General features: G+C 38.1%; 8 protein-coding genes across 8 annotated transcripts; 4 read left to right on the top strand and 4 right to left on the bottom strand.

Annotated features, from left to right (window-relative positions):
* The first annotated feature begins 15,510 nt into the window (after positions 1 to 15,510).
* On the top strand, positions 15,511 to 19,680 carry LOC147849472 (leucine--tRNA ligase, chloroplastic/mitochondrial-like). The gene is made up of 3 exons (XM_087337508.1): positions 15,511 to 15,935; positions 19,295 to 19,445; positions 19,543 to 19,680. The coding sequence occupies exons 1-3, from the start codon at positions 15,514 to 15,516 to the stop codon at positions 19,645 to 19,647; spliced, it is 678 nt and encodes a 225-aa protein (XP_087193634.1). The 5' UTR covers positions 15,511 to 15,513; the 3' UTR covers positions 19,648 to 19,680.
* Positions 19,681 to 23,000: 3,320 nt separating this feature from the next.
* LOC147849471 (uncharacterized) lies at positions 23,001 to 34,366 on the bottom strand. The gene is made up of 15 exons (XM_087337503.1): positions 34,177 to 34,366; positions 29,079 to 29,221; positions 28,424 to 28,621; positions 28,179 to 28,304; positions 27,821 to 28,093; positions 26,626 to 26,730; positions 26,329 to 26,544; positions 26,009 to 26,191; positions 25,705 to 25,857; positions 25,266 to 25,616; positions 25,078 to 25,182; positions 24,472 to 24,972; positions 24,230 to 24,382; positions 23,787 to 24,102; positions 23,001 to 23,625 (listed from the first exon to the last, which is right to left on the bottom strand). The coding sequence occupies exons 1-15, from the start codon at positions 34,364 to 34,366 to the stop codon at positions 23,504 to 23,506; spliced, it is 3,135 nt and encodes a 1,044-aa protein (XP_087193629.1). The 3' UTR covers positions 23,001 to 23,503.
* Positions 34,367 to 45,091: 10,725 nt separating this feature from the next.
* On the top strand, positions 45,092 to 49,261 carry LOC147849470 (leucine--tRNA ligase, chloroplastic/mitochondrial-like). The gene is made up of 3 exons (XM_087337504.1): positions 45,092 to 45,516; positions 48,876 to 49,026; positions 49,124 to 49,261. The coding sequence occupies exons 1-3, from the start codon at positions 45,095 to 45,097 to the stop codon at positions 49,226 to 49,228; spliced, it is 678 nt and encodes a 225-aa protein (XP_087193630.1). The 5' UTR covers positions 45,092 to 45,094; the 3' UTR covers positions 49,229 to 49,261.
* A 3,320-nt stretch (positions 49,262 to 52,581) lies between these two features.
* Positions 52,582 to 59,156, bottom strand: LOC147849469 (uncharacterized). Its single transcript, XM_087337502.1, has 15 exons — positions 59,142 to 59,156; positions 58,668 to 58,823; positions 58,005 to 58,202; positions 57,760 to 57,885; positions 57,402 to 57,674; positions 56,207 to 56,311; positions 55,910 to 56,125; positions 55,590 to 55,772; positions 55,286 to 55,438; positions 54,847 to 55,197; positions 54,659 to 54,763; positions 54,053 to 54,553; positions 53,811 to 53,963; positions 53,368 to 53,683; positions 52,582 to 53,206 (listed from the first exon to the last, which is right to left on the bottom strand). Exons 1-15 carry the CDS (start codon positions 59,154 to 59,156, stop codon positions 53,085 to 53,087), a joined length of 2,973 nt encoding a protein of 990 aa, XP_087193628.1. The 3' UTR covers positions 52,582 to 53,084.
* Positions 59,157 to 74,750: 15,594 nt separating this feature from the next.
* Positions 74,751 to 78,920, top strand: LOC147849468 (leucine--tRNA ligase, chloroplastic/mitochondrial-like). The gene is made up of 3 exons (XM_087337507.1): positions 74,751 to 75,175; positions 78,535 to 78,685; positions 78,783 to 78,920. Exons 1-3 carry the CDS (start codon positions 74,754 to 74,756, stop codon positions 78,885 to 78,887), a joined length of 678 nt encoding a protein of 225 aa, XP_087193633.1. The 5' UTR covers positions 74,751 to 74,753; the 3' UTR covers positions 78,888 to 78,920.
* A 3,320-nt stretch (positions 78,921 to 82,240) lies between these two features.
* Positions 82,241 to 88,482, bottom strand: LOC147849467 (uncharacterized). The gene is made up of 14 exons (XM_087337501.1): positions 88,327 to 88,482; positions 87,664 to 87,861; positions 87,419 to 87,544; positions 87,061 to 87,333; positions 85,866 to 85,970; positions 85,569 to 85,784; positions 85,249 to 85,431; positions 84,945 to 85,097; positions 84,506 to 84,856; positions 84,318 to 84,422; positions 83,712 to 84,212; positions 83,470 to 83,622; positions 83,027 to 83,342; positions 82,241 to 82,865 (listed from the first exon to the last, which is right to left on the bottom strand). The coding sequence occupies exons 1-14, from the start codon at positions 88,480 to 88,482 to the stop codon at positions 82,744 to 82,746; spliced, it is 2,958 nt and encodes a 985-aa protein (XP_087193627.1). The 3' UTR covers positions 82,241 to 82,743.
* Positions 88,483 to 104,364: 15,882 nt separating this feature from the next.
* Positions 104,365 to 108,534, top strand: LOC147849466 (leucine--tRNA ligase, chloroplastic/mitochondrial-like). The gene is made up of 3 exons (XM_087337506.1): positions 104,365 to 104,789; positions 108,149 to 108,299; positions 108,397 to 108,534. The coding sequence occupies exons 1-3, from the start codon at positions 104,368 to 104,370 to the stop codon at positions 108,499 to 108,501; spliced, it is 678 nt and encodes a 225-aa protein (XP_087193632.1). The 5' UTR covers positions 104,365 to 104,367; the 3' UTR covers positions 108,502 to 108,534.
* A 3,320-nt stretch (positions 108,535 to 111,854) lies between these two features.
* On the bottom strand, positions 111,855 to 118,088 carry LOC147849465 (uncharacterized). The gene is made up of 14 exons (XM_087337509.1): positions 117,933 to 118,088; positions 117,278 to 117,475; positions 117,033 to 117,158; positions 116,675 to 116,947; positions 115,480 to 115,584; positions 115,183 to 115,398; positions 114,863 to 115,045; positions 114,559 to 114,711; positions 114,120 to 114,470; positions 113,932 to 114,036; positions 113,326 to 113,826; positions 113,084 to 113,236; positions 112,641 to 112,956; positions 111,855 to 112,479 (listed from the first exon to the last, which is right to left on the bottom strand). The coding sequence occupies exons 1-14, from the start codon at positions 118,086 to 118,088 to the stop codon at positions 112,358 to 112,360; spliced, it is 2,958 nt and encodes a 985-aa protein (XP_087193635.1). The 3' UTR covers positions 111,855 to 112,357.
* Between the last annotated feature and the right edge of the window lie 10,414 nt (positions 118,089 to 128,502).

Raw genomic sequence — 128,502 nt, 5'->3', positions numbered from 1 at the left:
AAGAGGGGATCTTAGGGAGCTATATATTGCAATTTGCTACTTTCCACCTGCCTATTCAAGGTTTGCACCTCTAGGTGAATCACCATATCGAACACTATATGATGATATCATAAGATTTGCTACTATGGGGGATATAATACTATTAGGAGATTTTAATGCACGAACCAAGGATGAACAAACAACTATATTTAACACCGACGAGGCTGGCTATGGAGAAGCTATGGCAGAAGAGGTTGGTCTAAAGAGAAAAGTTCAAGATATGAGTGCTATAATTGAATATGGAAAACACTTTCTAGCCTTGGGAAGCGCGCATGGACTTGTGATATATAATGGCTTGTCACAATGGCCTGGATAAGATGCTTTGACATGTTGGAACCCAAAAGGGGGTGCAAGCACAGTCGATTATCTAATGGGATCTCCATCTCTTTCGTTTCTTCAAATTACACATATTCCCCTCCACCTATTTACACTAATTTTTCGTATACTCCTCCCCCGCATTTTACTCATACCCTTCCCCCTACTTCCTCTATTATCCCTCCCCCATATTTCTCTAATTCCTCTATTAACCCTCCCCCTTCTTTCTTAATACATAATACCCTCCCCCCTCCAAAAATTAATACCACGCCCTATCCTTTTAATAATGTTAACACTACCCCTCCCCCTCCAAAAAATATTACTACATCATATCCCCACATAAATCATAGGCCTCATAATAGACACCATAATACTCAAAATCATTCACATACCCCCTCCTCAAACCCTCCCATAGCCCGACCAAAATACGTCTAACACGGTGTGCTAAACGTGTGAATAGACACTTTAGACACGCCATACATCCTAGAAAACGAATCTTCTACCTTCTCAATAGACAAACCTCAACCCCTGACACTTTTATGTGGTTGGGGAATACTAATAATAAAAAATTCATGTTTTACCCTACCTCTAAGAAAACCCGCAGGAATAGACCTAGGACTAAATTTTGGAAACCTTTAGCTTATACCCCTCGTACTAGTCTTAGTCTACATAACTTGTCCGCTTACACACTTAGTAAAAACGAAACACAATTATTAAACTTAGGACTAAAATACACCCCCCCCTTCCCCCCCCCCCCCACCCTCCCCTCAAAATATCCTTAAAGAATATACCAACCTTAGTAGATCACTACGCCTTAGACACTTCTTTAAAAATAATGATACTACCCCACCGAATCCCTTCAAATTACCTAACCCCAGCTGGAACCCTCCATCTAAATACCTTCCCTTAGAAACCCTTATTGAAAAATACAATAGTATCCTACAAGAACAACTACTAAACACTAAAATTAAGTATGTTAAACCCCCATACCACCTTCTCTTAGCCCTCAATAGCCTTAAGAGAAATACTAAAATCCTTATCTTACCCGCACTAGCATCAGAGGGATCGTCATAATTTGGTATGGTATGGTATGTTTGATTTGGTTTAATTTGGTATGGTATGGTATGTTTGATTTAGTTTAATTTGGTATGGTATGGTATGTTTGATTTAATTTAATTTGGTTTGGTATGCTATAGTATGTTTGATTTGGTTTAATTTGGTATGGTATGGTATGTTTGATTTAGTTTAATTTGGTTTGGTATGCTATAGTATGTTTGATTTGGTTTAAGTTGGTATGGTATGGTATGTTTGATTTAGTTGTATGGTATGCTATGGTATGTTTGATTTAGTTGTATGGTATGCTATAGTATGTTTGATTTGGTTTAATTTGCTATGGTATGGTATGGTATGTTTGATTTAGTTTAATTTGGTATGGTATGCTATAGTATGTTTGATTTGGTTTAATTTGCTATGGTATGGTATATTTGATTTAGTTTAATTTGGTATGGTATGGTATGTTTGATTTAGTTTAATTTGGTATGGTATGGTATGTTTGATTTAGTTTAATTTGGTTTGGTATGCTATAGTATGTTTGATTTGGTTTAATTTGGTATGGTATGGTATGTTTGATTTAGTTTAATTTGGTTTGGTATGGTATGGTATGTTTGATTTAGATTAATTTGGTTTGGTATGCTATAGTATGTTTGATTTGGTTTAATTTGGTATGGTATGGTATGTTTGATTTAGTTTAATTTGGTTTGGTATGCTATAGTATGTTTGATTTGGTTTAATTTGGTATGGTATGGTATGTTTGATTTAGTTTAATTTGGTTTGGTATGCTATAGTATGTTTGATTTGGTTTAATTTGGTATGGTATGGTATAGTATGTTTGATTTGGTATGATATGGTTTAATTATGCTTAATTCACTATGATATGGTTCAATTTGGTAGGATATTGGGTTGGTTGGATTGGGTTGGCAACACCTTCAATTCAATACCACAAGAATTCGTATTGGGTTGGTTGAATTGGATTGATTTGGTTTAATTTAGTATGGTTTGGTTTAATTAGGCTTAATTCACTATGATATGGTTCAATTCGGTAGGATACGGGCTGGTTGGATTGGGTTGGCAATACCTTCAATTCAATACCACAAGAATTCGCTATGTGAAAGACATGTTTCTCGAACTTCCATGTGACTCTGAGTCAAGCCAAATACCTCTCTTTTGTTTGCGCATTGCCAACATGAAAGGTGAACAATCTATATGTGTAAAGACAAAGGAATACATTCAAATAAATCCTTCGAAGATCGTAATAAAAACAATTGTAAACCATGCAGAGTTTTATGGCGGCCTAACCACATGTGTGCTAATCGTTTGCTAATTAAACAACACATTGCGAAGAAGGGGGAGGAGCTTGTTATTAAAAAGAAGAAGAAGAAAGGATTCAATGTGTCAAAACCAACCATGATGTTCACGCTTTTAGAATAGGATTGCAAATATGGGGATAATTGTTATATGACAATGTACTGTGTAAACAAACAAAGGTGAGTCATTGTGTCATCGGGGCAAGGATCAAAAACATCTAATTAATGCTTCTGTGTATGTGGCCATCACGATCATCCAGATATGTCACGACGCGACACCTAGTTTCATCATAAACAAAACCCTTGGCATAAAAACTACATAAAAACCCTAACATACCCTGAGACAGACATGCATCCACACATGCATGCACATGCACACATATAGAGAAAGAGTGAGAAAACTTGTGAAATTACTCGCAACTCTTTCATAGGACCGACTAATGGGAACACCGTTCACTTGTTGGATGAGCAAAAGGGTCTTTTGGCCACATGACACAATTAGAGGTTTCTACATATGTATGTAACTCACAATCTCTAGTTTTCGTGGGATTCGGCGGGCTCATAAAGTATATGTATGTTTGTATGTAGAAGGCTGGTGTTTATTTGCATCCAACTGATAATAAGGCTTGGTGAGGGAATCACGGTCACAACGGTGTAGGGCGCATTTCAGAGGCCAAGTGCAATTTGCACTATTAGATCTTTATCTAAAAGAGTACGGGAGTTTCCCATAGCCCGATTCTGACAACCTTTGTCATCAAAACATTAAAATTTCCACTACCAAAATAACAATTAATATAAATTTCAACCACAAAAAAACTAAAAACGTGTTTTGAAAATACTTAAAACTTCAAATTCCACACATTGCCAACCACAAAAAGTTTCTAAGGTTTGATTTTGGAGACCAAAATCTCCAAAGTTAAAGACCAAAAACATTTTGAATATTTTTTGTCATTGCATGTACTATATTATGACGATCCCTCTGATGCTAGTGCGGGTTTCACTATCCTTGATTAAGACATGCACAAGATCAGCATTAGATCAGTTCATTATTTGTCTCAAGGTAGTGTACTTGATAGTGAAACCCGCACTAGCATCAGACACATCCATTGATAAAAGGCGGTTTCTCTCGCCAACACTTATTTTGGGCAACAAGTGGGACCCCATGATTTTTTTTTGCGTGGAACTGACACAACAAATGGCGATAATGTGTTTGCGAGCCATGCCCATTTGCAACAATCAAACATTGACGGTCTCTTGCAACCACATTAAATATAACATTATACGATGCCCAACACTTATCAATGACTATGCCATTTGGCCCCACCTTAGACATCCTTGTGAATATGAAATTCAAGCAAGTTCCTAATGCACTTTGTTCATGATTTGACCCCTCATAATGAGGTTTGGGGCAAGGACAACACATAATGGCAACTCAATTTGATCTCTTTAAAATGTGGAGACGATTGCCCAAAAGTTGTTTTACGAAAATTGATCACACATTTCCAACATCCATTGATATTGAAGTATCAAGATAAATGGTCGTGGGGCAGGAGATCCATTTGAAAATGTAATCTCTCTCTTGCACATAACTGAGGTTGTCGTCCACGTTGTTGCTTTGCTTGGCAAGTTGCGTCCAAAGTAGATCAATGATCCAATACTTGCTAGAGAGAACATTTTAAAATTTCAAATATCCATTTCCAAACACTCAAAAACTTTCACAAAACCATCTACTTCTTCTTCTTCTTCACTCAACAGCAAACATAGACAGAGACACAGACACACACACTGTCTTCTTCTTCTTCTTCTTCTTCTTCTTCTTCTTCTTCAAAATGCCTTGGGCCTCTGATGCCAGAGCGTTGGCATCCTTCTTCGTTGGCCCATCTCCGCATGCTTCCAGCAGCAGGACTCCTCCATGCTCCCCCCGGCTACCTCTTCCTTCTCCTCCCCAACGCATCCACATGCGAAGATACAGAAGTTCCTTCTGCCTAACCGCCGCTTCCTCTGAACCTTCCAAAGCACACATAATCACCTCCCTCAAGGTCAATATATTTATTCTTCATGTTGTGATGTAAATAATTAAATAAATAAACATATATATGATGTATGATGTATGCGTATGATGCATGTGCATACAATGTGTATGCATGTGCATACAATGTGTATGCATGTGCATACAATGTGTATGCATGTGCATACAATGTGTATGCATGTGCATACAATGTGTATGCATGTGCATACAATGTGTATGCATGTGCATATAATATATATGCATGTGCATACAATGTGTATGCATGTGCATACAATGTGTATGCATGTGCATATAATATATATGTATATGCATATGCATACAATCTATATGCATATGCATACAATCTATATGCATATAATATATATGTATATGCATATGTATATAATGTATGTGTATGATGTATGTGCATACAATGTATATGCATATGCATACAATCTATATGCATATAATATATATGTATATGCATATGTATATAATGTATGTGTATGATATATGTGTATGATGTATGTGTATGATATATGTGTATGATGTATGTGTATGATGTATGTGTATGATGTATGTGTATGATGTATGTGTACAATGTATATGCATATAATATATATGTGTATGCATACAATGTATATGCATATGCATATGCATACAATGTATATGCATATGCATATGCATACAATGTATATGCATATGCATATGCATACAATGTATATGCATATGCATACAATGTATATGCATATGCATATGCATACAATGTATATGCATATGCATATGCATACAATGTATATGCATATGCATACAATGTATATGCATATGCATACAATCTATATGCATATAATATATATGTATATGCATATGTATATAATGTATGTGTATGATGTATGTGTATGATGTATGTGCATACAATGTATATGCATATAATATATATGTATATGCATATGCATATACATACAATGTATATCCATATGCATACAATGTCTATGCATATAATATATAATGTATGTGTATGATGTATGTGCATACAATGTATATGCATATGCATATACATATATATTATATGCATATCCATATGCATACAATGTCTATGCATATAATATATAATGTATGTGTATGATGTATGTGCATACAATGTATATGCATATGCATGTGCATACAATGTATATGCATATGCATATGCATACAATGTATATGCATATGCATACAATGTATATGCATATGCATACAATGTATATGCATATGCATACAATGTATATGCATATGCATACAATGTCTATGCATATGCATACAATGTCTATGCTGCATATGCATACAATGTATATGCATATGCATACAACGTCTATGCATATGCATACAATGTATATGCATATGCATACAATGTATATGCATATGCATACAATGTCTATGCATATGCATACAATGTATATGCATATAATATATAATGTATTTTTATGATGTATGTGGATGATGTATGTCCATACAATGTATATGCATATGCATATGCATACAATGTATATGCATATGCATACAATGTATATGCATATGCATACAATGTATATGCATATGCATACAATGTATATGCATATAATATATAATGTATGTGTATGATGTATGTGTACGATGTATGTGCATACAATGTATATGCATATGCATATGCATACAATGTATTTGTATATTCAATGGAAACTTCATCCGGATGTTTTAAATTCATTCCTGAACTTCTCTCGCAGACTGTTTGTTCTAGTATGGAGAGTGCAATAGAAGAGTCAGAGGTCTTCGAATTGACGGCAATCTCGCCTCTGGATGGGTGCTACGGTGGGCAGCAGCTGAAGAAGCTAAGGTCCTATCTGAGTCAGTACGGTTTGATCCGTTACCGAGTGCTTGTCGAGGTTTGATATTCCTCACCTTTCTTCTGGCTCTTTCAATACATCACAATATTGTAGACACATATGTACATATATGTGAATGTGTATACATATACATCTACATCTACATCTACATCTACATATACATATACATATACATATACATAATACACACACATACATATACACAATACGCACGCAAAGATGTATGCGATATAAAATACATAGTTAAACACAGAAATACACACATTAACTACTTATTTTCCTGCATTTGCAATTCTATCAAGGTCTGAGACATATGCATGAAAATAATATTGAAAATAAACAACAATATTATTCGGTCATCTATCAGATAGTTTGTGTGTTGTGGGATCATTTAGAGTGTTGGCATAGCAAATCTTGCAGGTGCAGTGGCTATTGAAGCTGTCTCAAATTCCTGAAGTTGAACAAGTGCCTTTATTTAGTGAAGATGCTCGACTATTTTTGGAGAGTATCGCTTTGAATTTCAGCCTGGCTGATGCCCGTGCTGTCAAGGGTGTTGAAAGAGTTACCAATCATGATGTAAAGGCCGTCGAGTATGTCTTAAAGGACAAATGCCGCTCACATCCTGAACTTGAGAAGGTACATGGTAGTAGCGTCAAGGTTGACTCCAAGAAAAAGTACATTTCTCTTTGATGGAAGGAATTTTAAGATCAAAATATGCCTGACTTTTTGCTTACTCCTCAAATGCCCTTGTTCTATCATTGAGAATTATATGCACTAATTGAGCAAATACATGGTCGATTCTTCCGTTTTGCCTCTGTATCAAGGGTCGCTCATAATGTTTTCCGAAATCTAATTAATGTGTCCTCTGCCTGTGGCACTAGGTGTTGGAGTTCATACCTTTTGCATGTACATCAGAGGAGATCAATAATCTAGCACGTGGATTGATGTTGCAACATTCTGTACACATAATACTTCTCCCAATTATGGCAGAACTTATCGAGTCGCTTCGTTCACTTCCTCGTGAGTATAGTGACATAGCAATGCTCTCTCGAACACATGGTCAGGTAAACAACCGATGCACCTGAAGTTGACATTTGAGAAGTAGTACTACCTGTGTGAAATTGATTTTATTCTGACTTGTAAAGAATGCTGACTCTCACTCATACAGTTGGGGTGTGTGGAAGCTGTTGCTTCCCACAGATTATGAATAATGTATAATAGTATAATTAAAAGTAACGTGATTTATATAATGGTTTATACAAGCGTGTAATATTTTTTCAATGCATGTAACAGCCTGCATCGCCTACTACTCTTGGAAAAGAGATGGCAAACATTTGTTACAGGCTCGAGCAACAATATCTGAAAATTTCTGCCACCAAGTTTCGAGGAAAGATTGCAGGAGCCGATGGGAATTACAATGCTCATGTTGTTGCATATCCTAACGTTAAGTGGGAAGTTATTGCAGAAGCTTTTGTCTCCTCGCTAGGCTTGGATTTCAATCCTTTTGTCGCTCAGGTCTAGAAGCTTTTGTTAAGCATTTAGTTCAAGTGTCTTCTACGAAGATTCAGTCTCTTTTGCTTGACTTAATTCCACGTTGTATTTGCCAGATTGAACCACATGATGACATTGCAGAACTGTTCGATTCTATTTCACGGTTCAACAATATTCTTCTTGCTTTTCATAGGGATATCTGCAGCTACATCTCTATAGGCTATTTGAAGCAGGTATATAATTATCCTTTAATATTATACCCTTCAGGGCATATGACTATATATTTGAAATTGCTTCTCTAATTTCATCCTATTACTGTAGTTAAAGGCCTCTATGGTACATTAAACCCGCGACTTAATTTTCTGCTTTTGGATTGTGTAGCGTGTCAAAGCTGGTGAAGTTGGTTCTTCAACTATGCCACACAAAGTAAATCCTATTGATTTTGAAAATAGTGAAGGAAATCTCGGACTTGCTAATGCTATTTCGTCACACTTCAGCTCAAAGCTGCCCGTCCCAAGGTGGCAGGTAAATTCTAGCCAATAAGAATTAGAAACAAAGGGAAATACTTATGGACTAAAATATGCCATGCTTGCATATCATATTGACAGCGAGACGTGTCAGACTCGTTTGTCCTTGATTATCTTGGATATGCTTTTGCTTACTCAGTCATTGCATATGAAAGCACACTCAGGGGCATCGGCAAGCTTCAGGTACTCCATTTTCACAGAACAATGTCGTTTTAATGCATTAGCAGAATGTGCATTGCTACCTTATGTATATGCTTGTTAGTGATGTGTCACTTGCACTTGGGTAGAAATTTGGAAACCCTAGAAAGTTCTACTAAGATCAAGTTACATGGTTGTTCCATCATACACGTGTGTGTATGATACATTGCATCGTAAGAAACCGTTAAGTGCTTGGGTATGTGCTACCATTGTCTGAACTAGTAAAGATGTGTTTTTTGTTGCCTGTTTTTATTTCTCATATGAAGAGTTCTATGATCCCCCGTGGATTTATATCATCTTGTTCATTGCATTTGAGCGTGTGTTCCTGAATGATATCAAATTTATTTGTAGGTGGAGCAAATGAATGATGATAAGGAGAAATGGCATTTACATAAAGAGGTTAAAGCAGATTCAACTTAGTCGGGAAATTACTAAAAAGAGCAATGAATGACATGGATGTGAAATAAAGGAGTTACAGCCAGATGGAAAAACTCTTTAGGCCTAGCCAAGGATGCTGATTTGGCTTCGTAAGAAACCTAGAGGATTTTTTAAGATTCATTACTTTTCTGTAGCCATTTATAAGACAAAGTAGGTGTGTAAACGGTATAAGCTCAAACTATTGCATAAATTTGAAAGAAACCCCGCTTATGGTATGGTATGTTTGATTTAGTTTAATTTGGTTTGGTATGCTATAGTATGTTTGATTTGGTTTAAGTTGGTATGGTATGGTATGTTTGATTTAGTTGTATGGTATGCTATAGTATGTTTGATTTGGTTTAATTTGCTATGGTATGGTATGTTTGATTTAGTTGTATGGTATGCTATAGTATGTTTGATTTGGTTTAATTTGCTATGGTATGGTATGGTATGTTTGATTTAGTTTAATTTGGTATGGTATGCTATAGTATGTTTGATTTGGTTTAATTTGCTATGGTATGGTATGTTTGATTTAGTTTAATTTGGTTTGGTATGCTATAGTATGTTTGATTTGGTTTAATTTGGTATGGTATGGTATGTTTGATTTAGTTTAACTTAGTTGGGAAATTACTAAAAAGAGCAATGAATGACATGGATGTGAAATAAAGGAGTTACAGCCAGATGGAAAAACTCTTTAGGCCTAGCCAAGGATGCTGATTTGGCTTCGTAAGAAACCTAGAGGATTTTTTAAGATTCATTACTTTTCTGTAGCCATTTATAAGACAAAGTAGGTGTGTAAACGGTATAAGCTCAAACTATTGCATAAATTTGAAAGAAACCCCACTTATGTACATTATGGATATCTGATGGTATTGTTCACCACAACCAATAATGCAAGAAAGCTAGTTGCATGAAGCAGTTGGTCGGAAGTAGCATGCCCAAATCTAAACATAAAACAAAGGGAAAGAGAAAAAGATTGATTTAGCTTGCAATACCACTAAATACTTTGAAAGGAAATCGGAAATAGAGTTCCATTCACCCTTATATACTTGCAATTTGTCAAGATGATTTAACTTACTAAAACGTTGTTCCAGAAACAAAAAACGTGAGTAAATGGCAAAATAACCTGTTGTCTTTCAAACAAACATTCCAGAAATCAAAGTTTGAACTTTGAATCTAGGTAGCTTCTAAATCAGGATAAATGTCTTTACAAATCAACGTCATTGGAAGACAGAAGAATCAGGTCTTTCTTAAGAAGAAGTAAACATGAAAACAGAAGAACTGGATCCTGTTTACGAGGAAATTGTTGAGCGGCAAGCTCAACCGGAGCCGGATTCGTATGCCGGTGAGCAAAAAGCCGATAAGCATGGGAGCCGGTTAACCGGATCCATCAGTAACCGGAAGCCTAGTAATCTACGGTATTACTAGGTAGTTATTGTCTTGGAGTGAGTGTTAGATGCTCGTGTGAGCATTGAAGTACACGGTACTTCTGTCAGTCCCATGAGGACTTGTATAAATAGCGTTGATGAGCGTGTTGTATGTACAGAGTGTTGATATAATTTTGAATATAGTTTTACGTTCTGCTCTCTCTGTCTCTCCCGTGTACTCTCTCACTCTATGTATCTTCTATTTTCTCTGTTCTTTCTATCGCTTCCGCAAGTGATCTTCTACATGGTATTAGATCGAGAGGGTTGAGAACCTCTGCAATCGACATTTACTTTCGAAGAGCAAACCCTAACAGGTCGTAAGAACAGTAGACAGAAAAAGACATGGACAGAGTTATGGCAAGTTCGATTCCCACAGAGAAACTCGACCGGACCAACTACGCGTCCTGGTCATACAAAATGCATCAGTACCTACTGGGGCATGGGTATTGGAGTTTTGTGGAAGGAACGAATGAAGTAGCGCCAGAACCTGCACACAAGGACTTTCGGGTATGGGAGCAAGGAGCGAGCCGAGTACTGTACTGCCTCGCGTCCTTTGTGCATGACCAGATGCTCGGCTACATTAGGGATGCAAAGACGCCGAAGGAAGCCTGGGAAAATCTGCGTAAGGTTTTCGCCGCAAGTACCACAACCCGTAAGTTGCAGCTCCGGCAAGAGCTGAACAACATCCGACAGAGAGACATGTCGGTCACGGACTATACCACCAAAGTAAAAGAGATTTGTGACGCACTCGGGTCTATCAACGTGACAGTGGATGAACACGAGATGGTACAAATCTGCCTTGGTGGTCTAGCGAAAAGGTGCAGGCCGATGCGGACAACGATCTGTACCTGGGAGAAACCACCGTCCTTCTTCGACTTGCAATCGATGATGATGGTCGAAGAAAACCACGTGAGTGAGTCTCGGACCACTCAATCGGACAGTCGGATGCTGTACATGGAGGCTGATAGACCCCGTGGGCGTGGGGGAAGAGGTGGGTCGGCACGCAATGGAAGCGGCCGGCAAGAGCAGGAACGAAGGCACAATGAGCGTGCCGACAGCATTTCCGGGACTTCCACGAGCAAGGGGAGTCAAGGCGGTGCCGAAATCCACCCCCATCAAACCGCGCATCCACCGGTCTGCTCCAGAGGCAGGTAGATACGGGAGAAAGCCGGCTCGTCATCCGTCGTTGTCCGATTCTTCGTCGGGCCCCAACCGATCGTCGTCGCTCTCCTCGCTCCGGCTCATCTTCATTCCGCTTCTTGAACGCCTTGATCCGCTTCCCGGCCACCAGCACCGCTAAGCGTGTTCCGTCGAGTTCTGGGAGGTGATACGTGTCGTTGCCGTTCGCGCTCGTCACCGTATAAGGCCCGAACCACCTCCTTGCAAATTTACGCTTCGCCTTATGCTGGTTATCGAGGCTGCTGTCGTAAACCAGCACCCAATCGCCTTCCTCGATCTTCTTGGGTCGTAGCCGGTGCGTCTGGTTGAACCGGAACTTGTTTCGTTCCCTCGCCGCACGCAGCTTCTCCTTCACCCTCTGTACGTCCTCTAGCCTCCGCTCGAGCTGTCGAATTGGCGCCGCCAACAGCTCCTCCCGGCTTATCTCGTCCTTCCAGTCTACCGCCGCCCACGAAGAGATCGTCCGCTCTACCGACATGATAGGCTTCTGCCCGTACATCAGTTTTGTCGGCATGAACCCCGTAGTCGAACTGTGCGTAGTTCGGTCCGCCCATAGTGCGTAAGGGAGGAGCCGCGGCCAATTCCCGACCTGCCCTTCACAAGCACGTACTAATGCCTTCACGATAGACCCGTGACCACGTTCCACTTTCCCGTTCGCCTCCGGATTGTAAGCCGTAGTGAGGGAGAGTTTTACCCCTAGTCGGTCGAACAACTCCTCAGCTTCCTGTGCTTCCAGCTCTCCCCGATCCGCCACGATTTTCCTTCCTTTCCCTTCTTATTCCCTTCCTTAATTTTCACCTTCTCACCATCTTATATTTACTTACTTATAATTACATACCCTATCACTCATTCATTTCCCCTTATCACCATATCCCACTCACTCATCTGTCTTATCACCCTATCAATCTTCCTATCACCAACTCATTTCCCCCTTTATCACCACCCCCCCTATCATCAAGATCTTCCACCTTAAATCCTTACAGCCTTCCATCTATTTACACTCTTATTACACCCCACTCACTATGATTATACTTTCCCTCTTTCTCCTCCCTTCCCCATTCTCAACATCCTATATAAACCACCATTTGTATTTCCATGACCTTTTGCACTGATGAGGTCTAAGCGAGCGAAACTAGTTTGCTGCATAAGGTCTTTCCTTTCATTTTAATGAAAACTTCTTGAGTCTCTCTCTCTCTCTCTCTCTCTCTCTCTCTCTCTCTCTCTCTCTCTGTGTGGCTTAGAATATCTTCTTTGACTATTACATTATCTACTATATCACAAAGTCGCCCGCACTCCTTGCTACAACCGAACGGTTAATAACAGAAAAGGCTAGATCGTATTTTCTATGGAGGGCTTCATATTCATTTCACTCAACATCCCACATGTTGTGAGTCAAGATTACACGTCCTTGACACCCATTTCTGCAAATAAGACACAAACCACAACCCCACTTGCAAGCATCACGCCTAACACATTGTTTTTCATCATTTGGAACCTACATTAGTAAATTTTTTGCTTAAGGACGTTCCTCTCATTGACGGACCCCTCCACCGACAATTGTCATCCTCATCTTCACATTGTGAAACTCAAGCTCTAATTATTCATCCAAAGCTTCAATGCCAATTGTTTTTATGGCCAATTATTGGTTCAAGCTCAATGGCACACTCCCGGAATATGTGGACAAAATGGAATGAGGACAACAACAAACATTTTGTTGTTCCTCTTGCTTATTACCATGAGCTTTTTGAACTACCCCTCATCACACATCTCTCGCACTTTTACCTTGAAGTTCCATTGAACAACAAATTGATATGCTCTTATACCCAATGTTGTATGTTGACAACCAACAACTTGATTGATAATTGTGTCCCTAGAGTTGGGTCAAGCTCATTAGGTTCAAAACTTCCTTTTGAAGCCCCCCGATAAATAACCACCTTGGAGGGTTAACCTTAATTAGATGGTTGCGTCATTGATAAATTGTTCAACCGACTCTTGGCTACATATCCACCAGTCCCAACTTCTATCCTCTTCCACATAGATGAACATGGTAAGATTTTCACAATGCTCACCAAAGGTGTGCTTCACTCTCAACTAGTCAACTTTTCGATGTGATGCCCATGGTTGGGCATTTTGTGTGGATCATGGCATACTTCGTTGACAATCACCTCCAACAATTCACTTCCTCTCACTCCTATGTCTCCTACCCAATGCAAATGATTTTTTAAGAGAATATCTTCTACTAATTAGAGACAACCCATGATGGAGTTTCACCTTCAAAATTTAATAAGAGGCATTGCCAAACACCAAATGTTTGCCATGTGTATCTTCGTGACTTTGAGTTTATGATAACACTTTGATTGTCTTGCCCTACTTTCCTTTCAACAAGACACATTATTCGCCACCATGTTTTAGCTTTTGAATGTTCCACAATCTCCCCTTAAATTCCTTCGCATGCAATTGTGTCCCTTGTAAATATCTCCCCAACTTCAACAAATCTCTTATAGGCACACAATATATCTTAAAAAGCTCAAGATAAATCATACATTCATTCATACCTGTGTATCCTTGCTTGCTTGGTTGTTATTTTACGTTATATATCGTTCCTTGCTCAATAATTTGAAGCATCTTGTTTCTAACATAGGCGTTGGAGGTTTGAAATCTCACAAGCCAAGATACTGATTCACATATTCTTTGTTCCAACACCCCACGCGCTATGCATTCTTTGATATATATTGGATCATCCCACCCATTTCCTAGTCCACAATGTCAACGAGTTTCCACCTACACATGCATGCATACGATGCGCTTTTGTATAACACCCAAGTAAGATATTGAAACAAGTGGTTAGTTTGCCATATGTTTGAATGTCTGTTCACATAGTCACCATCCCCAAATCAAGGACACCATGATTTCCTCAAAGGATCTTATTGGAGAGGATCACGATGATAGTTTGGAGACACCTGTTTCGTGTCCAAATGATAAACTTGAGCTTTGATTTCTTGTCATCTGGGAGTTGACGCAAGGAGAGTTGGAGCAAATGTTATCGATCGGGCATACCAAGCTTTGTCATTGGATGGGCTAGTAGTAGTGTTGTATATGAGCGCAAAGAGTGAAACACTATTTGTCATTACTAAAATTGCCTCCAAAGTGTCATTGGTGAGCTCTCGAGGTCGATAATGCATCACAAGTGTTGTTAGATGTGGATGTTGCATCACCACCAACATAGGACATCCATCATGTTCTATTGTTATGGGGAGATGGATGGACTCCTTTGTGGTTGCCCCAATTGTTGTCCATGCATAAAAGAGTTGATAGTTGTGTCAATAATTATTGACACAACTATCAACTCTTTTATGTCAATAATTATTGATAGTTGTGTCAATAAAAGAGCCGCACTAACGAGTTTGGTTGATTCTTGTGTGTGATTGCCCGCCCACTTGCATTCGAAATGGTTCTCTTGTAAAACTTCTTAATAACTCCCTTGACTAGATACTAGATAGATAAGAAAGAAATGAAGAATGTATGTACATATGTATGTTCATGTATTTTGGTCTGCGTGACCGACCGACCACACAGAGATGATGATGATGATTTTGATGATGATGATATATGTACATAGATATATGAATAATGAATGAATTAATGTCCACGAGTGAGTGAGCAGCTATGGCTATGGCTATGGCTATGGCTATGGCTATGGCTATGGCGAGCAGTAGTATCCCAGCTTGGCAGCACCTGCAGGAAGGCGGCATGTTGAGCTCCTCCCTCAACTGCTGCACCTCTTTCCTCCTCAGGCGTCCCCTTTGCTGCCTCAATATCCTCTCACGACCTTGCAAGGCCACAACTAGCTGCAACTTGTTGTTCCAGCAGTTCGGTGGGAGAAGAAGAAGGACGTCAAGCCGCACTCTCTTCTGTAGCATCGCCACTTCCTCAACTGACGCCGAAAGTGGCCCAACTACTCCATTGCTTCCTCTCAGAAAAGCTTATCCCTTCCATGTCATCGAACAGAAATGGCAACATTTCTGGGAAGCCAACCAGACGTTCCACACTCCTGACACCGTCGACACTTCAAAGCCTAAATTCTATGTCCTCGACATGTTCCCCTATCCTAGGTATACACTCAGTCCTCATTCCCTCCAATTAGACACACTAACAAAATCTCTGGTAAACTTATGTCGAGATGCATCGGGTAATCCTCCTCCGAGAATGATATAGGATACATATGGGAGCTCACTTGCAGACAACATATGGGGGGATCACTGGGCTAGTGGAGTTTCATTGCTTTTCACAGAGGAGTTAGAACCTCTGACCCACATTTTTCATAGAGATGAGACTGGTCAATTCATGTGGGTCAGGCTGAGAGCAGATGGGGCACTTCTACCTTGTACATTGCTTTTTAAGTAGTGGCCTTTTATTTTGCAGATCTGCTTCTGCTTTCTTTAATCTTTTCTATGTGTGAAACCCCATATTTGTTTTTGGTTTCTATATCTTTGCCTTTAAGTATTTCAGAAAACTTTCGTTCTATCTTCTAGTTCTTACAAAGGTGATAGATGCTGTGGCCTAGATGACAAGACAATTTGCTATTGCCCAATCTATTTAACCCCATTCAAGTGTCCTGGCCAAGACTCCACATGTGTAGCCAACTGATTGACTTGTAGCATTGAGTGATGGAGAAAAATCAAGCTGTAATGGCCCTTCGTCGATAAGCTGTTGTGGCTGTGTTGTTGTCCGTCAACAACTTCTCACTATGTCTCTTGAATTCTTGTGAGAACAATCCTAAACACACTTGACCTTCTGTACTGGGTCAAAGCTTTGTTTAAAAAGGCAATGGTATCTCCCTCCTTTTTTTAAAACTAAAAACCAAAGCCATGACTAACTTAATGCTTTCCAATTTCACTCCCAATGGCGTAATTGGCAGATTTATTCTTCAATAGATTTGCATGCATATTTTCCTATCTCAATCTCTAACTGATTTGAAGAAGTCTTGAGCTACCCTATCACACTACAAATGCTTCCCTCTGTCTCTTGAGTTCTAGTAAGAAAAGACCTAGGCACCGTTGGTCCTAATATTCCATTACCTTACGTAGCGGGCCAAAGCCTTGTTTAAAGAGGCAATGGCATCTCCCTCTGATTTCATAAAAGACACTACAGTGTCAAACATAGCGTGCTTCGGATTCCACTCCTTGATGACATAATTGGCAAATTCTTTCTTCTAGAGGTATTCGTGTATATCTTCCTACTGTAATTGGCAAAGACGTTGGATACAGGTAGCATCTTCTCTATTATAAAGGCAAAGGCAAATAGAATGCATCTCCTAACATTAATAAATCTTCTTCAAAACCAACCAACAATCCAGCCCATAAAGATCTTACTTATCGCCATTGGGATAATTAAGTCCACATCCAACCTGATTGCTAGAAAATGAAAGGGATGATTCCACAAAGCCATCCTCAACCAACCCTAGGTTTGTATTGTGATCAAACACTAGATGTACTGCCAAAGAAACAACTTTCTTAGGGTGTCATCTTTAATTCTTCCCCTATGACTAGCTGAAGTGTATCCTCTCTTGATCATTGGATTATGGAGAGTGCTTGCACAAGTCATATGACTCTTGACAGGTCTATCTTGTGTTATATTCGACCTCACAGCTCACACATTTCTATTGCAGATGCCTCAAGTCCCGAGGCCTCACACATGAGTAATGTATTTTTGAATTCTCTTTCTGGTCAACAAACAACTATGATTCAAAATGTATTATCTGTACCTTGTCTTTCATCTAACCTACTGTTGGTGCTTGAGGCTTCATCCATGGGTAATGCATTTTGAATTTTCCTTCTAGTCAACAAAATGTATAATCTGAATAACTCTTAAGTTGGAGATGACATCAACAACCTACAAATTTCCACCAGTGATAAAAAGGAAATGGACTTGTGTCACCGTCACGGCTCCAACAGCTCATTACCATCCTCCAAGTCTCATCTACTATAACATCTGCATTGAAGTTATGTCGTAGTAGCTCAAGAAGATCCGTAGCTGTTGTGTGCTTGCTTTTGGGCATCACAACTATGACTCTCGTCATCCCAAATGGTGCATGGCCTTCCTCATTCAAATTTCTTCAATACCTCATGTGTGGCTTGTGCACATGGGAAGCACCACTGAGAACCATTTCTCTCTCAAGCAACTTATTGTGCCACATCCATTTTGGAGCTAGTCTGAGTTCACATACCTTCAACCAAATTTGAAGCACTCTCTAGGTTTCAAGAATGGGTGTCTCTAGTTGAAACAAAGACCTTCAAGAAGGTTAACAAAATCAGAGCTAACAATGGTGGTGAATTTATTTCATGTTCTGTTAGTATCTTTTCTTGGCAACAAGGTATTGCTTGTCAGTTTTCTGTCCCCAATTCTCCACAACAAAATTAGTAGTAGAAAGGAAGAACAAGACAGTTAAGAAATGGTGAGAGTGTTGTCTCAATCTGATCTTTCTCTCCATTTTTGGGTGAAGCTATCGACACAGCTGTCTATATCATCAACTATTCTCCTACTAAGGCACTTGCTGAAATGATCCTTGAAGAGGCATTTACAGGTCACAAATTCTTAGTTTCTCATCTTTGGGTGTTTGAATCTGATGAATATGTTCATATTTCAGATACTACACTTACTAAATTTGAATCCAAGAGTAAGAAATGCAAGTTTCTTGGGTATAGCAAGTAATCTATGGCAATGTGGCTGGCTTCTTTAACAAGGCACTTCCTAAGGACACAATTGATCAGCCCTTTATTCATCTCAAATTAGGAGCACCATTCTGGAGCCGAGGTGGTGGAGGATGACAGCCTTAGAACTAATCTTTCCCTTCTGCACACACGCACACTACACATTTCTCTCTCTAGATTCACTTTATTCCATCAATTATCTCATTTGACTTTCTAATCCTGCCAGTACTTCATTACAACATTTACTACATTGTTTTTTCTCCCCACTACTTTACGACTTTTACTCATTATGCTCCTAGGCACATGTTATCCCCTTTCATAAATGTATCAGTTACAAACCCCGCTCTATTTAAAGGCTTTGAGGCTCACTAAGAAATATAGTTGCTTTTTAGTATAATTTTCTCTGTTTGTGCTAGGCTCTTTGGCACCCTACTACTGTCATAACAGTTTCCTCAATAATTATTTTGATTTGTTTTTCCCAAAGACGAGAAAACATTTTGTTCCCAAAGATTTCTGTTCAGTTTATAGACTATTTTGGCCTCTTAAAATATGTTATATAGCTTTCTTTCTTTCTACTATGGTGTTTAGTGTGGGATATCTAAGTTTATTAATGCTTGATGATTTGCATTGTCATGAATGTTCGATAATGGGGCAGGTCTTCATGTTGGACACTCTTTCTTTCTTTCTACTCTGGTGTTTGATTATGTTATGTTTTGGTTTATCAACCCTTAATGATTTACATGGTCATGACTGTTTAACAGTGGATCAGGTCTTCATGTTGGACACCCTGAAGGTTATACAGCCACTGATATTATTGCAAGGTACAAACGCATGCAAGGGTTTAATGTTCTTCATCCAATGGGAATGGGTTGGGATGCTTTTGGATTACCTGCTGAACAATATGCAATTGAGGTAAAATGAAAGGTCATTGTTTGTGATATATAAGCCATTTGTTCAATTATGAGCATTTGCACATATGGTAATATATATATTTTATAATACTTGTTAGACAGGAGCTCATCCAAGTTTGACAACAAAACGTAATATCAGCAGGTTCCGCAAGCAGGTAGAACTACCTTGGCTTTGGCTTTTTTGTTATACTTATTCTATTTAATCCTTCATATTTTCTTCAACTGAAATGAGTGAGATGAGGTAATGTGTATGAACTACAATGTGGTACACATGGATGGAAAATCATGTTGTACCACTAAGGCAATAGAATAGATATTTTATTGTCCATGAGGAAGTGAATTTTGACGTATGGCCCATGGGATCAAATCAACATATCATGTTGTATGTGACTCCTTCCTAAGAAGGGGGGTTATTACGTTGGAGTAAAAACTCTAGATGTGAAAATAATGCACGCATATTTATGCTCAACATTGTTGATGGACATTTGAGTATGAGACTTACATTATCATACCCGTCTAACAAGTCATCATATTTCTCGTGAATTACCTTATACACTGAGCATGGGATAAGTATGTAACTGATTCAGCCTCCTCAGGTTTTATTGCATACCTTGCATATCTACATATTTGGGTGATGGATGCCATGATGCTACATCAACACTTAACTTGTGTGAGCAAGTTTGAAGAGTGTTAATGTTCTCTGGGCTCATGGGGATAGTGAGATGTGATAGGATACATTCTGGCATTTTTACCCTGTATTGGTGACAAAATTGGGTTAATATTTGCAATATTCCAATTTCGACATTTTAGCATCTTGCCACTTCATCCTTACTGCCTCTAGTAATCTATCCGTGCTGATCACATGCTTCATAGCATCACTTGAGAGCACCAACAGATCTTTTACTACCCATCTCATAAACCATTTCATCATGTCAAGCATCCAACTAGATAAGAAGATTTTGCTCTTCTTGGTTTGTGTACCTTGCATCCTATGTTCCAGCTTGTTTTGGCAATTTATGGCCAGGCATATTCTTGGCTTTTGTGATATACTTGAATACTCTTTGCATGGCTTGTACCTCTATAGATCACTTGTTTCTAATAGCTTGTCAAGTTATAATTTATGGATTTTATCTAGTTCATTCCATGCACTAAGTGAGATAGTGCCACCTCACACTCTCACTCCATAACACAACATTTGGACCAACATAGCATTGAATAACATTATCTCACTTCCCATCTTCGAGTATCACTTTGGTTGCATTGATTCTCAAACATATAATAACTATTCTAGCACACTTGAAGCCTAGACTCATAGCATACATTCTATCTATTTGTCGATGGAACTTTAATACATTCCAGCACACTTGTCATAGCATACATAGATATTTGATGCTTTGCACCACTTGTTTTGGTTCTAACTTCTCTCTTGCATGTAAAGTGGGGTAATGTCTGAGTTGTATCACCTTTATTGCCATCATTAACAATAGTCCATTGATTTGACAAAATGTATCCAAATACATCAAGTACGTATTGCATATCATCCAAAGTATATTGGAATAAAACTCTTGGGATTAAGGGCCCTTTAGGTTTCTCTAACTAAACTAGAAAAATGTTTTTATATTATTTAATATTTTCTATTTTATGTTAAAGTTGTACAGTCTCGTTTTCAGAACTGTACTACAACTTCTAAAAGAATATTCTATACTTTGAATGAGATACTTGGACAAGATTCCCACTCAGCATAGAATAGGTATTTATGAGGCCATGACTTAGCTGTCCCATCAGCATTTAAAGCACCTTTTCTAAAAGCATATTCTATGTATCTTGGATAGCGCATATATATATATGTGTGTGTGCACTCCTATCTTGTATGTTTTTTCAATGGTAGGCTTTTATTTTGTAAAAATACTTCTACTTCTTTAATCCCTCCTATGTGTTAAACCCCATAATTGTTTTAGTTTCTATATCTCTACCTTTAGATATTTCAGAAAACTGTCATTCTGTCTTCTAGTTCTTTACAAAAACATCATTAGCATATAGGAGAGCTCATGTATGAGTTTTAGGCCATCCGATTCTTTTTCTTTTGCAACCTTACTTTACTATTTTTTCAATTTTAACGATGTATAGACCAAAGAGTGTAAGAGAGAATGGATACCCTTGCTTGATACCCATGATGCTCAAAACGTAGTTTGGCAAACCACTATCTACTTTCAATTTGCACTTAACTTGCTCATATAGGTTACTAGTGGGATATCGATGCATAGACCAAAGAGTGTGGGAGAGAGTGGACACCCTTGCTTTGACCCCTATTTTGCTCAAAAAGTAGTTTGAGAAACTACTATCCATTTTCAATTGGCAACTTGCTCATACAATTGTGCTACAACTGCTCTATACACTAATGACATTCTTATCTCTATCATTCTTTTCCCAAGCTCACTCCCTGGTATAGTGTCAAAGGCTTTCTTGAAGTCCACAAAACAACAATATAGCGTTTTCCTTTGAAGTTGAATTTTTACCATAATAAGTTTTAGTTAACGAAATGATCAACAGTTAAATGTTTTGGTCTATGAAGGGAAAATGGTATATGTAGGAAACCTGAGAAACAGATGATAATGCCAAGTTTTTATGCAACCGATGATAATGCAATAGTTAATCGTAAAGGAAGGGTCTCATGTCTGGAGAATAGGCACAATAATGGGGGGTGTACCCTGAGTCTCAATAAACCCTCACACATAGTTCTATTAAACATCAAGTACAATCAGTGTGTGTTCATGTGTCCAGCATGTAAGATGACTGGAATCTTAAATTTTTTGAAAGTACTCTCTCTGGATCCATTGGGGAAAACAGCAAACAGTAATAATTTTACTAGGCTCCAGATTTCCAAAGGATTAGAGTGAGCTCTCCCATGTAAGAGTTTTTAGATCTCTCTCATGTACACCCCACATGTCTCCTACATAGCTTACCATTAGTTGAGGGCGCTTTCAACGATTTTAATCCGTAGCCAGATTACATCTGTAGTCAGCTTTTCATAGATCCCTTTTTTGCATTTAATAGACAAGTTTTGTTAATATCAGCATTATTGGTTTACCCATTAATTTAACAGACGTTCAACATTTAAGTTCTTGTTGCCTACAGGTATGTTTGATTTGGTTTAATTTGGTATGGTATGGTATGTTTGATTTAGTTTAATTTGGTTTGGTATGGTATGGTATGTTTGATTTAGTTTAATTTGGTTTGGTATGCTATAGTATGTTTGATTTGGTTTAATTTGGTATGGTATGGTATGTTTGATTTAGTTTAATTTGGTTTGGTATGCTATAGTATGTTTGATTTGGTTTAATTTGGTATGGTATGGTATGGTATGTTTGATTTAGTTTAATTTGGTTTGGTATGCTATAGTATGTTTGATTTGGTTTAATTTGGTATGGTATGGTATGAAGGGCAATGTGAAAAATACTTTTTGTAATATTTGAAAATACCCTTTGTAAATTTGAAAATATTACAAAGTGTATTTTTCACGTGTTTGGAAACCCATGCATATGTAGCGGAATCTCACTATATGCAATATACTTCACTAGTTTCCCCAACCAAGAAGTTACAATGTTTTTACTCGAAATACATCGCAATAACGAATGCCATATGGGAAAAGTTTGCATGAGAATGTAAATCTATAGAGGCACCTCAACATGTACAAAGCTTAATAACGCATAGATTGTTGATGATTACATCCTTTATCCGAACTCGGAGAAAAGCGATATTTATCTCTCAACTTACCCTTTTCCAAACTTCAACAAACATTGCATGTCGTCTATTGTAGACTCTGTAAATACTCTTGAAACACCATTTGCGAATTCCAATGCTTTTGATTTTGCTGCAAGTACGTTGAGAAATCCAATCCCCAAGCTCTATTTTTTGAAGAATCCCATTTATAAAAAAGATGACTTTAAAATAGAAGTTGGCTCTTGAAATGTCAAGCACGAAAAGTTGTAATACAACCATTTAAAAACCTCTTGAAATCGTCCTCCATAGAATGGAAATGGTAGAGATTGCCTCATTGTATTAGTATGCAAGCGATGTAAAGAGGCCGACTCCACGATTTATCCAATGTGATTGGGGCTTATCAGTCGGCAATTCCAAATACATCACAAAGTTTGTTGAATGACCAGTTGTTGACAAAGTTCCTGCACATGGTAACATTTTTAACATTCACACAAATACAAAAAGAGAAGTTACAAGAATAATTTTACTTGTTAGCTATATTTTGAGAGAGAGAAAGATATATTAGCTTCTTTTAAGAGAGAGAGAGAGAGAGAGAGAGAGAGAGAGAGAGAGAGAGAGAGACCTGCACGTAATAATGTCTTGTAAACAGGACATTCATAGATACCGCTCTCTGGAGGTTTTCTGAACTGCACAGGCTTTAGCCACATAATCGGGAGCTCACTATATAATTCCTTTGGTCTAGACTCTGTCAACATATGTTCTTGATAATCCCAACGACATCCTTCAAGAAATAAACCTCGGATATAACATCCATCTTCAGGTGGTTTTTGGATTGTTTTAGCTGTTTGACTATCTTCAACGATGAAATCAAAGCCAACAGTATCGATGGGATATCTATACTTTCTTGCAAAATTCTGAAGGGTTCCTGTCAAGAAGGCCTGAAAACAAGGTTCCCATTTACTCTTAGGCGTCAAATTGACATTGTTGAGTACACTTGTGTAGGTCACGAAACATTTCATTTATTGTTTTTTGAACATAATACTGAACGTAATACTGAAGTCCTACCTGAGGGAAAAAGAACCCAGATATCCAGTATACAGCAGGGGCCCCCTTATCTATCCATTCTTGTATGAATTCTGTTCTCTGAAGGAGATCTATCACCCATGAAGCAAGTGGCTTTAATGATGGATAGGCTTTGCTTGCCCAAAGGTCTGGAACCTGAAAATTTTAATATAATTAAGGTCATTTCCATGCGGCAAACGACTATTGTGAATAAACTAAACATACATATTGAGAGTGGTGATAACCTGATTGTTGAAGATGCTAGTGCAAAGCATTTCCAAGTCAGGAGACATCATCACTAACCCCTTCAGTGCTTTTAGTACTTCTCTCAAGGAGACCCGCATGACATTGAGCAAGCCATTGTATCTGATGCATTCTTGTGTCAGAACTGTGTTCATACTCTCTGTATACATTGTTGGATATTTGCGTAGAACATCTTCAACATCATATATAGGGGGTAGCTTAGCAAGAATATCCTGGCATGACTTCTCAATGGTCTCCTCTCGTGACATGCCACCTGTTCCAGTCGCTCTTTCTCTTGGTTGAAATGATAATAATGTGTTAAAAACATCATATGATTCATTTTGATCACATGTGATGTCAGCATTCTCATGAAGACCAAATATCTCTGGCTTTGGCGCCAGTGGAAGCTCTTTAATGTATGCGGCAAATCCATTGACATTTGTTGCATCAGGGATAATATATACTCCAGACTCACTGAAGCTGTGTTTTGTTTCAACTATAATCTGCATCAGAGTTAAGTAAATTGAATGTCAAGATTGCTTCTTTGTCTGTAAGACTAATTATATAAAGACATTTCTTTGCTTGTGTGATAAGAGACAGTAGAAAACCTCTGGAATAATAAACTTGAGAAGCAGATTATTCATAAGTCGCCTATCCTTATCATCCGTGACACGACCACCATAGTTGATTTCTCCACAAAGAAACCGGATAACCTGAATATCGACACATCCAATCAATGACAAAACAAAAATTTCTCTTGCTATGGCGAATCAGGATAAATAGTGTAGGAAACTACCTTATACGGAATTTCGTTGTATTCGTTTAGAAACATCCGAATTTGAGTCTGGCAAACAGCTAGATCTCCATCTGTGAATTCATACCTTATATTCCATCCTAAAGCACCAAATTTCCTTCTTTCTTGAATAACAGCATGGAATAAACATGTCGCAAACAAAAACTTCTTCCATACATCTGGTTTGGCACAGTCATTCAGGACCTTGTCAGTATATCTCATGTATGACCGCGCTAGGTTTGACTTCAAACCCTTTGGAGGTTCCAAAGTCATTTTTACACCATTTTGAAGAATTGAAACAGGGAAATCAGGACTAGGCATGCTGGTTAACCAGAGCCGAAAGTCTTTATGCACCTGAGTGTATAAACATGAAATATTAAAAGTAAGAACAAAGAAATTCTCAAATCTGGTTCAAAGAAAAATCTGAATTCTATAGTACTACCTTTTCTGGATCGATGTTATCAACAATACGCTCAAGAGCAGGCATCCATGATTGTGACAAGTGACAATTCTGAAGGCATACCCACATGCCACGATCCATCCCTAGTTCAAGAAGCTTTTCTGCTTTGGGTCCTTGACCTTGTCCAAGAGAAACCTAGGAATAAAACACAGAAAAAGCAATGATATGTAAGCATTTTAAGAGAGAACTGGGTTTCTATATTTGTAATCATCTGCCACCAGCTTGCCCAAACTGAGTTTCTCCATAACATGTATTTTAAACAAAGGGAGTTCTATGGATTCAATACCTTCTCAAATTTCTTAGTAAACCGAAGGTCTTCTGCTAGCTTCAGGAGATCAGCCATGGGATCAGCTCCAGAAGAAAGCACAAAAATGAGCGGTGATGAAGGAGACCCATCTTTATAACATCCAGCAAGGTCAAATGCAGGTGGCTCGATAAAGCGCTGACCTAGGTTTTCCGATACAAAATCCTATAGAAAACATTTGGTTATTATTTTCAAATTAGTATGAAATATATGTAGAGAAGATTCGGTAGCTTAACCATTCCATTGATGGATACCTAAACCAATGAATCAAGATTAACAAATGAATCAAGGCTAGTCAGTACCTGTATTCCCAGAAGTGCCTTATCAACACGGATACACCGAAGTATGAGCAATTTTTGCAGTTTGTTTAATTTGTTATTCCAGTCTTCTGGAAGTGGTTCTTGATGAGCTTCTGAGCTATCAAAAATCCTTTTATAATGTGATATGTTTTCAATAAAATGCTGCTCAAAACCTTTGAGATTCTTTGACTGGCTAAGCTGTAATATCTCAATCCATGACTGCAGAACCAAACTTCTGGTAAGATGCTTAACAAACATACAAACATGTTCAAGAGAAAGATCACAATATTTCTTAAATACCTTGTCAGTCAGCCATTCTGGAGCAGGGTTAGGCTGTGACATTGTAGATGATGTGGCTCCTGCGAGCAAGAACCGCCACTCAACAGGATCTACACATCCCTTTTCCTATATCAAAAAAGAAGCTGCATCTTATTAGCTAAAAAACAATGGCGCGGTCACATTGCCTTCTGCATCTATTGCAAACAATGAAGTGAATCCAGTAATTATTAGCAATTTTTGAGAATCAAGCTCAACTTGTCTGAACATGTGCTTATGAAGAAAAACACACTTTATTGTAATCTGTGTGAACTATGTAGTTACACGAAGAACTAGATTGTGATGTCTAGTTAGTTGTCACGTGTAAATGTGGTCCACGAATATAAGACACTCGAGTGGATATCTTGATTAGATTCCCAACAATCACTTGAGGATTTGTATATAAAACCCTCTTGACGCATTGTGTTTAGTTGATCTTTAGTTGATTAATATAGTTTTCTCTTCAGTGCATAAGCTGTCATCCCCCTATTGTGTATTTGATTATTTATGCTTATTTTCTCTGATTCCTTCTCTTGCTCACACACCCACTCTCACACACACACTACGCACTCTACGAGAGTTAGGTTCTTTACAGCAATCAGTTACATCTATGGAGTGAGGATGGAAAGAAAGAAAGCAAGCTTTTATTAAAGTTTTTTACAATGCCAAAATGGCCTTTTGAGTCCAATCCAGAAATTTTATCTAATACTATTGTCTCATTTTGACTATTTCACTAGTAGAGCATGTGGTTGCTAGTACCACCAACATCCTCAATCTAATTAGAACACCAAACATTGACTACAAAGCTGTTATTACACTGGGAAAATGGAAAAGATTTGAAATAAACTCAAAACTTTGGAAAATATCTTCCTACAGCTAGGAAATTAACACTGGAATGACGGCAATGGTCTAAGTAAAAACGGATTACATAGGTATAGTATGAAAAGGGTGCCTGATTCTACAGCTTGAAATCTAGAACTCTCAAGCTACTTAACATGGAAAAAATGGCCTGTGTTGCATGTTTGCCCCCATGAAAGCATTTTATCCTATGGTGTCTCAGTAAGATTGGGAAATAGTTATTAATATATCTTTCTTTACAATTCCCATTTTCAACATGAAGCAAAATAGGTTCTGGGAAAAGACACATAGACAGTAGTGGAAATATAGGAGATGCTCAAACCTGTAAAATCTTGATACATAGCATTAGAGAGAACATCAACTTATGCTTTTCAAAGAGCGACCGGCACACATTCACATAAAGCAAATATGTAAAATACTCATTTAAATTTTGCACTCTCTTCTCTATTATTGATGCTTGCGTAGCACCATCCATAGCTCGATTGAACAATGATATGAACCAAGTTAGGCTATATTGATACATGGGATCAACAGAAACCAAATCTGATATACAAAAGAACAATTGTGATGCTCTTGTTGCGACTTTACGGTAACCCTGTAAGACAAAAACAGATAGATTTCATCAGCGCTAACAATTTTGGGATTCCATTTAGAGCATAATATTGAGCAATAATACATGCCTCTCTTGTTTCATCAATGGCTATTTCTGTTTTCTCAGCTTCTGCAACCTTTATTTTGATAACATTTGATGTTACCTTTGACTGAGCAAGAGTATTGATAAGGACTTCATCATCCAGAATGTTTCCCTGAAAATAATTATGCATAGATATGAAATTTCATTATCATGCTATCAATAGATTACTTATTAAATATTAAAAAATTGAATAACTGAAAAGCCTGTCACAGATTTTTAGAGGACACTAACTTGTGCTTTTGACAAAAGATGAAGAATTTGTGACTCAATCTCTTTAAGTTCCCGTTTCATATTTGCATTGGAAATAGTTAGATGATTCTTCATTTCAGCAAGATCTGGTCGTTCTTTTGTCACAACCTGTCCTAGAAGTTGCTCTTCAAGTCCTTCTTGTGTAACAAAAAAGTTGAGTAGAGTAACCTTGACACTAACCTGTATGAGAAGCAAAATATTTTTATACCTGTGAAGAAAACTATGCTACCCACATTGATGTCTCTACCTAGAACAATGTAAGGACTACACGCTCCCGAAAACAACGCTCGGCCACAACCGAGTCTAGGATCAAACACAGAAAAATGGGTAATGTATGCACGACACAGTAAAGAGAAGAGCACATAGGATGTTTACGTGGAAAACCCAAACGCGGGAAAAACCACGGCAGTCCACAGACTGCAAACTATCACTATATTACAATATACAATAGATGAACACAGAGGCAACGACCTCTTGTTCACTGTCTTCGCCACAGGTGGCGGTTACAACAGAGACAACATCCTCTTCGGCTCACTCTCTCTCTCTCTCTCTCTCTCTCTCTCTCTCTCTCTTCTCTCCCGAGTGTAGGGTTTATGCTCTGCGTTTAGGGTTTTGGGTTTGCGTTTAGGGTTCTGACTCTGTCTGTCTTTTTTGAAATGTCTGTCCTCTGTGTTTTCTGCAATGCCTGATCTTGTGCGTTCTCTTCCAAATTTGATTTCCTGTATCTTCTGCCAACTCTGTTCCTGTATTCTTTCTGCCCCGTAGTAATTTCTATTCTTTCTGCCCTCAACATCTGACACCATAGAGTCCGAAGGGACAGACACTGAAAAGATGGATCTTAACACGCATGACGAGGGTCCAAATCTATTGAAGACCACAAGAAGATATCATAGACGAAAAGGACGGGACCTGAATAGCGTCAGAAGGGCGCATAAGGAACCTAGAATGCGGGCCCCATCCGACATTCCATTCGATGTCGAAAATGGGAAACATGATCTTTTACGCCATTTGATTGCGCAAGAGATCAACCTTATTAGAGAAGATATTGAAATAGCACTAAAGGAAGAAATGAGGAAGCACTAGAGGTTCGGGAGGAGTGGCTATGCTATACAAAGAGGAGCTCCATGGTAGAGTGCATGTTGTACATAAGGATGTGGATGCACGTTACATGTGGATATGCATAAAAAGAGGGGATCTTAGGGAGCTATATATTGCAATTTGCTACTTTCCACCTGCCTATTCAAGGTTTGCACCTCTAGGTGAATCACCATATCGAACACTATATGATGATATCATAAGATTTGCTACTATGGGGGATATAATACTATTAGGAGATTTTAATGCACGAACCAAGGATGAACAAACAACTATATTTAACACCGACGAGGCTGGCTATGGAGAAGCTATGGCAGAAGAGGTTGGTCTAAAGAGAAAAGTTCAAGATATGAGTGCTATAATTGAATATGGAAAACACTTTCTAGCCTTGGGAAGCGCGCATGGACTTGTGATATATAATGGCTTGTCACAATGGCCTGGATAAGATGCTTTGACATGTTGGAACCCAAAAGGGGGTGCAAGCACAGTCGATTATCTAATGGGATCTCCATCTCTTTCGTTTCTTCAAATTACACATATTCCCCTCCACCTATTTACACTAATTTTTCGTATACTCCTCCCCCGCATTTTACTCATACCCTTCCCCCTACTTCCTCTATTATCCCTCCCCCATATTTCTCTAATTCCTCTATTAACCCTCCCCCTTCTTTCTTAATACATAATACCCTCCCCCCTCCAAAAATTAATACCACGCCCTATCCTTTTAATAATGTTAACACTACCCCTCCCCCTCCAAAAAATATTACTACATCATATCCCCACATAAATCATAGGCCTCATAATAGACACCATAATACTCAAAATCATTCACATACCCCCTCCTCAAACCCTCCCATAGCCCGACCAAAATACGTCTAACACGGTGTGCTAAACGTGTGAATAGACACTTTAGACACGCCATACATCCTAGAAAACGAATCTTCTACCTTCTCAATAGACAAACCTCAACCCCTGACACTTTTATGTGGTTGGGGAATACTAATAATAAAAAATTCATGTTTTACCCTACCTCTAAGAAAACCCGCAGGAATAGACCTAGGACTAAATTTTGGAAACCTTTAGCTTATACCCCTCGTACTAGTCTTAGTCTACATAACTTGTCCGCTTACACACTTAGTAAAAACGAAACACAATTATTAAACTTAGGACTAAAATACACCCCCCCCTTCCCCCCCCCCCCCACCCTCCCCTCAAAATATCCTTAAAGAATATACCAACCTTAGTAGATCACTACGCCTTAGACACTTCTTTAAAAATAATGATACTACCCCACCGAATCCCTTCAAATTACCTAACCCCAGCTGGAACCCTCCATCTAAATACCTTCCCTTAGAAACCCTTATTGAAAAATACAATAGTATCCTACAAGAACAACTACTAAACACTAAAATTAAGTATGTTAAACCCCCATACCACCTTCTCTTAGCCCTCAATAGCCTTAAGAGAAATACTAAAATCCTTATCTTACCCGCACTAGCATCAGAGGGATCGTCATAATTTGGTATGGTATGGTATGTTTGATTTGGTTTAATTTGGTATGGTATGGTATGTTTGATTTAGTTTAATTTGGTATGGTATGGTATGTTTGATTTAATTTAATTTGGTTTGGTATGCTATAGTATGTTTGATTTGGTTTAATTTGGTATGGTATGGTATGTTTGATTTAGTTTAATTTGGTTTGGTATGCTATAGTATGTTTGATTTGGTTTAAGTTGGTATGGTATGGTATGTTTGATTTAGTTGTATGGTATGCTATGGTATGTTTGATTTAGTTGTATGGTATGCTATAGTATGTTTGATTTGGTTTAATTTGCTATGGTATGGTATGGTATGTTTGATTTAGTTTAATTTGGTATGGTATGCTATAGTATGTTTGATTTGGTTTAATTTGCTATGGTATGGTATATTTGATTTAGTTTAATTTGGTATGGTATGGTATGTTTGATTTAGTTTAATTTGGTATGGTATGGTATGTTTGATTTAGTTTAATTTGGTTTGGTATGCTATAGTATGTTTGATTTGGTTTAATTTGGTATGGTATGGTATGTTTGATTTAGTTTAATTTGGTTTGGTATGGTATGGTATGTTTGATTTAGATTAATTTGGTTTGGTATGCTATAGTATGTTTGATTTGGTTTAATTTGGTATGGTATGGTATGTTTGATTTAGTTTAATTTGGTTTGGTATGCTATAGTATGTTTGATTTGGTTTAATTTGGTATGGTATGGTATGTTTGATTTAGTTTAATTTGGTTTGGTATGCTATAGTATGTTTGATTTGGTTTAATTTGGTATGGTATGGTATAGTATGTTTGATTTGGTATGATATGGTTTAATTATGCTTAATTCACTATGATATGGTTCAATTTGGTAGGATATTGGGTTGGTTGGATTGGGTTGGCAACACCTTCAATTCAATACCACAAGAATTCGTATTGGGTTGGTTGAATTGGATTGATTTGGTTTAATTTAGTATGGTTTGGTTTAATTAGGCTTAATTCACTATGATATGGTTCAATTCGGTAGGATACGGGCTGGTTGGATTGGGTTGGCAATACCTTCAATTCAATACCACAAGAATTCGCTATGTGAAAGACATGTTTCTCGAACTTCCATGTGACTCTGAGTCAAGCCAAATACCTCTCTTTTGTTTGCGCATTGCCAACATGAAAGGTGAACAATCTATATGTGTAAAGACAAAGGAATACATTCAAATAAATCCTTCGAAGATCGTAATAAAAACAATTGTAAACCATGCAGAGTTTTATGGCGGCCTAACCACATGTGTGCTAATCGTTTGCTAATTAAACAACACATTGCGAAGAAGGGGGAGGAGCTTGTTATTAAAAAGAAGAAGAAGAAAGGATTCAATGTGTCAAAACCAACCATGATGTTCACGCTTTTAGAATAGGATTGCAAATATGGGGATAATTGTTATATGACAATGTACTGTGTAAACAAACAAAGGTGAGTCATTGTGTCATCGGGGCAAGGATCAAAAACATCTAATTAATGCTTCTGTGTATGTGGCCATCACGATCATCCAGATATGTCACGACGCGACACCTAGTTTCATCATAAACAAAACCCTTGGCATAAAAACTACATAAAAACCCTAACATACCCTGAGACAGACATGCATCCACACATGCATGCACATGCACACATATAGAGAAAGAGTGAGAAAACTTGTGAAATTACTCGCAACTCTTTCATAGGACCGACTAATGGGAACACCGTTCACTTGTTGGATGAGCAAAAGGGTCTTTTGGCCACATGACACAATTAGAGGTTTCTACATATGTATGTAACTCACAATCTCTAGTTTTCGTGGGATTCGGCGGGCTCATAAAGTATATGTATGTTTGTATGTAGAAGGCTGGTGTTTATTTGCATCCAACTGATAATAAGGCTTGGTGAGGGAATCACGGTCACAACGGTGTAGGGCGCATTTCAGAGGCCAAGTGCAATTTGCACTATTAGATCTTTATCTAAAAGAGTACGGGAGTTTCCCATAGCCCGATTCTGACAACCTTTGTCATCAAAACATTAAAATTTCCACTACCAAAATAACAATTAATATAAATTTCAACCACAAAAAAACTAAAAACGTGTTTTGAAAATACTTAAAACTTCAAATTCCACACATTGCCAACCACAAAAAGTTTCTAAGGTTTGATTTTGGAGACCAAAATCTCCAAAGTTAAAGACCAAAAACATTTTGAATATTTTTTGTCATTGCATGTACTATATTATGACGATCCCTCTGATGCTAGTGCGGGTTTCACTATCCTTGATTAAGACATGCACAAGATCAGCATTAGATCAGTTCATTATTTGTCTCAAGGTAGTGTACTTGATAGTGAAACCCGCACTAGCATCAGACACATCCATTGATAAAAGGCGGTTTCTCTCGCCAACACTTATTTTGGGCAACAAGTGGGACCCCATGATTTTTTTTTGCGTGGAACTGACACAACAAATGGCGATAATGTGTTTGCGAGCCATGCCCATTTGCAACAATCAAACATTGACGGTCTCTTGCAACCACATTAAATATAACATTATACGATGCCCAACACTTATCAATGACTATGCCATTTGGCCCCACCTTAGACATCCTTGTGAATATGAAATTCAAGCAAGTTCCTAATGCACTTTGTTCATGATTTGACCCCTCATAATGAGGTTTGGGGCAAGGACAACACATAATGGCAACTCAATTTGATCTCTTTAAAATGTGGAGACGATTGCCCAAAAGTTGTTTTACGAAAATTGATCACACATTTCCAACATCCATTGATATTGAAGTATCAAGATAAATGGTCGTGGGGCAGGAGATCCATTTGAAAATGTAATCTCTCTCTTGCACATAACTGAGGTTGTCGTCCACGTTGTTGCTTTGCTTGGCAAGTTGCGTCCAAAGTAGATCAATGATCCAATACTTGCTAGAGAGAACATTTTAAAATTTCAAATATCCATTTCCAAACACTCAAAAACTTTCACAAAACCATCTACTTCTTCTTCTTCTTCACTCAACAGCAAACATAGACAGAGACACAGACACACACACTGTCTTCTTCTTCTTCTTCTTCTTCTTCTTCTTCTTCTTCAAAATGCCTTGGGCCTCTGATGCCAGAGCGTTGGCATCCTTCTTCGTTGGCCCATCTCCGCATGCTTCCAGCAGCAGGACTCCTCCATGCTCCCCCCGGCTACCTCTTCCTTCTCCTCCCCAACGCATCCACATGCGAAGATACAGAAGTTCCTTCTGCCTAACCGCCGCTTCCTCTGAACCTTCCAAAGCACACATAATCACCTCCCTCAAGGTCAATATATTTATTCTTCATGTTGTGATGTAAATAATTAAATAAATAAACATATATATGATGTATGATGTATGCGTATGATGCATGTGCATACAATGTGTATGCATGTGCATACAATGTGTATGCATGTGCATACAATGTGTATGCATGTGCATACAATGTGTATGCATGTGCATACAATGTGTATGCATGTGCATACAATGTGTATGCATGTGCATATAATATATATGCATGTGCATACAATGTGTATGCATGTGCATACAATGTGTATGCATGTGCATATAATATATATGTATATGCATATGCATACAATCTATATGCATATGCATACAATCTATATGCATATAATATATATGTATATGCATATGTATATAATGTATGTGTATGATGTATGTGCATACAATGTATATGCATATGCATACAATCTATATGCATATAATATATATGTATATGCATATGTATATAATGTATGTGTATGATATATGTGTATGATGTATGTGTATGATATATGTGTATGATGTATGTGTATGATGTATGTGTATGATGTATGTGTATGATGTATGTGTACAATGTATATGCATATAATATATATGTGTATGCATACAATGTATATGCATATGCATATGCATACAATGTATATGCATATGCATATGCATACAATGTATATGCATATGCATATGCATACAATGTATATGCATATGCATATGCATACAATGTATATGCATATGCATATGCATACAATGTATATGCATATGCATACAATGTATATGCATATGCATACAATCTATATGCATATAATATATATGTATATGCATATGTATATAATGTATGTGTATGATGTATGTGTATGATGTATGTGCATACAATGTATATGCATATAATATATATGTATATGCATATGCATATACATACAATGTATATCCATATGCATACAATGTCTATGCATATAATATATAATGTATGTGTATGATGTATGTGCATACAATGTATATGCATATGCATATACATATATATTATATGCATATCCATATGCATACAATGTCTATGCATATAATATATAATGTATGTGTATGATGTATGTGCATACAATGTATATGCATATGCATGTGCATACAATGTATATGCATATGCATATGCATACAATGTATATGCATATGCATACAATGTATATGCATATGCATACAATGTATATGCATATGCATACAATGTCTATGCATATGCATACAATGTCTATGCTGCATATGCATACAATGTATATGCATATGCATACAACGTCTATGCATATGCATACAATGTATATGCATATGCATACAATGTATATGCATATGCATACAATGTCTATGCATATGCATACAATGTATATGCATATAATATATAATGTATTTTTATGATGTATGTGGATGATGTATGTCCATACAATGTATATGCATATGCATATGCATACAATGTATATGCATATGCATACAATGTATATGCATATGCATACAATGTATATGCATATGCATACAATGTATATGCATATAATATATAATGTATGTGTATGATGTATGTGTACGATGTATGTGCATACAATGTATATGCATATGCATATGCATACAATGTATTTGTATATTCAATGGAAACTTCATCCGGATGTTTTAAATTCATTCCTGAACTTCTCTCGCAGACTGTTTGTTCTAGTATGGAGAGTGCAATAGAAGAGTCAGAGGTCTTCGAATTGACGGCAATCTCGCCTCTGGATGGGTGCTACGGTGGGCAGCAGCTGAAGAAGCTAAGGTCCTATCTGAGTCAGTACGGTTTGATCCGTTACCGAGTGCTTGTCGAGGTTTGATATTCCTCACCTTTCTTCTGGCTCTTTCAATACATCACAATATTGTAGACACATATGTACATATATGTGAATGTGTATACATATACATCTACATCTACATCTACATCTACATATACATATACATATACATATACATAATACACACACATACATATACACAATACGCACGCAAAGATGTATGCGATATAAAATACATAGTTAAACACAGAAATACACACATTAACTACTTATTTTCCTGCATTTGCAATTCTATCAAGGTCTGAGACATATGCATGAAAATAATATTGAAAATAAACAACAATATTATTCGGTCATCTATCAGATAGTTTGTGTGTTGTGGGATCATTTAGAGTGTTGGCATAGCAAATCTTGCAGGTGCAGTGGCTATTGAAGCTGTCTCAAATTCCTGAAGTTGAACAAGTGCCTTTATTTAGTGAAGATGCTCGACTATTTTTGGAGAGTATCGCTTTGAATTTCAGCCTGGCTGATGCCCGTGCTGTCAAGGGTGTTGAAAGAGTTACCAATCATGATGTAAAGGCCGTCGAGTATGTCTTAAAGGACAAATGCCGCTCACATCCTGAACTTGAGAAGGTACATGGTAGTAGCGTCAAGGTTGACTCCAAGAAAAAGTACATTTCTCTTTGATGGAAGGAATTTTAAGATCAAAATATGCCTGACTTTTTGCTTACTCCTCAAATGCCCTTGTTCTATCATTGAGAATTATATGCACTAATTGAGCAAATACATGGTCGATTCTTCCGTTTTGCCTCTGTATCAAGGGTCGCTCATAATGTTTTCCGAAATCTAATTAATGTGTCCTCTGCCTGTGGCACTAGGTGTTGGAGTTCATACCTTTTGCATGTACATCAGAGGAGATCAATAATCTAGCACGTGGATTGATGTTGCAACATTCTGTACACATAATACTTCTCCCAATTATGGCAGAACTTATCGAGTCGCTTCGTTCACTTCCTCGTGAGTATAGTGACATAGCAATGCTCTCTCGAACACATGGTCAGGTAAACAACCGATGCACCTGAAGTTGACATTTGAGAAGTAGTACTACCTGTGTGAAATTGATTTTATTCTGACTTGTAAAGAATGCTGACTCTCACTCATACAGTTGGGGTGTGTGGAAGCTGTTGCTTCCCACAGATTATGAATAATGTATAATAGTATAATTAAAAGTAACGTGATTTATATAATGGTTTATACAAGCGTGTAATATTTTTTCAATGCATGTAACAGCCTGCATCGCCTACTACTCTTGGAAAAGAGATGGCAAACATTTGTTACAGGCTCGAGCAACAATATCTGAAAATTTCTGCCACCAAGTTTCGAGGAAAGATTGCAGGAGCCGATGGGAATTACAATGCTCATGTTGTTGCATATCCTAACGTTAAGTGGGAAGTTATTGCAGAAGCTTTTGTCTCCTCGCTAGGCTTGGATTTCAATCCTTTTGTCGCTCAGGTCTAGAAGCTTTTGTTAAGCATTTAGTTCAAGTGTCTTCTACGAAGATTCAGTCTCTTTTGCTTGACTTAATTCCACGTTGTATTTGCCAGATTGAACCACATGATGACATTGCAGAACTGTTCGATTCTATTTCACGGTTCAACAATATTCTTCTTGCTTTTCATAGGGATATCTGCAGCTACATCTCTATAGGCTATTTGAAGCAGGTATATAATTATCCTTTAATATTATACCCTTCAGGGCATATGACTATATATTTGAAATTGCTTCTCTAATTTCATCCTATTACTGTAGTTAAAGGCCTCTATGGTACATTAAACCCGCGACTTAATTTTCTGCTTTTGGATTGTGTAGCGTGTCAAAGCTGGTGAAGTTGGTTCTTCAACTATGCCACACAAAGTAAATCCTATTGATTTTGAAAATAGTGAAGGAAATCTCGGACTTGCTAATGCTATTTCGTCACACTTCAGCTCAAAGCTGCCCGTCCCAAGGTGGCAGGTAAATTCTAGCCAATAAGAATTAGAAACAAAGGGAAATACTTATGGACTAAAATATGCCATGCTTGCATATCATATTGACAGCGAGACGTGTCAGACTCGTTTGTCCTTGATTATCTTGGATATGCTTTTGCTTACTCAGTCATTGCATATGAAAGCACACTCAGGGGCATCGGCAAGCTTCAGGTACTCCATTTTCACAGAACAATGTCGTTTTAATGCATTAGCAGAATGTGCATTGCTACCTTATGTATATGCTTGTTAGTGATGTGTCACTTGCACTTGGGTAGAAATTTGGAAACCCTAGAAAGTTCTACTAAGATCAAGTTACATGGTTGTTCCATCATACACGTGTGTGTATGATACATTGCATCGTAAGAAACCGTTAAGTGCTTGGGTATGTGCTACCATTGTCTGAACTAGTAAAGATGTGTTTTTTGTTGCCTGTTTTTATTTCTCATATGAAGAGTTCTATGATCCCCCGTGGATTTATATCATCTTGTTCATTGCATTTGAGCGTGTGTTCCTGAATGATATCAAATTTATTTGTAGGTGGAGCAAATGAATGATGATAAGGAGAAATGGCATTTACATAAAGAGGTTAAAGCAGATTCAACTTAGTCGGGAAATTACTAAAAAGAGCAATGAATGACATGGATGTGAAATAAAGGAGTTACAGCCAGATGGAAAAACTCTTTAGGCCTAGCCAAGGATGCTGATTTGGCTTCGTAAGAAACCTAGAGGATTTTTTAAGATTCATTACTTTTCTGTAGCCATTTATAAGACAAAGTAGGTGTGTAAACGGTATAAGCTCAAACTATTGCATAAATTTGAAAGAAACCCCGCTTATGGTATGGTATGTTTGATTTAGTTTAATTTGGTTTGGTATGCTATAGTATGTTTGATTTGGTTTAAGTTGGTATGGTATGGTATGTTTGATTTAGTTGTATGGTATGCTATAGTATGTTTGATTTGGTTTAATTTGCTATGGTATGGTATGTTTGATTTAGTTGTATGGTATGCTATAGTATGTTTGATTTGGTTTAATTTGCTATGGTATGGTATGGTATGTTTGATTTAGTTTAATTTGGTATGGTATGCTATAGTATGTTTGATTTGGTTTAATTTGCTATGGTATGGTATGTTTGATTTAGTTTAATTTGGTTTGGTATGCTATAGTATGTTTGATTTGGTTTAATTTGGTATGGTATGGTATGTTTGATTTAGTTTAACTTAGTTGGGAAATTACTAAAAAGAGCAATGAATGACATGGATGTGAAATAAAGGAGTTACAGCCAGATGGAAAAACTCTTTAGGCCTAGCCAAGGATGCTGATTTGGCTTCGTAAGAAACCTAGAGGATTTTTTAAGATTCATTACTTTTCTGTAGCCATTTATAAGACAAAGTAGGTGTGTAAACGGTATAAGCTCAAACTATTGCATAAATTTGAAAGAAACCCCACTTATGTACATTATGGATATCTGATGGTATTGTTCACCACAACCAATAATGCAAGAAAGCTAGTTGCATGAAGCAGTTGGTCGGAAGTAGCATGCCCAAATCTAAACATAAAACAAAGGGAAAGAGAAAAAGATTGATTTAGCTTGCAATACCACTAAATACTTTGAAAGGAAATCGGAAATAGAGTTCCATTCACCCTTATATACTTGCAATTTGTCAAGATGATTTAACTTACTAAAACGTTGTTCCAGAAACAAAAAACGTGAGTAAATGGCAAAATAACCTGTTGTCTTTCAAACAAACATTCCAGAAATCAAAGTTTGAACTTTGAATCTAGGTAGCTTCTAAATCAGGATAAATGTCTTTACAAATCAACGTCATTGGAAGACAGAAGAATCAGGTCTTTCTTAAGAAGAAGTAAACATGAAAACAGAAGAACTGGATCCTGTTTACGAGGAAATTGTTGAGCGGCAAGCTCAACCGGAGCCGGATTCGTATGCCGGTGAGCAAAAAGCCGATAAGCATGGGAGCCGGTTAACCGGATCCATCAGTAACCGGAAGCCTAGTAATCTACGGTATTACTAGGTAGTTATTGTCTTGGAGTGAGTGTTAGATGCTCGTGTGAGCATTGAAGTACACGGTACTTCTGTCAGTCCCATGAGGACTTGTATAAATAGCGTTGATGAGCGTGTTGTATGTACAGAGTGTTGATATAATTTTGAATATAGTTTTACGTTCTGCTCTCTCTGTCTCTCCCGTGTACTCTCTCACTCTATGTATCTTCTATTTTCTCTGTTCTTTCTATCGCTTCCGCAAGTGATCTTCTACATGGTATTAGATCGAGAGGGTTGAGAACCTCTGCAATCGACATTTACTTTCGAAGAGCAAACCCTAACAGGTCGTAAGAACAGTAGACAGAAAAAGACATGGACAGAGTTATGGCAAGTTCGATTCCCACAGAGAAACTCGACCGGACCAACTACGCGTCCTGGTCATACAAAATGCATCAGTACCTACTGGGGCATGGGTATTGGAGTTTTGTGGAAGGAACGAATGAAGTAGCGCCAGAACCTGCACACAAGGACTTTCGGGTATGGGAGCAAGGAGCGAGCCGAGTACTGTACTGCCTCGCGTCCTTTGTGCATGACCAGATGCTCGGCTACATTAGGGATGCAAAGACGCCGAAGGAAGCCTGGGAAAATCTGCGTAAGGTTTTCGCCGCAAGTACCACAACCCGTAAGTTGCAGCTCCGGCAAGAGCTGAACAACATCCGACAGAGAGACATGTCGGTCACGGACTATACCACCAAAGTAAAAGAGATTTGTGACGCACTCGGGTCTATCAACGTGACAGTGGATGAACACGAGATGGTACAAATCTGCCTTGGTGGTCTAGCGAAAAGGTGCAGGCCGATGCGGACAACGATCTGTACCTGGGAGAAACCACCGTCCTTCTTCGACTTGCAATCGATGATGATGGTCGAAGAAAACCACGTGAGTGAGTCTCGGACCACTCAATCGGACAGTCGGATGCTGTACATGGAGGCTGATAGACCCCGTGGGCGTGGGGGAAGAGGTGGGTCGGCACGCAATGGAAGCGGCCGGCAAGAGCAGGAACGAAGGCACAATGAGCGTGCCGACAGCATTTCCGGGACTTCCACGAGCAAGGGGAGTCAAGGCGGTGCCGAAATCCACCCCCATCAAACCGCGCATCCACCGGTCTGCTCCAGAGGCAGGTAGATACGGGAGAAAGCCGGCTCGTCATCCGTCGTTGTCCGATTCTTCGTCGGGCCCCAACCGATCGTCGTCGCTCTCCTCGCTCCGGCTCATCTTCATTCCGCTTCTTGAACGCCTTGATCCGCTTCCCGGCCACCAGCACCGCTAAGCGTGTTCCGTCGAGTTCTGGGAGGTGATACGTGTCGTTGCCGTTCGCGCTCGTCACCGTATAAGGCCCGAACCACCTCCTTGCAAATTTACGCTTCGCCTTATGCTGGTTATCGAGGCTGCTGTCGTAAACCAGCACCCAATCGCCTTCCTCGATCTTCTTGGGTCGTAGCCGGTGCGTCTGGTTGAACCGGAACTTGTTTCGTTCCCTCGCCGCACGCAGCTTCTCCTTCACCCTCTGTACGTCCTCTAGCCTCCGCTCGAGCTGTCGAATTGGCGCCGCCAACAGCTCCTCCCGGCTTATCTCGTCCTTCCAGTCTACCGCCGCCCACGAAGAGATCGTCCGCTCTACCGACATGATAGGCTTCTGCCCGTACATCAGTTTTGTCGGCATGAACCCCGTAGTCGAACTGTGCGTAGTTCGGTCCGCCCATAGTGCGTAAGGGAGGAGCCGCGGCCAATTCCCGACCTGCCCTTCACAAGCACGTACTAATGCCTTCACGATAGACCCGTGACCACGTTCCACTTTCCCGTTCGCCTCCGGATTGTAAGCCGTAGTGAGGGAGAGTTTTACCCCTAGTCGGTCGAACAACTCCTCAGCTTCCTGTGCTTCCAGCTCTCCCCGATCCGCCACGATTTTCCTTCCTTTCCCTTCTTATTCCCTTCCTTAATTTTCACCTTCTCACCATCTTATATTTACTTACTTATAATTACATACCCTATCACTCATTCATTTCCCCTTATCACCATATCCCACTCACTCATCTGTCTTATCACCCTATCAATCTTCCTATCACCAACTCATTTCCCCCTTTATCACCACCCCCCCTATCATCAAGATCTTCCACCTTAAATCCTTACAGCCTTCCATCTATTTACACTCTTATTACACCCCACTCACTATGATTATACTTTCCCTCTTTCTCCTCCCTTCCCCATTCTCAACATCCTATATAAACCACCATTTGTATTTCCATGACCTTTTGCACTGATGAGGTCTAAGCGAGCGAAACTAGTTTGCTGCATAAGGTCTTTCCTTTCATTTTAATGAAAACTTCTTGAGTCTCTCTCTCTCTCTCTCTCTCTCTCTCTCTCTCTCTCTCTCTCTCTGTGCTTAGAATATCTTCTTTGACTATTACATTATCTACTATATCACAAAGTCGCCCGCACTCCTTGCTACAACCGAACGGTTAATAACAGAAAAGGCTAGATCGTATTTTCTATGGAGGGCTTCATATTCATTTCACTCAACATCCCACATGTTGTGAGTCAAGATTACACGTCCTTGACACCCATTTCTGCAAATAAGACACAAACCACAACCCCACTTGCAAGCATCACGCCTAACACATTGTTTTTCATCATTTGGAACCTACATTAGTAAATTTTTTGCTTAAGGACGTTCCTCTCATTGACGGACCCCTCCACCGACAATTGTCATCCTCATCTTCACATTGTGAAACTCAAGCTCTAATTATTCATCCAAAGCTTCAATGCCAATTGTTTTTATGGCCAATTATTGGTTCAAGCTCAATGGCACACTCCCGGAATATGTGGACAAAATGGAATGAGGACAACAACAAACATTTTGTTGTTCCTCTTGCTTATTACCATGAGCTTTTTGAACTACCCCTCATCACACATCTCTCGCACTTTTACCTTGAAGTTCCATTGAACAACAAATTGATATGCTCTTATACCCAATGTTGTATGTTGACAACCAACAACTTGATTGATAATTGTGTCCCTAGAGTTGGGTCAAGCTCATTAGGTTCAAAACTTCCTTTTGAAGCCCCCCGATAAATAACCACCTTGGAGGGTTAACCTTAATTAGATGGTTGCGTCATTGATAAATTGTTCAACCGACTCTTGGCTACATATCCACCAGTCCCAACTTCTATCCTCTTCCACATAGATGAACATGGTAAGATTTTCACAATGCTCACCAAAGGTGTGCTTCACTCTCAACTAGTCAACTTTTCGATGTGATGCCCATGGTTGGGCATTTTGTGTGGATCATGGCATACTTCGTTGACAATCACCTCCAACAATTCACTTCCTCTCACTCCTATGTCTCCTACCCAATGCAAATGATTTTTTAAGAGAATATCTTCTACTAATTAGAGACAACCCATGATGGAGTTTCACCTTCAAAATTTAATAAGAGGCATTGCCAAACACCAAATGTTTGCCATGTGTATCTTCGTGACTTTGAGTTTATGATAACACTTTGATTGTCTTGCCCTACTTTCCTTTCAACAAGACACATTATTCGCCACCATGTTTTAGCTTTTGAATGTTCCACAATCTCCCCTTAAATTCCTTCGCATGCAATTGTGTCCCTTGTAAATATCTCCCCAACTTCAACAAATCTCTTATAGGCACACAATATATCTTAAAAAGCTCAAGATAAATCATACATTCATTCATACCTGTGTATCCTTGCTTGCTTGGTTGTTATTTTACGTTATATATCGTTCCTTGCTCAATAATTTGAAGCATCTTGTTTCTAACATAGGCGTTGGAGGTTTGAAATCTCACAAGCCAAGATACTGATTCACATATTCTTTGTTCCAACACCCCACGCGCTATGCATTCTTTGATATATATTGGATCATCCCACCCATTTCCTAGTCCACAATGTCAACGAGTTTCCACCTACACATGCATGCATACGATGCGCTTTTGTATAACACCCAAGTAAGATATTGAAACAAGTGGTTAGTTTGCCATATGTTTGAATGTCTGTTCACATAGTCACCATCCCCAAATCAAGGACACCATGATTTCCTCAAAGGATCTTATTGGAGAGGATCACGATGATAGTTTGGAGACACCTGTTTCGTGTCCAAATGATAAACTTGAGCTTTGATTTCTTGTCATCTGGGAGTTGACGCAAGGAGAGTTGGAGCAAATGTTATCGATCGGGCATACCAAGCTTTGTCATTGGATGGGCTAGTAGTAGTGTTGTATATGAGCGCAAAGAGTGAAACACTATTTGTCATTACTAAAATTGCCTCCAAAGTGTCATTGGTGAGCTCTCGAGGTCGATAATGCATCACAAGTGTTGTTAGATGTGGATGTTGCATCACCACCAACATAGGACATCCATCATGTTCTATTGTTATGGGGAGATGGATGGACTCCTTTGTGGTTGCCCCAATTGTTGTCCATGCATAAAAGAGTTGATAGTTGTGTCAATAATTATTGACACAACTATCAACTCTTTTATGTCAATAATTATTGATAGTTGTGTCAATAAAAGAGCCGCACTAACGAGTTTGGTTGATTCTTGTGTGTGATTGCCCGCCCACTTGCATTCGAAATGGTTCTCTTGTAAAACTTCTTAATAACTCCCTTGACTAGATACTAGATAGATAAGAAAGAAATGAAGAATGTATGTACATATGTATGTTCATGTATTTTGGTCTGCGTGACCGACCGACCACACAGAGATGATGATGATGATTTTGATGATGATGATATATGTACATAGATATATGAATAATGAATGAATTAATGTCCACGAGTGAGTGAGCAGCTATGGCTATGGCTATGGCTATGGCTATGGCTATGGCTATGGCGAGCAGTAGTATCCCAGCTTGGCAGCACCTGCAGGAAGGCGGCATGTTGAGCTCCTCCCTCAACTGCTGCACCTCTTTCCTCCTCAGGCGTCCCCTTTGCTGCCTCAATATCCTCTCACGACCTTGCAAGGCCACAACTAGCTGCAACTTGTTGTTCCAGCAGTTCGGTGGGAGAAGAAGAAGGACGTCAAGCCGCACTCTCTTCTGTAGCATCGCCACTTCCTCAACTGACGCCGAAAGTGGCCCAACTACTCCATTGCTTCCTCTCAGAAAAGCTTATCCCTTCCATGTCATCGAACAGAAATGGCAACATTTCTGGGAAGCCAACCAGACGTTCCACACTCCTGACACCGTCGACACTTCAAAGCCTAAATTCTATGTCCTCGACATGTTCCCCTATCCTAGGTATACACTCAGTCCTCATTCCCTCCAATTAGACACACTAACAAAATCTCTGGTAAACTTATGTCGAGATGCATCGGGTAATCCTCCTCCGAGAATGATATAGGATACATATGGGAGCTCACTTGCAGACAACATATGGGGGGATCACTGGGCTAGTGGAGTTTCATTGCTTTTCACAGAGGAGTTAGAACCTCTGACCCACATTTTTCATAGAGATGAGACTGGTCAATTCATGTGGGTCAGGCTGAGAGCAGATGGGGCACTTCTACCTTGTACATTGCTTTTTAAGTAGTGGCCTTTTATTTTGCAGATCTGCTTCTGCTTTCTTTAATCTTTTCTATGTGTGAAACCCCATATTTGTTTTTGGTTTCTATATCTTTGCCTTTAAGTATTTCAGAAAACTTTCGTTCTATCTTCTAGTTCTTACAAAGGTGATAGATGCTGTGGCCTAGATGACAAGACAATTTGCTATTGCCCAATCTATTTAACCCCATTCAAGTGTCCTGGCCAAGACTCCACATGTGTAGCCAACTGATTGACTTGTAGCATTGAGTGATGGAGAAAAATCAAGCTGTAATGGCCCTTCGTCGATAAGCTGTTGTGGCTGTGTTGTTGTCCGTCAACAACTTCTCACTATGTCTCTTGAATTCTTGTGAGAACAATCCTAAACACACTTGACCTTCTGTACTGGGTCAAAGCTTTGTTTAAAAAGGCAATGGTATCTCCCTCCTTTTTTTAAAACTAAAAACCAAAGCCATGACTAACTTAATGCTTTCCAATTTCACTCCCAATGGCGTAATTGGCAGATTTATTCTTCAATAGATTTGCATGCATATTTTCCTATCTCAATCTCTAACTGATTTGAAGAAGTCTTGAGCTACCCTATCACACTACAAATGCTTCCCTCTGTCTCTTGAGTTCTAGTAAGAAAAGACCTAGGCACCGTTGGTCCTAATATTCCATTACCTTACGTAGCGGGCCAAAGCCTTGTTTAAAGAGGCAATGGCATCTCCCTCTGATTTCATAAAAGACACTACAGTGTCAAACATAGCGTGCTTCGGATTCCACTCCTTGATGACATAATTGGCAAATTCTTTCTTCTAGAGGTATTCGTGTATATCTTCCTACTGTAATTGGCAAAGACGTTGGATACAGGTAGCATCTTCTCTATTATAAAGGCAAAGGCAAATAGAATGCATCTCCTAACATTAATAAATCTTCTTCAAAACCAACCAACAATCCAGCCCATAAAGATCTTACTTATCGCCATTGGGATAATTAAGTCCACATCCAACCTGATTGCTAGAAAATGAAAGGGATGATTCCACAAAGCCATCCTCAACCAACCCTAGGTTTGTATTGTGATCAAACACTAGATGTACTGCCAAAGAAACAACTTTCTTAGGGTGTCATCTTTAATTCTTCCCCTATGACTAGCTGAAGTGTATCCTCTCTTGATCATTGGATTATGGAGAGTGCTTGCACAAGTCATATGACTCTTGACAGGTCTATCTTGTGTTATATTCGACCTCACAGCTCACACATTTCTATTGCAGATGCCTCAAGTCCCGAGGCCTCACACATGAGTAATGTATTTTTGAATTCTCTTTCTGGTCAACAAACAACTATGATTCAAAATGTATTATCTGTACCTTGTCTTTCATCTAACCTACTGTTGGTGCTTGAGGCTTCATCCATGGGTAATGCATTTTGAATTTTCCTTCTAGTCAACAAAATGTATAATCTGAATAACTCTTAAGTTGGAGATGACATCAACAACCTACAAATTTCCACCAGTGATAAAAAGGAAATGGACTTGTGTCACCGTCACGGCTCCAACAGCTCATTACCATCCTCCAAGTCTCATCTACTATAACATCTGCATTGAAGTTATGTCGTAGTAGCTCAAGAAGATCCGTAGCTGTTGTGTGCTTGCTTTTGGGCATCACAACTATGACTCTCGTCATCCCAAATGGTGCATGGCCTTCCTCATTCAAATTTCTTCAATACCTCATGTGTGGCTTGTGCACATGGGAAGCACCACTGAGAACCATTTCTCTCTCAAGCAACTTATTGTGCCACATCCATTTTGGAGCTAGTCTGAGTTCACATACCTTCAACCAAATTTGAAGCACTCTCTAGGTTTCAAGAATGGGTGTCTCTAGTTGAAACAAAGACCTTCAAGAAGGTTAACAAAATCAGAGCTAACAATGGTGGTGAATTTATTTCATGTTCTGTTAGTATCTTTTCTTGGCAACAAGGTATTGCTTGTCAGTTTTCTGTCCCCAATTCTCCACAACAAAATTAGTAGTAGAAAGGAAGAACAAGACAGTTAAGAAATGGTGAGAGTGTTGTCTCAATCTGATCTTTCTCTCCATTTTTGGGTGAAGCTATCGACACAGCTGTCTATATCATCAACTATTCTCCTACTAAGGCACTTGCTGAAATGATCCTTGAAGAGGCATTTACAGGTCACAAATTCTTAGTTTCTCATCTTTGGGTGTTTGAATCTGATGAATATGTTCATATTTCAGATACTACACTTACTAAATTTGAATCCAAGAGTAAGAAATGCAAGTTTCTTGGGTATAGCAAGTAATCTATGGCAATGTGGCTGGCTTCTTTAACAAGGCACTTCCTAAGGACACAATTGATCAGCCCTTTATTCATCTCAAATTAGGAGCACCATTCTGGAGCCGAGGTGGTGGAGGATGACAGCCTTAGAACTAATCTTTCCCTTCTGCACACACGCACACTACACATTTCTCTCTCTAGATTCACTTTATTCCATCAATTATCTCATTTGACTTTCTAATCCTGCCAGTACTTCATTACAACATTTACTACATTGTTTTTTCTCCCCACTACTTTACGACTTTTACTCATTATGCTCCTAGGCACATGTTATCCCCTTTCATAAATGTATCAGTTACAAACCCCACTCTATTTAAAGGCTTTGAGGCTCACTAAGAAATATAGTTGCTTTTTAGTATAATTTTCTCTGTTTGTGCTAGGCTCTTTGGCACCCTACTACTGTCATAACAGTTTCCTCAATAATTATTTTGATTTGTTTTTCCCAAAGACGAGAAAACATTTTGTTCCCAAAGATTTCTGTTCAGTTTATAGACTATTTTGGCCTCTTAAAATATGTTATATAGCTTTCTTTCTTTCTACTATGGTGTTTAGTGTGGGATATCTAAGTTTATTAATGCTTGATGATTTGCATTGTCATGAATGTTCGATAATGGGGCAGGTCTTCATGTTGGACACTCTTTCTTTCTTTCTACTCTGGTGTTTGATTATGTTATGTTTTGGTTTATCAACCCTTAATGATTTACATGGTCATGACTGTTTAACAGTGGATCAGGTCTTCATGTTGGACACCCTGAAGGTTATACAGCCACTGATATTATTGCAAGGTACAAACGCATGCAAGGGTTTAATGTTCTTCATCCAATGGGAATGGGTTGGGATGCTTTTGGATTACCTGCTGAACAATATGCAATTGAGGTAAAATGAAAGGTCATTGTTTGTGATATATAAGCCATTTGTTCAATTATGAGCATTTGCACATATGGTAATATATATATTTTATAATACTTGTTAGACAGGAGCTCATCCAAGTTTGACAACAAAACGTAATATCAGCAGGTTCCGCAAGCAGGTAGAACTACCTTGGCTTTGGCTTTTTTGTTATACTTATTCTATTTAATCCTTCATATTTTCTTCAACTGAAATGAGTGAGATGAGGTAATGTGTATGAACTACAATGTGGTACACATGGATGGAAAATCATGTTGTACCACTAAGGCAATAGAATAGATATTTTATTGTCCATGAGGAAGTGAATTTTGACGTATGGCCCATGGGATCAAATCAACATATCATGTTGTATGTGACTCCTTCCTAAGAAGGGGGGTTATTACGTTGGAGTAAAAACTCTAGATGTGAAAATAATGCACGCATATTTATGCTCAACATTGTTGATGGACATTTGAGTATGAGACTTACATTATCATACCCGTCTAACAAGTCATCATATTTCTCGTGAATTACCTTATACACTGAGCATGGGATAAGTATGTAACTGATTCAGCCTCCTCAGGTTTTATTGCATACCTTGCATATCTACATATTTGGGTGATGGATGCCATGATGCTACATCAACACTTAACTTGTGTGAGCAAGTTTGAAGAGTGTTAATGTTCTCTGGGCTCATGGGGATAGTGAGATGTGATAGGATACATTCTGGCATTTTTACCCTGTATTGGTGACAAAATTGGGTTAATATTTGCAATATTCCAATTTCGACATTTTAGCATCTTGCCACTTCATCCTTACTGCCTCTAGTAATCTATCCGTGCTGATCACATGCTTCATAGCATCACTTGAGAGCACCAACAGATCTTTTACTACCCATCTCATAAACCATTTCATCATGTCAAGCATCCAACTAGATAAGAAGATTTTGCTCTTCTTGGTTTGTGTACCTTGCATCCTATGTTCCAGCTTGTTTTGGCAATTTATGGCCAGGCATATTCTTGGCTTTTGTGATATACTTGAATACTCTTTGCATGGCTTGTACCTCTATAGATCACTTGTTTCTAATAGCTTGTCAAGTTATAATTTATGGATTTTATCTAGTTCATTCCATGCACTAAGTGAGATAGTGCCACCTCACACTCTCACTCCATAACACAACATTTGGACCAACATAGCATTGAATAACATTATCTCACTTCCCATCTTCGAGTATCACTTTGGTTGCATTGATTCTCAAACATATAATAACTATTCTAGCACACTTGAAGCCTAGACTCATAGCATACATTCTATCTATTTGTCGATGGAACTTTAATACATTCCAGCACACTTGTCATAGCATACATAGATATTTGATGCTTTGCACCACTTGTTTTGGTTCTAACTTCTCTCTTGCATGTAAAGTGGGGTAATGTCTGAGTTGTATCACCTTTATTGCCATCATTAACAATAGTCCATTGATTTGACAAAATGTATCCAAATACATCAAGTACGTATTGCATATCATCCAAAGTATATTGGAATAAAACTCTTGGGATTAAGGGCCCTTTAGGTTTCTCTAACTAAACTAGAAAAATGTTTTTATATTATTTAATATTTTCTATTTTATGTTAAAGTTGTACAGTCTCGTTTTCAGAACTGTACTACAACTTCTAAAAGAATATTCTATACTTTGAATGAGATACTTGGACAAGATTCCCACTCAGCATAGAATAGGTATTTATGAGGCCATGACTTAGCTGTCCCATCAGCATTTAAAGCACCTTTTCTAAAAGCATATTCTATGTATCTTGGATAGCGCATATATATATATGTGTGTGTGCACTCCTATCTTGTATGTTTTTTCAATGGTAGGCTTTTATTTTGTAAAAATACTTCTACTTCTTTAATCCCTCCTATGTGTTAAACCCCATAATTGTTTTAGTTTCTATATCTCTACCTTTAGATATTTCAGAAAACTGTCATTCTGTCTTCTAGTTCTTTACAAAAACATCATTAGCATATAGGAGAGCTCATGTATGAGTTTTAGGCCATCCGATTCTTTTTCTTTTGCAACCTTACTTTACTATTTTTTCAATTTTAACGATGTATAGACCAAAGAGTGTAAGAGAGAATGGATACCCTTGCTTGATACCCATGATGCTCAAAACGTAGTTTGACAAACCACTATCTACTTTCAATTTGCACTTAACTTGCTCATATAGGTTACTAGTGGGATATCGATGCATAGACCAAAGAGTGTGGGAGAGAGTGGACACCCTTGCTTTGACCCCTATTTTGCTCAAAAAGTAGTTTGAGAAACTACTATCCATTTTCAATTGGCAACTTGCTCATACAATTGTGCTACAACTGCTCTATACACTAATGACATTCTTATCTCTATCATTCTTTTCCCAAGCTCACTCCCTGGTATAGTGTCAAAGGCTTTCTTGAAGTCCACAAAACAACAATATAGCGTTTTCCTTTGAAGTTGAATTTTTACCATAATAAGTTTTAGTTAACGAAATGATCAACAGTTAAATGTTTTGGTCTATGAAGGGAAAATGGTATATGTAGGAAACCTGAGAAACAGATGATAATGCCAAGTTTTTATGCAACCGATGATAATGCAATAGTTAATCGTAAAGGAAGGGTCTCATGTCTGGAGAATAGGCACAATAATGGGGGGTGTACCCTGAGTCTCAATAAACCCTCACACATAGTTCTATTAAACATCAAGTACAATCAGTGTGTGTTCATGTGTCCAGCATGTAAGATGACTGGAATCTTAAATTTTTTGAAAGTACTCTCTCTGGATCCATTGGGGAAAACAGCAAACAGTAATAATTTTACTAGGCTCCAGATTTCCAAAGGATTAGAGTGAGCTCTCCCATGTAAGAGTTTTTAGATCTCTCTCATGTACACCCCACATGTCTCCTACATAGCTTACCATTAGTTGAGGGCGCTTTCAACGATTTTAATCCGTAGCCAGATTACATCTGTAGTCAGCTTTTCATAGATCCCTTTTTTGCATTTAATAGACAAGTTTTGTTAATATCAGCATTATTGGTTTACCCATTAATTTAACAGACGTTCAACATTTAAGTTCTTGTTGCCTACAGGTATGTTTGATTTGGTTTAATTTGGTATGGTATGGTATGTTTGATTTAGTTTAATTTGGTTTGGTATGGTATGGTATGTTTGATTTAGTTTAATTTGGTTTGGTATGCTATAGTATGTTTGATTTGGTTTAATTTGGTATGGTATGGTATGTTTGATTTAGTTTAATTTGGTTTGGTATGCTATAGTATGTTTGATTTGGTTTAATTTGGTATGGTATGGTATGGTATGTTTGATTTAGTTTAATTTGGTTTGGTATGCTATAGTATGTTTGATTTGGTTTAATTTGGTATGGTATGGTATGAAGGGCAATGTGAAAAATACTTTTTGTAATATTTGAAAATACCCTTTGTAAATTTGAAAATATTACAAAGTGTATTTTTCACGTGTTTGGAAACCCATGCATATGTAGCGGAATCTCACTATATGCAATATACTTCACTAGTTTCCCCAACCAAGAAGTTACAATGTTTTTACTCGAAATACATCGCAATAACGAATGCCATATGGGAAAAGTTTGCATGAGAATGTAAATCTATAGAGGCACCTCAACATGTACAAAGCTTAATAACGCATAGATTGTTGATGATTACATCCTTTATCCGAACTCGGAGAAAAGCGATATTTATCTCTCAACTTACCCTTTTCCAAACTTCAACAAACATTGCATGTCGTCTATTGTAGACTCTGTAAATACTCTTGAAACACCATTTGCGAATTCCAATGCTTTTGATTTTGCTGCAAGTACGTTGAGAAATCCAATCCCCAAGCTCTATTTTTTGAAGAATCCCATTTATAAAAAAGATGACTTTAAAATAGAAGTTGGCTCTTGAAATGTCAAGCACGAAAAGTTGTAATACAACCATTTAAAAACCTCTTGAAATCGTCCTCCATAGAATGGAAATGGTAGAGATTGCCTCATTGTATTAGTATGCAAGCGATGTAAAGAGGCCGACTCCACGATTTATCCAATGTGATTGGGGCTTATCAGTCGGCAATTCCAAATACATCACAAAGTTTGTTGAATGACCAGTTGTTGACAAAGTTCCTGCACATGGTAACATTTTTAACATTCACACAAATACAAAAAGAGAAGTTACAAGAATAATTTTACTTGTTAGCTATATTTTGAGAGAGAGAAAGATATATTAGCTTCTTTTAAGAGAGAGAGAGAGAGAGAGAGAGAGAGAGAGAGAGAGAGAGAGAGACCTGCACGTAATAATGTCTTGTAAACAGGACATTCATAGATACCGCTCTCTGGAGGTTTTCTGAACTGCACAGGCTTTAGCCACATAATCGGGAGCTCACTATATAATTCCTTTGGTCTAGACTCTGTCAACATATGTTCTTGATAATCCCAACGACATCCTTCAAGAAATAAACCTCGGATATAACATCCATCTTCAGGTGGTTTTTGGATTGTTTTAGCTGTTTGACTATCTTCAACGATGAAATCAAAGCCAACAGTATCGATGGGATATCTATACTTTCTTGCAAAATTCTGAAGGGTTCCTGTCAAGAAGGCCTGAAAACAAGGTTCCCATTTACTCTTAGGCGTCAAATTGACATTGTTGAGTACACTTGTGTAGGTCACGAAACATTTCATTTATTGTTTTTTGAACATAATACTGAACGTAATACTGAAGTCCTACCTGAGGGAAAAAGAACCCAGATATCCAGTATACAGCAGGGGCCCCCTTATCTATCCATTCTTGTATGAATTCTGTTCTCTGAAGGAGATCTATCACCCATGAAGCAAGTGGCTTTAATGATGGATAGGCTTTGCTTGCCCAAAGGTCTGGAACCTGAAAATTTTAATATAATTAAGGTCATTTCCATGCGGCAAACGACTATTGTGAATAAACTAAACATACATATTGAGAGTGGTGATAACCTGATTGTTGAAGATGCTAGTGCAAAGCATTTCCAAGTCAGGAGACATCATCACTAACCCCTTCAGTGCTTTTAGTACTTCTCTCAAGGAGACCCGCATGACATTGAGCAAGCCATTGTATCTGATGCATTCTTGTGTCAGAACTGTGTTCATACTCTCTGTATACATTGTTGGATATTTGCGTAGAACATCTTCAACATCATATATAGGGGGTAGCTTAGCAAGAATATCCTGGCATGACTTCTCAATGGTCTCCTCTCGTGACATGCCACCTGTTCCAGTCGCTCTTTCTCTTGGTTGAAATGATAATAATGTGTTAAAAACATCATATGATTCATTTTGATCACATGTGATGTCAGCATTCTCATGAAGACCAAATATCTCTGGCTTTGGCGCCAGTGGAAGCTCTTTAATGTATGCGGCAAATCCATTGACATTTGTTGCATCAGGGATAATATATACTCCAGACTCACTGAAGCTGTGTTTTGTTTCAACTATAATCTGCATCAGAGTTAAGTAAATTGAATGTCAAGATTGCTTCTTTGTCTGTAAGACTAATTATATAAAGACATTTCTTTGCTTGTGTGATAAGAGACAGTAGAAAACCTCTGGAATAATAAACTTGAGAAGCAGATTATTCATAAGTCGCCTATCCTTATCATCCGTGACACGACCACCATAGTTGATTTCTCCACAAAGAAACCGGATAACCTGAATATCGACACATCCAATCAATGACAAAACAAAAATTTCTCTTGCTATGGCGAATCAGGATAAATAGTGTAGGAAACTACCTTATACGGAATTTCGTTGTATTCGTTTAGAAACATCCGAATTTGAGTCTGGCAAACAGCTAGATCTCCATCTGTGAATTCATACCTTATATTCCATCCTAAAGCACCAAATTTCCTTCTTTCTTGAATAACAGCATGGAATAAACATGTCGCAAACAAAAACTTCTTCCATACATCTGGTTTGGCACAGTCATTCAGGACCTTGTCAGTATATCTCATGTATGACCGCGCTAGGTTTGACTTCAAACCCTTTGGAGGTTCCAAAGTCATTTTTACACCATTTTGAAGAATTGAAACAGGGAAATCAGGACTAGGCATGCTGGTTAACCAGAGCCGAAAGTCTTTATGCACCTGAGTGTATAAACATGAAATATTAAAAGTAAGAACAAAGAAATTCTCAAATCTGGTTCAAAGAAAAATCTGAATTCTATAGTACTACCTTTTCTGGATCGATGTTATCAACAATACGCTCAAGAGCAGGCATCCATGATTGTGACAAGTGACAATTCTGAAGGCATACCCACATGCCACGATCCATCCCTAGTTCAAGAAGCTTTTCTGCTTTGGGTCCTTGACCTTGTCCAAGAGAAACCTAGGAATAAAACACAGAAAAAGCAATGATATGTAAGCATTTTAAGAGAGAACTGGGTTTCTATATTTGTAATCATCTGCCACCAGCTTGCCCAAACTGAGTTTCTCCATAACATGTATTTTAAACAAAGGGAGTTCTATGGATTCAATACCTTCTCAAATTTCTTAGTAAACCGAAGGTCTTCTGCTAGCTTCAGGAGATCAGCCATGGGATCAGCTCCAGAAGAAAGCACAAAAATGAGCGGTGATGAAGGAGACCCATCTTTATAACATCCAGCAAGGTCAAATGCAGGTGGCTCGATAAAGCGCTGACCTAGGTTTTCCGATACAAAATCCTATAGAAAACATTTGGTTATTATTTTCAAATTAGTATGAAATATATGTAGAGAAGATTCGGTAGCTTAACCATTCCATTGATGGATACCTAAACCAATGAATCAAGATTAACAAATGAATCAAGGCTAGTCAGTACCTGTATTCCCAGAAGTGCCTTATCAACACGGATACACCGAAGTATGAGCAATTTTTGCAGTTTGTTTAATTTGTTATTCCAGTCTTCTGGAAGTGGTTCTTGATGAGCTTCTGAGCTATCAAAAATCCTTTTATAATGTGATATGTTTTCAATAAAATGCTGCTCAAAACCTTTGAGATTCTTTGACTGGCTAAGCTGTAATATCTCAATCCATGACTGCAGAACCAAACTTCTGGTAAGATGCTTAACAAACATACAAACATGTTCAAGAGAAAGATCACAATATTTCTTAAATACCTTGTCAGTCAGCCATTCTGGAGCAGGGTTAGGCTGTGACATTGTAGATGATGTGGCTCCTGCGAGCAAGAACCGCCACTCAACAGGATCTACACATCCCTTTTCCTATATCAAAAAAGAAGCTGCATCTTATTAGCTAAAAAACAATGGCGCGGTCACATTGCCTTCTGCATCTATTGCAAACAATGAAGTGAATCCAGTAATTATTAGCAATTTTTGAGAATCAAGCTCAACTTGTCTGAACATGTGCTTATGAAGAAAAACACACTTTATTGTAATCTGTGTGAACTATGTAGTTACACGAAGAACTAGATTGTGATGTCTAGTTAGTTGTCACGTGTAAATGTGGTCCACGAATATAAGACACTCGAGTGGATATCTTGATTAGATTCCCAACAATCACTTGAGGATTTGTATATAAAACCCTCTTGACGCATTGTGTTTAGTTGATCTTTAGTTGATTAATATAGTTTTCTCTTCAGTGCATAAGCTGTCATCCCCCTATTGTGTATTTGATTATTTATGCTTATTTTCTCTGATTCCTTCTCTTGCTCACACACCCACTCTCACACACACACTACGCACTCTACGAGAGTTAGGTTCTTTACAGCAATCAGTTACATCTATGGAGTGAGGATGGAAAGAAAGAAAGCAAGCTTTTATTAAAGTTTTTTACAATGCCAAAATGGCCTTTTGAGTCCAATCCAGAAATTTTATCTAATACTATTGTCTCATTTTGACTATTTCACTAGTAGAGCATGTGGTTGCTAGTACCACCAACATCCTCAATCTAATTAGAACACCAAACATTGACTACAAAGCTGTTATTACACTGGGAAAATGGAAAAGATTTGAAATAAACTCAAAACTTTGGAAAATATCTTCCTACAGCTAGGAAATTAACACTGGAATGACGGCAATGGTCTAAGTAAAAACGGATTACATAGGTATAGTATGAAAAGGGTGCCTGATTCTACAGCTTGAAATCTAGAACTCTCAAGCTACTTAACATGGAAAAAATGGCCTGTGTTGCATGTTTGCCCCCATGAAAGCATTTTATCCTATGGTGTCTCAGTAAGATTGGGAAATAGTTATTAATATATCTTTCTTTACAATTCCCATTTTCAACATGAAGCAAAATAGGTTCTGGGAAAAGACACATAGACAGTAGTGGAAATATAGGAGATGCTCAAACCTGTAAAATCTTGATACATAGCATTAGAGAGAACATCAACTTATGCTTTTCAAAGAGCGACCGGCACACATTCACATAAAGCAAATATGTAAAATACTCATTTAAATTTTGCACTCTCTTCTCTATTATTGATGCTTGCGTAGCACCATCCATAGCTCGATTGAACAATGATATGAACCAAGTTAGGCTATATTGATACATGGGATCAACAGAAACCAAATCTGATATACAAAAGAACAATTGTGATGCTCTTGTTGCGACTTTACGGTAACCCTGTAAGACAAAAACAGATAGATTTCATCAGCGCTAACAATTTTGGGATTCCATTTAGAGCATAATATTGAGCAATAATACATGCCTCTCTTGTTTCATCAATGGCTATTTCTGTTTTCTCAGCTTCTGCAACCTTTATTTTGATAACATTTGATGTTACCTTTGACTGAGCAAGAGTATTGATAAGGACTTCATCATCCAGAATGTTTCCCTGAAAATAATTATGCATAGATATGAAATTTCATTATCATGCTATCAATAGATTACTTATTAAATATTAAAAAATTGAATAACTGAAAAGCCTGTCACAGATTTTTAGAGGACACTAACTTGTGCTTTTGACAAAAGATGAAGAATTTGTGACTCAATCTCTTTAAGTTCCCGTTTCATATTTGCATTGGAAATAGTTAGATGATTCTTCATTTCAGCAAGATCTGGTCGTTCTTTTGTCACAACCTGTCCTAGAAGTTGCTCTTCAAGTCCTTCTTGTGTAACAAAAAAGTTGAGTAGAGTAACCTTGACACTAACCTGTATGAGAAGCAAAATATTTTTATACCTGTGAAGAAAACTATGCTACCCACATTGATGTCTCTACCTAGAACAATGTAAGGACTACACGCTCCCGAAAACAACGCTCGGCCACAACCGAGTCTAGGATCAAACACAGAAAAATGGGTAATGTATGCACGACACAGTAAAGAGAAGAGTACATAGGATGTTTACGTGGAAAACCCAAACGCGGGAAAAACCACGGCAGTCCACAGACTGCAAACTATCACTATATTACAATATACAATAGATGAACACAGAGGCAACGACCTCTTGTTCACTGTCTTCGCCACAGGTGGCGGTTACAACAGAGACAACATCCTCTTCGGCTCACTCTCTCTCTCTCTCTCTCTCTCTCTCTCTCTCTCTCTCTCTCTCTTCTCTCCCGAGTGTAGGGTTTATGCTCTGCGTTTAGGGTTTTGGGTTTGCGTTTAGGGTTCTGACTCTGTCTGTCTTTTTTGAAATGTCTGTCCTCTGTGTTTTCTGCAATGCCTGATCTTGTGCGTTCTCTTCCAAATTTGATTTCCTGTATCTTCTGCCAACTCTGTTCCTGTATTCTTTCTGCCCCGTAGTAATTTCTATTCTTTCTGCCCTCAACATCTGACACCATAGAGTCCGAAGGGACAGACACTGAAAAGATGGATCTTAACACGCATGACGAGGGTCCAAATCTATTGAAGACCACAAGAAGATATCATAGACGAAAAGGACGGGACCTGAATAGCGTCAGAAGGGCGCATAAGGAACCTAGAATGCAGGCCCCATCCGACATTCCATTCGATGTCGAAAATGGGAAACATGATCTTTTACGCCATTTGATTGCGCAAGAGATCAACCTTATTAGAGAAGATATTGAAATAGCACTAAAGGAAGAAATGAGGAAGCACTAGAGGTTCGGGAGGAGTGGCTATGCTATACAAAGAGGAGCTCCATGGTAGAGTGCATGTTGTACATAAGGATGTGGATGCACGCTACATGTGGATATGCATAAAAAGAGGGGATCTTAGGGAGCTATATATTGCAATTTGCTACTTTCCACCTGCCTATTCAAGGTTTGCACCTCTAGGTGAATCACCATATCGAACACTATATGATGATATCATAAGATTTGCTACTATGGGGGATATAATACTATTAGGAGATTTTAATGCACGAACCAAGGATGAACAAACAACTATATTTAACACCGACGAGGCTGGCTATGGAGAAGCTATGGCAGAAGAGGTTGGTCTAAAGAGAAAAGTTCAAGATATGAGTGCTATAATTGAATATGGAAAACACTTTCTAGCCTTGGGAAGCGCGCATGGACTTGTGATATATAATGGCTTGTCACAATGGCCTGGATAAGATGCTTTGACATGTTGGAACCCAAAAGGGGGTGCAAGCACAGTCGATTATCTAATGGGATCTCCATCTCTTTCGTTTCTTCAAATTACACATATTCCCCTCCACCTATTTACACTAATTTTTCGTATACTCCTCCCCCGCATTTTACTCATACCCTTCCCCCTACTTCCTCTATTATCCCTCCCCCATATTTCTCTAATTCCTCTATTAACCCTCCCCCTTCTTTCTTAATACATAATACCCTCCCCCCTCCAAAAATTAATACCACGCCCTATCCTTTTAATAATGTTAACACTACCCCTCCCCCTCCAAAAAATATTACTACATCATATCCCCACATAAATCATAGGCCTCATAATAGACACCATAATACTCAAAATCATTCACATACCCCCTCCTCAAACCCTCCCATAGCCCGACCAAAATACGTCTAACACGGTGTGCTAAACGTGTGAATAGACACTTTAGACACGCCATACATCCTAGAAAACGAATCTTCTACCTTCTCAATAGACAAACCTCAACCCCTGACACTTTTATGTGGTTGGGGAATACTAATAATAAAAAATTCATGTTTTACCCTACCTCTAAGAAAACCCGCAGGAATAGACCTAGGACTAAATTTTGGAAACCTTTAGCTTATACCCCTCGTACTAGTCTTAGTCTACATAACTTGTCCGCTTACACACTTAGTAAAAACGAAACACAATTATTAAACTTAGGACTAAAATACACCCCCCCCTTCCCCCCCCCCCCCACCCTCCCCTCAAAATATCCTTAAAGAATATACCAACCTTAGTAGATCACTACGCCTTAGACACTTCTTTAAAAATAATGATACTACCCCACCGAATCCCTTCAAATTACCTAACCCCAGCTGGAACCCTCCATCTAAATACCTTCCCTTAGAAACCCTTATTGAAAAATACAATAGTATCCTACAAGAACAACTACTAAACACTAAAATTAAGTATGTTAAACCCCCATACCACCTTCTCTTAGCCCTCAATAGCCTTAAGAGAAATACTAAAATCCTTATCTTACCCGCACTAGCATCAGAGGGATCGTCATAATTTGGTATGGTATGGTATGTTTGATTTGGTTTAATTTGGTATGGTATGGTATGTTTGATTTAGTTTAATTTGGTATGGTATGGTATGTTTGATTTAATTTAATTTGGTTTGGTATGCTATAGTATGTTTGATTTGGTTTAATTTGGTATGGTATGGTATGTTTGATTTAGTTTAATTTGGTTTGGTATGCTATAGTATGTTTGATTTGGTTTAAGTTGGTATGGTATGGTATGTTTGATTTAGTTGTATGGTATGCTATGGTATGTTTGATTTAGTTGTATGGTATGCTATAGTATGTTTGATTTGGTTTAATTTGCTATGGTATGGTATGGTATGTTTGATTTAGTTTAATTTGGTATGGTATGCTATAGTATGTTTGATTTGGTTTAATTTGCTATGGTATGGTATATTTGATTTAGTTTAATTTGGTATGGTATGGTATGTTTGATTTAGTTTAATTTGGTATGGTATGGTATGTTTGATTTAGTTTAATTTGGTTTGGTATGCTATAGTATGTTTGATTTGGTTTAATTTGGTATGGTATGGTATGTTTGATTTAGTTTAATTTGGTTTGGTATGGTATGGTATGTTTGATTTAGATTAATTTGGTTTGGTATGCTATAGTATGTTTGATTTGGTTTAATTTGGTATGGTATGGTATGTTTGATTTAGTTTAATTTGGTTTGGTATGCTATAGTATGTTTGATTTGGTTTAATTTGGTATGGTATGGTATGTTTGATTTAGTTTAATTTGGTTTGGTATGCTATAGTATGTTTGATTTGGTTTAATTTGGTATGGTATGGTATAGTATGTTTGATTTGGTATGATATGGTTTAATTATGCTTAATTCACTATGATATGGTTCAATTTGGTAGGATATTGGGTTGGTTGGATTGGGTTGGCAACACCTTCAATTCAATACCACAAGAATTCGTATTGGGTTGGTTGAATTGGATTGATTTGGTTTAATTTAGTATGGTTTGGTTTAATTAGGCTTAATTCACTATGATATGGTTCAATTCGGTAGGATACGGGCTGGTTGGATTGGGTTGGCAATACCTTCAATTCAATACCACAAGAATTCGCTATGTGAAAGACATGTTTCTCGAACTTCCATGTGACTCTGAGTCAAGCCAAATACCTCTCTTTTGTTTGCGCATTGCCAACATGAAAGGTGAACAATCTATATGTGTAAAGACAAAGGAATACATTCAAATAAATCCTTCGAAGATCGTAATAAAAACAATTGTAAACCATGCAGAGTTTTATGGCGGCCTAACCACATGTGTGCTAATCGTTTGCTAATTAAACAACACATTGCGAAGAAGGGGGAGGAGCTTGTTATTAAAAAGAAGAAGAAGAAAGGATTCAATGTGTCAAAACCAACCATGATGTTCACGCTTTTAGAATAGGATTGCAAATATGGGGATAATTGTTATATGACAATGTACTGTGTAAACAAACAAAGGTGAGTCATTGTGTCATCGGGGCAAGGATCAAAAACATCTAATTAATGCTTCTGTGTATGTGGCCATCACGATCATCCAGATATGTCACGACGCGACACCTAGTTTCATCATAAACAAAACCCTTGGCATAAAAACTACATAAAAACCCTAACATACCCTGAGACAGACATGCATCCACACATGCATGCACATGCACACATATAGAGAAAGAGTGAGAAAACTTGTGAAATTACTCGCAACTCTTTCATAGGACCGACTAATGGGAACACCGTTCACTTGTTGGATGAGCAAAAGGGTCTTTTGGCCACATGACACAATTAGAGGTTTCTACATATGTATGTAACTCACAATCTCTAGTTTCCGTGGGATTCGGCGGGCTCATAAAGTATATGTATGTTTGTATGTAGAAGGCTGGTGTTTATTTGCATCCAACTGATAATAAGGCTTGGTGAGGGAATCACGGTCACAACGGTGTAGGGCGCATTTCAGAGGCCAAGTGCAATTTGCACTATTAGATCTTTATCTAAAAGAGTACGGGAGTTTCCCATAGCCCGATTCTGACAACCTTTGTCATCAAAACATTAAAATTTCCACTACCAAAATAACAATTAATATAAATTTCAACCACAAAAAAACTAAAAACGTGTTTTGAAAATACTTAAAACTTCAAATTCCACACATTGCCAACCACAAAAAGTTTCTAAGGTTTGATTTTGGAGACCAAAATCTCCAAAGTTAAAGACCAAAAACATTTTGAATATTTTTTGTCATTGCATGTACTATATTATGACGATCCCTCTGATGCTAGTGCGGGTTTCACTATCCTTGATTAAGACATGCACAAGATCAGCATTAGATCAGTTCATTATTTGTCTCAAGGTAGTGTACTTGATAGTGAAACCCGCACTAGCATCAGACACATCCATTGATAAAAGGCGGTTTCTCTCGCCAACACTTATTTTGGGCAACAAGTGGGACCCCATGATTTTTTTTTGCGTGGAACTGACACAACAAATGGCGATAATGTGTTTGCGAGCCATGCCCATTTGCAACAATCAAACATTGACGGTCTCTTGCAACCACATTAAATATAACATTATACGATGCCCAACACTTATCAATGACTATGCCATTTGGCCCCACCTTAGACATCCTTGTGAATATGAAATTCAAGCAAGTTCCTAATGCACTTTGTTCATGATTTGACCCCTCATAATGAGGTTTGGGGCAAGGACAACACATAATGGCAACTCAATTTGATCTCTTTAAAATGTGGAGACGATTGCCCAAAAGTTGTTTTACGAAAATTGATCACACATTTCCAACATCCATTGATATTGAAGTATCAAGATAAATGGTCGTGGGGCAGGAGATCCATTTGAAAATGTAATCTCTCTCTTGCACATAACTGAGGTTGTCGTCCACGTTGTTGCTTTGCTTGGCAAGTTGCGTCCAAAGTAGATCAATGATCCAATACTTGCTAGAGAGAACATTTTAAAATTTCAAATATCCATTTCCAAACACTCAAAAACTTTCACAAAACCATCTACTTCTTCTTCTTCTTCACTCAACAGCAAACATAGACAGAGACACAGACACACACACTGTCTTCTTCTTCTTCTTCTTCTTCTTCTTCTTCTTCTTCAAAATGCCTTGGGCCTCTGATGCCAGAGCGTTGGCATCCTTCTTCGTTGGCCCATCTCCGCATGCTTCCAGCAGCAGGACTCCTCCATGCTCCCCCCGGCTACCTCTTCCTTCTCCTCCCCAACGCATCCACATGCGAAGATACAGAAGTTCCTTCTGCCTAACCGCCGCTTCCTCTGAACCTTCCAAAGCACACATAATCACCTCCCTCAAGGTCAATATATTTATTCTTCATGTTGTGATGTAAATAATTAAATAAATAAACATATATATGATGTATGATGTATGCGTATGATGCATGTGCATACAATGTGTATGCATGTGCATACAATGTGTATGCATGTGCATACAATGTGTATGCATGTGCATACAATGTGTATGCATGTGCATACAATGTGTATGCATGTGCATACAATGTGTATGCATGTGCATACAATGTGTATGCATGTGCATACAATGTGTATGCATGTGCATACAATGTGTATGCATGTGCATATAATATATATGCATGTGCATACAATGTGTATGCATGTGCATATAATATATATGTATATGCATATGCATACAATCTATATGCATATGCATACAATCTATATGCATATAATATATATGTATATGCATATGTATATAATGTATGTGTATGATGTATGTGTATGATGTATGTGCATACAATGTATATGCATATGCATACAATCTATATGCATATAATATATATGTATATGCATATGTATATAATGTATGTGTATGATATATGTGTATGATGTATGTGTATGATATATGTGTATGATGTATGTGTATGATGTATGTGTATGATGTATGTGTATGATGTATGTGTACAATGTATATGCATATAATATATATGTGTATGCATATGCATACAATGTATATGCATATGCATACAATGTATATGCATATGCATACAATGTATATGCATATGCATATGCATACAATGTATATGCATATGCATATGCATACAATGTATATGCATATGCATATGCATACAATGTATATGCATATGCATACAATCTATATGCATATAATATATATGTATATGCATATGTATATAATGTATGTGTATGATGTATGTGTATGATGTATGTGCATACAATGTATATGCATATAATATATATGTATATGCATATGCATATACATACAATGTATATCCATATGCATACAATGTCTATGCATATAATATATAATGTATGTGTATGATGTATGTGCATACAATGTATATGCATATGCATATACATATATATTATATGCATATCCATATGCATACAATGTCTATGCATATAATATATAATGTATGTGTATGATGTATGTGCATACAATGTATATGCATATGCATGTGCATACAATGTATATGCATATGCATATGCATACAATGTATATGCATATGCATACAATGTATATGCATATGCATACAATGTATATGCATATGCATACAATGTCTATGCATATGCATACAATGTCTATGCTGCATATGCATACAATGTCTATGCTGCATATGCATACAATGTATATGCATATGCATACAACGTCTATGCATATGCATACAATGTATATGCATATGCATACAATGTATATGCATATGCATACAATGTCTATGCATATGCATACAATGTATATGCATATAATATATAATGTATTTTTATGATGTATGTGGATGATGTATGTGCATACAATGTATATGCATATGCATATGCATACAATGTATATGCATATGCATACAATGTATATGCATATGCATACAATGTATATGCATATGCATACAATGTATATGCATATAATATATAATGTATGTGTATGATGTATGTGTACGATGTATGTGCATACAATGTATATGCATATGCATATGCATACAATGTATTTGTATATTCAATGGAAACTTCATCCGGATGTTTTAAATTCATTCCTGAACTTCTCTCGCAGACTGTTTGTTCTAGTATGGAGAGTGCAATAGAAGAGTCAGAGGTCTTCGAATTGACGGCAATCTCGCCTCTGGATGGGTGCTACGGTGGGCAGCAGCTGAAGAAGCTAAGGTCCTATCTGAGTCAGTACGGTTTGATCCGTTACCGAGTGCTTGTCGAGGTTTGATATTCCTCACCTTTCTTCTGGCTCTTTCAATACATCACAATATTGTAGACACATATGTACATATATGTGAATGTGTATACATATACATCTACATCTACATCTACATCTACATATACATATACATATACATATACATAATACACACACATACATATACACAATACGCACGCAAAGATGTATGCGATATAAAATACATAGTTAAACACAGAAATACACACATTAACTACTTATTTTCCTGCATTTGCAATTCTATCAAGGTCTGAGACATATGCATGAAAATAATATTGAAAATAAACAACAATATTATTTGGTCATCTATCAGATAGTTTGTGTGTTGTGGGATCATTTAGAGTGTTGGCATAGCAAATCTTGCAGGTGCAGTGGCTATTGAAGCTGTCTCAAATTCCTGAAGTTGAACAAGTGCCTTTATTTAGTGAAGATGCTCGACTATTTTTGGAGAGTATCGCTTTGAATTTCAGCCTGGCTGATGCCCGTGCTGTCAAGGGTGTTGAAAGAGTTACCAATCATGATGTAAAGGCCGTCGAGTATGTCTTAAAGGACAAATGCCGCTCACATCCTGAACTTGAGAAGGTACATGGTAGTAGCGTCAAGGTTGACTCCAAGAAAAAGTACATTTCTCTTTGATGGAAGGAATTTTAAGATCAAAATATGCCTGACTTTTTGCTTACTCCTCAAATGCCCTTGTTCTATCATTGAGAATTATATGCACTAATTGAGCAAATACATGGTCGATTCTTCCGTTTTGCCTCTGTATCAAGGGTCGCTCATAATGTTTTCCGAAATCTAATTAATGTGTCCTCTGCCTGTGGCACTAGGTGTTGGAGTTCATACCTTTTGCATGTACATCAGAGGAGATCAATAATCTAGCACGTGGATTGATGTTGCAACATTCTGTACACATAATACTTCTCCCAATTATGGCAGAACTTATCGAGTCGCTTCGTTCACTTCCTCGTGAGTATAGTGACATAGCAATGCTCTCTCGAACACATGGTCAGGTAAACAACCGATGCACCTGAAGTTGACATTTGAGAAGTAGTACTACCTGTGTGAAATTGATTTTATTCTGACTTGTAAAGAATGCTGACTCTCACTCATACAGTTGGGGTGTGTGGAAGCTGTTGCTTCCCACAGATTATGAATAATGTATAATAGTATAATTAAAAGTAACGTGATTTATATAATGGTTTATACAAGCGTGTAATATTTTTTCAATGCATGTAACAGCCTGCATCGCCTACTACTCTTGGAAAAGAGATGGCAAACATTTGTTACAGGCTCGAGCAACAATATCTGAAAATTTCTGCCACCAAGTTTCGAGGAAAGATTGCAGGAGCCGATGGGAATTACAATGCTCATGTTGTTGCATATCCTAACGTTAAGTGGGAAGTTATTGCAGAAGCTTTTGTCTCCTCGCTAGGCTTGGATTTCAATCCTTTTGTCGCTCAGGTCTAGAAGCTTTTGTTAAGCATTTAGTTCAAGTGTCTTCTACGAAGATTCAGTCTCTTTTGCTTGACTTAATTCCACGTTGTATTTGCCAGATTGAACCACATGATGACATTGCAGAACTGTTCGATTCTATTTCACGGTTCAACAATATTCTTCTTGCTTTTCATAGGGATATCTGCAGCTACATCTCTATAGGCTATTTGAAGCAGGTATATAATTATCCTTTAATATTATACCCTTCAGGGCATATGACTATATATTTGAAATTGCTTCTCTAATTTCATCCTATTACTGTAGTTAAAGGCCTCTATGGTACATTAAACCCGCGACTTAATTTTCTGCTTTTGGATTGTGTAGCGTGTCAAAGCTGGTGAAGTTGGTTCTTCAACTATGCCACACAAAGTAAATCCTATTGATTTTGAAAATAGTGAAGGAAATCTCGGACTTGCTAATGCTATTTCGTCACACTTCAGCTCAAAGCTGCCCGTCCCAAGGTGGCAGGTAAATTCTAGCCAATAAGAATTAGAAACAAAGGGAAATACTTATGGACTAAAATATGCCATGCTTGCATATCATATTGACAGCGAGACGTGTCAGACTCGTTTGTCCTTGATTATCTTGGATATGCTTTTGCTTACTCAGTCATTGCATATGAAAGCACACTCAGGGGCATCGGCAAGCTTCAGGTACTCCATTTTCACAGAACAATGTCGTTTTAATGCATTAGCAGAATGTGCATTGCTACCTTATGTATATGCTTGTTAGTGATGTGTCACTTGCACTTGGGTAGAAATTTGGAAACCCTAGAAAGTTCTACTAAGATCAAGTTACATGGTTGTTCCATCATACACGTGTGTGTATGATACATTGCATCGTAAGAAACCGTTAAGTGCTTGGGTATGTGCTACCATTGTCTGAACTAGTAAAGATGTGTTTTTTGTTGCCTGTTTTTATTTCTCATATGAAGAGTTCTATGATCCCCCGTGGATTTATATCATCTTGTTCATTGCATTTGAGCGTGTGTTCCTGAATGATATCAAATTTATTTGTAGGTGGAGCAAATGAATGATGATAAGGAGAAATGGCATTTACATAAAGAGGTTAAAGCAGATTCAACTTAGTCGGGAAATTACTAAAAAGAGCAATGAATGACATGGATGTGAAATAAAGGAGTTACAGCCAGATGGAAAAACTCTTTAGGCCTAGCCAAGGATGCTGATTTGGCTTCGTAAGAAACCTAGAGGATTTTTTAAGATTCATTACTTTTCTGTAGCCATTTATAAGACAAAGTAGGTGTGTAAACGGTATAAGCTCAAACTATTGCATAAATTTGAAAGAAACCCCACTTATGGTATGGTATGTTTGATTTAGTTTAATTTGGTTTGGTATGCTATAGTATGTTTGATTTGGTTTAAGTTGGTATGGTATGGTATGTTTGATTTAGTTGTATGGTATGCTATAGTATGTTTGATTTGGTTTAATTTGCTATGGTATGGTATGTTTGATTTAGTTGTATGGTATGCTATAGTATGTTTGATTTGGTTTAATTTGCTATGGTATGGTATGGTATGTTTGATTTAGTTTAATTTGGTATGGTATGCTATAGTATGTTTGATTTGGTTTAATTTGCTATGGTATGGTATGTTTGATTTAGTTTAATTTGGTTTGGTATGCTATAGTATGTTTGATTTGGTTTAATTTGGTATGGTATGGTATGTTTGATTTAGTTTAACTTAGTTGGGAAATTACTAAAAAGAGCAATGAATGACATGGATGTGAAATAAAGGAGTTACAGCCAGATGGAAAAACTCTTTAGGCCTAGCCAAGGATGCTGATTTGGCTTCGTAAGAAACCTAGAGGATTTTTTAAGATTCATTACTTTTCTGTAGCCATTTATAAGACAAAGTAGGTGTGTAAACGGTATAAGCTCAAACTATTGCATAAATTTGAAAGAAACCCCACTTATGTACATTATGGATATCTGATGGTATTGTTCACCACAACCAATAATGCAAGAAAGCTAGTTGCATGAAGCAGTTGGTCGGAAGTAGCATGCCCAAATCTAAACATAAAACAAAGGGAAAGAGAAAAAGATTGATTTAGCTTGCAATACCACTAAATACTTTGAAAGGAAATCGGAAATAGAGTTCCATTCACCCTTATATACTTGCAATTTGTCAAGATGATTTAACTTACTAAAACGTTGTTCCAGAAACAAAAAACGTGAGTAAATGGCAAAATAACCTGTTGTCTTTCAAACAAACATTCCAGAAATCAAAGTTTGAACTTTGAATCTAGGTAGCTTCTAAATCAGGATAAATGTCTTTACAAATCAACGTCATTGGAAGACAGAAGAATCAGGTCTTTCTTAAGAAGAAGTAAACATGAAAACAGAAGAACTGGATCCTGTTTACGAGGAAATTGTTGAGCGGCAAGCTCAACCGGAGCCGGATTCGTATGCCGGTGAGCAAAAAGCCGATAAGCATGGGAGCCGGTTAACCGGATCCATCAGTAACCGGAAGCCTAGTAATCTACGGTATTACTAGGTAGTTATTGTCTTGGAGTGAGTGTTAGATGCTCGTGTGAGCATTGAAGTACACGGTACTTCTGTCAGTCCCATGAGGACTTGTATAAATAGCGTTGATGAGCGTGTTGTATGTACAGAGTGTTGATATAATTTTGAATATAGTTTTACGTTCTGCTCTCTCTGTCTCTCCCGTGTACTCTCTCACTCTATGTATCTTCTATTTTCTCTGTTCTTTCTATCGCTTCCGCAAGTGATCTTCTACATGGTATTAGATCGAGAGGGTTGAGAACCTCTGCAATCGACATTTACTTTCGAAGAGCAAACCCTAACAGGTCGTAAGAACAGTAGACAGAAAAAGACATGGACAGAGTTATGGCAAGTTCGATTCCCACAGAGAAACTCGACCGGACCAACTACGCGTCCTGGTCATACAAAATGCATCAGTACCTACTGGGGCATGGGTATTGGAGTTTTGTGGAAGGAACGAATGAAGTAGCGCCAGAACCTGCACACAAGGACTTTCGGGTATGGGAGCAAGGAGCGAGCCGAGTACTGTACTGCCTCGCGTCCTTTGTGCATGACCAGATGCTCGGCTACATTAGGGATGCAAAGACGCCGAAGGAAGCCTGGGAAAATCTGCGTAAGGTTTTCGCCGCAAGTACCACAACCCGTAAGTTGCAGCTCCGGCAAGAGCTGAACAACATCCGACAGAGAGACATGTCGGTCACGGACTATACCACCAAAGTAAAAGAGATTTGTGACGCACTCGGGTCTATCAACGTGACAGTGGATGAACACGAGATGGTACAAATCTGCCTTGGTGGTCTAGCGAAAAGGTACAGGCCGATGCGGACAACGATCTGTACCTGGGAGAAACCACCGTCCTTCTTCGACTTGCAATCGATGATGATGGTCGAAGAAAACCACGTGAGTGAGTCTCGGACCACTCAATCGGACAGTCGGATGCTGTACATGGAGGCTGATAGACCCCGTGGGCGTGGGGGAAGAGGTGGGTCGGCACGCAATGGAAGCGGCCGGCAAGAGCAGGAACGAAGGCACAATGAGCGTGCCGATAGCATTTCCGGGACTTCCACGAGCAAGGGGAGTCAAGGCGGTGCCGAAATCCACCCCCATCAAACCGCGCATCCACCGGTCTGCTCCAGAGGCAGGTAGATACGGGAGAAAGCCGGCTCGTCATCCGTCGTTGTCCGATTCTTCGCCGGGCCCCAACCGATCGTCGTCGCTCTCCTCGCTCCGGCTCATCTTCATTCCGCTTCTTGAACGCCTTGATCCGCTTCCCGGCCACCAGCACCGCTAAGCGTGTTCCGTCGAGTTCTGGGAGGTGATACGTGTCGTTGCCGTTCGCGCTCGTCACCGTATAAGGCCCGAACCACCTCCTTGCAAATTTACGCTTCGCCTTATGCTGGTTATCGAGGCTGCTGTCGTAAACCAGCACCCAATCGCCTTCCTCGATCTTCTTGGGTCGTAGCCGGTGCGTCTGGTTGAACCGGAACTTGTTTCGTTCCCTCGCCGCACGCAGCTTCTCCTTCACCCTCTGTACGTCCTCTAGCCTCCGCTCGAGCTGTCGAATTGGCGCCGCCAACAGCTCCTCCCGGCTTATCTCGTCCTTCCAGTCTACCGCCGCCCACGAAGAGATCGTCCGCTCTACCGACATGATAGGCTTCTGCCCGTACATCAGTTTTGTCGGCATGAACCCCGTAGTCGAACTGTGCGTAGTTCGGTCCGCCCATAGTGCGTAAGGGAGGAGCCGCGGCCAATTCCCGACCTGCCCTTCACAAGCACGTACTAATGCCTTCACGATAGACCCGTGACCACGTTCCACTTTCCCGTTCGCCTCCGGATTGTAAGCCGTAGTGAGGGAGAGTTTTACCCCTAGTCGGTCGAACAACTCCTCAGCTTCCTGTGCTTCCAGCTCTCCCCGATCCGCCACGATTTTCCTTCCTTTCCCTTCTTATTCCCTTCCTTAATTTTCACCTTCTCACCATCTTATATTTACTTACTTATAATTACATACCCTATCACTCATTCATTTCCCCTTATCACCATATCCCACTCACTCATCTGTCTTATCACCCTATCAATCTTCCTATCACCAACTCATTTCCCCCTTTATCACCACCCCCCCTATCATCAAGATCTTCCACCTTAAATCCTTACAGCCTTCCATCTATTTACACTCTTATTACACCCCACTCACTATGATTATACTTTCCCTCTTTCTCCTCCCTTCCCCATTCTCAACATCCTATATAAACCACCATTTGTATTTCCATGACCTTTTGCACTGATGAGGTCTAAGCGAGCGAAACTAGTTTGCTGCATAAGGTCTTTCCTTTCATTTTAATGAAAACTTCTTGAGTCTCTCTCTCTCTCTCTCTCTCTCTCTCTCTCTCTCTCTCTCTCTCTCTCTCTCTCTCTGTGTGTGTGCTTAGAATATCTTCTTTGACTATTACATTATCTACTATATCACAAAGTCGCCCGCACTCCTTGCTACAACCGAACGGTTAATAACAGAAAAGGCTAGATCGTATTTTCTATGGAGGGCTTCATATTCATTTCACTCAACATCCCACATGTTGTGAGTCAAGATTACACGTCCTTGACACCCATTTCTGCAAATAAGACACAAACCACAACCCCACTTGCAAGCATCACGCCTAACACATTGTTTTTCATCATTTGGAACCTACATTAGTAAATTTTTTGCTTAAGGACGTTCCTCTCATTGACGGACCCCTCCACCGACAATTGTCATCCTCATCTTCACATTGTGAAACTCAAGCTCTAATTATTCATCCAAAGCTTCAATGCCAATTGTTTTTATGGCCAATTATTGGTTCAAGCTCAATGGCACACTCCCGGAATATGTGGACAAAATGGAATGAGGACAACAACAAACATTTTGTTGTTCCTCTTGCTTATTACCATGAGCTTTTTGAACTACCCCTCATCACACATCTCTCGCACTTTTACCTTGAAGTTCCATTGAACAACAAATTGATATGCTCTTATACCCAATGTTGTATGTTGACAACCAACAACTTGATTGATAATTGTGTCCCTAGAGTTGGGTCAAGCTCATTAGGTTCAAAACTTCCTTTTGAAGCCCCCCGATAAATAACCACCTTGGAGGGTTAACCTTAATTAGATGGTTGCGTCATTGATAAATTGTTCAACCGACTCTTGGCTACATATCCACCAGTCCCAACTTCTATCCTCTTCCACATAGATGAACATGGTAAGATTTTCACAATGCTCACCAAAGGTGTGCTTCACTCTCAACTAGTCAACTTTTCGATGTGATGCCCATGGTTGGGCATTTTGTGTGGATCATGGCATACTTCGTTGACAATCACCTCCAACAATTCACTTCCTCTCACTCCTATGTCTCCTACCCAATGCAAATGATTTTTTAAGAGAATATCTTCTACTAATTAGAGACAACCCATGATGGAGTTTCACCTTCAAAATTTAATAAGAGGCATTGCCAAACACCAAATGTTTGCCATGTGTATCTTCGTGACTTTGAGTTTATGATAACACTTTGATTGTCTTGCCCTACTTTCCTTTCAACAAGACACATTATTCGCCACCATGTTTTAGCTTTTGAATGTTCCACAATCTCCCCTTAAATTCCTTCGCATGCAATTGTGTCCCTTGTAAATATCTCCCCAACTTCAACAAATCTCTTATAGGCACACAATATATCTTAAAAAGCTCAAGATAAATCATACATTCATTCATACCTGTGTATCCTTGCTTGCTTGGTTGTTATTTTACGTTATATATCGTTCCTTGCTCAATAATTTGAAGCATCTTGTTTCTAACATAGGCGTTGGAGGTTTGAAATCTCACAAGCCAAGATACTGATTCACATATTCTTTGTTCCAACACCCCACGCGCTATGCATTCTTTGATATATATTGGATCATCCCACCCATTTCCTAGTCCACAATGTCAACGAGTTTCCACCTACACATGCATGCATACGATGCGCTTTTGTATAACACCCAAGTAAGATATTGAAACAAGTGGTTAGTTTGCCATATGTTTGAATGTCTGTTCACATAGTCACCATCCCCAAATCAAGGACACCATGATTTCCTCAAAGGATCTTATTGGAGAGGATCACGATGATAGTTTGGAGACACCTGTTTCGTGTCCAAATGATAAACTTGAGCTTTGATTTCTTGTCATCTGGGAGTTGACGCAAGGAGAGTTGGAGCAAATGTTATCGATCGGGCATACCAAGCTTTGTCATTGGATGGGCTAGTAGTAGTGTTGTATATGAGCGCAAAGAGTGAAACACTATTTGTCATTACTAAAATTGCCTCCAAAGTGTCATTGGTGAGCTCTCGAGGTCGATAATGCATCACAAGTGTTGTTAGATGTGGATGTTGCATCACCACCAACATAGGACATCCATCATGTTCTATTGTTATGGGGAGATGGATGGACTCCTTTGTGGTTGCCCCAATTGTTGTCCATGCATAAAAGAGTTGATAGTTGTGTCAATAATTATTGACACAACTATCAACTCTTTTATGTCAATAATTATTGATAGTTGTGTCAATAAAAGAGCCGCACTAACGAGTTTGGTTGATTCTTGTGTGTGATTGCCCGCCCACTTGCATTCGAAATGGTTCTCTTGTAAAACTTCTTAATAACTCCCTTGACTAGATACTAGATAGATAAGAAAGAAATGAAGAATGTATGTACATATGTATGTTCATGTATTTTGGTCTGCGTGACCGACCGACCACACAGAGATGATGATGATGATTTTGATGATGATGATATATGTACATAGATATATGAATAATGAATGAATTAATGTCCACGAGTGAGTGAGCAGCTATGGCTATGGCTATGGCTATGGCTATGGCTATGGCTATGGCGAGCAGTAGTATCCCAGCTTGGCAGCACCTGCAGGAAGGCGGCATGTTGAGCTCCTCCCTCAACTGCTGCACCTCTTTCCTCCTCAGGCGTCCCCTTTGCTGCCTCAATATCCTCTCACGACCTTGCAAGGCCACAACTAGCTGCAACTTGTTGTTCCAGCAGTTCGGTGGGAGAAGAAGAAGGACGTCAAGCCGCACTCTCTTCTGTAGCATCGCCACTTCCTCAACTGACGCCGAAAGTGGCCCAACTACTCCATTGCTTCCTCTCAGAAAAGCTTATCCCTTCCATGTCATCGAACAGAAATGGCAACATTTCTGGGAAGCCAACCAGACGTTCCACACTCCTGACACCGTCGACACTTCAAAGCCTAAATTCTATGTCCTCGACATGTTCCCCTATCCTAGGTATACACTCAGTCCTCATTCCCTCCAATTAGACACACTAACAAAATCTCTGGTAAACTTATGTCGAGATGCATCGGGTAATCCTCCTCCGAGAATGATATAGGATACATATGGGAGCTCACTTGCAGACAACATATGGGGGGATCACTGGGCTAGTGGAGTTTCATTGCTTTTCACAGAGGAGTTAGAACCTCTGACCCACATTTTTCATAGAGATGAGACTGGTCAATTCATGTGGGTCAGGCTGAGAGCAGATGGGGCACTTCTACCTTGTACATTGCTTTTTAAGTAGTGGCCTTTTATTTTGCAGATCTGCTTCTGCTTTCTTTAATCTTTTCTATGTGTGAAACCCCATATTTGTTTTTGGTTTCTATATCTTTGCCTTTAAGTATTTCAGAAAACTTTCGTTCTATCTTCTAGTTCTTACAAAGGTGATAGATGCTGTGGCCTAGATGACAAGACAATTTGCTATTGCCCAATCTATTTAACCCCATTCAAGTGTCCTGGCCAAGACTCCACATGTGTAGCCAACTGATTGACTTGTAGCATTGAGTGATGGAGAAAAATCAAGCTGTAATGGCCCTTCGTCGATAAGCTGTTGTGGCTGTGTTGTTGTCCGTCAACAACTTCTCACTATGTCTCTTGAATTCTTGTGAGAACAATCCTAAACACACTTGACCTTCTGTACTGGGTCAAAGCTTTGTTTAAAAAGGCAATGGTATCTCCCTCCTTTTTTTAAAACTAAAAACCAAAGCCATGACTAACTTAATGCTTTCCAATTTCACTCCCAATGGCGTAATTGGCAGATTTATTCTTCAATAGATTTGCATGCATATTTTCCTATCTCAATCTCTAACTGATTTGAAGAAGTCTTGAGCTACCCTATCACACTACAAATGCTTCCCTCTGTCTCTTGAGTTCTAGTAAGAAAAGACCTAGGCACCGTTGGTCCTAATATTCCATTACCTTACGTAGCGGGCCAAAGCCTTGTTTAAAGAGGCAATGGCATCTCCCTCTGATTTCATAAAAGACACTACAGTGTCAAACATAGCGTGCTTCGGATTCCACTCCTTGATGACATAATTGGCAAATTCTTTCTTCTAGAGGTATTCGTGTATATCTTCCTACTGTAATTGGCAAAGACGTTGGATACAGGTAGCATCTTCTCTATTATAAAGGCAAAGGCAAATAGAATGCATCTCCTAACATTAATAAATCTTCTTCAAAACCAACCAACAATCCAGCCCATAAAGATCTTACTTATCGCCATTGGGATAATTAAGTCCACATCCAACCTGATTGCTAGAAAATGAAAGGGATGATTCCACAAAGCCATCCTCAACCAACCCTAGGTTTGTATTGTGATCAAACACTAGATGTACTGCCAAAGAAACAACTTTCTTAGGGTGTCATCTTTAATTCTTCCCCTATGACTAGCTGAAGTGTATCCTCTCTTGATCATTGGATTATGGAGAGTGCTTGCACAAGTCATATGACTCTTGACAGGTCTATCTTGTGTTATATTCGACCTCACAGCTCACACATTTCTATTGCAGATGCCTCAAGTCCCGAGGCCTCACACATGAGTAATGTATTTTTGAATTCTCTTTCTGGTCAACAAACAACTATGATTCAAAATGTATTATCTGTACCTTGTCTTTCATCTAACCTACTGTTGGTGCTTGAGGCTTCATCCATGGGTAATGCATTTTGAATTTTCCTTCTAGTCAACAAAATGTATAATCTGAATAACTCTTAAGTTGGAGATGACATCAACAACCTACAAATTTCCACCAGTGATAAAAAGGAAATGGACTTGTGTCACCGTCACGGCTCCAACAGCTCATTACCATCCTCCAAGTCTCATCTACTATAACATCTGCATTGAAGTTATGTCGTAGTAGCTCAAGAAGATCCGTAGCTGTTGTGTGCTTGCTTTTGGGCATCACAACTATGACTCTCGTCATCCCAAATGGTGCATGGCCTTCCTCATTCAAATTTCTTCAATACCTCATGTGTGGCTTGTGCACATGGGAAGCACCACTGAGAACCATTTCTCTCTCAAGCAACTTATTGTGCCACATCCATTTTGGAGCTAGTCTGAGTTCACATACCTTCAACCAAATTTGAAGCACTCTCTAGGTTTCAAGAATGGGTGTCTCTAGTTGAAACAAAGACCTTCAAGAAGGTTAACAAAATCAGAGCTAACAATGGTGGTGAATTTATTTCATGTTCTGTTAGTATCTTTTCTTGGCAACAAGGTATTGCTTGTCAGTTTTCTGTCCCCAATTCTCCACAACAAAATTAGTAGTAGAAAGGAAGAACAAGACAGTTAAGAAATGGTGAGAGTGTTGTCTCAATCTGATCTTTCTCTCCATTTTTGGGTGAAGCTATCGACACAGCTGTCTATATCATCAACTATTCTCCTACTAAGGCACTTGCTGAAATGATCCTTGAAGAGGCATTTACAGGTCACAAATTCTTAGTTTCTCATCTTTGGGTGTTTGAATCTGATGAATATGTTCATATTTCAGATACTACACTTACTAAATTTGAATCCAAGAGTAAGAAATGCAAGTTTCTTGGGTATAGCAAGTAATCTATGGCAATGTGGCTGGCTTCTTTAACAAGGCACTTCCTAAGGACACAATTGATCAGCCCTTTATTCATCTCAAATTAGGAGCACCATTCTGGAGCCGAGGTGGTGGAGGATGACAGCCTTAGAACTAATCTTTCCCTTCTGCACACACGCACACTACACATTTCTCTCTCTAGATTCACTTTATTCCATCAATTATCTCATTTGACTTTCTAATCCTGCCAGTACTTCATTACAACATTTACTACATTGTTTTTTCTCCCCACTACTTTACGACTTTTACTCATTATGCTCCTAGGCACATGTTATCCCCTTTCATAAATGTATCAGTTACAAACCCCACTCTATTTAAAGGCTTTGAGGCTCACTAAGAAATATAGTTGCTTTTTAGTATAATTTTCTCTGTTTGTGCTAGGCTCTTTGGCACCCTACTACTGTCATAACAGTTTCCTCAATAATTATTTTGATTTGTTTTTCCCAAAGACGAGAAAACATTTTGTTCCCAAAGATTTCTGTTCAGTTTATAGACTATTTTGGCCTCTTAAAATATGTTATATAGCTTTCTTTCTTTCTACTATGGTGTTTAGTGTGGGATATCTAAGTTTATTAATGCTTGATGATTTGCATTGTCATGAATGTTCGATAATGGGGCAGGTCTTCATGTTGGACACTCTTTCTTTCTTTCTACTCTGGTGTTTGATTATGTTATGTTTTGGTTTATCAACCCTTAATGATTTACATGGTCATGACTGTTTAACAGTGGATCAGGTCTTCATGTTGGACACCCTGAAGGTTATACAGCCACTGATATTATTGCAAGGTACAAACGCATGCAAGGGTTTAATGTTCTTCATCCAATGGGAATGGGTTGGGATGCTTTTGGATTACCTGCTGAACAATATGCAATTGAGGTAAAATGAAAGGTCATTGTTTGTGATATATAAGCCATTTGTTCAATTATGAGCATTTGCACATATGGTAATATATATATTTTATAATACTTGTTAGACAGGAGCTCATCCAAGTTTGACAACAAAACGTAATATCAGCAGGTTCCGCAAGCAGGTAGAACTACCTTGGCTTTGGCTTTTTTGTTATACTTATTCTATTTAATCCTTCATATTTTCTTCAACTGAAATGAGTGAGATGAGGTAATGTGTATGAACTACAATGTGGTACACATGGATGGAAAATCATGTTGTACCACTAAGGCAATAGAATAGATATTTTATTGTCCATGAGGAAGTGAATTTTGACGTATGGCCCATGGGATCAAATCAACATATCATGTTGTATGTGACTCCTTCCTAAGAAGGGGGGTTATTACGTTGGAGTAAAAACTCTAGATGTGAAAATAATGCACGCATATTTATGCTCAACATTGTTGATGGACATTTGAGTATGAGACTTACATTATCATACCCGTCTAACAAGTCATCATATTTCTCGTGAATTACCTTATACACTGAGCATGGGATAAGTATGTAACTGATTCAGCCTCCTCAGGTTTTATTGCATACCTTGCATATCTACATATTTGGGTGATGGATGCCATGATGCTACATCAACACTTAACTTGTGTGAGCAAGTTTGAAGAGTGTTAATGTTCTCTGGGCTCATGGGGATAGTGAGATGTGATAGGATACATTCTGGCATTTTTACCCTGTATTGGTGACAAAATTGGGTTAATATTTGCAATATTCCAATTTCGACATTTTAGCATCTTGCCACTTCATCCTTACTGCCTCTAGTAATCTATCCGTGCTGATCACATGCTTCATAGCATCACTTGAGAGCACCAACAGATCTTTTACTACCCATCTCATAAACCATTTCATCATGTCAAGCATCCAACTAGATAAGAAGATTTTGCTCTTCTTGGTTTGTGTACCTTGCATCCTATGTTCCAGCTTGTTTTGGCAATTTATGGCCAGGCATATTCTTGGCTTTTGTGATATACTTGAATACTCTTTGCATGGCTTGTACCTCTATAGATCACTTGTTTCTAATAGCTTGTCAAGTTATAATTTATGGATTTTATCTAGTTCATTCCATGCACTAAGTGAGATAGTGCCACCTCACACTCTCACTCCATAACACAACATTTGGACCAACATAGCATTGAATAACATTATCTCACTTCCCATCTTCGAGTATCACTTTGGTTGCATTGATTCTCAAACATATAATAACTATTCTAGCACACTTGAAGCCTAGACTCATAGCATACATTCTATCTATTTGTCGATGGAACTTTAATACATTCCAGCACACTTGTCATAGCATACATAGATATTTGATGCTTTGCACCACTTGTTTTGGTTCTAACTTCTCTCTTGCATGTAAAGTGGGGTAATGTCTGAGTTGTATCACCTTTATTGCCATCATTAACAATAGTCCATTGATTTGACAAAATGTATCCAAATACATCAAGTACGTATTGCATATCATCCAAAGTATATTGGAATAAAACTCTTGGGATTAAGGGCCCTTTAGGTTTCTCTAACTAAACTAGAAAAATGTTTTTATATTATTTAATATTTTCTATTTTATGTTAAAGTTGTACAGTCTCGTTTTCAGAACTGTACTACAACTTCTAAAAGAATATTCTATACTTTGAATGAGATACTTGGACAAGATTCCCACTCAGCATAGAATAGGTATTTATGAGGCCATGACTTAGCTGTCCCATCAGCATTTAAAGCACCTTTTCTAAAAGCATATTCTATGTATCTTGGATAGCGCATATATATATATGTGTGTGTGCACTCCTATCTTGTATGTTTTTTCAATGGTAGGCTTTTATTTTGTAAAAATACTTCTACTTCTTTAATCCCTCCTATGTGTTAAACCCCATAATTGTTTTAGTTTCTATATCTCTACCTTTAGATATTTCAGAAAACTGTCATTCTGTCTTCTAGTTCTTTACAAAAACATCATTAGCATATAGGAGAGCTCATGTATGAGTTTTAGGCCATCCGATTCTTTTTCTTTTGCAACCTTACTTTACTATTTTTTCAATTTTAACGATGTATAGACCAAAGAGTGTAAGAGAGAATGGATACCCTTGCTTGATACCCATGATGCTCAAAACGTAGTTTGGCAAACCACTATCTACTTTCAATTTGCACTTAACTTGCTCATATAGGTTACTAGTGGGATATCGATGCATAGACCAAAGAGTGTGGGAGAGAGTGGACACCCTTGCTTTGACCCCTATTTTGCTCAAAAAGTAGTTTGAGAAACTACTATCCATTTTCAATTGGCAACTTGCTCATACAATTGTGCTACAACTGCTCTATACACTAATGACATTCTTATCTCTATCATTCTTTTCCCAAGCTCACTCCCTGGTATAGTGTCAAAGGCTTTCTTGAAGTCCACAAAACAACAATATAGCGTTTTCCTTTGAAGTTGAATTTTTACCATAATAAGTTTTAGTTAACGAAATGATCAACAGTTAAATGTTTTGGTCTATGAAGGGAAAATGGTATATGTAGGAAACCTGAGAAACAGATGATAATGCCAAGTTTTTATGCAACCGATGATAATGCAATAGTTAATCGTAAAGGAAGGGTCTCATGTCTGGAGAATAGGCACAATAATGGGGGGTGTACCCTGAGTCTCAATAAACCCTCACACATAGTTCTATTAAACATCAAGTACAATCAGTGTGTGTTCATGTGTCCAGCATGTAAGATGACTGGAATCTTAAATTTTTTGAAAGTACTCTCTCTGGATCCATTGGGGAAAACAGCAAACAGTAATAATTTTACTAGGCTCCAGATTTCCAAAGGATTAGAGTGAGCTCTCCCATGTAAGAGTTTTTAGATCTCTCTCATGTACACCCCACATGTCTCCTACATAGCTTACCATTAGTTGAGGGCGCTTTCAACGATTTTAATCCGTAGCCAGATTACATCTGTAATCAGCTTTTCATAGATCCCTTTTTTGCATTTAATAGACAAGTTTTGTTAATATCAGCATTATTGGTTTACCCATTAATTTAACAGACGTTCAACATTTAAGTTCTTGTTGCCTACAGGTATGTTTGATTTGGTTTAATTTGGTATGGTATGGTATGTTTGATTTAGTTTAATTTGGTTTGGTATGGTATGGTATGTTTGATTTAGTTTAATTTGGTTTGGTATGCTATAGTATGTTTGATTTGGTTTAATTTGGTATGGTATGGTATGTTTGATTTAGTTTAATTTGGTTTGGTATGCTATAGTATGTTTGATTTGGTTTAATTTGGTATGGTATGGTATGGTATGTTTGATTTAGTTTAATTTGGTTTGGTATGCTATAGTATGTTTGATTTGGTTTAATTTGGTATGGTATGGTATGAAGGGCAATGTGAAAAATACTTTTTGTAATATTTGAAAATACCCTTTGTAAATTTGAAAATATTACAAAGTGTATTTTTCACGTGTTTGGAAACCCATGCATATGTAGCGGAATCTCACTATATGCAATATACTTCACTAGTTTCCCCAACCAAGAAGTTACAATGTTTTTACTCGAAATACATCGCAATAACGAATGCCATATGGGAAAAGTTTGCATGAGAATGTAAATCTATAGAGGCACCTCAACATGTACAAAGCTTAATAACGCATAGATTGTTGATGATTACATCCTTTATCCGAACTCGGAGAAAAGCGATATTTATCTCTCAACTTACCCTTTTCCAAACTTCAACAAACATTGCATGTCGTCTATTGTAGACTCTGTAAATACTCTTGAAACACCATTTGCGAATTCCAATGCTTTTGATTTTGCTGCAAGTACGTTGAGAAATCCAATCCCCAAGCTCTATTTTTTGAAGAATCCCATTTATAAAAAAGATGACTTTAAAATAGAAGTTGGCTCTTGAAATGTCAAGCACGAAAAGTTGTAATACAACCATTTAAAAACCTCTTGAAATCGTCCTCCATAGAATGGAAATGGTAGAGATTGCCTCATTGTATTAGTATGCAAGCGATGTAAAGAGGCCGACTCCACGATTTATCCAATGTGATTGGGGCTTATCAGTCGGCAATTCCAAATACATCACAAAGTTTGTTGAATGACCAGTTGTTGACAAAGTTCCTGCACATGGTAACATTTTTAACATTCACACAAATACAAAAAGAGAAGTTACAAGAATAATTTTACTTGTTAGCTATATTTTGAGAGAGAGAAAGATATATTAGCTTCTTTTAAGAGAGAGAGAGAGAGAGAGAGAGAGAGAGAGAGAGAGAGAGAGAGACCTGCACGTAATAATGTCTTGTAAACAGGACATTCATAGATACCGCTCTCTGGAGGTTTTCTGAACTGCACAGGCTTTAGCCACATAATCGGGAGCTCACTATATAATTCCTTTGGTCTAGACTCTGTCAACATATGTTCTTGATAATCCCAACGACATCCTTCAAGAAATAAACCTCGGATATAACATCCATCTTCAGGTGGTTTTTGGATTGTTTTAGCTGTTTGACTATCTTCAACGATGAAATCAAAGCCAACAGTATCGATGGGATATCTATACTTTCTTGCAAAATTCTGAAGGGTTCCTGTCAAGAAGGCCTGAAAACAAGGTTCCCATTTACTCTTAGGCGTCAAATTGACATTGTTGAGTACACTTGTGTAGGTCACGAAACATTTCATTTATTGTTTTTTGAACATAATACTGAACGTAATACTGAAGTCCTACCTGAGGGAAAAAGAACCCAGATATCCAGTATACAGCAGGGGCCCCCTTATCTATCCATTCTTGTATGAATTCTGTTCTCTGAAGGAGATCTATCACCCATGAAGCAAGTGGCTTTAATGATGGATAGGCTTTGCTTGCCCAAAGGTCTGGAACCTGAAAATTTTAATATAATTAAGGTCATTTCCATGCGGCAAACGACTATTGTGAATAAACTAAACATACATATTGAGAGTGGTGATAACCTGATTGTTGAAGATGCTAGTGCAAAGCATTTCCAAGTCAGGAGACATCATCACTAACCCCTTCAGTGCTTTTAGTACTTCTCTCAAGGAGACCCGCATGACATTGAGCAAGCCATTGTATCTGATGCATTCTTGTGTCAGAACTGTGTTCATACTCTCTGTATACATTGTTGGATATTTGCGTAGAACATCTTCAACATCATATATAGGGGGTAGCTTAGCAAGAATATCCTGGCATGACTTCTCAATGGTCTCCTCTCGTGACATGCCACCTGTTCCAGTCGCTCTTTCTCTTGGTTGAAATGATAATAATGTGTTAAAAACATCATATGATTCATTTTGATCACATGTGATGTCAGCATTCTCATGAAGACCAAATATCTCTGGCTTTGGCGCCAGTGGAAGCTCTTTAATGTATGCGGCAAATCCATTGACATTTGTTGCATCAGGGATAATATATACTCCAGACTCACTGAAGCTGTGTTTTGTTTCAACTATAATCTGCATCAGAGTTAAGTAAATTGAATGTCAAGATTGCTTCTTTGTCTGTAAGACTAATTATATAAAGACATTTCTTTGCTTGTGTGATAAGAGACAGTAGAAAACCTCTGGAATAATAAACTTGAGAAGCAGATTATTCATAAGTCGCCTATCCTTATCATCCGTGACACGACCACCATAGTTGATTTCTCCACAAAGAAACCGGATAACCTGAATATCGACACATCCAATCAATGACAAAACAAAAATTTCTCTTGCTATGGCGAATCAGGATAAATAGTGTAGGAAACTACCTTATACGGAATTTCGTTGTATTCGTTTAGAAACATCCGAATTTGAGTCTGGCAAACAGCTAGATCTCCATCTGTGAATTCATACCTTATATTCCATCCTAAAGCACCAAATTTCCTTCTTTCTTGAATAACAGCATGGAATAAACATGTCGCAAACAAAAACTTCTTCCATACATCTGGTTTGGCACAGTCATTCAGGACCTTGTCAGTATATCTCATGTATGACCGCGCTAGGTTTGACTTCAAACCCTTTGGAGGTTCCAAAGTCATTTTTACACCATTTTGAAGAATTGAAACAGGGAAATCAGGACTAGGCATGCTGGTTAACCAGAGCCGAAAGTCTTTATGCACCTGAGTGTATAAACATGAAATATTAAAAGTAAGAACAAAGAAATTCTCAAATCTGGTTCAAAGAAAAATCTGAATTCTATAGTACTACCTTTTCTGGATCGATGTTATCAACAATACGCTCAAGAGCAGGCATCCATGATTGTGACAAGTGACAATTCTGAAGGCATACCCACATGCCACGATCCATCCCTAGTTCAAGAAGCTTTTCTGCTTTGGGTCCTTGACCTTGTCCAAGAGAAACCTAGGAATAAAACACAGAAAAAGCAATGATATGTAAGCATTTTAAGAGAGAACTGGGTTTCTATATTTGTAATCATCTGCCACCAGCTTGCCCAAACTGAGTTTCTCCATAACATGTATTTTAAACAAAGGGAGTTCTATGGATTCAATACCTTCTCAAATTTCTTAGTAAACCGAAGGTCTTCTGCTAGCTTCAGGAGATCAGCCATGGGATCAGCTCCAGAAGAAAGCACAAAAATGAGCGGTGATGAAGGAGACCCATCTTTATAACATCCAGCAAGGTCAAATGCAGGTGGCTCGATAAAGCGCTGACCTAGGTTTTCCGATACAAAATCCTATAGAAAACATTTGGTTATTATTTTCAAATTAGTATGAAATATATGTAGAGAAGATTCGGTAGCTTAACCATTCCATTGATGGATACCTAAACCAATGAATCAAGATTAACAAATGAATCAAGGCTAGTCAGTACCTGTATTCCCAGAAGTGCCTTATCAACACGGATACACCGAAGTATGAGCAATTTTTGCAGTTTGTTTAATTTGTTATTCCAGTCTTCTGGAAGTGGTTCTTGATGAGCTTCTGAGCTATCAAAAATCCTTTTATAATGTGATATGTTTTCAATAAAATGCTGCTCAAAACCTTTGAGATTCTTTGACTGGCTAAGCTGTAATATCTCAATCCATGACTGCAGAACCAAACTTCTGGTAAGATGCTTAACAAACATACAAACATGTTCAAGAGAAAGATCACAATATTTCTTAAATACCTTGTCAGTCAGCCATTCTGGAGCAGGGTTAGGCTGTGACATTGTAGATGATGTGGCTCCTGCGAGCAAGAACCGCCACTCAACAGGATCTACACATCCCTTTTCCTATATCAAAAAAGAAGCTGCATCTTATTAGCTAAAAAACAATGGCGCGGTCACATTGCCTTCTGCATCTATTGCAAACAATGAAGTGAATCCAGTAATTATTAGCAATTTTTGAGAATCAAGCTCAACTTGTCTGAACATGTGCTTATGAAGAAAAACACACTTTATTGTAATCTGTGTGAACTATGTAGTTACACGAAGAACTAGATTGTGATGTCTAGTTAGTTGTCACGTGTAAATGTGGTCCACGAATATAAGACACTCGAGTGGATATCTTGATTAGATTCCCAACAATCACTTGAGGATTTGTATATAAAACCCTCTTGACGCATTGTGTTTAGTTGATCTTTAGTTGATTAATATAGTTTTCTCTTCAGTGCATAAGCTGTCATCCCCCTATTGTGTATTTGATTATTTATGCTTATTTTCTCTGATTCCTTCTCTTGCTCACACACCCACTCTCACACACACACTACGCACTCTACGAGAGTTAGGTTCTTTACAGCAATCAGTTACATCTATGGAGTGAGGATGGAAAGAAAGAAAGCAAGCTTTTATTAAAGTTTTTTACAATGCCAAAATGGCCTTTTGAGTCCAATCCAGAAATTTTATCTAATACTATTGTCTCATTTTGACTATTTCACTAGTAGAGCATGTGGTTGCTAGTACCACCAACATCCTCAATCTAATTAGAACACCAAACATTGACTACAAAGCTGTTATTACACTGGGAAAATGGAAAAGATTTGAAATAAACTCAAAACTTTGGAAAATATCTTCCTACAGCTAGGAAATTAACACTGGAATGACGGCAATGGTCTAAGTAAAAACGGATTACATAGGTATAGTATGAAAAGGGTGCCTGATTCTACAGCTTGAAATCTAGAACTCTCAAGCTACTTAACATGGAAAAAATGGCCTGTGTTGCATGTTTGCCCCCATGAAAGCATTTTATCCTATGGTGTCTCAGTAAGATTGGGAAATAGTTATTAATATATCTTTCTTTACAATTCCCATTTTCAACATGAAGCAAAATAGGTTCTGGGAAAAGACACATAGACAGTAGTGGAAATATAGGAGATGCTCAAACCTGTAAAATCTTGATACATAGCATTAGAGAGAACATCAACTTATGCTTTTCAAAGAGCGACCGGCACACATTCACATAAAGCAAATATGTAAAATACTCATTTAAATTTTGCACTCTCTTCTCTATTATTGATGCTTGCGTAGCACCATCCATAGCTCGATTGAACAATGATATGAACCAAGTTAGGCTATATTGATACATGGGATCAACAGAAACCAAATCTGATATACAAAAGAACAATTGTGATGCTCTTGTTGCGACTTTACGGTAACCCTGTAAGACAAAAACAGATAGATTTCAACAGCGCTAACAATTTTGGGATTCCATTTAGAGCATAATATTGAGCAATAATACATGCCTCTCTTGTTTCATCAATGGCTATTTCTGTTTTCTCAGCTTCTGCAACCTTTATTTTGATAACATTTGATGTTACCTTTGACTGAGCAAGAGTATTGATAAGGACTTCATCATCCAGAATGTTTCCCTGAAAATAATTATGCATAGATATGAAATTTCATTATCATGCTATCAATAGATTACTTATTAAATATTAAAAAATTGAATAACTGAAAAGCCTGTCACAGATTTTTAGAGGACACTAACTTGTGCTTTTGACAAAAGATGAAGAATTTGTGACTCAATCTCTTTAAGTTCCCGTTTCATATTTGCATTGGAAATAGTTAGATGATTCTTCATTTCAGCAAGATCTGGTCGTTCTTTTGTCACAACCTGTCCTAGAAGTTGCTCTTCAAGTCCTTCTTGTGTAACAAAAAAGTTGAGTAGAGTAACCTTGACACTAACCTGTATGAGAAGCAAAATATTTTTATACCTGTGAAGAAAACTATGCTACCCACATTGATGTCTCTACCTAGAACAATGTAAGGACTACACGCTCCCGAAAACAACGCTCGGCCACAACCGAGTCTAGGATCAAACACAGAAAAATGGGTAATGTATGCACGACACAGTAAAGAGAAGAGTACATAGGATGTTTACGTGGAAAACCCAAACGCGGGAAAAACCACGGCAGTCCACAGACTGCAAACTATCACTATATTACAATATACAATAGATGAACACAGAGGCAACGACCTCTTGTTCACTGTCTTCGCCACAGGTGGCGGTTACAACAGAGACAACATCCTCTTCGGCTCACTCTCTCTCTCTCTCTCTCTCTCTCTCTCTCTCTCTTTCTCTCTCTTCTCTCCCGAGTGTAGGGTTTATGCTCTGCGTTTAGGGTTTTGGGTTTGCGTTTAGGGTTCTGACTCTGTCTGTCTTTTTTGAAATGTCTGTCCTCTGTGTTTTCTGCAATGCCTGATCTTGTGCGTTCTCTTCCAAATTTGATTTCCTGTATCTTCTGCCAACTCTGTTCCTGTATTCTTTCTGCCCCGTAGTAATTTCTATTCTTTCTGCCCTCAACATCTGACACCATAGAGTCCGAAGGGACAGACACTGAAAAGATGGATCTTAACACGCATGACGAGGGTCCAAATCTATTGAAGACCACAAGAAGATATCATAGACGAAAAGGACGGGACCTGAATAGCGTCAGAAGGGCGCATAAGGAACCTAGAATGCAGGCCCCATCCGACATTCCATTCGATGTCGAAAATGGGAAACATGATCTTTTACGCCATTTGATTGCGCAAGAGATCAACCTTATTAGAGAAGATATTGAAATAGCACTAAAGGAAGAAATGAGGAAGCACTAGAGGTTCGGGAGGAGTGGCTATGCTATACAAAGAGGAGCTCCATGGTAGAGTGCATGTTGTACATAAGGATGTGGATGCACGCTACATGTGGATATGCATAAAAAGAGGGGATCTTAGGGAGCTATATATTGCAATTTGCTACTTTCCACCTGCCTATTCAAGGTTTGCACCTCTAGGTGAATCACCATATCGAACACTATATGATGATATCATAAGATTTGCTACTATGGGGGATATAATACTATTAGGAGATTTTAATGCACGAACCAAGGATGAACAAACAACTATATTTAACACCGACGAGGCTGGCTATGGAGAAGCTATGGCAGAAGAGGTTGGTCTAAAGAGAAAAGTTCAAGATATGAGTGCTATAATTGAATATGGAAAACACTTTCTAGCCTTGGGAAGCGCGCATGGACTTGTGATATATAATGGCTTGTCACAATGGCCTGGATAAGATGCTTTGACATGTTGGAACCCAAAAGGGGGTGCAAGCACAGTCGATTATCTAATGGGATCTCCATCTCTTTCGTTTCTTCAAATTGCACATATTCCCCTCCACCTATTTACACTAATTTTTCGTATACTCCTCCCCCGCATTTTACTCATACCCTTCCCCCTACTTCCTCTATTATCCCTCCCCCATATTTCTCTAATTCCTCTATTAACCCTCCCCCTTCTTTCTTAATACATAATACCCTCCCCCCTCCAAAAATTAATACCACGCCCTATCCTTTTAATAATGTTAACACTACCCCTCCCCCTCCAAAAAATATTACTACATCATATCCCCACATAAATCATAGGCCTCATAATAGACACCATAATACTCAAAATCATTCACATACCCCCTCCTCAAACCCTCCCATAGCCCGACCAAAATACGTCTAACACGGTGTGCTAAACGTGTGAATAGACACTTTAGACACGCCATACATCCTAGAAAACGAATCTTCTACCTTCTCAATAGACAAACCTCAACCCCTGACACTTTTATGTGGTTGGGGAATACTAATAATAAAAAATTCATGTTTTACCCTACCTCTAAGAAAACCCGCAGGAATAGACCTAGGACTAAATTTTGGAAACCTTTAGCTTATACCCCTCGTACTAGTCTTAGTCTACATAACTTGTCCGCTTACACACTTAGTAAAAACGAAACACAATTATTAAACTTAGGACTAAAATACACCCCCCCCTTCCCCCCCCCCCCCCACCCTCCCCTCAAAATATCCTTAAAGAATATACCAACCTTAGTAGATCACTACGCCTTAGACACTTCTTTAAAAATAATGATACTACCCCACCGAATCCCTTCAAATTACCTAACCCCAGCTGGAACCCTCCATCTAAATACCTTCCCTTAGAAACCCTTATTGAAAAATACAATAGTATCCTACAAGAACAACTACTAAACACTAAAATTAAGTATGTTAAACCCCCATACCACCTTCTCTTAGCCCTCAATAGCCTTAAGAGAAATACTAAAATCCTTATCTTACCCGCACTAGCATCAGAGGGATCGTCATAATTTGGTATGGTATGGTATGTTTGATTTGGTTTAATTTGGTATGGTATGGTATGTTTGATTTAGTTTAATTTGGTATGGTATGGTATGTTTGATTTAATTTAATTTGGTTTGGTATGCTATAGTATGTTTGATTTGGTTTAATTTGGTATGGTATGGTATGTTTGATTTAGTTTAATTTGGTTTGGTATGCTATAGTATGTTTGATTTGGTTTAAGTTGGTATGGTATGGTATGTTTGATTTAGTTGTATGGTATGCTATGGTATGTTTGATTTAGTTGTATGGTATGCTATAGTATGTTTGATTTGGTTTAATTTGCTATGGTATGGTATGGTATGTTTGATTTAGTTTAATTTGGTATGGTATGCTATAGTATGTTTGATTTGGTTTAATTTGCTATGGTATGGTATATTTGATTTAGTTTAATTTGGTATGGTATGGTATGTTTGATTTAGTTTAATTTGGTATGGTATGGTATGTTTGATTTAGTTTAATTTGGTTTGGTATGCTATAGTATGTTTGATTTGGTTTAATTTGGTATGGTATGGTATGTTTGATTTAGTTTAATTTGGTTTGGTATGGTATGGTATGTTTGATTTAGATTAATTTGGTTTGGTATGCTATAGTATGTTTGATTTGGTTTAATTTGGTATGGTATGGTATGTTTGATTTAGTTTAATTTGGTTTGGTATGCTATAGTATGTTTGATTTGGTTTAATTTGGTATGGTATGGTATGTTTGATTTAGTTTAATTTGGTTTGGTATGCTATAGTATGTTTGATTTGGTTTAATTTGGTATGGTATGGTATAGTATGTTTGATTTGGTATGATATGGTTTAATTATGCTTAATTCACTATGATATGGTTCAATTTGGTAGGATATTGGGTTGGTTGGATTGGGTTGGCAACACCTTCAATTCAATACCACAAGAATTCGTATTGGGTTGGTTGAATTGGATTGATTTGGTTTAATTTAGTATGGTTTGGTTTAATTAGGCTTAATTCACTATGATATGGTTCAATTCGGTAGGATACGGGCTGGTTGGATTGGGTTGGCAATACCTTCAATTCAATACCACAAGAATTCGCTATGTGAAAGACATGTTTCTCGAACTTCCATGTGACTCTGAGTCAAGCCAAATACCTCTCTTTTGTTTGCGCATTGCCAACATGAAAGGTGAACAATCTATATGTGTAAAGACAAAGGAATACATTCAAATAAATCCTTCGAAGATCGTAATAAAAACAATTGTAAACCATGCAGAGTTTTATGGCGGCCTAACCACATGTGTGCTAATCGTTTGCTAATTAAACAACACATTGCGAAGAAGGGGGAGGAGCTTGTTATTAAAAAGAAGAAGAAGAAAGGATTCAATGTGTCAAAACCAACCATGATGTTCACGCTTTTAGAATAGGATTGCAAATATGGGGATAATTGTTATATGACAATGTACTGTGTAAACAAACAAAGGTGAGTCATTGTGTCATCGGGGCAAGGATCAAAAACATCTAATTAATGCTTCTGTGTATGTGGCCATCACGATCATCCAGATATGTCACGACGCGACACCTAGTTTCATCATAAACAAAACCCTTGGCATAAAAACTACATAAAAACCCTAACATACCCTGAGACAGACATGCATCCACACATGCATGCACATGCACACATATAGAGAAAGAGTGAGAAAACTTGTGAAATTACTCGCAACTCTTTCATAGGACCGACTAATGGGAACACCGTTCACTTGTTGGATGAGCAAAAGGGTCTTTTGGCCACATGACACAATTAGAGGTTTCTACATATGTATGTAACTCACAATCTCTAGTTTCCGTGGGATTCGGCGGGCTCATAAAGTATATGTATGTTTGTATGTAGAAGGCTGGTGTTTATTTGCATCCAACTGATAATAAGGCTTGGTGAGGGAATCACGGTCACAACGGTGTAGGGCGCATTTCAGAGGCCAAGTGCAATTTGCACTATTAGATCTTTATCTAAAAGAGTACGGGAGTTTCCCATAGCCCGATTCTGACAACCTTTGTCATCAAAACATTAAAATTTCCACTACCAAAATAACAATTAATATAAATTTCAACCACAAAAAAACTAAAAACGTGTTTTGAAAATACTTAAAACTTCAAATTCCACACATTGCCAACCACAAAAAGTTTCTAAGGTTTGATTTTGGAGACCAAAATCTCCAAAGTTAAAGACCAAAAACATTTTGAATATTTTTTGTCATTGCATGTACTATATTATGACGATCCCTCTGATGCTAGTGCGGGTTTCACTATCCTTGATTAAGACATGCACAAGATCAGCATTAGATCAGTTCATTATTTGTCTCAAGGTAGTGTACTTGATAGTGAAACCCGCACTAGCATCAGACACATCCATTGATAAAAGGCGGTTTCTCTCGCCAACACTTATTTTGGGCAACAAGTGGGACCCCATGATTTTTTTTTGCGTGGAACTGACACAACAAATGGCGATAATGTGTTTGCGAGCCATGCCCATTTGCAACAATCAAACATTGACGGTCTCTTGCAACCACATTAAATATAACATTATACGATGCCCAACACTTATCAATGACTATGCCATTTGGCCCCACCTTAGACATCCTTGTGAATATGAAATTCAAGCAAGTTCCTAATGCACTTTGTTCATGATTTGACCCCTCATAATGAGGTTTGGGGCAAGGACAACACATAATGGCAACTCAATTTGATCTCTTTAAAATGTGGAGACGATTGCCCAAAAGTTGTTTTACGAAAATTGATCACACATTTCCAACATCCATTGATATTGAAGTATCAAGATAAATGGTCGTGGGGCAGGAGATCCATTTGAAAATGTAATCTCTCTCTTGCACATAACTGAGGTTGTCGTCCACGTTGTTGCTTTGCTTGGCAAGTTGCGTCCAAAGTAGATCAATGATCCAATACTTGCTAGAGAGAACATTTTAAAATTTCAAATATCCATTTCCAAACACTCAAAAACTTTCACAAAACCATCTACTTCTTCTTCTTCTTCACTCAACAGCAAACATAGACAGAGACACAGACACACACACTGTCTTCTTCTTCTTCTTCTTCTTCTTCTTCAAAATGCCTTGGGCCTCTGATGCCAGAGCGTTGGCATCCTTCTTCGTTGGCCCATCTCCGCATGCTTCCAGCAGCAGGACTCCTCCATGCTCCCCCCGGCTACCTCTTCCTTCTCCTCCCCAACGCATCCACATGCGAAGATACAGAAGTTCCTTCTGCCTAACCGCCGCTTCCTCTGAACCTTCCAAAGCACACATAATCACCTCCCTCAAGGTCAATATATTTATTCTTCATGTTGTGATGTAAATAATTAAATAAATAAACATATATATGATGTATGATGTATGCGTATGATGCATGTGCATACAATGTGTATGCATGTGCATACAATGTGTATGCATGTGCATACAATGTGTATGCATGTGCATACAATGTGTATGCATGTGCATACAATGTGTATGCATGTGCATACAATGTGTATGCATGTGCATACAATGTGTATGCATGTGCATACAATGTGTATGCATGTGCATACAATGTGTATGCATGTGCATATAATATATATGCATGTGCATACAATGTGTATGCATGTGCATATAATATATATGTATATGCATATGCATACAATCTATATGCATATGCATACAATCTATATGCATATAATATATATGTATATGCATATGTATATAATGTATGTGTATGATGTATGTGTATGATGTATGTGCATACAATGTATATGCATATGCATACAATCTATATGCATATAATATATATGTATATGCATATGTATATAATGTATGTGTATGATATATGTGTATGATGTATGTGTATGATATATGTGTATGATGTATGTGTATGATGTATGTGTATGATGTATGTGTATGATGTATGTGTATGATGTATGTGTACAATGTATATGCATATAATATATATGTGTATGCATATGCATACAATGTATATGCATATGCATACAATGTATATGCATATGCATACAATGTATATGCATATGCATATGCATACAATGTATATGCATATGCATATGCATACAATGTATATGCATATGCATATGCATACAATGTATATGCATATGCATACAATGTATATGCATATGCATACAATGTATATGCATATGCATACAATCTATATGCATATAATATATATGTATATGCATATGTATATAATGTATGTGTATGATGTATGTGTATGATGTATGTGCATACAATGTATATGCATATAATATATATGTATATGCATATGCATATACATACAATGTATATCCATATGCATACAATGTCTATGCATATAATATATAATGTATGTGTATGATGTATGTGCATACAATGTATATGCATATGCATATACATATATATTATATGCATATCCATATGCATACAATGTCTATGCATATAATATATAATGTATGTGTATGATGTATGTGCATACAATGTATATGCATATGCATGTGCATACAATGTATATGCATATGCATACAATGTCTATGCTGCATATGCATACAATGTCTATGCTGCATATGCATACAATGTATATGCATATGCATACAACGTCTATGCATATGCATACAATGTATATGCATATGCATACAATGTATATGCATATGCATACAATGTCTATGCATATGCATACAATGTATATGCATATAATATATAATGTATTTTTATGATGTATGTGGATGATGTATGTGCATACAATGTATATGCATATGCATATGCATACAATGTATATGCATATGCATATGCATACAATGTATATGCATATGCATACAATGTATATGCATATGCATACAATGTATATGCATATAATATATAATGTATGTGTATGATGTATGTGTACGATGTATGTGCATACAATGTATATGCATATGCATATGCATACAATGTATTTGTATATTCAATGGAAACTTCATCCGGATGTTTTAAATTCATTCCTGAACTTCTCTCGCAGACTGTTTGTTCTAGTATGGAGAGTGCAATAGAAGAGTCAGAGGTCTTCGAATTGACGGCAATCTCGCCTCTGGATGGGTGCTACGGTGGGCAGCAGCTGAAGAAGCTAAGGTCCTATCTGAGTCAGTACGGTTTGATCCGTTACCGAGTGCTTGTCGAGGTTTGATATTCCTCACCTTTCTTCTGGCTCTTTCAATACATCACAATATTGTAGACACATATGTACATATATGTGAATGTGTATACATATACATCTACATCTACATCTACATCTACATATACATATACATATACATATACATAATACACACACATACATATACACAATACGCACGCAAAGATGTATGCGATATAAAATACATAGTTAAACACAGAAATACACACATTAACTACTTATTTTCCTGCATTTGCAATTCTATCAAGGTCTGAGACATATGCATGAAAATAATATTGAAAATAAACAACAATATTATTTGGTCATCTATCAGATAGTTTGTGTGTTGTGGGATCATTTAGAGTGTTGGCATAGCAAATCTTGCAGGTGCAGTGGCTATTGAAGCTGTCTCAAATTCCTGAAGTTGAACAAGTGCCTTTATTTAGTGAAGATGCTCGACTATTTTTGGAGAGTATCGCTTTGAATTTCAGCCTGGCTGATGCCCGTGCTGTCAAGGGTGTTGAAAGAGTTACCAATCATGATGTAAAGGCCGTCGAGTATGTCTTAAAGGACAAATGCCGCTCACATCCTGAACTTGAGAAGGTACATGGTAGTAGCGTCAAGGTTGACTCCAAGAAAAAGTACATTTCTCTTTGATGGAAGGAATTTTAAGATCAAAATATGCCTGACTTTTTGCTTACTCCTCAAATGCCCTTGTTCTATCATTGAGAATTATATGCACTAATTGAGCAAATACATGGTCGATTCTTCCGTTTTGCCTCTGTATCAAGGGTCGCTCATAATGTTTTCCGAAATCTAATTAATGTGTCCTCTGCCTGTGGCACTAGGTGTTGGAGTTCATACCTTTTGCATGTACATCAGAGGAGATCAATAATCTAGCACGTGGATTGATGTTGCAACATTCTGTACACATAATACTTCTCCCAATTATGGCAGAACTTATCGAGTCGCTTCGTTCACTTCCTCGTGAGTATAGTGACATAGCAATGCTCTCTCGAACACATGGTCAGGTAAACAACCGATGCACCTGAAGTTGACATTTGAGAAGTAGTACTACCTGTGTGAAATTGATTTTATTCTGACTTGTAAAGAATGCTGACTCTCACTCATACAGTTGGGGTGTGTGGAAGCTGTTGCTTCCCACAGATTATGAATAATGTATAATAGTATAATTAAAAGTAACGTGATTTATATAATGGTTTATACAAGCGTGTAATATTTTTTCAATGCATGTAACAGCCTGCATCGCCTACTACTCTTGGAAAAGAGATGGCAAACATTTGTTACAGGCTCGAGCAACAATATCTGAAAATTTCTGCCACCAAGTTTCGAGGAAAGATTGCAGGAGCCGATGGGAATTACAATGCTCATGTTGTTGCATATCCTAACGTTAAGTGGGAAGTTATTGCAGAAGCTTTTGTCTCCTCGCTAGGCTTGGATTTCAATCCTTTTGTCGCTCAGGTCTAGAAGCTTTTGTTAAGCATTTAGTTCAAGTGTCTTCTACGAAGATTCAGTCTCTTTTGCTTGACTTAATTCCACGTTGTATTTGCCAGATTGAACCACATGATGACATTGCAGAACTGTTCGATTCTATTTCACGGTTCAACAATATTCTTCTTGCTTTTCATAGGGATATCTGCAGCTACATCTCTATAGGCTATTTGAAGCAGGTATATAATTATCCTTTAATATTATACCCTTCAGGGCATATGACTATATATTTGAAATTGCTTCTCTAATTTCATCCTATTACTGTAGTTAAAGGCCTCTATGGTACATTAAACCCGCGACTTAATTTTCTGCTTTTGGATTGTGTAGCGTGTCAAAGCTGGTGAAGTTGGTTCTTCAACTATGCCACACAAAGTAAATCCTATTGATTTTGAAAATAGTGAAGGAAATCTCGGACTTGCTAATGCTATTTCGTCACACTTCAGCTCAAAGCTGCCCGTCCCAAGGTGGCAGGTAAATTCTAGCCAATAAGAATTAGAAACAAAGGGAAATACTTATGGACTAAAATATGCCATGCTTGCATATCATATTGACAGCGAGACGTGTCAGACTCGTTTGTCCTTGATTATCTTGGATATGCTTTTGCTTACTCAGTCATTGCATATGAAAGCACACTCAGGGGCATCGGCAAGCTTCAGGTACTCCATTTTCACAGAACAATATCGTTTTAATGCATTAGCAGAATGTGCATTGCTACCTTATGTATATGCTTGTTAGTGATGTGTCACTTGCACTTGGGTAGAAATTTGGAAACCCTAGAAAGTTCTACTAAGATCAAGTTACATGGTTGTTCCATCATACACGTGTGTGTATGATACATTGCATCGTAAGAAACCGTTAAGTGCTTGGGTATGTGCTACCATTGTCTGAACTAGTAAAGATGTGTTTTTTGTTGCCTGTTTTTATTTCTCATATGAAGAGTTCTATGATCCCCCGTGGATTTATATCATCTTGTTCATTGCATTTGAGCGTGTGTTCCTGAATGATATCAAATTTATTTGTAGGTGGAGCAAATGAATGATGATAAGGAGAAATGGCATTTACATAAAGAGGTTAAAGCAGATTCAACTTAGTCGGGAAATTACTAAAAAGAGCAATGAATGACATGGATGTGAAATAAAGGAGTTACAGCCAGATGGAAAAACTCTTTAGGCCTAGCCAAGGATGCTGATTTGGCTTCGTAAGAAACCTAGAGGATTTTTTAAGATTCATTACTTTTCTGTAGCCATTTATAAGACAAAGTAGGTGTGTAAACGGTATAAGCTCAAACTATTGCATAAATTTGAAAGAAACCCCACTTATGGTATGGTATGTTTGATTTAGTTTAATTTGGTTTGGTATGCTATAGTATGTTTGATTTGGTTTAAGTTGGTATGGTATGGTATGTTTGATTTAGTTGTATGGTATGCTATAGTATGTTTGATTTGGTTTAATTTGCTATGGTATGGTATGTTTGATTTAGTTGTATGGTATGCTATAGTATGTTTGATTTGGTTTAATTTGCTATGGTATGGTATGGTATGTTTGATTTAGTTTAATTTGGTATGGTATGCTATAGTATGTTTGATTTGGTTTAATTTGCTATGGTATGGTATGTTTGATTTAGTTTAATTTGGTTTGGTATGCTATAGTATGTTTGATTTGGTTTAATTTGGTATGGTATGGTATGTTTGATTTAGTTTAACTTAGTTGGGAAATTACTAAAAAGAGCAATGAATGACATGGATGTGAAATAAAGGAGTTACAGCCAGATGGAAAAACTCTTTAGGCCTAGCCAAGGATGCTGATTTGGCTTCGTAAGAAACCTAGAGGATTTTTTAAGATTCATTACTTTTCTGTAGCCATTTATAAGACAAAGTAGGTGTGTAAACGGTATAAGCTCAAACTATTGCATAAATTTGAAAGAAACCCCACTTATGTACATTATGGATATCTGATGGTATTGTTCACCACAACCAATAATGCAAGAAAGCTAGTTGCATGAAGCAGTTGGTCGGAAGTAGCATGCCCAAATCTAAACATAAAACAAAGGGAAAGAGAAAAAGATTGATTTAGCTTGCAATACCACTAAATACTTTGAAAGGAAATCGGAAATAGAGTTCCATTCACCCTTATATACTTGCAATTTGTCAAGATGATTTAACTTACTAAAACGTTGTTCCAGAAACAAAAAACGTGAGTAAATGGCAAAATAACCTGTTGTCTTTCAAACAAACATTCCAGAAATCAAAGTTTGAACTTTGAATCTAGGTAGCTTCTAAATCAGGATAAATGTCTTTACAAATCAACGTCATTGGAAGACAGAAGAATCAGGTCTTTCTTAAGAAGAAGTAAACATGAAAACAGAAGAACTGGATCCTGTTTACGAGGAAATTGTTGAGCGGCAAGCTCAACCGGAGCCGGATTCGTATGCCGGTGAGCAAAAAGCCGATAAGCATGGGAGCCGGTTAACCGGATCCATCAGTAACCGGAAGCCTAGTAATCTACGGTATTACTAGGTAGTTATTGTCTTGGAGTGAGTGTTAGATGCTCGTGTGAGCATTGAAGTACACGGTACTTCTGTCAGTCCCATGAGGACTTGTATAAATAGCGTTGATGAGCGTGTTGTATGTACAGAGTGTTGATATAATTTTGAATATAGTTTTACGTTCTGCTCTCTCTGTCTCTCCCGTGTACTCTCTCACTCTATGTATCTTCTATTTTCTCTGTTCTTTCTATCGCTTCCGCAAGTGATCTTCTACATGGTATTAGATCGAGAGGGTTGAGAACCTCTGCAATCGACATTTATTTTCGAAGAGCAAACCCTAACAGGTCGTAAGAACAGTAGACAGAAAAAGACATGGACAGAGTTATGGCAAGTTCGATTCCCACAGAGAAACTCGACCGGACCAACTACGCGTCCTGGTCATACAAAATGCATCAGTACCTACTGGGGCATGGGTATTGGAGTTTTGTGGAAGGAACGAATGAAGTAGCGCCAGAACCTGCACACAAGGACTTTCGGGTATGGGAGCAAGGAGCGAGCCGAGTACTGTACTGCCTCGCGTCCTTTGTGCATGACCAGATGCTCGGCTACATTAGGGATGCAAAGACGCCGAAGGAAGCCTGGGAAAATCTGCGTAAGGTTTTCGCCGCAAGTACCACAACCCGTAAGTTGCAACTCCGGCAAGAGCTGAACAACATCCGACAGAGAGACATGTCGGTCACGGACTATACCACCAAAGTAAAAGAGATTTGTGACGCACTCGGGTCTATCAACGTGACAGTGGATGAACACGAGATGGTACAAATCTGCCTTGGTGGTCTAGCGAAAAGGTACAGGCCGATGCGGACAACGATCTGTACCTGGGAGAAACCACCGTCCTTCTTCGACTTGCAATCGATGATGATGGTCGAAGAAAACCACGTGAGTGAGTCTCGGACCACTCAATCGGACAGTCGGATGCTGTACATGGAGGCTGATAGACCCCGTGGGCGTGGGGGAAGAGGTGGGTCGGCACGCAATGGAAGCGGCCGGCAAGAGCAGGAACGAAGGCACAATGAGCGTGCCGATAGCATTTCCGGGACTTCCACGAGCAAGGGGAGTCAAGGCGGTGCCGAAATCCACCCCCATCAAACCGCGCATCCACCGGTCTGCTCCAGAGGCAGGTAGATACGGGAGAAAGCCGGCTCGTCATCCGTCGTTGTCCGATTCTTCGCCGGGCCCCAACCGATCGTCGTCGCTCTCCTCGCTCCGGCTCATCTTCATTCCGCTTCTTGAACGCCTTGATCCGCTTCCCGGCCACCAGCACCGCTAAGCGTGTTCCGTCGAGTTCTGGGAGGTGATACGTGTCGTTGCCGTTCGCGCTCGTCACCGTATAAGGCCCGAACCACCTCCTTGCAAATTTACGCTTCGCCTTATGCTGGTTATCGAGGCTGCTGTCGTAAACCAGCACCCAATCGCCTTCCTCGATCTTCTTGGGTCGTAGCCGGTGCGTCTGGTTGAACCGGAACTTGTTTCGTTCCCTCGCCGCACGCAGCTTCTCCTTCACCCTCTGTACGTCCTCTAGCCTCCGCTCGAGCTGTCGAATTGGCGCCGCCAACAGCTCCTCCCGGCTTATCTCGTCCTTCCAGTCTACCGCCGCCCACGAAGAGATCGTCCGCTCTACCGACATGATAGGCTTCTGCCCGTACATCAGTTTTGTCGGCATGAACCCCGTAGTCGAACTGTGCGTAGTTCGGTCCGCCCATAGTGCGTAAGGGAGGAGCCGCGGCCAATTCCCGACCTGCCCTTCACAAGCACGTACTAATGCCTTCACGATAGACCCGTGACCACGTTCCACTTTCCCGTTCGCCTCCGGATTGTAAGCCGTAGTGAGGGAGAGTTTTACCCCTAGTCGGTCGAACAACTCCTCAGCTTCCTGTGCTTCCAGCTCTCCCCGATCCGCCACGATTTTCCTTCCTTTCCCTTCTTATTCCCTTCCTTAATTTTCACCTTCTCACCATCTTATATTTACTTACTTATAATTACATACCCTATCACTCATTCATTTCCCCTTATCACCATATCCCACTCACTCATCTGTCTTATCACCCTATCAATCTTCCTATCACCAACTCATTTCCCCCTTTATCACCACCCCCCCTATCATCAAGATCTTCCACCTTAAATCCTTACAGCCTTCCATCTATTTACACTCTTATTACACCCCACTCACTATGATTATACTTTCCCTCTTTCTCCTCCCTTCCCCATTCTCAACATCCTATATAAACCACCATTTGTATTTCCATGACCTTTTGCACTGATGAGGTCTAAGCGAGCGAAACTAGTTTGCTGCATAAGGTCTTTCCTTTCATTTTAATGAAAACTTCTTGAGTCTCTCTCTCTCTCTCTCTCTCTCTCTCTCTCTCTCTCTCTCTCTCTCTGTGTGTGTGCTTAGAATATCTTCTTTGACTATTACATTATCTACTATATCACAAAGTCGCCCGCACTCCTTGCTACAACCGAACGGTTAATAACAGAAAAGGCTAGATCGTATTTTCTATGGAGGGCTTCATATTCATTTCACTCAACATCCCACATGTTGTGAGTCAAGATTACACGTCCTTGACACCCATTTCTGCAAATAAGACACAAACCACAACCCCACTTGCAAGCATCACGCCTAACACATTGTTTTTCATCATTTGGAACCTACATTAGTAAATTTTTTGCTTAAGGACGTTCCTCTCATTGACGGACCCCTCCACCGACAATTGTCATCCTCATCTTCACATTGTGAAACTCAAGCTCTAATTATTTTCATCCAAAGCTTCAATGCCAATTGTTTTTATGGCCAATTATTGGTTCAAGCTCAATGGCACACTCCCGGAATATGTGGACAAAATGGAATGAGGACAACAACAAACATTTTGTTGTTCCTCTTGCTTATTACCATGAGCTTTTTGAACTACCCCTCATCACACATCTCTCGCACTTTTACCTTGAAGTTCCATTGAACAACAAATTGATATGCTCTTATACCCAATGTTGTATGTTGACAACCAACAACTTGATTGATAATTGTGTCCCTAGAGTTGGGTCAAGCTCATTAGGTTCAAAACTTCCTTTTGAAGCCCCCCGATAAATAACCACCTTGGAGGGTTAACCTTAATTAGATGGTTGCGTCATTGATAAATTGTTCAACCGACTCTTGGCTACATATCCACCAGTCCCAACTTCTATCCTCTTCCACATAGATGAACATGGTAAGATTTTCACAATGCTCACCAAAGGTGTGCTTCACTCTCAACTAGTCAACTTTTCGATGTGATGCCCATGGTTGGGCATTTTGTGTGGATCATGGCATACTTCGTTGACAATCACCTCCAACAATTCACTTCCTCTCACTCCTATGTCTCCTACCCAATGCAAATGATTTTTTAAGAGAATATCTTCTACTAATTAGAGACAACCCATGATGGAGTTTCACCTTCAAAATTTAATAAGAGGCATTGCCAAACACCAAATGTTTGCCATGTGTATCTTCGTGACTTTGAGTTTATGATAACACTTTGATTGTCTTGCCCTACTTTCCTTTCAACAAGACACATTATTCGCCACCATGTTTTAGCTTTTGAATGTTCCACAATCTCCCCTTAAATTCCTTCGCATGCAATTGTGTCCCTTGTAAATATCTCCCCAACTTCAACAAATCTCTTATAGGCACACAATATATCTTAAAAAGCTCAAGATAAATCATACATTCATTCATACCTGTGTATCCTTGCTTGCTTGGTTGTTATTTTACGTTATATATCGTTCCTTGCTCAATAATTTGAAGCATCTTGTTTCTAACATAGGCGTTGGAGGTTTGAAATCTCACAAGCCAAGATACTGATTCACATATTCTTTGTTCCAACACCCCACGCGCTATGCATTCTTTGATATATATTGGATCATCCCACCCATTTCCTAGTCCACAATGTCAACGAGTTTCCACCTACACATGCATGCATACGATGCGCTTTTGTATAACACCCAAGTAAGATATTGAAACAAGTGGTTAGTTTGCCATATGTTTGAATGTCTGTTCACATAGTCACCATCCCCAAATCAAGGACACCATGATTTCCTCAAAGGATCTTATTGGAGAGGATCACGATGATAGTTTGGAGACACCTGTTTCGTGTCCAAATGATAAACTTGAGCTTTGATTTCTTGTCATCTGGGAGTTGACGCAAGGAGAGTTGGAGCAAATGTTATCGATCGGGCATACCAAGCTTTGTCATTGGATGGGCTAGTAGTAGTGTTGTATATGAGCGCAAAGAGTGAAACACTATTTGTCATTACTAAAATTGCCTCCAAAGTGTCATTGGTGAGCTCTCGAGGTCGATAATGCATCACAAGTGTTGTTAGATGTGGATGTTGCATCACCACCAACATAGGACATCCATCATGTTCTATTGTTATGGGGAGATGGATGGACTCCTTTGTGGTTGCCCCAATTGTTGTCCATGCATAAAAGAGTTGATAGTTGTGTCAATAATTATTGACACAACTATCAACTCTTTTATGTCAATAATTATTGATAGTTGTGTCAATAAAAGAGCCGCACTAACGAGTTTGGTTGATTCTTGTGTGTGATTGCCCGCCCACTTGCATTCGAAATGGTTCTCTTGTAAAACTTCTTAATAACTCCCTTGACTAGATACTAGATAGATAAGAAAGAAATGAAGAATGTATGTACATATGTATGTTCATGTATTTTGGTCTGCGTGACCGACCGACCACACAGAGATGATGATGATGATTTTGATGATGATGATATATGTACATAGATATATGAATAATGAATGAATTAATGTCCACGAGTGAGTGAGCAGCTATGGCTATGGCTATGGCTATGGCTATGGCTATGGCTATGGCGAGCAGTAGTATCCCAGCTTGGCAGCACCTGCAGGAAGGCGGCATGTTGAGCTCCTCCCTCAACTGCTGCACCTCTTTCCTCCTCAGGCGTCCCCTTTGCTGCCTCAATATCCTCTCACGACCTTGCAAGGCCACAACTAGCTGCAACTTGTTGTTCCAGCAGTTCGGTGGGAGAAGAAGAAGGACGTCAAGCCGCACTCTCTTCTGTAGCATCGCCACTTCCTCAACTGACGCCGAAAGTGGCCCAACTACTCCATTGCTTCCTCTCAGAAAAGCTTATCCCTTCCATGTCATCGAACAGAAATGGCAACATTTCTGGGAAGCCAACCAGACGTTCCACACTCCTGACACCGTCGACACTTCAAAGCCTAAATTCTATGTCCTCGACATGTTCCCCTATCCTAGGTATACACTCAGTCCTCATTCCCTCCAATTAGACACACTAACAAAATCTCTGGTAAACTTATGTCGAGATGCATCGGGTAATCCTCCTCCGAGAATGATATAGGATACATATGGGAGCTCACTTGCAGACAACATATGGGGGGATCACTGGGCTAGTGGAGTTTCATTGCTTTTCACAGAGGAGTTAGAACCTCTGACCCACATTTTTCATAGAGATGAGACTGGTCAATTCATGTGGGTCAGGCTGAGAGCAGATGGGGCACTTCTACCTTGTACATTGCTTTTTAAGTAGTGGCCTTTTATTTTGCAGATCTGCTTCTGCTTTCTTTAATCTTTTCTATGTGTGAAACCCCATATTTGTTTTTGGTTTCTATATCTTTGCCTTTAAGTATTTCAGAAAACTTTCGTTCTATCTTCTAGTTCTTACAAAGGTGATAGATGCTGTGGCCTAGATGACAAGACAATTTGCTATTGCCCAATCTATTTAACCCCATTCAAGTGTCCTGGCCAAGACTCCACATGTGTAGCCAACTGATTGACTTGTAGCATTGAGTGATGGAGAAAAATCAAGCTGTAATGGCCCTTCGTCGATAAGCTGTTGTGGCTGTGTTGTTGTCCGTCAACAACTTCTCACTATGTCTCTTGAATTCTTGTGAGAACAATCCTAAACACACTTGACCTTCTGTACTGGGTCAAAGCTTTGTTTAAAAAGGCAATGGTATCTCCCTCCTTTTTTTAAAACTAAAAACCAAAGCCATGACTAACTTAATGCTTTCCAATTTCACTCCCAATGGCGTAATTGGCAGATTTATTCTTCAATAGATTTGCATGCATATTTTCCTATCTCAATCTCTAACTGATTTGAAGAAGTCTTGAGCTACCCTATCACACTACAAATGCTTCCCTCTGTCTCTTGAGTTCTAGTAAGAAAAGACCTAGGCACCGTTGGTCCTAATATTCCATTACCTTACGTAGCGGGCCAAAGCCTTGTTTAAAGAGGCAATGGCATCTCCCTCTGATTTCATAAAAGACACTACAGTGTCAAACATAGCGTGCTTCGGATTCCACTCCTTGATGACATAATTGGCAAATTCTTTCTTCTAGAGGTATTCGTGTATATCTTCCTACTGTAATTGGCAAAGACGTTGGATACAGGTAGCATCTTCTCTATTATAAAGGCAAAGGCAAATAGAATGCATCTCCTAACATTAATAAATCTTCTTCAAAACCAACCAACAATCCAGCCCATAAAGATCTTACTTATCGCCATTGGGATAATTAAGTCCACATCCAACCTGATTGCTAGAAAATGAAAGGGATGATTCCACAAAGCCATCCTCAACCAACCCTAGGTTTGTATTGTGATCAAACACTAGATGTACTGCCAAAGAAACAACTTTCTTAGGGTGTCATCTTTAATTCTTCCCCTATGACTAGCTGAAGTGTATCCTCTCTTGATCATTGGATTATGGAGAGTGCTTGCACAAGTCATATGACTCTTGACAGGTCTATCTTGTGTTATATTCGACCTCACAGCTCACACATTTCTATTGCAGATGCCTCAAGTCCCGAGGCCTCACACATGAGTAATGTATTTTTGAATTCTCTTTCTGGTCAACAAACAACTATGATTCAAAATGTATTATCTGTACCTTGTCTTTCATCTAACCTACTGTTGGTGCTTGAGGCTTCATCCATGGGTAATGCATTTTGAATTTTCCTTCTAGTCAACAAAATGTATAATCTGAATAACTCTTAAGTTGGAGATGACATCAACAACCTACAAATTTCCACCAGTGATAAAAAGGAAATGGACTTGTGTCACCGTCACGGCTCCAACAGCTCATTACCATCCTCCAAGTCTCATCTACTATAACATCTGCATTGAAGTTATGTCGTAGTAGCTCAAGAAGATCCGTAGCTGTTGTGTGCTTGCTTTTGGGCATCACAACTATGACTCTCGTCATCCCAAATGGTGCATGGCCTTCCTCATTCAAATTTCTTCAATACCTCATGTGTGGCTTGTGCACATGGGAAGCACCACTGAGAACCATTTCTCTCTCAAGCAACTTATTGTGCCACATCCATTTTGGAGCTAGTCTGAGTTCACATACCTTCAACCAAATTTGAAGCACTCTCTAGGTTTCAAGAATGGGTGTCTCTAGTTGAAACAAAGACCTTCAAGAAGGTTAACAAAATCAGAGCTAACAATGGTGGTGAATTTATTTCATGTTCTGTTAGTATCTTTTCTTGGCAACAAGGTATTGCTTGTCAGTTTTCTGTCCCCAATTCTCCACAACAAAATTAGTAGTAGAAAGGAAGAACAAGACAGTTAAGAAATGGTGAGAGTGTTGTCTCAATCTGATCTTTCTCTCCATTTTTGGGTGAAGCTATCGACACAGCTGTCTATATCATCAACTATTCTCCTACTAAGGCACTTGCTGAAATGATCCTTGAAGAGGCATTTACAGGTCACAAATTCTTAGTTTCTCATCTTTGGGTGTTTGAATCTGATGAATATGTTCATATTTCAGATACTACACTTACTAAATTTGAATCCAAGAGTAAGAAATGCAAGTTTCTTGGGTATAGCAAGTAATCTATGGCAATGTGGCTGGCTTCTTTAACAAGGCACTTCCTAAGGACACAATTGATCAGCCCTTTATTCATCTCAAATTAGGAGCACCATTCTGGAGCCGAGGTGGTGGAGGATGACAGCCTTAGAACTAATCTTTCCCTTCTGCACACACGCACACTACACATTTCTCTCTCTAGATTCACTTTATTCCATCAATTATCTCATTTGACTTTCTAATCCTGCCAGTACTTCATTACAACATTTACTACATTGTTTTTTCTCCCCACTACTTTACGACTTTTACTCATTATGCTCCTAGGCACATGTTATCCCCTTTCATAAATGTATCAGTTACAAACCCCACTCTATTTAAAGGCTTTGAGGCTCACTAAGAAATATAGTTGCTTTTTAGTATAATTTTCTCTGTTTGTGCTAGGCTCTTTGGCACCCTACTACTGTCATAACAGTTTCCTCAATAATTATTTTGATTTGTTTTTCCCAAAGACGAGAAAACATTTTGTTCCCAAAGATTTCTGTTCAGTTTATAGACTATTTTGGCCTCTTAAAATATGTTATATAGCTTTCTTTCTTTCTACTATGGTGTTTAGTGTGGGATATCTAAGTTTATTAATGCTTGATGATTTGCATTGTCATGAATGTTCGATAATGGGGCAGGTCTTCATGTTGGACACTCTTTCTTTCTTTCTACTCTGGTGTTTGATTATGTTATGTTTTGGTTTATCAACCCTTAATGATTTACATGGTCATGACTGTTTAACAGTGGATCAGGTCTTCATGTTGGACACCCTGAAGGTTATACAGCCACTGATATTATTGCAAGGTACAAACGCATGCAAGGGTTTAATGTTCTTCATCCAATGGGAATGGGTTGGGATGCTTTTGGATTACCTGCTGAACAATATGCAATTGAGGTAAAATGAAAGGTCATTGTTTGTGATATATAAGCCATTTGTTCAATTATGAGCATTTGCACATATGGTAATATATATATTTTATAATACTTGTTAGACAGGAGCTCATCCAAGTTTGACAACAAAACGTAATATCAGCAGGTTCCGCAAGCAGGTAGAACTACCTTGGCTTTGGCTTTTTTGTTATACTTATTCTATTTAATCCTTCATATTTTCTTCAACTGAAATGAGTGAGATGAGGTAATGTGTATGAACTACAATGTGGTACACATGGATGGAAAATCATGTTGTACCACTAAGGCAATAGAATAGATATTTTATTGTCCATGAGGAAGTGAATTTTGACGTATGGCCCATGGGATCAAATCAACATATCATGTTGTATGTGACTCCTTCCTAAGAAGGGGGGTTATTACGTTGGAGTAAAAACTCTAGATGTGAAAATAATGCACGCATATTTATGCTCAACATTGTTGATGGACATTTGAGTATGAGACTTACATTATCATACCCGTCTAACAAGTCATCATATTTCTCGTGAATTACCTTATACACTGAGCATGGGATAAGTATGTAACTGATTCAGCCTCCTCAGGTTTTATTGCATACCTTGCATATCTACATATTTGGGTGATGGATGCCATGATGCTACATCAACACTTAACTTGTGTGAGCAAGTTTGAAGAGTGTTAATGTTCTCTGGGCTCATGGGGATAGTGAGATGTGATAGGATACATTCTGGCATTTTTACCCTGTATTGGTGACAAAATTGGGTTAATATTTGCAATATTCCAATTTCGACATTTTAGCATCTTGCCACTTCATCCTTACTGCCTCTAGTAATCTATCCGTGCTGATCACATGCTTCATAGCATCACTTGAGAGCACCAACAGATCTTTTACTACCCATCTCATAAACCATTTCATCATGTCAAGCATCCAACTAGATAAGAAGATTTTGCTCTTCTTGGTTTGTGTACCTTGCATCCTATGTTCCAGCTTGTTTTGGCAATTTATGGCCAGGCATATTCTTGGCTTTTGTGATATACTTGAATACTCTTTGCATGGCTTGTACCTCTATAGATCACTTGTTTCTAATAGCTTGTCAAGTTATAATTTATGGATTTTATCTAGTTCATTCCATGCACTAAGTGAGATAGTGCCACCTCACACTCTCACTCCATAACACAACATTTGGACCAACATAGCATTGAATAACATTATCTCACTTCCCATCTTCGAGTATCACTTTGGTTGCATTGATTCTCAAACATATAATAACTATTCTAGCACACTTGAAGCCTAGACTCATAGCATACATTCTATCTATTTGTCGATGGAACTTTAATACATTCCAGCACACTTGTCATAGCATACATAGATATTTGATGCTTTGCACCACTTGTTTTGGTTCTAACTTCTCTCTTGCATGTAAAGTGGGGTAATGTCTGAGTTGTATCACCTTTATTGCCATCATTAACAATAGTCCATTGATTTGACAAAATGTATCCAAATACATCAAGTACGTATTGCATATCATCCAAAGTATATTGGAATAAAACTCTTGGGATTAAGGGCCCTTTAGGTTTCTCTAACTAAACTAGAAAAATGTTTTTATATTATTTAATATTTTCTATTTTATGTTAAAGTTGTACAGTCTCGTTTTCAGAACTGTACTACAACTTCTAAAAGAATATTCTATACTTTGAATGAGATACTTGGACAAGATTCCCACTCAGCATAGAATAGGTATTTATGAGGCCATGACTTAGCTGTCCCATCAGCATTTAAAGCACCTTTTCTAAAAGCATATTCTATGTATCTTGGATAGCGCATATATATATATGTGTGTGTGCACTCCTATCTTGTATGTTTTTTCAATGGTAGGCTTTTATTTTGTAAAAATACTTCTACTTCTTTAATCCCTCCTATGTGTTAAACCCCATAATTGTTTTAGTTTCTATATCTCTACCTTTAGATATTTCAGAAAACTGTCATTCTGTCTTCTAGTTCTTTACAAAAACATCATTAGCATATAGGAGAGCTCATGTATGAGTTTTAGGCCATCCGATTCTTTTTCTTTTGCAACCTTACTTTACTATTTTTTCAATTTTAACGATGTATAGACCAAAGAGTGTAAGAGAGAATGGATACCCTTGCTTGATACCCATGATGCTCAAAACGTAGTTTGACAAACCACTATCTACTTTCAATTTGCACTTAACTTGCTCATATAGGTTACTAGTGGGATATCGATGCATAGACCAAAGAGTGTGGGAGAGAGTGGACACCCTTGCTTTGACCCCTATTTTGCTCAAAAAGTAGTTTGAGAAACTACTATCCATTTTCAATTGGCAACTTGCTCATACAATTGTGCTACAACTGCTCTATACACTAATGACATTCTTATCTCTATCATTCTTTTCCCAAGCTCACTCCCTGGTATAGTGTCAAAGGCTTTCTTGAAGTCCACAAAACAACAATATAGCGTTTTCCTTTGAAGTTGAATTTTTACCATAATAAGTTTTAGTTAACGAAATGATCAACAGTTAAATGTTTTGGTCTATGAAGGGAAAATGGTATATGTAGGAAACCTGAGAAACAGATGATAATGCCAAGTTTTTATGCAACCGATGATAATGCAATAGTTAATCGTAAAGGAAGGGTCTCATGTCTGGAGAATAGGCACAATAATGGGGGGTGTACCCTGAGTCTCAATAAACCCTCACACATAGTTCTATTAAACATCAAGTACAATCAGTGTGTGTTCATGTGTCCAGCATGTAAGATGACTGGAATCTTAAATTTTTTGAAAGTACTCTCTCTGGATCCATTGGGGAAAACAGCAAACAGTAATAATTTTACTAGGCTCCAGATTTCCAAAGGATTAGAGTGAGCTCTCCCATGTAAGAGTTTTTAGATCTCTCTCATGTACACCCCACATGTCTCCTACATAGCTTACCATTAGTTGAGGGCGCTTTCAACGATTTTAATCCGTAGCCAGATTACATCTGTAGTCAGCTTTTCATAGATCCCTTTTTTGCATTTAATAGACAAGTTTTGTTAATATCAGCATTATTGGTTTACCCATTAATTTAACAGACGTTCAACATTTAAGTTCTTGTTGCCTACAGGTATGTTTGATTTGGTTTAATTTGGTATGGTATGGTATGTTTGATTTAGTTTAATTTGGTTTGGTATGGTATGGTATGTTTGATTTAGTTTAATTTGGTTTGGTATGCTATAGTATGTTTGATTTGGTTTAATTTGGTATGGTATGGTATGTTTGATTTAGTTTAATTTGGTTTGGTATGCTATAGTATGTTTGATTTGGTTTAATTTGGTATGGTATGGTATGGTATGTTTGATTTAGTTTAATTTGGTTTGGTATGCTATAGTATGTTTGATTTGGTTTAATTTGGTATGGTATGGTATGAAGGGCAATGTGAAAAATACTTTTTGTAATATTTGAAAATACCCTTTGTAAATTTGAAAATATTACAAAGTGTATTTTTCACGTGTTTGGAAACCCATGCATATGTAGCGGAATCTCACTATATGCAATATACTTCACTAGTTTCCCCAACCAAGAAGTTACAATGTTTTTACTCGAAATACATCGCAATAACGAATGCCATATGGGAAAAGTTTGCATGAGAATGTAAATCTATAGAGGCACCTCAACATGTACAAAGCTTAATAACGCATAGATTGTTGATGATTACATCCTTTATCCGAACTCGGAGAAAAGCGATATTTATCTCTCAACTTACCCTTTTCCAAACTTCAACAAACATTGCATGTCGTCTATTGTAGACTCTGTAAATACTCTTGAAACACCATTTGCGAATTCCAATGCTTTTGATTTTGCTGCAAGTACGTTGAGAAATCCAATCCCCAAGCTCTATTTTTTGAAGAATCCCATTTATAAAAAAGATGACTTTAAAATAGAAGTTGGCTCTTGAAATGTCAAGCACGAAAAGTTGTAATACAACCATTTAAAAACCTCTTGAAATCGTCCTCCATAGAATGGAAATGGTAGAGATTGCCTCATTGTATTAGTATGCAAGCGATGTAAAGAGGCCGACTCCACGATTTATCCAATGTGATTGGGGCTTATCAGTCGGCAATTCCAAATACATCACAAAGTTTGTTGAATGACCAGTTGTTGACAAAGTTCCTGCACATGGTAACATTTTTAACATTCACACAAATACAAAAAGAGAAGTTACAAGAATAATTTTACTTGTTAGCTATATTTTGAGAGAGAGAAAGATATATTAGCTTCTTTTAAGAGAGAGAGAGAGAGAGAGAGAGAGAGAGAGAGAGAGAGAGAGAGACCTGCACGTAATAATGTCTTGTAAACAGGACATTCATAGATACCGCTCTCTGGAGGTTTTCTGAACTGCACAGGCTTTAGCCACATAATCGGGAGCTCACTATATAATTCCTTTGGTCTAGACTCTGTCAACATATGTTCTTGATAATCCCAACGACATCCTTCAAGAAATAAACCTCGGATATAACATCCATCTTCAGGTGGTTTTTGGATTGTTTTAGCTGTTTGACTATCTTCAACGATGAAATCAAAGCCAACAGTATCGATGGGATATCTATACTTTCTTGCAAAATTCTGAAGGGTTCCTGTCAAGAAGGCCTGAAAACAAGGTTCCCATTTACTCTTAGGCGTCAAATTGACATTGTTGAGTACACTTGTGTAGGTCACGAAACATTTCATTTATTGTTTTTTGAACATAATACTGAACGTAATACTGAAGTCCTACCTGAGGGAAAAAGAACCCAGATATCCAGTATACAGCAGGGGCCCCCTTATCTATCCATTCTTGTATGAATTCTGTTCTCTGAAGGAGATCTATCACCCATGAAGCAAGTGGCTTTAATGATGGATAGGCTTTGCTTGCCCAAAGGTCTGGAACCTGAAAATTTTAATATAATTAAGGTCATTTCCATGCGGCAAACGACTATTGTGAATAAACTAAACATACATATTGAGAGTGGTGATAACCTGATTGTTGAAGATGCTAGTGCAAAGCATTTCCAAGTCAGGAGACATCATCACTAACCCCTTCAGTGCTTTTAGTACTTCTCTCAAGGAGACCCGCATGACATTGAGCAAGCCATTGTATCTGATGCATTCTTGTGTCAGAACTGTGTTCATACTCTCTGTATACATTGTTGGATATTTGCGTAGAACATCTTCAACATCATATATAGGGGGTAGCTTAGCAAGAATATCCTGGCATGACTTCTCAATGGTCTCCTCTCGTGACATGCCACCTGTTCCAGTCGCTCTTTCTCTTGGTTGAAATGATAATAATGTGTTAAAAACATCATATGATTCATTTTGATCACATGTGATGTCAGCATTCTCATGAAGACCAAATATCTCTGGCTTTGGCGCCAGTGGAAGCTCTTTAATGTATGCGGCAAATCCATTGACATTTGTTGCATCAGGGATAATATATACTCCAGACTCACTGAAGCTGTGTTTTGTTTCAACTATAATCTGCATCAGAGTTAAGTAAATTGAATGTCAAGATTGCTTCTTTGTCTGTAAGACTAATTATATAAAGACATTTCTTTGCTTGTGTGATAAGAGACAGTAGAAAACCTCTGGAATAATAAACTTGAGAAGCAGATTATTCATAAGTCGCCTATCCTTATCATCCGTGACACGACCACCATAGTTGATTTCTCCACAAAGAAACCGGATAACCTGAATATCGACACATCCAATCAATGACAAAACAAAAATTTCTCTTGCTATGGCGAATCAGGATAAATAGTGTAGGAAACTACCTTATACGGAATTTCGTTGTATTCGTTTAGAAACATCCGAATTTGAGTCTGGCAAACAGCTAGATCTCCATCTGTGAATTCATACCTTATATTCCATCCTAAAGCACCAAATTTCCTTCTTTCTTGAATAACAGCATGGAATAAACATGTCGCAAACAAAAACTTCTTCCATACATCTGGTTTGGCACAGTCATTCAGGACCTTGTCAGTATATCTCATGTATGACCGCGCTAGGTTTGACTTCAAACCCTTTGGAGGTTCCAAAGTCATTTTTACACCATTTTGAAGAATTGAAACAGGGAAATCAGGACTAGGCATGCTGGTTAACCAGAGCCGAAAGTCTTTATGCACCTGAGTGTATAAACATGAAATATTAAAAGTAAGAACAAAGAAATTCTCAAATCTGGTTCAAAGAAAAATCTGAATTCTATAGTACTACCTTTTCTGGATCGATGTTATCAACAATACGCTCAAGAGCAGGCATCCATGATTGTGACAAGTGACAATTCTGAAGGCATACCCACATGCCACGATCCATCCCTAGTTCAAGAAGCTTTTCTGCTTTGGGTCCTTGACCTTGTCCAAGAGAAACCTAGGAATAAAACACAGAAAAAGCAATGATATGTAAGCATTTTAAGAGAGAACTGGGTTTCTATATTTGTAATCATCTGCCACCAGCTTGCCCAAACTGAGTTTCTCCATAACATGTATTTTAAACAAAGGGAGTTCTATGGATTCAATACCTTCTCAAATTTCTTAGTAAACCGAAGGTCTTCTGCTAGCTTCAGGAGATCAGCCATGGGATCAGCTCCAGAAGAAAGCACAAAAATGAGCGGTGATGAAGGAGACCCATCTTTATAACATCCAGCAAGGTCAAATGCAGGTGGCTCGATAAAGCGCTGACCTAGGTTTTCCGATACAAAATCCTATAGAAAACATTTGGTTATTATTTTCAAATTAGTATGAAATATATGTAGAGAAGATTCGGTAGCTTAACCATTCCATTGATGGATACCTAAACCAATGAATCAAGATTAACAAATGAATCAAGGCTAGTCAGTACCTGTATTCCCAGAAGTGCCTTATCAACACGGATACACCGAAGTATGAGCAATTTTTGCAGTTTGTTTAATTTGTTATTCCAGTCTTCTGGAAGTGGTTCTTGATGAGCTTCTGAGCTATCAAAAATCCTTTTATAATGTGATATGTTTTCAATAAAATGCTGCTCAAAACCTTTGAGATTCTTTGACTGGCTAAGCTGTAATATCTCAATCCATGACTGCAGAACCAAACTTCTGGTAAGATGCTTAACAAACATACAAACATGTTCAAGAGAAAGATCACAATATTTCTTAAATACCTTGTCAGTCAGCCATTCTGGAGCAGGGTTAGGCTGTGACATTGTAGATGATGTGGCTCCTGCGAGCAAGAACCGCCACTCAACAGGATCTACACATCCCTTTTCCTATATCAAAAAAGAAGCTGCATCTTATTAGCTAAAAAACAATGGCGCGGTCACATTGCCTTCTGCATCTATTGCAAACAATGAAGTGAATCCAGTAATTATTAGCAATTTTTGAGAATCAAGCTCAACTTGTCTGAACATGTGCTTATGAAGAAAAACACACTTTATTGTAATCTGTGTGAACTATGTAGTTACACGAAGAACTAGATTGTGATGTCTAGTTAGTTGTCACGTGTAAATGTGGTCCACGAATATAAGACACTCGAGTGGATATCTTGATTAGATTCCCAACAATCACTTGAGGATTTGTATATAAAACCCTCTTGACGCATTGTGTTTAGTTGATCTTTAGTTGATTAATATAGTTTTCTCTTCAGTGCATAAGCTGTCATCCCCCTATTGTGTATTTGATTATTTATGCTTATTTTCTCTGATTCCTTCTCTTGCTCACACACCCACTCTCACACACACACTACGCACTCTACGAGAGTTAGGTTCTTTACAGCAATCAGTTACATCTATGGAGTGAGGATGGAAAGAAAGAAAGCAAGCTTTTATTAAAGTTTTTTACAATGCCAAAATGGCCTTTTGAGTCCAATCCAGAAATTTTATCTAATACTATTGTCTCATTTTGACTATTTCACTAGTAGAGCATGTGGTTGCTAGTACCACCAACATCCTCAATCTAATTAGAACACCAAACATTGACTACAAAGCTGTTATTACACTGGGAAAATGGAAAAGATTTGAAATAAACTCAAAACTTTGGAAAATATCTTCCTACAGCTAGGAAATTAACACTGGAATGACGGCAATGGTCTAAGTAAAAACGGATTACATAGGTATAGTATGAAAAGGGTGCCTGATTCTACAGCTTGAAATCTAGAACTCTCAAGCTACTTAACATGGAAAAAATGGCCTGTGTTGCATGTTTGCCCCCATGAAAGCATTTTATCCTATGGTGTCTCAGTAAGATTGGGAAATAGTTATTAATATATCTTTCTTTACAATTCCCATTTTCAACATGAAGCAAAATAGGTTCTGGGAAAAGACACATAGACAGTAGTGGAAATATAGGAGATGCTCAAACCTGTAAAATCTTGATACATAGCATTAGAGAGAACATCAACTTATGCTTTTCAAAGAGCGACCGGCACACATTCACATAAAGCAAATATGTAAAATACTCATTTAAATTTTGCACTCTCTTCTCTATTATTGATGCTTGCGTAGCACCATCCATAGCTCGATTGAACAATGATATGAACCAAGTTAGGCTATATTGATACATGGGATCAACAGAAACCAAATCTGATATACAAAAGAACAATTGTGATGCTCTTGTTGCGACTTTACGGTAACCCTGTAAGACAAAAACAGATAGATTTCATCAGCGCTAACAATTTTGGGATTCCATTTAGAGCATAATATTGAGCAATAATACATGCCTCTCTTGTTTCATCAATGGCTATTTCTGTTTTCTCAGCTTCTGCAACCTTTATTTTGATAACATTTGATGTTACCTTTGACTGAGCAAGAGTATTGATAAGGACTTCATCATCCAGAATGTTTCCCTGAAAATAATTATGCATAGATATGAAATTTCATTATCATGCTATCAATAGATTACTTATTAAATATTAAAAAATTGAATAACTGAAAAGCCTGTCACAGATTTTTAGAGGACACTAACTTGTGCTTTTGACAAAAGATGAAGAATTTGTGACTCAATCTCTTTAAGTTCCCGTTTCATATTTGCATTGGAAATAGTTAGATGATTCTTCATTTCAGCAAGATCTGGTCGTTCTTTTGTCACAACCTGTCCTAGAAGTTGCTCTTCAAGTCCTTCTTGTGTAACAAAAAAGTTGAGTAGAGTAACCTTGACACTAACCTGTATGAGAAGCAAAATATTTTTATACCTGTGAAGAAAACTATGCTACCCACATTGATGTCTCTACCTAGAACAATGTAAGGACTACACGCTCCCGAAAACAACGCTCGGCCACAACCGAGTCTAGGATCAAACACAGAAAAATGGGTAATGTATGCACGACACAGTAAAGAGAAGAGCACATAGGATGTTTACGTGGAAAACCCAAACGCGGGAAAAACCACGGCAGTCCACAGACTGCAAACTATCACTATATTACAATATACAATAGATGAACACAGAGGCAACGACCTCTTGTTCACTGTCTTCGCCACAGGTGGCGGTTACAACAGAGACAACATCCTCTTCGGCTCACTCTCTCTCTCTCTCTCTCTCTCTCTCTCTCTCTCTCTTCTCTCCCGAGTGTAGGGTTTATGCTCTGCGTTTAGGGTTTTGGGTTTGCGTTTAGGGTTCTGACTCTGTCTGTCTTTTTTGAAATGTCTGTCCTCTGTGTTTTCTGCAATGCCTGATCTTGTGCGTTCTCTTCCAAATTTGATTTCCTGTATCTTCTGCCAACTCTGTTCCTGTATTCTTTCTGCCCCGTAGTAATTTCTATTCTTTCTGCCCTCAACATCTGACACCATAGAGTCCGAAGGGACAGACACTGAAAAGATGGATCTTAACACGCATGACGAGGGTCCAAATCTATTGAAGACCACAAGAAGATATCATAGACGAAAAGGACGGGACCTGAATAGCGTCAGAAGGGCGCATAAGGAACCTAGAATGCGGGCCCCATCCGACATTCCATTCGATGTCGAAAATGGGAAACATGATCTTTTACGCCATTTGATTGCGCAAGAGATCAACCTTATTAGAGAAGATATTGAAATAGCACTAAAGGAAGAAATGAGGAAGCACTAGAGGTTCGGGAGGAGTGGCTATGCTATACAAAGAGGAGCTCCATGGTAGAGTGCATGTTGTACATAAGGATGTGGATGCACGCTACATGTGGATATGCATAAAAAGAGGGGATCTTAGGGAGCTATATATTGCAATTTGCTACTTTCCACCTGCCTATTCAAGGTTTGCACCTCTAGGTGAATCACCATATCGAACACTATATGATGATATCATAAGATTTGCTACTATGGGGGATATAATACTATTAGGAGATTTTAATGCACGAACCAAGGATGAACAAACAACTATATTTAACACCGACGAGGCTGGCTATGGAGAAGCTATGGCAGAAGAGGTTGGTCTAAAGAGAAAAGTTCAAGATATGAGTGCTATAATTGAATATGGAAAACACTTTCTAGCCTTGGGAAGCGCGCATGGACTTGTGATATATAATGGCTTGTCACAATGGCCTGGATAAGATGCTTTGACATGTTGGAACCCAAAAGGGGGTGCAAGCACAGTCGATTATCTAATGGGATCTCCATCTCTTTCGTTTCTTCAAATTACACATATTCCCCTCCACCTATTTACACTAATTTTTCGTATACTCCTCCCCCGCATTTTACTCATACCCTTCCCCCTACTTCCTCTATTATCCCTCCCCCATATTTCTCTAATTCCTCTATTAACCCTCCCCCTTCTTTCTTAATACATAATACCCTCCCCCCTCCAAAAATTAATACCACGCCCTATCCTTTTAATAATGTTAACACTACCCCTCCCCCTCCAAAAAATATTACTACATCATATCCCCACATAAATCATAGGCCTCATAATAGACACCATAATACTCAAAATCATTCACATACCCCCTCCTCAAACCCTCCCATAGCCCGACCAAAATACGTCTAACACGGTGTGCTAAACGTGTGAATAGACACTTTAGACACGCCATACATCCTAGAAAACGAATCTTCTACCTTCTCAATAGACAAACCTCAACCCCTGACACTTTTATGTGGTTGGGGAATACTAATAATAAAAAATTCATGTTTTACCCTACCTCTAAGAAAACCCGCAGGAATAGACCTAGGACTAAATTTTGGAAACCTTTAGCTTATACCCCTCGTACTAGTCTTAGTCTACATAACTTGTCCGCTTACACACTTAGTAAAAACGAAACACAATTATTAAACTTAGGACTAAAATACACCCCCCCCTTCCCCCCCCCCCCCACCCTCCCCTCAAAATATCCTTAAAGAATATACCAACCTTAGTAGATCACTACGCCTTAGACACTTCTTTAAAAATAATGATACTACCCCACCGAATCCCTTCAAATTACCTAACCCCAGCTGGAACCCTCCATCTAAATACCTTCCCTTAGAAACCCTTATTGAAAAATACAATAGTATCCTACAAGAACAACTACTAAACACTAAAATTAAGTATGTTAAACCCCCATACCACCTTCTCTTAGCCCTCAATAGCCTTAAGAGAAATACTAAAATCCTTATCTTACCCGCACTAGCATCAGAGGGATCGTCATAATTTGGTATGGTATGGTATGTTTGATTTGGTTTAATTTGGTATGGTATGGTATGTTTGATTTAGTTTAATTTGGTATGGTATGGTATGTTTGATTTAATTTAATTTGGTTTGGTATGCTATAGTATGTTTGATTTGGTTTAATTTGGTATGGTATGGTATGTTTGATTTAGTTTAATTTGGTTTGGTATGCTATAGTATGTTTGATTTGGTTTAAGTTGGTATGGTATGGTATGTTTGATTTAGTTGTATGGTATGCTATGGTATGTTTGATTTAGTTGTATGGTATGCTATAGTATGTTTGATTTGGTTTAATTTGCTATGGTATGGTATGGTATGTTTGATTTAGTTTAATTTGGTATGGTATGCTATAGTATGTTTGATTTGGTTTAATTTGCTATGGTATGGTATATTTGATTTAGTTTAATTTGGTATGGTATGGTATGTTTGATTTAGTTTAATTTGGTATGGTATGGTATGTTTGATTTAGTTTAATTTGGTTTGGTATGCTATAGTATGTTTGATTTGGTTTAATTTGGTATGGTATGGTATGTTTGATTTAGTTTAATTTGGTTTGGTATGGTATGGTATGTTTGATTTAGATTAATTTGGTTTGGTATGCTATAGTATGTTTGATTTGGTTTAATTTGGTATGGTATGGTATGTTTGATTTAGTTTAATTTGGTTTGGTATGCTATAGTATGTTTGATTTGGTTTAATTTGGTATGGTATGGTATGTTTGATTTAGTTTAATTTGGTTTGGTATGCTATAGTATGTTTGATTTGGTTTAATTTGGTATGGTATGGTATAGTATGTTTGATTTGGTATGATATGGTTTAATTATGCTTAATTCACTATGATATGGTTCAATTTGGTAGGATATTGGGTTGGTTGGATTGGGTTGGCAACACCTTCAATTCAATACCACAAGAATTCGTATTGGGTTGGTTGAATTGGATTGATTTGGTTTAATTTAGTATGGTTTGGTTTAATTAGGCTTAATTCACTATGATATGGTTCAATTCGGTAGGATACGGGCTGGTTGGATTGGGTTGGCAATACCTTCAATTCAATACCACAAGAATTCGCTATGTGAAAGACATGTTTCTCGAACTTCCATGTGACTCTGAGTCAAGCCAAATACCTCTCTTTTGTTTGCGCATTGCCAACATGAAAGGTGAACAATCTATATGTGTAAAGACAAAGGAATACATTCAAATAAATCCTTCGAAGATCGTAATAAAAACAATTGTAAACCATGCAGAGTTTTATGGCGGCCTAACCACATGTGTGCTAATCGTTTGCTAATTAAACAACACATTGCGAAGAAGGGGGAGGAGCTTGTTATTAAAAAGAAGAAGAAGAAAGGATTCAATGTGTCAAAACCAACCATGATGTTCACGCTTTTAGAATAGGATTGCAAATATGGGGATAATTGTTATATGACAATGTACTGTGTAAACAAACAAAGGTGAGTCATTGTGTCATCGGGGCAAGGATCAAAAACATCTAATTAATGCTTCTGTGTATGTGGCCATCACGATCATCCAGATATGTCACGACGCGACACCTAGTTTCATCATAAACAAAACCCTTGGCATAAAAACTACATAAAAACCCTAACATACCCTGAGACAGACATGCATCCACACATGCATGCACATGCACACATATAGAGAAAGAGTGAGAAAACTTGTGAAATTACTCGCAACTCTTTCATAGGACCGACTAATGGGAACACCGTTCACTTGTTGGATGAGCAAAAGGGTCTTTTGGCCACATGACACAATTAGAGGTTTCTACATATGTATGTAACTCACAATCTCTAGTTTTCGTGGGATTCGGCGGGCTCATAAAGTATATGTATGTTTGTATGTAGAAGGCTGGTGTTTATTTGCATCCAACTGATAATAAGGCTTGGTGAGGGAATCACGGTCACAACGGTGTAGGGCGCATTTCAGAGGCCAAGTGCAATTTGCACTATTAGATCTTTATCTAAAAGAGTACGGGAGTTTCCCATAGCCCGATTCTGACAACCTTTGTCATCAAAACATTAAAATTTCCACTACCAAAATAACAATTAATATAAATTTCAACCACAAAAAAACTAAAAACGTGTTTTGAAAATACTTAAAACTTCAAATTCCACACATTGCCAACCACAAAAAGTTTCTAAGGTTTGATTTTGGAGACCAAAATCTCCAAAGTTAAAGACCAAAAACATTTTGAATATTTTTTGTCATTGCATGTACTATATTATGACGATCCCTCTGATGCTAGTGCGGGTTTCACTATCCTTGATTAAGACATGCACAAGATCAGCATTAGATCAGTTCATTATTTGTCTCAAGGTAGTGTACTTGATAGTGAAACCCGCACTAGCATCAGACACATCCATTGATAAAAGGCGGTTTCTCTCGCCAACACTTATTTTGGGCAACAAGTGGGACCCCATGATTTTTTTTTGCGTGGAACTGACACAACAAATGGCGATAATGTGTTTGCGAGCCATGCCCATTTGCAACAATCAAACATTGACGGTCTCTTGCAACCACATTAAATATAACATTATACGATGCCCAACACTTATCAATGACTATGCCATTTGGCCCCACCTTAGACATCCTTGTGAATATGAAATTCAAGCAAGTTCCTAATGCACTTTGTTCATGATTTGACCCCTCATAATGAGGTTTGGGGCAAGGACAACACATAATGGCAACTCAATTTGATCTCTTTAAAATGTGGAGACGATTGCCCAAAAGTTGTTTTACGAAAATTGATCACACATTTCCAACATCCATTGATATTGAAGTATCAAGATAAATGGTCGTGGGGCAGGAGATCCATTTGAAAATGTAATCTCTCTCTTGCACATAACTGAGGTTGTCGTCCACGTTGTTGCTTTGCTTGGCAAGTTGCGTCCAAAGTAGATCAATGATCCAATACTTGCTAGAGAGAACATTTTAAAATTTCAAATATCCATTTCCAAACACTCAAAAACTTTCACAAAACCATCTACTTCTTCTTCTTCTTCACTCAACAGCAAACATAGACAGAGACACAGACACACACACTGTCTTCTTCTTCTTCTTCTTCTTCTTCTTCTTCTTCTTCAAAATGCCTTGGGCCTCTGATGCCAGAGCGTTGGCATCCTTCTTCGTTGGCCCATCTCCGCATGCTTCCAGCAGCAGGACTCCTCCATGCTCCCCCCGGCTACCTCTTCCTTCTCCTCCCCAACGCATCCACATGCGAAGATACAGAAGTTCCTTCTGCCTAACCGCCGCTTCCTCTGAACCTTCCAAAGCACACATAATCACCTCCCTCAAGGTCAATATATTTATTCTTCATGTTGTGATGTAAATAATTAAATAAATAAACATATATATGATGTATGATGTATGCGTATGATGCATGTGCATACAATGTGTATGCATGTGCATACAATGTGTATGCATGTGCATACAATGTGTATGCATGTGCATACAATGTGTATGCATGTGCATACAATGTGTATGCATGTGCATACAATGTGTATGCATGTGCATATAATATATATGCATGTGCATACAATGTGTATGCATGTGCATACAATGTGTATGCATGTGCATATAATATATATGTATATGCATATGCATACAATCTATATGCATATGCATACAATCTATATGCATATAATATATATGTATATGCATATGTATATAATGTATGTGTATGATGTATGTGCATACAATGTATATGCATATGCATACAATCTATATGCATATAATATATATGTATATGCATATGTATATAATGTATGTGTATGATATATGTGTATGATGTATGTGTATGATATATGTGTATGATGTATGTGTATGATGTATGTGTATGATGTATGTGTATGATGTATGTGTACAATGTATATGCATATAATATATATGTGTATGCATACAATGTATATGCATATGCATATGCATACAATGTATATGCATATGCATATGCATACAATGTATATGCATATGCATATGCATACAATGTATATGCATATGCATACAATGTATATGCATATGCATATGCATACAATGTATATGCATATGCATATGCATACAATGTATATGCATATGCATACAATGTATATGCATATGCATACAATCTATATGCATATAATATATATGTATATGCATATGTATATAATGTATGTGTATGATGTATGTGTATGATGTATGTGCATACAATGTATATGCATATAATATATATGTATATGCATATGCATATACATACAATGTATATCCATATGCATACAATGTCTATGCATATAATATATAATGTATGTGTATGATGTATGTGCATACAATGTATATGCATATGCATATACATATATATTATATGCATATCCATATGCATACAATGTCTATGCATATAATATATAATGTATGTGTATGATGTATGTGCATACAATGTATATGCATATGCATGTGCATACAATGTATATGCATATGCATATGCATACAATGTATATGCATATGCATACAATGTATATGCATATGCATACAATGTATATGCATATGCATACAATGTCTATGCATATGCATACAATGTCTATGCTGCATATGCATACAATGTATATGCATATGCATACAACGTCTATGCATATGCATACAATGTATATGCATATGCATACAATGTATATGCATATGCATACAATGTCTATGCATATGCATACAATGTATATGCATATAATATATAATGTATTTTTATGATGTATGTGGATGATGTATGTCCATACAATGTATATGCATATGCATATGCATACAATGTATATGCATATGCATACAATGTATATGCATATGCATACAATGTATATGCATATGCATACAATGTATATGCATATAATATATAATGTATGTGTATGATGTATGTGTACGATGTATGTGCATACAATGTATATGCATATGCATATGCATACAATGTATTTGTATATTCAATGGAAACTTCATCCGGATGTTTTAAATTCATTCCTGAACTTCTCTCGCAGACTGTTTGTTCTAGTATGGAGAGTGCAATAGAAGAGTCAGAGGTCTTCGAATTGACGGCAATCTCGCCTCTGGATGGGTGCTACGGTGGGCAGCAGCTGAAGAAGCTAAGGTCCTATCTGAGTCAGTACGGTTTGATCCGTTACCGAGTGCTTGTCGAGGTTTGATATTCCTCACCTTTCTTCTGGCTCTTTCAATACATCACAATATTGTAGACACATATGTACATATATGTGAATGTGTATACATATACATCTACATCTACATCTACATCTACATATACATATACATATACATATACATAATACACACACATACATATACACAATACGCACGCAAAGATGTATGCGATATAAAATACATAGTTAAACACAGAAATACACACATTAACTACTTATTTTCCTGCATTTGCAATTCTATCAAGGTCTGAGACATATGCATGAAAATAATATTGAAAATAAACAACAATATTATTCGGTCATCTATCAGATAGTTTGTGTGTTGTGGGATCATTTAGAGTGTTGGCATAGCAAATCTTGCAGGTGCAGTGGCTATTGAAGCTGTCTCAAATTCCTGAAGTTGAACAAGTGCCTTTATTTAGTGAAGATGCTCGACTATTTTTGGAGAGTATCGCTTTGAATTTCAGCCTGGCTGATGCCCGTGCTGTCAAGGGTGTTGAAAGAGTTACCAATCATGATGTAAAGGCCGTCGAGTATGTCTTAAAGGACAAATGCCGCTCACATCCTGAACTTGAGAAGGTACATGGTAGTAGCGTCAAGGTTGACTCCAAGAAAAAGTACATTTCTCTTTGATGGAAGGAATTTTAAGATCAAAATATGCCTGACTTTTTGCTTACTCCTCAAATGCCCTTGTTCTATCATTGAGAATTATATGCACTAATTGAGCAAATACATGGTCGATTCTTCCGTTTTGCCTCTGTATCAAGGGTCGCTCATAATGTTTTCCGAAATCTAATTAATGTGTCCTCTGCCTGTGGCACTAGGTGTTGGAGTTCATACCTTTTGCATGTACATCAGAGGAGATCAATAATCTAGCACGTGGATTGATGTTGCAACATTCTGTACACATAATACTTCTCCCAATTATGGCAGAACTTATCGAGTCGCTTCGTTCACTTCCTCGTGAGTATAGTGACATAGCAATGCTCTCTCGAACACATGGTCAGGTAAACAACCGATGCACCTGAAGTTGACATTTGAGAAGTAGTACTACCTGTGTGAAATTGATTTTATTCTGACTTGTAAAGAATGCTGACTCTCACTCATACAGTTGGGGTGTGTGGAAGCTGTTGCTTCCCACAGATTATGAATAATGTATAATAGTATAATTAAAAGTAACGTGATTTATATAATGGTTTATACAAGCGTGTAATATTTTTTCAATGCATGTAACAGCCTGCATCGCCTACTACTCTTGGAAAAGAGATGGCAAACATTTGTTACAGGCTCGAGCAACAATATCTGAAAATTTCTGCCACCAAGTTTCGAGGAAAGATTGCAGGAGCCGATGGGAATTACAATGCTCATGTTGTTGCATATCCTAACGTTAAGTGGGAAGTTATTGCAGAAGCTTTTGTCTCCTCGCTAGGCTTGGATTTCAATCCTTTTGTCGCTCAGGTCTAGAAGCTTTTGTTAAGCATTTAGTTCAAGTGTCTTCTACGAAGATTCAGTCTCTTTTGCTTGACTTAATTCCACGTTGTATTTGCCAGATTGAACCACATGATGACATTGCAGAACTGTTCGATTCTATTTCACGGTTCAACAATATTCTTCTTGCTTTTCATAGGGATATCTGCAGCTACATCTCTATAGGCTATTTGAAGCAGGTATATAATTATCCTTTAATATTATACCCTTCAGGGCATATGACTATATATTTGAAATTGCTTCTCTAATTTCATCCTATTACTGTAGTTAAAGGCCTCTATGGTACATTAAACCCGCGACTTAATTTTCTGCTTTTGGATTGTGTAGCGTGTCAAAGCTGGTGAAGTTGGTTCTTCAACTATGCCACACAAAGTAAATCCTATTGATTTTGAAAATAGTGAAGGAAATCTCGGACTTGCTAATGCTATTTCGTCACACTTCAGCTCAAAGCTGCCCGTCCCAAGGTGGCAGGTAAATTCTAGCCAATAAGAATTAGAAACAAAGGGAAATACTTATGGACTAAAATATGCCATGCTTGCATATCATATTGACAGCGAGACGTGTCAGACTCGTTTGTCCTTGATTATCTTGGATATGCTTTTGCTTACTCAGTCATTGCATATGAAAGCACACTCAGGGGCATCGGCAAGCTTCAGGTACTCCATTTTCACAGAACAATGTCGTTTTAATGCATTAGCAGAATGTGCATTGCTACCTTATGTATATGCTTGTTAGTGATGTGTCACTTGCACTTGGGTAGAAATTTGGAAACCCTAGAAAGTTCTACTAAGATCAAGTTACATGGTTGTTCCATCATACACGTGTGTGTATGATACATTGCATCGTAAGAAACCGTTAAGTGCTTGGGTATGTGCTACCATTGTCTGAACTAGTAAAGATGTGTTTTTTGTTGCCTGTTTTTATTTCTCATATGAAGAGTTCTATGATCCCCCGTGGATTTATATCATCTTGTTCATTGCATTTGAGCGTGTGTTCCTGAATGATATCAAATTTATTTGTAGGTGGAGCAAATGAATGATGATAAGGAGAAATGGCATTTACATAAAGAGGTTAAAGCAGATTCAACTTAGTCGGGAAATTACTAAAAAGAGCAATGAATGACATGGATGTGAAATAAAGGAGTTACAGCCAGATGGAAAAACTCTTTAGGCCTAGCCAAGGATGCTGATTTGGCTTCGTAAGAAACCTAGAGGATTTTTTAAGATTCATTACTTTTCTGTAGCCATTTATAAGACAAAGTAGGTGTGTAAACGGTATAAGCTCAAACTATTGCATAAATTTGAAAGAAACCCCACTTATGGTATGGTATGTTTGATTTAGTTTAATTTGGTTTGGTATGCTATAGTATGTTTGATTTGGTTTAAGTTGGTATGGTATGGTATGTTTGATTTAGTTGTATGGTATGCTATAGTATGTTTGATTTGGTTTAATTTGCTATGGTATGGTATGTTTGATTTAGTTGTATGGTATGCTATAGTATGTTTGATTTGGTTTAATTTGCTATGGTATGGTATGGTATGTTTGATTTAGTTTAATTTGGTATGGTATGCTATAGTATGTTTGATTTGGTTTAATTTGCTATGGTATGGTATGTTTGATTTAGTTTAATTTGGTTTGGTATGCTATAGTATGTTTGATTTGGTTTAATTTGGTATGGTATGGTATGTTTGATTTAGTTTAACTTAGTTGGGAAATTACTAAAAAGAGCAATGAATGACATGGATGTGAAATAAAGGAGTTACAGCCAGATGGAAAAACTCTTTAGGCCTAGCCAAGGATGCTGATTTGGCTTCGTAAGAAACCTAGAGGATTTTTTAAGATTCATTACTTTTCTGTAGCCATTTATAAGACAAAGTAGGTGTGTAAACGGTATAAGCTCAAACTATTGCATAA

Source organism: Azolla caroliniana, unplaced genomic scaffold, assembly GCF_043228905.1.
Source record: "Azolla caroliniana isolate FFs.n. ecotype wild unplaced genomic scaffold, voAzoCaro1.0.p SCAF_53, whole genome shotgun sequence".
In the NCBI taxonomy this organism is placed as follows: domain Eukaryota; kingdom Viridiplantae; phylum Streptophyta; class Polypodiopsida; order Salviniales; family Salviniaceae; genus Azolla; species Azolla caroliniana.
This window is presented reverse-complemented; position numbering and strand designations above follow the sequence as displayed.

Bases quoted from the DNA above. Each gene is read 5' to 3' on its own strand.
- LOC147849468 (XM_087337507.1), top strand. From the start codon at position 74,754: ATGGCTATGGCTATGGCGAGCAGTAGTATCCCAGCTTGGCAGCACCTG. The intron at 75,176-78,534 runs GTATACACTCAG...ACTGTTTAACAG, and splicing joins GACATGTTCCCCTATCCTAG to TGGATCAGGTCTTCATGTTG. The intron at 78,686-78,782 runs GTAAAATGAAAG...AATACTTGTTAG, and splicing joins CTGAACAATATGCAATTGAG to ACAGGAGCTCATCCAAGTTT.
- LOC147849466 (XM_087337506.1), top strand. From the start codon at position 104,368: ATGGCTATGGCTATGGCGAGCAGTAGTATCCCAGCTTGGCAGCACCTG. The intron at 104,790-108,148 runs GTATACACTCAG...ACTGTTTAACAG, and splicing joins GACATGTTCCCCTATCCTAG to TGGATCAGGTCTTCATGTTG. The intron at 108,300-108,396 runs GTAAAATGAAAG...AATACTTGTTAG, and splicing joins CTGAACAATATGCAATTGAG to ACAGGAGCTCATCCAAGTTT.
- LOC147849465 (XM_087337509.1), bottom strand. From the start codon at position 118,088: ATGTTGAGGGCAGAAAGAATAGAAATTACTACGGGGCAGAAAGAATAC. The intron at 115,046-115,182 runs GTACTGACTAGC...TGTTTTCTATAG, and splicing joins AGGCACTTCTGGGAATACAG to GATTTTGTATCGGAAAACCT. The intron at 114,471-114,558 runs GTAGTACTATAG...TTATACACTCAG, and splicing joins ATAACATCGATCCAGAAAAG to GTGCATAAAGACTTTCGGCT.
- LOC147849469 (XM_087337502.1), bottom strand. The intron at 55,439-55,589 runs GTATTGAATCCA...TTTTATTCCTAG, and splicing joins TTACTAAGAAATTTGAGAAG to GTTTCTCTTGGACAAGGTCA. The intron at 54,764-54,846 runs GTAGTTTCCTAC...GTCGATATTCAG, and splicing joins ACAACGAAATTCCGTATAAG to GTTATCCGGTTTCTTTGTGG.
- LOC147849471 (XM_087337503.1), bottom strand. From the start codon at position 34,366: ATGTGTGCTTTGGAAGGTTCAGAGGAAGCGGCGGTTAGGCAGAAGGAA. The intron at 24,383-24,471 runs GTTATCACCACT...TAAAATTTTCAG, and splicing joins CTAGCATCTTCAACAATCAG to GTTCCAGACCTTTGGGCAAG. The intron at 23,626-23,786 runs GTCTCTCTCTCT...TACCATGTGCAG, and splicing joins CAAGACATTATTACGTGCAG to GAACTTTGTCAACAACTGGT.
- LOC147849467 (XM_087337501.1), bottom strand. From the start codon at position 88,482: ATGTTGAGGGCAGAAAGAATAGAAATTACTACGGGGCAGAAAGAATAC. The intron at 87,862-88,326 runs GTCAGAACCCTA...CTTCTCATACAG, and splicing joins TTTCAAAAAAGACAGACAGA to GTTAGTGTCAAGGTTACTCT. The intron at 85,098-85,248 runs GTATTGAATCCA...TTTTATTCCTAG, and splicing joins TTACTAAGAAATTTGAGAAG to GTTTCTCTTGGACAAGGTCA.
- LOC147849472 (XM_087337508.1), top strand. From the start codon at position 15,514: ATGGCTATGGCTATGGCGAGCAGTAGTATCCCAGCTTGGCAGCACCTG. The intron at 15,936-19,294 runs GTATACACTCAG...ACTGTTTAACAG, and splicing joins GACATGTTCCCCTATCCTAG to TGGATCAGGTCTTCATGTTG. The intron at 19,446-19,542 runs GTAAAATGAAAG...AATACTTGTTAG, and splicing joins CTGAACAATATGCAATTGAG to ACAGGAGCTCATCCAAGTTT.
- LOC147849470 (XM_087337504.1), top strand. From the start codon at position 45,095: ATGGCTATGGCTATGGCGAGCAGTAGTATCCCAGCTTGGCAGCACCTG. The intron at 45,517-48,875 runs GTATACACTCAG...ACTGTTTAACAG, and splicing joins GACATGTTCCCCTATCCTAG to TGGATCAGGTCTTCATGTTG. The intron at 49,027-49,123 runs GTAAAATGAAAG...AATACTTGTTAG, and splicing joins CTGAACAATATGCAATTGAG to ACAGGAGCTCATCCAAGTTT.